General features: G+C 52.2%; 9 protein-coding genes across 32 annotated transcripts; 5 read left to right on the top strand and 4 right to left on the bottom strand.

Annotated features, from left to right (window-relative positions):
- Window positions 1–1,205: 1,205 nt before the first annotated feature.
- On the bottom strand, window positions 1,206–21,783 carry LOC122366290 (the record flags this gene model as incomplete). Its single annotated transcript, XM_043338367.1, has 3 exons — window positions 21,613–21,783; window positions 9,788–9,984; window positions 1,206–1,332 (listed from the first exon to the last, which is right to left on the bottom strand). Coding segments are annotated over exons 1-3 (344 nt in total), but the record flags the coding sequence as incomplete, so codon positions are not given.
- A 15,583-nt stretch (window positions 21,784–37,366) lies between these two features.
- On the top strand, window positions 37,367–47,911 carry LOC122366307. Of its 2 annotated transcripts, none has more exons than XR_006253867.1 (8): window positions 37,367–37,489; window positions 38,433–41,442; window positions 41,615–43,326; window positions 43,604–43,836; window positions 44,161–44,285; window positions 45,961–46,132; window positions 46,390–46,550; window positions 47,361–47,911. XR_006253867.1 is itself a non-coding variant. In XM_043338430.1 (8 exons), exons 1-8 carry the CDS (start codon window positions 37,463–37,465, stop codon window positions 47,479–47,481), a joined length of 5,565 nt encoding a protein of 1,854 aa, XP_043194365.1. In that variant the 5' UTR covers window positions 37,367–37,462; the 3' UTR covers window positions 47,482–47,911. The 2 variants fall into 2 exon arrangements, 1 of the variants encoding a protein (XP_043194365.1); XM_043338430.1 differs by having other exon boundaries at window positions 44,157–44,285.
- Window positions 47,912–49,477: 1,566 nt separating this feature from the next.
- Window positions 49,478–73,019, bottom strand: LOC122366306 (putative RNA-binding protein Luc7-like 2). 12 transcript variants are annotated; one of them, XR_006253866.1, is made up of 12 exons: window positions 72,760–72,927; window positions 67,606–67,701; window positions 67,052–67,120; window positions 64,996–65,087; window positions 64,607–64,705; window positions 64,160–64,279; window positions 63,709–63,807; window positions 63,158–63,370; window positions 51,833–52,053; window positions 50,373–50,495; window positions 49,866–49,995; window positions 49,478–49,814 (listed from the first exon to the last, which is right to left on the bottom strand). XR_006253866.1 is itself a non-coding variant. In XM_043338427.1 (11 exons), the coding sequence occupies exons 5-11, from the start codon at window positions 64,700–64,702 to the stop codon at window positions 49,944–49,946; spliced, it is 924 nt and encodes a 307-aa protein (XP_043194362.1). In that variant the 5' UTR covers window positions 64,703–64,705; window positions 64,996–65,087; window positions 65,889–67,103; window positions 67,606–67,701; window positions 72,760–72,938; the 3' UTR covers window positions 49,478–49,943. The 12 variants fall into 12 exon arrangements, 7 of the variants coding, with proteins under 7 accessions (XP_043194362.1, XP_043194363.1, XP_043194361.1 ...); XR_006253864.1 differs by having other exon boundaries at window positions 67,052–67,103; XR_006253865.1 differs by lacking the exon at window positions 72,760–72,927 and adding an exon at window positions 68,403–68,420 and having other exon boundaries at window positions 67,052–67,103.
- A 253-nt stretch (window positions 73,020–73,272) lies between these two features.
- Window positions 73,273–80,097, top strand: LOC122366305 (cytoplasmic tRNA 2-thiolation protein 1-like). Of its 5 annotated transcripts, none has more exons than XM_043338420.1 (8): window positions 73,273–73,295; window positions 76,380–76,487; window positions 76,656–76,834; window positions 77,095–77,266; window positions 77,448–77,636; window positions 78,418–78,548; window positions 79,355–79,550; window positions 79,901–80,097. In XM_043338420.1, the coding sequence occupies exons 2-8, from the start codon at window positions 76,440–76,442 to the stop codon at window positions 80,021–80,023; spliced, it is 1,038 nt and encodes a 345-aa protein (XP_043194355.1). In that variant the 5' UTR covers window positions 73,273–73,295; window positions 76,380–76,439; the 3' UTR covers window positions 80,024–80,097. The 5 variants fall into 5 exon arrangements, with proteins under 5 accessions (XP_043194355.1, XP_043194356.1, XP_043194353.1 ...); XM_043338421.1 differs by lacking the exon at window positions 73,273–73,295 and adding an exon at window positions 73,296–73,356; XM_043338418.1 differs by lacking the exon at window positions 73,273–73,295 and adding an exon at window positions 73,299–73,319.
- A 141-nt stretch (window positions 80,098–80,238) lies between these two features.
- Window positions 80,239–88,546, bottom strand: LOC122366303. 3 transcript variants are annotated; one of them, XM_043338413.1, is made up of 16 exons: window positions 88,475–88,546; window positions 87,473–87,617; window positions 86,521–86,705; window positions 86,156–86,364; window positions 85,502–85,634; window positions 85,137–85,260; window positions 84,731–84,802; window positions 84,315–84,416; window positions 83,905–83,996; window positions 83,575–83,640; window positions 82,984–83,067; window positions 82,442–82,566; window positions 82,038–82,146; window positions 81,729–81,908; window positions 81,535–81,595; window positions 80,239–80,953 (listed from the first exon to the last, which is right to left on the bottom strand). In XM_043338413.1, exons 2-16 carry the CDS (start codon window positions 87,612–87,614, stop codon window positions 80,622–80,624), a joined length of 2,016 nt encoding a protein of 671 aa, XP_043194348.1. In that variant the 5' UTR covers window positions 87,615–87,617; window positions 88,475–88,546; the 3' UTR covers window positions 80,239–80,621. The 3 variants fall into 3 exon arrangements, with proteins under 3 accessions (XP_043194348.1, XP_043194347.1, XP_043194346.1); XM_043338412.1 differs by having other exon boundaries at window positions 88,328–88,485; XM_043338411.1 differs by lacking the exon at window positions 88,475–88,546 and adding an exon at window positions 88,211–88,470.
- A 75-nt stretch (window positions 88,547–88,621) lies between these two features.
- LOC122366302 lies at window positions 88,622–101,308 on the top strand. Of its 3 annotated transcripts, none has more exons than XM_043338409.1 (12): window positions 88,622–88,760; window positions 89,929–89,996; window positions 90,330–90,594; window positions 90,869–91,386; window positions 92,910–93,008; window positions 93,236–93,336; window positions 93,650–93,803; window positions 94,113–94,304; window positions 96,307–96,413; window positions 99,741–99,911; window positions 100,177–100,316; window positions 100,512–101,308. In XM_043338409.1, the coding sequence occupies exons 2-12, from the start codon at window positions 89,981–89,983 to the stop codon at window positions 100,891–100,893; spliced, it is 2,145 nt and encodes a 714-aa protein (XP_043194344.1). In that variant the 5' UTR covers window positions 88,622–88,760; window positions 89,929–89,980; the 3' UTR covers window positions 100,894–101,308. The 3 variants fall into 3 exon arrangements, with proteins under 3 accessions (XP_043194344.1, XP_043194343.1, XP_043194345.1); XM_043338408.1 differs by lacking the exon at window positions 88,622–88,760 and adding an exon at window positions 88,771–88,876; XM_043338410.1 differs by lacking the exon at window positions 88,622–88,760 and having other exon boundaries at window positions 89,940–89,996; window positions 90,280–90,594.
- A 759-nt stretch (window positions 101,309–102,067) lies between these two features.
- On the bottom strand, window positions 102,068–111,165 carry LOC122366304 (peroxisomal membrane protein PMP34-like). Of its 2 annotated transcripts, XM_043338415.1 has the most exons (9): window positions 110,928–111,165; window positions 110,012–110,072; window positions 109,494–109,706; window positions 108,929–109,075; window positions 108,656–108,786; window positions 107,849–107,965; window positions 103,717–103,830; window positions 103,310–103,380; window positions 102,068–103,003 (listed from the first exon to the last, which is right to left on the bottom strand). In XM_043338415.1, the coding sequence occupies exons 1-9, from the start codon at window positions 110,991–110,993 to the stop codon at window positions 102,862–102,864; spliced, it is 1,062 nt and encodes a 353-aa protein (XP_043194350.1). In that variant the 5' UTR covers window positions 110,994–111,165; the 3' UTR covers window positions 102,068–102,861. The 2 variants fall into 2 exon arrangements, with proteins under 2 accessions (XP_043194350.1, XP_043194351.1); XM_043338416.1 differs by lacking the exon at window positions 103,717–103,830.
- A 297-nt stretch (window positions 111,166–111,462) lies between these two features.
- LOC122366301 (LYR motif containing protein 1-like) lies at window positions 111,463–113,061 on the top strand. Of its 3 annotated transcripts, none has more exons than XM_043338405.1 (2): window positions 111,463–111,856; window positions 112,196–113,061. In XM_043338405.1, exon 2 carries the CDS (start codon window positions 112,251–112,253, stop codon window positions 112,632–112,634), a length of 384 nt encoding a protein of 127 aa, XP_043194340.1. In that variant the 5' UTR covers window positions 111,463–111,856; window positions 112,196–112,250; the 3' UTR covers window positions 112,635–113,061. The 3 variants fall into 3 exon arrangements, with proteins under 3 accessions (XP_043194340.1, XP_043194341.1, XP_043194342.1); XM_043338406.1 differs by having other exon boundaries at window positions 111,491–111,856; window positions 112,181–113,061; XM_043338407.1 differs by having other exon boundaries at window positions 111,684–111,856; window positions 112,214–113,061.
- A 343-nt stretch (window positions 113,062–113,404) lies between these two features.
- Window positions 113,405–122,418, top strand: LOC122366300 (frizzled-9-like). The gene is made up of 2 exons (XM_043338403.1): window positions 113,405–113,751; window positions 119,882–122,418. Exons 1-2 carry the CDS (start codon window positions 113,572–113,574, stop codon window positions 121,493–121,495), a joined length of 1,794 nt encoding a protein of 597 aa, XP_043194338.1. The 5' UTR covers window positions 113,405–113,571; the 3' UTR covers window positions 121,496–122,418.
- The last annotated feature ends 1,187 nt before the right edge of the window (window positions 122,419–123,605 follow it).

Genomic DNA, 123,605 nt, shown 5'->3' with positions numbered 1-123,605 from the left:
ATTTGTTCAGCCGGTTCAGGCTGTTCGAAAGCGCGTCCCGACAACTTCTTAAGCGCGCTTTTCCAGCTTTTCCACCCCACAGCCGCATTCCTGTGCCCACCGATGAGCACGGATTTTTGTTTAATCCCTTCGCTCAACATATCTCGTTGTTCTACCCCACGTCAGCCTGTGAGTCAGGTTTTCCACGTCACCCCGACCAGCGTTGCTGGTGGAGCGGTTTGCAGCCTACCCTCTCTCCCTCCCTCCTCCTTGCTACGTCACGTGACCGGTTGTGGTCAGCGACGAGCCGGGTCAGCTCCTCGCGGGGAGCTTCCATGGAACCGGCTCGGCGCGCGGGCTGACCCCACTTGGCGGAGCGGCCCCGCCGCCCGGCCGGTCAGCCGGACTGACGATGGCTCACAACGGGCTCACCGGCACGGATTGCAGCCCTAAGTGTGCGACCGGACCGGATGATCGAACGGAGACGGAACTGGTAGCTGCAGCGACTCACGAATGTACAAGGGATTGAAGGACGAAGTAAGCCGTCCAGTCCGATGGCTAAGTTGTCATTATTATTGGTACGATGACGACTGACAAGGCAGATATTTACGCAATTGTGTTTTCACAAGTATGAACAGCTTCGGACATTAGTTTGCCTTGGGACGTTTTTTTATGACCCGTAGCGCGCATTTAAACGGCATTACACCCAAACGGACGGTCTCGTTACATGAGAGAGGACAATGGCTTGCGGATAAGAGCGCCAGATCGGCTTACGAAAGGATCCCGATGAGAGTGATACCGTTCGCGGCGTTTCCAAGGAGATTCACGACGAATAAAGTAAACTTTATATATCGCTCATTCGCGGCAGTTCCCCCACCAAATCCACCGAATTTCAGCAGAGTGAGTATGCGCAGGATTTCTCGAAGCTGTTTAGCAAAGAAACGTTAAATACCTACTAAATGGCTACAGTCAGGGGCTAATCAAGCTGCGGTAAGTGATTAGATTGGGAGCGAAATATGGTAATGGAGCTAGGACTCCGCCCACATTTGACATTTAGATCAGGAACAGTTACCAGCTTATGTCGGTTCTCATGACCAACCCGATGTGCATTTTTTGTTATCATTAATTAGATTTAAACACATCCCCAGCTCCCAGCTCTAACTCCATCGAGGCACTCTATGATCATGCAGACCCTCCCGACTCACGGCTCATGAGTAGCGACTGACCTTTTCGATATGAGGCGGCTGGCGTGCAGACTGGCGTAGCCATACTTGGCGAGGTGCTTGGCGCGGGGCCGCTGTCGGTTGAAGGCGGCCAGGTACGAGCCGGGCTCGTCCGGAGACAGGGACAGACCTGCCGAGGAAGTCGGTCGTCACTCGGGAGTCAGAGTCACCGTCACAGCGCGCCGGTCGGAGTCCGTCCCGTCGGCTGGCGGAGTCGCGTCTGCCGCCGGCCCGGACGGACCGACGGACCGGCCCACCGCTGGCCCACTTCACATGGACGGCCAGTGCGGTCGGTCGGCCGGCGAGCCGACCTGGATAGGAGCCGCGGCCGGGGCCGGTGAACCGGGACCGTCAGCCGCCCACTGACCCGGAACGCAGCGCCCGAGAGCGGGCCGACCGACCGCCGCGCCGGCTCCCGGAACACCCGCCGCTCATGGCGCAGTTCGCAAAGACTTAACACGCGCGCATACTATGCACTGTTATAAAACAACGGCTTTGCTCAGCGAACTTGAGCACAATACGAGCCGTGCTTCGTGAACGAGTTCCATACATGTGTCAGAAAGAACTATAACATCCACGTGAGTAAGCGTAACATTATAAATTTAATTTTAAGTGTTTATCTTATTTAGGTCTTTATTTACTTATATCATTGCTTATGTCTTGCTCAATGGCACGTTCTCTGTTACAGACGGAAACAGTTTGATATCAGCATTCACTTGGTAATTTGGCAATCGCAGTAAGCGTGGTGGATGGGCACGCGGGTCGCCCAGGTCTGTCCTGTTACTGAACCCTCTCCATTTCTGCGCTCGGGACTCTGGTGTCCCGGAGCCGCTCCTGTTGTCGGCTGCCCTGTCTGGTGCTCGTTTTTGTCCACGGGGCGTGACCCGCCGTGTCGGCTGGGCCACCGAACTGGGCCACCGTAGAAGTAGGTGAGGAGGCGACCGTTAACGGTCCTACCGCCAAGGCACGATCGTGAAGAACAAGACGGAACGATAGTCATCGCGACAACCGTGACGCAGCCGGGCGTCAAGGAGGGAGGAGGGGACTCATGATTCTCCGCTGCACACTGAGGCAGCGACCTGGAACGGTGAAATTCATACACCAGCCGCGGCGTCCAATTATGAGCAGCGGAGACGCTCCGTGGCGCGCCCGTCACGCCGGGCCGTCACGCGCTCGTGTCGCGTGCGGCACACATGTGACCGGCGCGTGACGGGACGCTCTCTTGCCGGCGACTGAGACGCTCTCTTGTCCTCAGCGACAGAGCGCTGAGGACGTCACGTGCAGTGCCTCGTGCCGGAGTTCCGGCGCCGGTCGATCGTTAGTCAGCTCTCGTTGGAAAGAGACGGGCTCGGCCGCGATTATGAGCAACCATCCCCCGGGAAAATGTTGGCGGAAGGCGTTACCAGCCGCTCGTTGCCAGCTTATTTAGCTATTTTTGTACGGCCTCCACCAGTAGACAAAACATGGCTTAAAGTCCCGTTCTTATGCCCTATGACCTAACGAAACACTATTTCCACAAAGTTGCGCTACCGTTGCGCTCGTCAAATGATGTTTTACGCAACGCATTTACCGTCGAGAATGCATCCAACCACGGTGTCTTTAACTCAATGACGTGGGAAGGATGCCAACAGGGACACCGAACTGTATAGTTTATCACCGAACACTAAGCAGTTGTGCCTATTTGGAGGCAAACCGCTGTAAAATTGCGCCGGATGTGGTACGGGTCGACGGAAACCGCAGTATTAGTTCTCATATACCGACGGCCTCGGAGCGGCCGGCCGGAGCTGAACGGAGCTCGGCGAGTCCGGCCGGACGGTAAGACGAGCAACGCTTTGGAGTTCTGGGGCCCGGCACTACTGTCGTGTTACACGATCGGTTTTGCAGTTACAAACAAGGTGCAATATGTAATACGCTCATTTGCAATATGTTGACAGCCTGCTGTTCGTTGGTGGAGAAGATAAGTCAATCAAAGTTAATCGGTCTATCATTATGCATATTGACTGTCATGGAGAATAGTTTATACGTAATTTCACCCCTATTCAAATTGTTATGACAACAATTCAATACCACTTAAGGTAAGTTTCTCCCGTTTACATCTAATGAGCATAAGAATAAATGAGTGCTGTTGTGGTGCTCGAGAACAGAAGTCACCGGCCGCCGTTATACACAAATATTCACGTATTGTACTCACCATTGCCGTCATGATTCTATCAGCGATGACACCAGTCACCGACTCAGCTTCAATACTGATACTGCTGTCCTGAGCGTGTGTGTCTACTGGAGGCGTCACCACTACTGACTGAGGGAGCGGCGGGTCGGCTGGCAGCTGCCGCGCGCGACGCCCACCCTCCACCACTGCTGAGGAGAAACTGCCACCACCACCGCCGCCGCCGCCGCCGCCGCCGCCGCCGCCAACGGCAGACGACCGGTGAGCGGCCGTCACGTGATCGTCGTCACAGCGCCACCAAAGCACCACGTGACACTATAGCGGACGCACTGACCCCAATCGTACCGATTTCTCGCCGGGGCTGTTTGGCGGACTCGGTAAAAGAACTGGCTCGTGGCTGACCGTCCGGGCGACTCCCGACCGGTGACGTCCGGTTATCGGCGGCGACTCAATCCGCATTCCAGGACGATGCACATCAACATGGCTAATAATACTTAATGTAAGTATAAAGGTGTATGTGTATGTATAGGTGACATATACCTATCTTTTTTGTTGTTGCATCGATGAACGTCAACCCACACCAAAGTTGAAACCGGTTACCTATATCTAAAATGTTTGCTTTAGCGATGATTAACGGTTAATAGGTTCGACTTTGGAGCAATATAATAGATAAATAAAGTATAAACTGATTGACTGATGTAAGAAATGCAAAATTCCAGCCTTTAAACTCACTTTTGATTATTAAGGCGCTAAATGCCATACGAGGGTAGGTACGGTTGTTTTTAGGATAACATCTGCCTAAGAACTCCGTTTATTAAATTTGTTGACTAACTCAGCTCAAAACATTAGTACCTAAGCATATACGATCTCAACCCTATGCGGCGTAAGATTACGGGCGCTAATAGATTCTACATACTGGTCAAAGACGAGAAGGAAGGCTCCTACAGGCACTTCCACGTTATATTTTCAATATACCCCGATTCGCGCACTTAATGAGCAAAAAACTAATAGCTTCCACCGACCACCCAACGTAAGCATTAGGACGCGGGTGGAGCACCTTCGACTGGGAAATTCCATATATCCGTACTCCGATACCTCTCAGTTCCACAGCAAATGAGCACAGCCAAAGATAATCTGAGTCGGCGGCCCACCAGGGTGCCACAAGAAGTTCGTAAAATCCACCGTTAACGCTGGTGCTTTTTCTCTGTAAGCAAAAAAAAAACGTTGATGTGCATGTATGTCCGATAAGTTGTCCCTAATTAAGCGGCAGTCAAAAAGGCAGCTTGCTGTGGCAGGCACATTAAAAAGGGCATCTCGGTGTAGTTTCCACAACAAATTTGGAGCGTCTATAGATCTATTACCTATGGAACTTGCGTTTGGCACATCTCTCGAATTAATCCTGTCCTTCCATTATGCTATTACACTTGTGTCTTTTACATTGTCATACCCACCGGTTATCAATTTTGGGATACTTGTCTATCAGGATATAAACTAGAATATTCACTGTGACTGTTCGGAATACGGATCTATCAAAGCCCAATGTTATTATGAGATTACTTTGCAAGTCAAGTTGTTTTTCTACCTCACTTCCCCGTACGCTTTGCTCTTTTCTTTGGATATTGATATGCACTTCAAGGAAATGCGTGTGGCTATGATGACTCATTATGTAACCAAAGAACCATAATTAATAGCATTGTCCCCAGTGTTTTGATTGCTGTTACCCTAATCCCACTACACTGGTGTTGTAGTGGAGTAAAGTACCTGGCTTCGTTAACAATAACGATGCGATTATATACAACATGATCCCCTTTTCTCATGATTGGGGGTGGAGTCAGGTATCTACCTAAATGTATTGCGATCTGTAGCTACATCCCGCGCTAAATGCGCGTTTGTTATTTGGTAGAGCAATAATCAGTGATCACGTATTATCCGGGTAGCCTGAAAATGCTAGAAAATACAGAACTAGGAATACCATGTGTGATAGATGTGCTTCTTGCACATCTATCACACCAAGTCAATACTATCATGTGATAAGAATAAGCTTTGCTACCGTATCTCTCTCCCTTGTGCTGGCCGGTCAGCCTGCCCAGACCACGCCGGCGCGGTCAGTAGCCGTTCCGGAATAACCCACAAAAGGGAGCGGGGTGGCCCGCGGGCGCCGCTGTCGGCAGCCACGCTCACCAGCCCGTCCGTCTGTCCGTCTGTCTGTCTGTCTGCCGCAGTCTGTCTGTTTGTCTGTCTGTCGCGCTGTGGCGGCGGGCTGTGGCCGCGCCTCTCTCCACGCCTAAGCCCCCGACACTTCGAGCTGCGGCCAGCCGAGCCCGACTAGAGAGCGCGCGGTGCGGTGCGTGCGACCATACACCCAGCTGACGCGCCGGGTGCATCCCGTCACCAGACGGCACGCTTTCTTCCTGCGGCTGTCATTGGTGCAATGAGACGGCAACATACATCTCAATGTGGCCGGTGGTGGAGGGTGGAGAGACGGGCGTTCGTCTGTGTATAACTCATTGAACGGTGAGCACATCGGATGTGTGTAAACGCCGGGATGTTTACATTTTACAACGCAAGGTACTGCGGGGCTGGTTTCATCCATGACAGGAAATGATTTAAGTGGTAGAACGCATCACTGCATCACACTCACCACTAGTTCAGTCGGAAGGAATTACACTCAATTCATTTATACCTATTTATACCTTTTTTATTTGCAAGTACGGATGGATACTTTCATAAAAAAATGTTGATATTTAGTATGCTTTTTTTTGCTCTCGCTAGCAATATTATTACCAGTATAGCGCCTTTTGGGGCGACTAACGGAGCGAGCGAAGGGGTGAGTCTTGCACGTGCGAAATTTCGAGGGGGTACCTCCAACTGACTTGTGCAGGGCACCCTACTGACTGGTCTCTAGCGATGTGCCAAATTTGGGCACAATCGGCCCAGCCGTTCTCGAGATCTGGAAGCGGCACCCTGCACGTGCGCACGTGCAAAATGGGTCCCAACTGACTTGTGCACGGCACCCTAGTAACCGGTCCCTAACTGTGTACCAAATTTGAGCGCAATCGGTCGAGCCGTTCTCGAGATCTGGAAACGACCCCTGCACGTGCGCACGTGCAGCGGCACCCAACTCTGGCACATGGATATGCAGTGCCTAGTGGGTGCCTACCTACATGCCAACTTTCAGCGCAATCGGCCAAGTAGTTACCGAAATATTGCAACAATTACAAAAGTGACACCTCTTCGTTTTGCACGTGGCACGTGCATAAGGGGTCACCCACATGCATCGGGAATAGTCCAATACTTGGTAGAAGGAATGAAGCTACCCTACAAAAATTACCGCATGTATATCGGTCAAGTGGTTGCTGAGATATAAGCCTCGCAAAAGCGTCCGCACGGCCGGCCGGCCGGCCGGCCGCTCATACTCAGAAATTTCCGTTATTCTACGTAAGACTCCGCTCGCTTCGCTCGCTCCGTAACTACACTTACCACTTCATGTTCTCTTACCACTTCATATGCAATGAGTTTGTTTTGCCATTAGGTAAAGGCATGATGCATGCACCAATCAGCCTGCTGAAGTGCAGTCGTCCATCATATTGGAGCCTCTGTTACCATCGAGAATATCCGGCGGTGGCGACGGTAGCCATGGCGGTGACGAAAGAGGAGAAACTCGGAGCGCGCGCCGCCGTACGTCGACCTCACCCCCCCCCCCCCCCTATCACTGTCCTGAAGGACCCCCGGCCGGCCGGCCCGTCACCTTGGCCTGGAGGACCAGCACCCTACCACGGCAGTCTCGTAGGACCGGCACCCTGATCGTGTCCATCTTAGACCAGCAACGGTCCTGAAGGATAGACCATCGTCACTGATCTGAAAGACTGTTGTTTGCAAGACTCTGTCCCAGAGCACCGTCGGTTCCTCTATCGCACTCGATGACCAATCGGGCCGCGAGCCGTCATCTGGTGCCCGCCATGGGCTCCGCGCCGCCGCCGGCGATGACCAGGCATCACAATCAGAGGGAAGAGAAAACGGGCCTCTCCCGCCGGCTCTGACCGGCCGTCGTCCAACGCCCGTCGATATGCGCACGAGTGCCATGTTGCGCAAGTGGCGATGTTTTCTCTTCTGACGACGGCTGGCCGGCCGGGAGAGATCCAGAGTCGGACTCGGAAGCGCAGCCAGCCGTGGAGAAGGGCTGTCGTGACGGCGGTGCGGGCTGACTGAATGGTAATCAGAGAAATTTTACTGAGCGCGGGCCAGTCATGGCCCAAAGAACCGCGATATTTTAGAAATGGAACTGAATAACATTAATGATACGGGTTTTCCAGGCTTCTATTCCCATTCTAAGACCGGTCATTTGATGCCCGTTTATAGTTACTTGTGAGTTAAAAGTGCAGACCACATTCCGTTTCGTTCCACTCATTGATTCCTAAATGCCGTCCATTGCTCGAGCTCGGTTAGCCTTTCATAAAGGCATCATCGAGGTAAATTTTCAGCTCCTCATTAAATCTTCCAAACGGAAGTAGAATATACAGCCGGTAGGTATTGGAACTTTCAAAACCCTCAACATCGAGGTAATCATCTAGGTAAATTTTCAGCTCCTCATTATATCTTCCAAACGGAAGCAGAAAATAAAGCCGGTTGTGCAACTTTTAAAACACTCAACAGCATTCAAAATTAAAGTTTCCATTCATTGAGTTTAAACGGACGACCAACAAATATGTTCTCAATGTAATGTTAGCCGTGAATGGACGGTTTACAAACTGTCAGCGCTCGCTCCTCCTCCCTCCCTTTCCTCGAAGTGCCGGCGCCGCGCTGAGGAGGCCGCCGGACGCCCGCCATCGTGGCCATCACCGCTGCCGCGCCGTAGTTTCACCAGCCGAATAAAACGTGGCGCGGCGGGCCGCGCGCGGCGCCGGCGGCCGGGACCGCTTTCTCCCGGCGCCGGGGTCGGTGGCCGAGCGACGTTTTCTCCAGAAAACGTGTCGCTCTTCCGGAGCGGCGCTCGTCGCCGACAGAGGAGGGAGCGAGGGACCGAGAGAGGGAAGGCGGACCACCGTCGCCGCAGAGCGCCGCTTCGACACGGTGCGGCCGCATGTTACGTCACGGCGAACAGTCGAACAGCGCGACACCCGGGGGAAGTTTTTAGCACCCTCCGGCGGTCTGCGGCGGCGGCGGCGGGGCGACTTTCTACAGCGCGGCGCGATGATGCGGCGCACTTCCGTTCTCCAACCGCGTCCGGGGAGAAGGAGCGCGCTGGTGCAAGGTATCCGGCCCGTCCCGGCCCGCCTGCAGTGGAGCGTCTCCTGCACGAGCTGCCACCAGCCGGGACCGGATCGGTCGGCCCGACTGTGACGAAATGCTGCGGCCGGCGGCGCCAGAGGTCGGTGACCCGACTGGGGGCCGCAGTGCCGCTCCACAGCCGCTCCCACATTCCTCCACACGGAGATTCACTACCGGAGCCCCCGGCACCCCGACAGCGAGGCTGACTGACCTGGCACTGGCTGTGCAATGCGCACCTCTGCAGAGCCTGGGAGGGTGCCAACAGCTCATTTGAATGGAAGATAGCCGTGTCTGCGCGCCCATCCATAAACATATTCAGTGTTACGCAGCAGTCTTTTAGGCAAAATAGGCGTGCCAACTGCACAATGCACATGGGCCAAGATAATACGCCTTTATCTTGTCACATCGTCGCTGCATATATTTCTCCTATCCGGCTTCATGCCTTCATCCAATACCTACTTCAATCTTTAGAGGTGTGACACTTCAACGTCGTCATTAGTAGCCAAAGACAGCACAGCTGCCAGTCCGGTAAATAAAACATAACAATAGTTAACACTTAACACGGACGCCAGGTAATCCTAAACCGATGGCTGACTCTCGTTTCTCCCTCTCCTGTCCTTTTAGTTCAGTGCTAGTATGCCTCCAGTCCCGACCATGCTACTACTTCTCTGGAGTTCTCCACAACACCATTTTCCCAGAACGCAGATATAGTGTAGAGAGCTGGGCTTCTCGCAGCGCCACGACTCCTGACTTTCTTACGCCACTTCAAAGAAGCACCGAAGGGCCTTCGGTGCTTCTTTGAAGTGGCGTAAGAAAGTCAGGAGTCGTTAAAAGCGCCGTTGGACATTTGCGTAACCCTCAATGAGTCTTCTTTGGCTGGGCAGTATCCGTTCCATGGTGACTAAGCCGGACATGAGCAAGTTCCGTTAGCGCTGGTCAAGTCCGGGTCAGGTCACATGAGGCCGGAAAGCCACCGGTACGCTCCGGGTCAGCCGCGAGGCAGGGCGTGACATATCGTGTCAGGTAAGGTCAGGTCTGGGCAGCTGAGTCTATTCAGCTTGTGTTAGAAAGAGTCTTATCAGGTCAGATCAAGTCAGCCCGTGCCAGGTCAGGTCAGATCAGCTCGTGTCAGGTCAGGTGCGCAACTCACCGGTGCGGTAAATGTCGGGCTCCAGCACGTCGTACAGGTACTGGGTGTGGTTCAGTCCGAGCTCGGCCAGCGAGATCAGCGTGCTGAGCTCGCGGGTGCCGGGGGTGCCCCTCTGCCGGCCGGCCAGATCGGCGGCCCCCCACTGGCCGCTGGCCGGCCGCAGCTGCAGCCAGCACGCGCAGGCCACTAGCAGCGCCCTGTAATGGAAAAACACGGGTCAGCGGACGGAAACAAGTGCGTAGAGGACGTGGGATAACAAAGGAGTTATTGTGTAAAACGGCCTCAGACAAAACGATCTCAGTTGACCTACTCACTACGCCGATACCTGAGAAAAGGCAGGTACGTAACTATAACAGGAGCTAGGCTGTGTTTATGTTATTGAGCTAGAATCAGTGTCTCCGTTGCAGCCTTGGAAGTCACGACAGTCAGCTATGTACTCACGTTTCAAGACTAAATGGTAAAGGCAAACTAACCTTCCGGGATCGGACGTTTTTATAACAGCGTTCGATTTCCGCATTCGCTGGCGATTTAATTAGTGACGTAACGGTATTTGATGAAATGATACCAAGGCGATGTGTTGGGAAAAGCTTTGGAAGTTCCTTTCATGGAAATGGGGGGAAAGAGAGAGAGAGAGAGAGAGAGAGAGAGAGAGAGAGAGAGAGAGAGAGAGAGAGAGAGAGAGAGAGAGAGAGAGAGAGAGAGAGAGAGAGAGAGAGAGAGAGAGAGAGAGAGAGAGAGAGAGAGAGAGAGAGAGAGAAGGAAGAGAGGAAAAAGATGAAGAATAGAAAAATTGGAAAAAGTTTAAAAAAAAACGACAAGAATAACATTGAGGAAAGGTTAATTATAAGATAACAACGAATGAAAATGAATGAACCGTATATGTGCTGAGATCAATCAGAAGTGAGCTGACCGGCAACTCTCAACCCTACCGCATCCCTACGCTGAACCACCGATGACATTATGTAAATACAGAGAGGCCCGAGTCCTGGTTCGTGTCCCGGTGCCTCGGCGGCCGTCCCGGAACGTCAGTTGTCGCGGTCACGGGTGAGCGCCCCTGACTGACCTCTAGCTGGCCCGCACCGACCCGAACTCTAGCCGACACGGCCTCTGAGTAACGGTGGACGGGTGGCAGAGCTGGGAGCTGCGGAGGACAGAGCCCGGAGCTCGGAGAGCGAGAGCCCGGAGCTCAGAGAGCGAGCTCTCGAGAAGGTGGAGAAAATGTATTGTGATATCTTGGCCGGCTCCTGGCCACTGCTATATTGTTAAAGTGTTGTGGCGTAGCGTAACGCTCTGACTGGTGGAACGTATTTTTGAACGAAATAAGCGGCCAAATAAATCACATGTAATTGTGTACATCGCCTGAAACTATGTATTTTGTATGCATTATTTGGCGTAGGCATAGTGCTCTGGTCTATTTTTCATTTGTTCCGTAGCTTACAGTTATCCCTCCAAAGATCCTCTCGATACCTGAGTACATACATGTTTACTGAAATGTCCTAGCCAACCAGCTTCCGCGTAACGACACGACATTGCCCAACCAGGCAGCGGCGGTCTCTAAGGTGCTCAGAATACCAGCAAGCCAGCTCCCCCCGACTCAGATTTGTGAACTGATTTCTTCACACTCCTGAGTTCACTCGAAACACACGACTAACAAATCTTCTTACACGGAAGACATGCGCAAGAAGCACCATTCCACGAACCTTAGCGAACGTACGGACCTTTCTATAAGGGCCGGCGGCGCTAGCGATAACGCATATGGTATGCAGGACGGCCACAGGACCGGTCTCCCGACGACAGGATGGGAGACAGGACATCAGCGTCGTCATCTCGCCGCCACCTCGCCGCGAACGTCCCCGCCGCGCCACTCATGACGCACGACGCGTGTTTTATGAGGGAAAGTTTCGCCGGACCGTGCATGTGAGCTGCTCATCAGCATACCGAGCTGGCGCGAGCGGGTGTTTAAGCAGACAACATTGCGTGGCGCGCAGAATCGGCGCCGCTAAAAACGCGCGATGGACTGGCGGTGCGGCGCGATTTGGTCACCTCTCTCTCTCTCTCTGGCGCTGACGGCGTGCCGACGCTGGGGCGGTCGGTATGCGGTCCACGTGCACTGGTGGTGCTCAGACAGTGCCGCAGCGGGCTGACCCGTGCAGTGCGACTCTGCTATCGCCACCGCCGGAGCTGGTTTCCCACGTACACGCTGCCGCCGCCGCCGGTGTGAGTGTGTGTGAGTGTGTGTGTGTGTCGTAACAGTCGCCGGTTCGGGTATAGTTGTCTGAGTCCTCCGGGGGTGGGGAGGGAGGACCGGGCCCCACACAGCGCGCGTCAGCCACTCGAGGAATGCACCGCCGTTCACCGAGCGCTTTGGCCGGAAATGGCCGCAGACGGGTCCTGCTGCACTCTGAACACATTAGGGCGTGGTGGATATGAACGCTTTAAAATAGCTGCAATAAGGACGCTACTCGCGGGATGGGTTAAAATTAGCGCATCATATCGGAAGCCATAATGCGCTCCATTTCTCCAATTCGCTCCAACATAACTTTAAAGCTATGACGCAGTTTGTCTGCAGCTGACCTTTAAAATGTGTCGATTGCGTCACTGTTTGATAATTTCCCTCCCGAGTTCACCGACACACGGAGAGCCGCCGCGATCCATTGTGATATGATAATGGTCCTCCGCTCACCGAACCAGCCGGTGACGTAACCACCGCGGACGCCATGTCGGTCCTGATATGGCCGCCCGGGCTTCCGGCATCTGTCGGTACATTCTCGCGCCACCTCTCCATTTTGAGATCGCATTACGTCCATGATTGGCCCTGATTTACCCAAACTCACGCATGAGGGTCCGCACTTTAAGTGCGAATTAGCTGAATCTGTTTGCTTTATTGCTATTTTTCAAACAAATTGTGGTTCATTATTTCCTGCATCAGAACAGCAGCCCAGCACATCCTCAATGCCGGTGCTCTTAACCCTCGCACGACCAGGCCATTTCTCATAACACGAACGACCAGGGGGGGGGGTTGTTACGACCCCCCCCCCCTGGCGTTTCGAAACGGAAGGTCGTAGAGCTTAGCGGAGAAAACCAACGGATTGCTCTCAACGAGATCTCGCGATTGGTGGTATATTTTTTGGTCCTAGGTCAACATTTGACTTACTTATGACCGGTCAAAGGTCAAATTTTCCGAAAAAATCAAACTTTTTCAACTTTCCGCGGCGATTGCGGCAAAACGGTGGGAGATATCGACTTGAAACCTTCACTATCGTGTTCCTTGATCAATTCTCTATCGTTTGGTATGTATTTCGTTTCCCTAGCTCTAAAAATGGCGCGTTGGGAGCGCCGGAAGTCGGCAAGGTCACAGTCGGCGGCAGAAATTCGAAAAATCAAAATTTAAATTTTTGAAATCTGATGTATTTTTGGATTTGGGAGGTCCATTTGCTACCTATAGAAGCTAATATTGCTGCATATTCCCATTGAGGTGACAAGAATTAGCAAAATAGTGGTTCGGGCGCTTTTCAAAAATAGTACCGGACGCTGTTCCTCTTGTGACGTCATAGCTCCGTGACCTGACCTGACCCGGTCAATTTTCTTGCACCACACGATAGCCAATGCTTGCCCCAACATGCATGGGAAGTTTCATCATGATCCATCAATGATCCATCAAAACAATGTGGGTATCACCGGCAGAAAACCTAGGGATTCGGCGCACACGTTTGGTAACTGTCGGCCGGAGGCTGTACCTCTTATGACGTCATAACTCCGTGACCTGACATGACCCGATCAATTTTTTTTCGGCAAAAGATGCGCAAAGGTTGCCCCAGAGGGTATTGAAAATTTCAGCCCGCTACGACAAGCCGTTTAGCGTGCACTTCGAAAAAGCCTCAGGGGAGGGGGGTTGATACAACCCCCCCCCCCCTAGGCGTTCTAGGGTTAAGTCTTAACCTTCTTTGCTCCTGCAACCGTATTGCTGGAGCCTGTGGACCTGAGTGTGGAGCCATTCATGCAGATTGGTGTTACTGTGTAACGCACAACTGCAGTCACCATGTATTGCGGCTCACTCTACAACTGCAGTGAGTCCGGCTGACGGAGACTGCAGGGACTACACAGAAAGGTAGCCAAGTACTGCGGCACAGCCTATCCTGTGAATCTTGGCCTGGGCCCTGGACTCCTGGACGCTCTTCGCAATGGATCGAAAGTTAGACAATTTCCAGTCAAAATTGCCCCATGATTTCGTTTTGATCATCTAACAAAATCAAAGACATAATTTCTGATTACGGGCATTCTGAAGCATGATTCACGAATAAGTTTATAAATCACTTTGTTCCAATATTCCTACACATTAAAACATCTAAATATTGTTTTGGGGATTATTTCTCTGCAGTTCTTCCAAGCTTGACGTCTACATAGTACATATAGCCTTTGTTTGCTTTACCTACGAATGTCGAGTGAATAATTCGAAACGTCGGAGCGTAGGTATTTGACGGCATGAAAGTTCTCTCTCTCTCTCTCTCTCTCTCTCTCTCTCTCTCTCTCTCTCTCTCTCTCTCTCTCTCTCTCTCTCTCTCTCTCTCTCTCTCTCTCTCTCTCTCACACACACACACACACACCCATTCCCTCTTTTTCTTAACCGAGTAAAAAGGACCATAAGCAAAAATTATTCCATCGCAACCACGTTCCCTTTGAATTCATCAATAGTCATCTTCCTCACGACTTCCCACCACTCGAATGTACCACCTCACGCTCCGCGTCTCCTTCCGCGTGGCAGCGAAGGCGCAGCATCTGTCGCCAGCTACCCCCCAGACCCCGCGCACGCCGTCGCCGCCAAACAGCCAGTCGTCGATAGCGAAAGTGAAACGGTTTGGCCGCCCGGCCGGAGGGTCTGTCTGGCCGAGCGAGGGAGCCATGTGACCAGAGTCTGTCGTCGGCTCTCTCTCCTCTGACGAGAGTCATCGTCGACTCGGCACCTTCGGCGCGACAGCAGGGATTGGTGGGATTTCCAGACGCGAAACGGGAAAGGCCGGGATAAAGTGCTCAGCTACTGTAGATTTGTCGTGAGCATTTTGGGCGTGGTGACTGTTGAACAAGTTGCCTTGCTTCTTTTAACTGCATACCGAAGCGCCTGTGTGCTGAAGAAAATGATAAACTGCTATTTTTTTCCATAAGCTATTATGAGATAAGACGCCTTTAGATAACATTGCTCAGTTTCCGTGGCATGCCTACCTCGGCTCTTCTTACTATCAATGGATCAGAGCTACACAGCAATACCTATAAAACGCACCTACGTTTGCCGCAAAAAAAGAGAATGTTGTCATCATCTGATCTCACAACTATAAGACTTCGGCATATTTTGCTTGTTTCATTCGTCGTTCATGATTTCATCGGAATGCCTTTCGCCTCTTCTCATTTACCATGATATGAAACAGTATCGTTTGAGAAATATACAACGTGCACGTACATAATCAAAGTGCAAATATGTTCAGTTTATTGTAAACTTATACGAGTATTGCACTACGATAACGACGGCATTTTGCTTCACTGCTTTTATATCAATGTTCCTTTGAGCGATGATTTTTGTTTTAGACCAATTGCAAGTACCTACCTAATAAGGAATGTGCGGCGTACGTATGGGTATATGGGTAAATAACACCCGTAGGTACCTACAGGCTATGCTTATTGCTTATCCATACTTTTCCAGAATATCAGTAGGTATGCATAAAATTGGAGGCACCTGTGCCACACAAGACGAGGTTAGGTACCTACGGGAAATATGTAGAGACCCAAACATCGGGCTCAGGTCTGGCCAACGCGAACGGCAGGCGATGTGCGACACTGCCGCCATCTGGGACCTCTTCAGGTCCAGCTGAGATCCAGAAACTACTGATGGCGCCACCTGGGACAAGGTACCACGAACTAGTGCTTTCGTCATCGGCCGACCGTCGCGCTGGTGGCGCTGGTGAAGCGAAGGGACGAGTCGCTTTCTCGTCCACTCGACGTCTACATAGAATACGCCTTGATACATATTTTTTCCCACGATCATCTTACCAGTGAGACGCCTCTAGGGTTTCAAACGGGCGAGCGAGACAGTAAGACCTGCACGTGTGAAAGTGTTGTGCAAGACCTGCAACTGACCGGCTGGTGACCCTCTTGCCGATCCATAAGTGTACCAAACCCAGCCGCTCTCACCGTTCCGTGCTTCTATCCTCAGGAAACTGAAATCCTTCTCCTCCACGCCGCAACCCCCCTCCGGGCTGGACAGGCAACTTTATCTCATGCGGGCTGCTCCCTTGGAGCGGCACCGCTGCTCCCGAGGGAGCGCACCCCGTAGCCGGGTGCAGTGAGTGCCTTGTGGCTGGGTGGCCTGTCTTCGGACGGGCTCAGCCCCGGCGACTCACTAAGGTGCCTGCCCAGACCAATGTCTCCCCCTATATCCTATCATGCTCCCGGCTCTGAAATGGTCTAATTGGACCGAAAGGGCCTAACCCAACAAAAAAAGCAGCCGCTCTTGCGATGCAAGTACATGAAAGCGGCACCCTGTATGTGCGCACGTGTCAACTGAGATCCCAAATGACTTTTGAAAGGCACTCTGCTAGCGCTCCCTAACCGTACCTATACTTAATTTAAGCTCAATCGACCCAGCCATTCTAATAATGTGGAGGGGGCACAAGGTCCAGTTTGCACGAAATAAAAGTGCAAACTGGACCCCAATGGACTTGTGCAGGGCATCAAACTAGCTGGCCCCTAATGAAACTTGATATGGTTGGGTGGACGACTGGCCGATCGCAATTGGTCCAGCCGTTCTCGAAATGTGGAATCGACCCCTGAACATTCGCACGTATGTATATACAGCTGCACCCCTACATGGTAACGCATTATCTGGTCCATGTCCATCTATTGTCCAAGTTCCAACACAATCCACCAAGGCAACGCGTTGTCGTTGCCAGCGGAACAATTTTAGAATTCAGGCCCCCACTCGGCATGTGCTGGTCTGCATCAAAAGTAGTCATGTTCATGATTTAAGGGATGAATCAATTAGATGCAGAGGACCGCTTGTCGCTCGGTTGAGTCAGAGTGGTTGTCGAGATATGAGGCGTCACGGCGACGGGTTTGGCCGCTCATAGTGATATTTTCCGTTAAATCACGGATAAATTTAAACATCAGTTTCCTTGGAATACCCATGTATAATCTTACCGTTTATAGTGCGAAACTCAATAAACATCATAGTTTGGAGTCCGAACTAAAGAGGGATGGACGGATAACATGGCCGGGCTGATTGAGCTGGTCGCTGGTTCAGTCCGGACTCGTGGGATGGGGGAGTGATCCACCTGCAGTGAAAACGGCCTTAGATAACGGCCCTGACCGTGAACATGCCGTGAACGCTGAGAGCGACTGGGCTCGGCATATTTACATGCCGGGAGAGCGGGTCAAACTCAAAGCGCATTTACATTCCAGGAGAGCGGGTGCATAATAATTTATCATTGTGGAGTTGAATGAAGAAATGTTCAAAATGGAATTCCTTCAAAAATTTCATTATGTCTTTGTTTGATATGTGGCCCAAATGTAGGTATCTACATTTCGTGAATCAGTATCCGTATTATTAGCCTTCTCACGACGGCTATCTGGTACACATTTGGCTTATATATGGTGCAGATTTGGCGCAGATTTGGTCAAATTAGACTTAATGTGTTTCCTAGAAGTTATCAGTTTGGGTTGCTAGCATATTTATGTATTCCTATGCAATATGCACGCTTTTTCACATTATCAAACATTATTAAAACACTGAAATAAATGCATGAGATGAAGATCATGTTCTTAAAGAGACTTGGCGCAGATTTAGTTAAGTTTGGTGCATTCACCAAATATCCCGTCGTGAAAACAGCTATTATCTAATCGGTCGTATCAAATCGTCCATACCTAAACAATTTTCCCATGTCTCATGGTTGTGGTTGACTGTCCCCTGTGAAAGCGCAAGTGATCAGCTGACGACTGCCGGTCAGCTGATAGTCGGTCAGCTGATCCGGCAGCCGACTGTCAGCTGATCGTTGTTTACAGTCCGGCCGCGCGGAATAGAGGTGCGGTCATAGTGAAAACGGCCTCGTGGAGCGGCCCTGACCATGGGAAAGCTGACTGAACCACGAATGACACTTTCGGTGAACAAAACACAGCTGATAATCTCGCTTTTCAACTAATTATGCTACCATTGCTCCTTCATGCACTCCGAGATGCATTATATAGTAGCCTAAATAGGCTATTTGCCCACACATACATTTGTCGATGCATATCTCGCTCAATCCAGGAGTAAGTACCGATATGCAGGAATGCCTAGTGAGCTGCTTACAAAAAACTTCCAAAGAAAGAAATACTTACGACTATCTTTACCTTCCCTCTAGTACGTGACATTTAAGTCGTGTTTAGGTTGCGAAAGTGTAAAAATACAATATCTTTTATCTGATGCTTGACAGATTCGTGCACCAGCCATCTGATCGTCTTTTGCTCATCACAGATCGGATTGAAACCGTGCTTAAATTTCATGATATAGTTCCCGCTCGGTGTGGGTACTCGTGAATTCGTGACATAATCAAACGAAACTTGTACCGATATGAATAGACAACTTATCCATCATCATTATCGGCTTAGCTCTGAACCAGCTTTCTTTTGATTATGAATCGTGTGGATCACTAACAATGACTGTAACAGGTCCTGAGGCGACATCTTTGGCTCACATCTAATGACACATTTCCCGCGTTGTCCGCATTAAAATTCCGGGCGTGTTACGTCCGATGGCAGGCATTGTTCGCTCTGTCACGTGTGACACGATTATTCATTGATTGTAGGTCAGATGACCGGTCCAACACTACAGTACGTCCAGTGCCACCCACTCTGCTGCTCAGGTCGTTTCTCTAAAACTTCTCGTCTCTCGAATCACTTGCCCAGGTCCACATTCAGTAACCCACATTAGCTTGCCCGCTTCTTCCCCTCTAGCTTTTCCATAGCTGCCCAGTTTATAACATGCTTTCATTCCCCAGCGACGAGCACTTTATTTATTTTGAGCTTCTTTCTCCAACTCCATCTGCCTTCCGTGCTCTTCCATCCCAGCTGTAGTGTGAGAGTTATTACCTCTCGACCACTGGCAATCAATCGCAGCCGCCCGCCACTCGAACGGTTTTCTCTCGCCGTCTCCCCGTCCAGCCATTGTTCGGTTGGACGCATTCGGCGCGAGCTGGTGTCTGTGAGGCCAGTTTCTCGCTCTGCTGTCGCCGCGGCGTGGTTCCTCTGCCCGAGTAGGACTGTCTCCGGGTACCACACACTGGGCTAGCCCTCCCTCACCGCGGCGTAACCACGCCGGAGAAACTCCCCAGCAGGAGCAGTTTGTGTTCCGGCTGAACGGCGCCAAGCCACCAGACCGGACGGGTCAGAGCTGGCAGAGCTCACTCGATCACAAATAAACAGGCGGCCTTTGAGCCATGGCACAGCGATCAGATCGCGACCCGACGGCAGCCGTGCTGGCCGCGTCACCGGTGTACCGGATATGGTGATCAAAGTGGTGCGTCAACAGCGGCGCCCAGGAGTGAAGGGTGACCCCCTGTCGCCCTGTCGATGTGTGGGCAGAGGATGTCCGGGTAAGACTGGATGAACACGCGGGGACGTCACGGCCCCCCGACCTCAGTGGGTCACGGCACAGTCCGTCACCCCCCAGTGACCGGGCGCCACGTCACACCGACCGGTTTCACTCTCTTCCATGGGCAGACATGGGTGACTGCCAGGCAACAGCCGACGCCTTCTCCCCAGATATGGCGCGAGAGAAATTGGCGAGTCTCAATCTCGTCCAGTTTGGATCAATGGTGGTATTAGTGAACAAAGATGAGCCTTCTGAGAAGCCACACACCATGATAAGCCTCTACTCGACAAACGTGACCCAAATATCAGCTTCCGTTTTTCTGAACGTCATGATCAAAGTAAAAGAAAAGAAAATAGCAATGCCTGCCTACAAAGCACTTACAAATGCTTTGTGTTATTGGAAGCGTTTGCTTTATCTAGCGAGGTACAGTTCACGTCCCAGGTGGCACGCTCGGAATGTGCTGCTTAGCTTACATCGGTTCTAGTAAGCTTACGAGTCAATGAGTGGCTTGTCGTGCTTGATCATTTTCTTTCCGGGCATAAAAAGCTCGACGGAACGGCATGCAAACAACAGGCATCACTTTCGTTTGTTCCCGAGCGTGTGTTCGTGGGAGCCGCTCCTAAAATTATCGCCCACCGTGTAACCGGCGAGTAAAACAGCGACGTAGAAAGTGAAACCTACCGACATCTCGGCACCGAGCTGCGACGCCAGGCAGCAAATGACATACGGAGCCCAAAGGAGGCAACGAATGGGGATGGCGAGAGCGAAGGGGGAGAGCTAACCCGGATGCTGCCCACAAAGGCAAAACATTCTGTGTTTGTTGTGACGTTTTGACTCGCCATCACAAGACACTGTGAAGCGTTCATCACGCGGTTTGCACCCACGGTAGCAAGCGGGGCAGCCGAGCGAGAGAAGAGAGAAGAGAGGAAACTCGGTGTCATGTCTGAGCATCACCCAAGACGGTAATGGCCCGTAAAATAGGTGACGGAATCAACCGTCTGTAACAGGAATGATCGCAAGCCTTCATGCGATTTTCTGTGAAAGCGTGATAAGATAGGTTATCCCTAGGCATGCAAATTCTGATGCCGCATAATGTTCTCCCCTTATGTGCAATAATTCAAGCAGCAAACCCAGATATGTCGAGACCATTTGCCGAAGCGTTGGCTCACATGTCTTGCCGTAAACTAGCTTTTAGTCAAGGAAGTAGGTAAATGTTGCGAGTTAAACTGCAATGGCTATTGCGTACAAATTCCAAATTCAATTTGCTATACAAGCCAACACATTTCGTGCTGTGCTGTTTACTGTGAGAGCCACGACTTCGGCGGCAGACACCGTTTGCGACCGTGTGTTTTATTATATAAATGTAGATCCACCACTGTTCTACATGCACCGACACAATCAATGAGATAAGTGTTCGATGCAATAAACTGGTTTGCATCCAGATGTTATCTTGAACCTGCTTGCGTAAAAATCAGGACAGACCGTCTCTGTCGAATGCTGCTTGAATGTAAGCCAAGGCACTTCCGGAAATCGATTTGGGAATTGTGGTTAATTCAACTACTATATTACGGGTTGGCCTTTTTCACATCGCCAAATCAGTTATTGCATGGGTATCGCATAACTATCTACAATTCTACAAGCCTTACAAACGAATTTAAAAGTGCATATTTTTGAGCCACGAGTTTGCGATGCTAGTGGCTGCATGTCTACCCGTCATAATCAAATGCATCCATCGGCGGTGGTTGCACTGCATCCATGATAGGCTTGCTGCTCTATGAGCCTGCGTCATTGCTGTACGCACTACGCAATAAACGCATGCTATACCGGAATCGTATACAATAACGGAACGTACCAGAAGAACTGTCTTTTTTTGTGAGCTTCCCTCTTTGTGTAGTTTTTATAATTGATGCTTGGCAATATTGAAGCTGTGGCAATTGTTTTAAATACTATTGATATTTGATATCATGAGTTTCAAACAAACGTTAAAAGAGGAAAGTGTGCAATCTAAATGTTAAAACGTCAAAAACAGCAACAATACAAACTAGACACAAGACAAATTGTTATGTATTCCCAGACGTGTTTGGCGAATCGTGCCGGGTATATGCTATTGCAGGTAGCTATGCAGTATTCAGCCTGGCATTGTGACTGTAAGGATATGCAGCTATCCTGTGCGATGCACGTGCGTGCAAGGACAAGCCTTCCCCATCATTACCTGCGCATTGGCGCCTCCATGTCGGCTTCTCTGGACGGGCCGCTGCCTGGTGCTGAGTCTCAGGTGGAGCCGAGCTGTCACCTGTCACTGACACTGACACCTCACCACTGACCCGTCAACGCTGCCGGCACGTGACAGGAACTGCCGACACCCAGCCGCCGCCGACCGCGCCGTCAGCCCTCCTCGCCAGCACTGGCGCCGCCGTCAGCCGGCGACTTTCTCGGCTGGCGGCGTGGGGCCCGGCCGCTGCCGGCGACCGGCTCCCGCCCCGCCCCCGCCCCCGCCCCGCTCAGTGGCGTGCTGACAACACTGTCATCGTTATGGTGATTGTTTGACAGCCTGCACCCAGACGGCGGAATATTGTCGCCGCAGAGCGGGGCGGCGGCTGCCCGCTCCGTGATCACCCAGCCTTGCATGGAGAGGCCGCGCCGCGTGAGGTGAGCCAGGCAGAAGCGAAAGTGCTCGGAGCCGTAAGCGGGTCAGTCAAGTGTTCATTCGGTGCCAAATTGTCCTGAAATGGCCCATTGACAGGTCTTGCTATTAATGTGTCCCACAAGCACCATTCCAGCTCCGCTATTTACGCCAATCTGCGCACGCTTTCTTTTCTGGCGTTTTTCATCCCAGCGTGTTTTTTGGGAGACAATGGCTCCCTTATGCCGTGCACCAATTTGGACAACTTTCATCGGTTTCCCTTTCAGCCATGCCCGGTTTCCCTTAATTGTTTCTCCTGACACAGTGAGCGCTGTTGCAAATTAATGGAGTCGTAAAATACGGACTCCCAGAAAGCAGTGAGACATGGCAACTCATGGTACTGCTTGCTGAGTTGTTCAAGCTAAAACTTTTACTTTTCATCAAGTTACATAGCTTCAGAGAATAGCATTACTTTTTGCATGCATATGGTACAAATTTCGGGAAGTCAATATTGTTTTACCATGCCATAATAAGGAGACACAACTCAGAGTCTAAATACATGATACCGGGTTTAAATAAAAGTGCCAAACGATTTTTAATGCGTCCGCTTTGCCTTCGATTGTTGTTATTTCATTCGTAAATAGTCAATTAATGTTTTCCCCGCACACTGGCGGATCCAGAAAGGGGATCATGGACGCTGAGGGGGAGGGGGCATGCTCTCAAAAAGCCTCTTTAAATTCCAAAAATTTCTCGGATTTCGATTTCTTACGCACTGCTGTGCAGTTTAAAACAATCTTTACATACTCGTACCTAAATGAAGTTGTTTGGTTTTCTTTTTATCCTCGAAAACGGAAAATTTTCGTCGATATCGGGCACCGCGGGGAGGGGGAATTCCCCCCCCCCATGCCCTCCCTGCGCAGCCAGTGGTCCTGCGACCTGCATGTGAGTAACTATAATTTCAGTCAACGTGAGTCTTCGCAGATATTTTCATGTGAATCTCCTGATCTATCAAAAAGTAATCCAAAAGGGAAGATAGGTAAGGAAAGATTTAAGTGAGATTTTCAAGGACTGAGAGTGTCTCGAAAGTGAGACATTTTTATCGTGCAAAAGGGCACGCCTATGACGTGAGCTTACGGGTCATAAATCATAAGTCAATGAGATGCTAAAAGTTCCGGGTAAAGTCACTGGTTACGCAGACCTTACGACCAAAGGGAAAAGCATAATCAGTTGTGGCACCAGCTCCACGGCCAAACACTTTCAACGACAACAAACTCAGTAAGATAGTAACGTTGACGGGAGTAGACTTTCAGATTGCATACTAAAAGAAACGCCCATTTGGATGTCCAAACATCCAAATGTTGAGTGTGGCATGGCATCGGGCCGGATGGCGATGTTTGACTGTTTTTTTTTTTTCGCAGAAGGGATGGGAGAGGAGGGATTGTAAGAGCACGGGGACTAGCTGCTTTTTTTGTTTTGATCTGAGTTGCGTGCCTTGCCTCTTTATGAAGGTTTCATGTCTGTGTGAAATAAATGTTTTGAAAATAATGAAATAAATGAAAAAACGCCCAAGCAATACGTGATGATCTAGGTACTTGTTCATAATAACAACTTTTAGTGCTTATGGATGCGCACCTTTGCACAACAGGGACAGACCATTCGCTCTTATTCCGATATCTTCCGCTAGATGGCAGGGACGTCGGGCGCCTGCAGCTATACTGTGCCGCAGCACAGAAACTGACCGGCCGCGGCGGGTGAATACATATAGCAAAATGAGCCACATTTAGTGGAGCTAGTGTGACGTTTTGCTTTTATCATACTTAAGAATGTGAGGTAGGTATACAGAGCATTATATAGTTATTCAAATATTAATCACCTGAGATGAGAGATTTGGTAGCCTCTAATAGGTTCATGACGCCAACAGTTGATAGAAAAGTGTCTATCGTCTGTGCTTAGCTCCTCTCTTTCTCTCTCTCTTTCTTTCTCTCTCTTTCTCTCTCTCTCTCTCTCTCTCTCTCTCTCTCTCTCTCTCTCTCTCTCTCTCTCTCTCTCTCTCTCTCTCTCTCGCTCTCGCTCTCTCTCTCTCTCTCTCTCTCTCTCTCTCTCTCTCTCTCTCTCTCTCTCTCTCTCTCTCTCTCTCTCTCTCTCTCTCTCTCTCTCTCTCTCTCTCTCTCTCGCCTCTCCTCCTCTAAAATACAATTCAGGCGCTACTTGGAGACAAGTGCAGTGACATTCAGAAACATATCTGACTCGCCTTATGTCACCGGCTACAAAGGTAACTCGTGAACCATTGCGAGTCAATGCTGATATAAGTTAACCCGGCACCGCCTGGGCTATTTCCGTACCCACATCAGCCTGGGGGGGGGGTCGGATCCGACCCCCCCCCCTGTTATCTCGAGAACCAATGGTCGTATCGAGCCCCGCGAGGCGGCGTTCGAAAGGTCTCTACGAGACCTTCCCAAAGCACTCTTAAGATTTTAAGATTGAGGTCAACTTTCGGGTCAAGGTCAGGTCAAAGGTCAAATTCAGGGGTTTTGCATGATTAGGCTTACGGACAGCGGAATCGATAGCTGCTGCTCGAAACTCACCACAAATGACCTCAAAGACCTAGTGAAGGTACCATGTGCGTATAGGGGTCATAATAAGTACGGATCAAGGTCAGGTCACGAAAGGTCACGGTTTTCACTTTCTGCTACATGGGCGTGCGACACATGTTTTATGGCTTATTTTTCACGCCAAATCCGATGGTAATGGTTATATGTGACCCCAAGTCACTGTGCTGGTGATAAGTGTGCATTGAAAGCATAAAAAATCGTTTATACCATACATAACTAAACGAGGGCTAAGAAAAAAAGTCAATTTTTCAACTTTTTATTTTTGACATAAAAATGCACTTTTCTAGACGAGCTTTGTCTCAGGAATCTAGTGGTGCCATTTGTTTTCACATGCGATGTTCAGAAGTGCCTCTAATTTGCGAAAATGCTTATGACGTCACCATGCCCTATGCATGTTGGAGCTATTTTTTACAATTTGGGGGTCAAAAATCAAGATAGAAAGTTGAAACTTGGGACATCTAATGTTCTAATAGAGCTCTATAACATATATTCCGGTTTTTTGGAAATTCTCAAAATTTTGGATTTTATTCGCTGTTTTCCAAAAAAAGCGGCATCCTGACCCCTTGGGGCTGCTCGACTGCCAGCGGCGGCGGGCCTCCGCCTGCTGGGGAGTGCGGCGGCCTAGGACACACTACCCGTGGCCTGGATGGTATGCGACTACCTGGTGCCGCTACGAGGAACAATGACGTTGCGCCTCTCAAACTAGGATTGGCCTGGGCCGGGCGTGACGGCCGGTCGAGTTCGGTGTCCGGTCGGCTGCGCCCGACCGGACCATTTGACTGTCGACGACGGGCCTACGCCGTCAGGGATAACATTGGGACTGGGCTATTGCGCCTGGACGTTGAACCGCTGGCCGTGGCCAGGATGGCGTGTGGTTGCGGGCGCTCATGGGCCACAATGATGGAATTTGTGTTGCGGCTGTCTCTGGTCCTGGACACGGGCCGATAACGGGTGTGATACCTGGTGCGTTCGGCTGTCTGAGGTGGTGGGCCTCGGCCTGTTGGGGGCTGAGATAGCCTTGTGGCGGGCCGAGCGATGGCGCCCAGATGTGGACCACTGACTGCGCTGGTTGTCATATTGATTGATTGATTGGCACCGTCAAGCATTCCCTCACAAACCTTTAACACTAACTGTCCTCACTCTAACAATACTAACTTGCGAATCCTTTTCCAGCCATTCCTGCTTGGCGGTGCCACCGATCGGTGTATACCTACACGTGTGTTTGTATATGCACATTATCAGTTATCCGATGATAACCTAATACAATACCGGTGACTCCGGACATGCAAAAAAAAATAGTTTTTTGAATTTTTAGGGGTGAAAAACGCATTTTATGGAAAATCCGAGATAGCCATTTTAAAGAACTCGTTAAGCTGCGTCTTTTCGTGTCCTCAATTTGCAATTTGCTTAAGACCTCGATTTTTGGCGATTTTTTAAACATTTACCATTTTTTGACTGAAAACGCCATGTAGTTACATCACTAAAATCGATATATCTCAAAAATTTTTGAAATTTTTTTCTTATAAATTGCACAGGAGACGTCAAATTGATGGGGGAGAAGGTATGCGAAGTTTCAAGTTGATAACGCAAGCGGTTCATGAGTTATTCAAGAAAAACGGAGGGGGGTCGGATCCGACCCCCCAGGCGGTCGCGGGTTAAGGCTAGCCAAAAGTAGGTTGTAGTCAATGCTATCGGAAATGTAACTGAGATCGATAGAAATGAAAGCAGGACTGGCATATGTGTCAATTTAGCGCGTCATCAATTCCACAGTGTCAATAAGAGCATCTTTCGATAGAATGACATCGCCGATACGGGCGTGCGATGCGGGCGGTTTCATTGTTTTGCGGCGTTTTTGCGGTTTTTTATTTGCGGTTTGCGGCGGGCGGGCGATTGTTTATTTTTTGCGACCTTTGCGTTGGCGTTTCGGGCGTGCGTTTTGCGCGTTTTGCGGTGTTTGCGTTTTGCGGCGGGCGGACGTTTTTCATAATTCAAAGTCCAAACCTTCGGGCCACAGCGCTCCTCGAAAAGCGCTGCCCTCGAGTATGCATAACGGGACGGTGAAAAAACATGATTACTATATGATGAGGCATGATATAATCTAATTGATTGCAAACCCCTTCCATTAGACTTTGGTAACGCTGGCGAAATCCACATCGGTCGAGAATTAGCAGCGTTTTCAAGACCGCTAAGTGATGAAAGCATGATCAAATTGCACTGAGAGGCACACCATAACAACCCACTGCTCTCGAACAAAACAGTTGCTAGAGGGCAGTTGATAGCTCGGCGAGAGTCACCGGCCGTAGGCACAGCCAGCCGCGGCGAGGGCATGCACCGGCTACTGGCACAGGTGAAACTGTGACCACTGACCACGATGACCGTCCACTGTCCGGTATTGGTGACCGTGACAATGGGACCTCGGTCACCACCCGCCCAAGACCGACGTAAATGAGTTATATAGAGCGGAGTGAGCACAACGGCCGCACCGTTACGTAACCTTTAAGGTTTAAACCACAGCGTCTTGCCGTCAATGACATGACATAGGGTGGGCATAGTAAGGTAAAAAATGCCGCATTAGTCCGTCAGTGATAGCAGTGACACGATGATGGCAGTAACGTGTCATATCAGTCTCGCCGTGCCTGTCCGCCAGTGACGGCGGCGACTCCGTAACCGCAGCGTCCGGCCGACCGGGACGCGCCTGGTAACAGACGGCCGTCCCAGTCGGCGACACCGGCCGAACGGAGGCCCGTTAGCGGCCGGCGCGGCCGCCCCCGCCCTCGGCACGGAGCCGAGACGGTGACCCCGCCCCAACTGGTCACCCGGCGCGGTCAGAGGTCACCCGGTCAGTCGGAGAGCCGCCGGGGCCGATCGGTCACGATAGCTGGTCAGGGGTAGCCGGTCACGGGTCACGGCTTCAATGGTGTCAAAGGATAATATGTGCTGCCTCTGACTTGGTGGTGTCATATCGACAAGACAGTCCGTCGCAACCTGTTAACAATGAATAATAAATAGATCGACAAACTGCTTCCTACTATTTCTTGAAGAGGAATATCGATGCAGGTATGCTACATTAAATGTGTTGTAGGGTGTATTCAAAGCCTGCACCGGCTGCACTAGACGGGTAAATTATGAGGTTGTTGTGTGCACACTGTCAATCCAATCATTAGCAGCTCCTTGCAATGCGAGCTCGTGGCCTGCATGCATGGCGGGCCCACTGCAGTGCAGCGGAAGGAAACCAGGGAAGTCGGTCCTGACATCGCCCGATTTCTCCTCCGGCATGCATGACAATGAACATCAACGGCGGTAATTATGTAAATCAGTCACGCTCACCGAAATGTGGTATACCTACCTACTGGCCTATTATCACCAGAACAAAAAAAGACAACAACAAAAGCTGCACTGTCGCTGGTACCGTGCACTTTGTCGTGTAAATGATGCTTTGCTTTTCGTGCGATGATGTGACACAGTTTCAGCTATCAGATGCACTGAAGCTGTGCAAGAGGGAAGGAGTCCACGTGACATAGGCGAAGCCGCATCACGATCACGCGGTGTTTTGCAAAGGGATGTGGAACCATTAATCACACACCTGTTCAGCGGCAGATAATGGCTTTTAGGACGTCATCGTCGTTACGAGGCGTAAAAATGGGGCCAGTTAGCCGCGTGGTGGCCAGACCAGCGGTCACCGACCTGTCCTGTCAGCCACGCACACATCTAGTCCGTGTCGCAACACCCAGCTCCACAATGGAGCGCCGCGCGGCCGCTGCTGCGGGTCGGTGGCCGCGGTGACCTCTGCAGCTGACCTGGGGCACTCCCCTCCCCACAGCAGCGCCAGACACCCCCCCCCCTCCCAACAGCGGCGCCAGACACTCCCGGTACTCACCTCACTTGCTCGGCGGCGTCTTGGTCTTGTTGGAGGAAGTGTTGAGTTTGGAGATGGACACCACCGGGCCGAAGAGGACACGCGCAGTCACCTGCACCCCGGAGCGAGAGAGGTCGCCGGCGCTGCCCGACAGACTGCCAGGCCGGAACGTTGTCCGCTGGCTCTCCACACAGACGGGCTCCTGTTGAGACGAGCTGCCACCCAGGGAAGACATGCCGCCCGGCTGGTAGACGGGAGGGAAACGGGAGGGGGACGGCGGGATCAGGTGGGGAGAGGGGCTGGGAACAGCGGCGGGAGGGGATGGTGGCAGAGGACGGAGGAGGAGGAGGAGGAGGGTCACAGAGTGACGTCACGGTGATATGCCGTGAGCAGCACCGGGTCAGCAGACTGGGTAAGGTAGGGTGCGTCTCCCTAGCTTGTCAAAGTGGTTCAACTGAAGGATGTTTACGGTAGGTGCAATATCAGAGACAGGGAAGGGTTGGGGACAGAGAGGAGAGGCCGGAGGTCCAAGAAGGGGTGACCGGGCAGGAGTCACGTGACAGAGACGTCGGCGGTCGCGGCGGAAGTGGGCCGCCGGGGAGAGAAAAACAGCGGAGCAGGTCGCCGCGGCCGCCGCTGTCCACAGAGCTCGCCGTCAGTCACATACACGCGCACACACGCACCAGACGGAGCCGCGCCCTGGCCGGCGGCGGGAGGCAGAGGTCGGCGGCGGGCGGCTGCTGCTGACGGCGCGGGCGGGCGGCGACTGGCCGCGCACCACCGCCGACGCCACCGCCGCACCGCCGACCAAATTTGGGTCAGCGGGTCCCATCGTGCGGCGTGTGGCGGCCCGGAGCTGGGGTCGCGCCTGCCGCCACCCCCGCCCGCCGGGCCGGGCCGGTCCGACCGGCAGCTCAGCCGCCGGCCGACCGACCGCCGCTGGCCGGCACAGCGTGCCGTATCGGCGCCGGGCAGAGCCGAGAGAGAGGTAGCGGTGCTGACAGGACACCGACCTAGCCCATCGTTCAAAAGCATCCAAACTACCACAAATGCATTCTCAAATGGGAACAGCGTTAATCATTGATTTGTGACTGACAAGGCAGGAAAAAAACAGAACCTGGCTTCAAAACCAGCAGCACAAACACATTCATGAGTTAGTTCATCTTGCTGAGCACCTATGTCCCTACATGTCAACGAGTTTAGGATCCTTCAAATGGAAGTGCCATCGATTCTGAACAGCAAACGATCGCACATGTTGAGCGTGACGAGTCCTCACGAGCTTCTACTTATACATAAATAGACGATCGACATACCAGTTGCCTCCGTTTGCATTTAAACCCATAACTGGCTTTCTTAGCACGTTGAAATAAAGGTTAAAATATTACGAAAATAGATAAATTGTCCTATAACGCTCGAGTGTCCACTACTGCGCCTACCTCATTTTAATCCTGTCTTCATTTTTACCTCTCTTCTCCCTCTCTCTCTCTTTCTCTCCCTCTCTCCCTCGGTCTCTCTCCTCCTTTCTTTCTATTTCTCTCTTCCTCTCTCCATCTCTCTCTCCTCAGCCCTCTGTTGTGACGGTGTTCTATTTGCGACAGACGGAGTCACCGGTCGCTCCGTGCACCGGCTGACACTGTGACAGCACGTTCGGCAGAGGTCGTTCACCCCATCCGTGTGCCGGACGGGACAGAGCGCCGGCTCGGTCACACCGACTGCAGTGGCCCTGCTGCACACGAGCGACTGTGGAAGGGTGAACAAAAATACAGCCGCCGAGCTGAGAGGATAAAACTCGGCCCGCGAGCAAGTCAAACAAGGGTGATCCTGCACTGAACAAGGAAGTCTCTTTGGTTCAAACACCTCTTCCAGAAAAGAAAAAATATGACAAGAGAGCGCAAATGATATCCCTCAAATCACACCAAATGGACCAGCTAATTAAGAATATATGTGGCACCAGCCAGATATTCGAAGAAACACTTTGCCAACCCATCCCCAGGCGACGCTCCAATTCGTTGCACTTAGTGAAGAACTTAACAAAGGTGCCAAATGGTCCCATTAAAGCCAGCGATATAGCCGGCGTAAGCCAACTGTTTGGGTGTTATTAACTGGCTTTATGACTTTCGTGCATTGAGGTGAGTAATGAGGTTACCGAGAGAAAGTTTGTTTGGCGTGCCACGGAGCGGTAAACATTTGAGTAATTACAAGATAATGAGAGAGGCACCTTGTTTTTAGGATAGAGAAGTACGCTAGGAAAGAATGCTATACCTATTATGTAGTTACTGGTGGTGGCGACTTTAAATAACTTGTCGCCCGACTCCCGAGGATATGACACCGGCTACAGTTGGTCGCAGCGGCGGCGGCGCGGCGCCCTCTCCCCGGGTGACGGCGCGGTCACCGGCGGAGGCGCGGCGCCGTCAGTCCCCGGGTGACGCCGCCGTCGCCACTGGGCCACGTCCGATTAACGGATGACTGGCGGTCGGCAGTTCAGTGGGCCAGTGGAGCACAGGTGCCAGGAGCGGCGCCAGGCGGCCAACAAAGGCGGCCGGGACGGAGCACAGCAGTCGACAGTGGACGCTGAATGGCGCGGCCAGGGGCGGTGACAAAAGCCATGGGATACTGAAGGTTGCAGTATACGCTCAACATAGTAAATTTAGTTTGGTAGGGGAGGCTCAGATTCATTGGAAAACTTCAGCAACAATGCTCCCTATACGGCTCCACAAGTCAGAGATTACCTATCCAGCATGTCGAGCCATGCATCCTGGAACCGCCTCTGCCGCCAGGGTAGTTATACCGTCTGGCGCTCCTTTGTGCGGCGAGGGGAGAGGAGAGGAGGGCAGGTCGGGTCAGCAGGACGTCGACACCTGTAACCCGTTTACGGGGGACGTGCCACGGCCGCCCCAGCCGGACCTGGCGGGGCCGATCGAGGGCACGGCGCGGCGGCGCGCTCACGGGATCGGGGTCGGATCCGACATTAACTGGGACAGGTGACGGCCGGCACCGGGCCGACATCGGCCTGCGGGTGGCACATGAACAGAGGCCTCCCGACGGAGAGCATTGGACATCACAGACTGCTGAGATCAGCAGTCTTGTTAACGTCAGCCAGAACGGTTCAGGGCTGGGCTGCTGATAGCCCAATAAAAAGCGCCAAATACAGCGAGCAAAATCAACCAAAGCATTAAGCAGCTCATTCTACAAATAGTCACGTTCGAGGGAGTTTTCGCTGCATCCACACGCGTTGATTCAGTCATCAGTTGCCACCCACTGACAGTCAGCAGCTCTGTCTGTCAGAGCTGCAGCCACCGGCGACATGAGACGGCCGGAACCGCGTCCGGGCCGCGGCGGCCCACTTGGCACTGGGCCAACTGGTGCCACGGCCAGTCAGCTGGGCCGCCAGTCAGCTGAGCAGCCCGGCCCGGCTGCCCGAGCTGACCCTCGCCAAAGTGTGGGTCACATCGCCGCGCCGGCCGACCGACCGGCGGACCGCGGCGGAGCAGGAGGATGGGGAGGGATGGGACATGGGATGGGAGAGAAAAGGTGGCCTCCACCCAGTCCACATATCCAACTAGGGATTGATGCCTAAAGACAATGTGAACTCAGTCGCTGGGTGGCATAACCCGAGATAAAGCCCTGGAGACTGCAAAGCTTGTCACGCCAGTAGCACCAGCATCCGGAGGCCAGAAGGCTGCGATGTTCAGTTGCGTATTATCACTACGTAGTGGAAGACTTCATTCAGAAGACTTTAGTACGGCAGTAGACACTAGCACCAAGAGAGACTTCATTGCAAAATAGACACTAACACCAACAGGCATGAGACAGCAGTAGACACTAGCACCAGGAGGCAGAAGACTTCATTGCGGTGGTGGACACTAACGCATGAGGAGACTTCATTGCGGCATTAGACACTAGCACCAGGAGACTTTATTACGGCAGTCCACACTAGCACCAATAGGCAAGAGACTTCACCACAGCCGTAGACACTAACACCATATTTCACCGCCGCAGACCACAAACAATCCGTTCACCATGGAACGAGCCGGTTTTGCTGTCTTCATCCGAGGCCTGACTAACAGTTAAGTAATTGATACTGCAAAATGACCTGTTACTGAACCTGCCGGTTCCACTGTGCCAAAATAGACGATGAGTTTTTATCTATATAGAAATGCGTGTGAAGTACTCAGATGCTATAGTTCATAAGGTAGAAATCAATTATCAGCGGTCATCATAGTGCCAAGCAAGACGAGTTCACATCAAAACCTGCTATTTCAGAGCACCTCAGACTGTTGCAGAGGCCGGGGCGGTGGACGCAGAGGGCGGACCGGACGTGCTACCGGGGTCGGTTTGCGGAACGGCCCGCTCCCCACAGTGCAGCGGCGGCCCAGTAACGGTGCCCGGTCAAGGCACGTCCGATTTGTGGGAAACTTTGATACTGTGTAGGCACTTATCGCCTTAGAAAGCCGGTAATGTGAGCTGATGATGCCTACATCACTGATAATACTGCTATAGTCACAGGTAATTGAGCAGCGACTTTGTACCAAACTGAGAATATCAGACCCGTATCGAAGTTAGGGGAAGTTGGGGGAACGCCGAAGACTTTTTTTCTGACGCCCGTAGCACGCAAGGTAGACAACATAAGCTATTCTTGTTGGCGTCATTCGAGAGGCCAGTCTTTTGTCTTTCAAACATACCAGGCGCATTTGATGAATTCGCATACCGTTAAGCGCAAAAACTAAAAATATCAAAGAACTGACTTTTTCGGCGTTGCCCCGGACTGCGGGGAAAGCCGAAAATGGGATAAATGATCTACGAGGAATGCCGACATTGATGTTTTGCCAATTTATCTCAAACTTTATCCAAAATTCATCAAAGCTGACACGCGTTTTAGGAGCATGAGGACGCTTGGCGCACACTGGAAGTTATAATTGTGTGATATAATAAGAAAATGCCATGTAAGTCATTCCTTATAGGTAACAGGCCGTTGTGCCGGCTGAAAGTGTAATTTGTTTGACTAAAAATACGCGTTGCTATTCTACAGCAGTAAAACCCACGTAGCGTGCTTAAACGTGCGTAATTGCACGTTTTCGGCATTACCCCAGCCAGCCATACTTTCATTTGCAGGCCCATAACTTTTAAACGTGCTGTATAAATTTCAAATAGGCAGCACACTTATGCAAAGACATGCTGAAGATTACTTGACCGAATTGGCCAGACAAACGGTAGCATAATGAGTAAGAAATGCAGCTTCAAAGGCGCATGTAGTACAACGGAAACGTACCTTGAAAACGCTTTTGGCGCCCTCACAGCCGAAGTATTCCAAATGACGACTCGTAACAAACATGCGATAATTGTAGTCACTTAAGCTTCAGAGCATCACTGAGACGTGGCCACTGGCGGATCCAGGGGGGGGGCCACCGGGGCCATGGCCCCCCCCCCAAAAGCCTGAAAGGGGGGGCCAACATATCTTTTGGCCCCCCCCCCCAAAACGCTTGAAGAAAAATTAATGTGAGATGGTTGCGTAGTAGATACCTACTAGAATCAGCAGCGTGATTCAATAGCGTAGAGAAAGTCAGGGGTGCGGGAACTACTTTCAGACTGGGGGGGGGGGGCACACCATAATAGAGATCAACCTAGGGTCCCCCCAAATCTAGTTTCTCACCGGTTTTAGGCCACTTATTTTTCATCTCTTGGCTTTTTCAACAAAAAAAGAAAACATTTGCAAAAAGGGCGGTATTCCGTCTGAAAGTTGTGGTGGCACCGCCCCCCACTGGTGGATTCAGGGAGGGGGCCACCGGGGCCATGGCCCCCCAAAAGCCTGAAAGGGGGGCCAACATATCTTTTGGCCCCCCTCCCAAAACGCTTGAAGAAAAATTAATGTGAGAAGGTTGCGTAGTAGATACCTAAAAGTTAGAATCACCGGCGTGATTCAATAGCGTAGAGAAACTCAGGGGTGCGGGAACTACTTTCAGACTGGGGGGGGGGGGGCACACCATAATAGAGATCAACCTAGGGTCTCCCCAAATATAGTTTTCTCACCGGTGGTTTTAGGCCACTTATTTTTCATCCCTTGGCTTTTTTCAACAAAAAAAAGAAAACATTTGCAAAAAATGGGGTATTCCGTCTGAAAGTTGTGGGGGCACCGCCCCCACGGCCCCATAGTTGGGGGGTGGGCAAGCTGTCCCCACTGCCCCGGTTCCCGTGCCTATGGAGAAACCACCGGGTTTACTAGCTGCCTTCATAAAGTGTCGTCATGTCTTGTCGTCACCCGAGAAGGTCTTATTGCATACATATCGATTGAACTGTCAAGTTAACAAACTTGCTCTGGCAGCCTGACCTGACATGACCCGGCAATTTTTCATTCACGGAATATGCGCAATAATTTTTTTAGGAACACTCACTGAGTTGGCGTTGAAAAGCTTGCTTTGTTTGGTAATTGTACAAGAAGCATATCAGGGACCTTTTTGTCCCTTCCCGTGAAACGGTAAAAGACTTATTTCGGTCAGAGCTCAGGCCAATCTCTAAGGGGTCAGTCGGGTCACTTATTTCTTAAAAGGGTCCTTACGGCATCCAAGGACCAATTCCGGCTTTTGAGTGCACCACATCAGCATTTGATGCTGCGACAGATGGTGAAATATGAATATATGTTACAGGCCGTATGAAAATTGTCCGTTTGCAAACGGCCTGGCCCAGTCAGGGCATATGAAACAGCCTGAAAACACCGGCCGTTTGCAAACCATGACCTGAAATATCAGACCGTTTGAAAACGGCCTAGTTAGTTTCGGCCTAGCGGATCCAGGGGGGCCACGGGTCATGCCCCCAAGCCTGAAAGGGGGCAACATGTATTTTGGCCCCCAAAAACACTTAAGAAATATGAATGTGAGAAAGTAGCGTAGTAGGTAGAAACTACCGTATCATTAAAAATATGTGAGCTTGAGTGTTGGTCTCGTCTTCACCCAAGAAGTTCTTATTGCATACTTTACCTCTCGATCGACGCGTGAAGTTATCGTGTAAGTTATCATGAATCCGATCGCGACGAAACTTTAGCACCCTCATGTTGACAAAGTCTGAAAATTTCATGACCCTGACCCAAGTGACCTTTGACCTGTGGCCTATTTCTCGAGACTATCCGTGCGTTCGGAGAGCATGGAATATTCACCGTCCCCTGGAATATTCCCCGTGCCGCGTTCGGAGGCGTATCTCTCTGAACGGCCAATCTCCGGGAATGTTCCGCGCGCATGGAGTATTCCACGGATTCCACGTGGAATGTGCCTCTCCGAACGCACCATATGTTTGGCCATGTTTGAGGCCATGTTTGGCCGGAATCGCGATTCCGCGTATGTCGGCTCACATTATCCGCTCGTTTACAGTCTTTTCGTGGTTTAAAACGCTCAAACATGTGAAATGATGTTGGTCCCAACCATTGTGGTAGGTGTCAATGTCACCTTAGGGTCAAGTCAGGTCATTGACCTTTGATGACCTCGGTGCACTTTTCCGAGTTTAACATGTTTCTAGGATAGTTTCGTTTAGCTGATTTTGAATTTAGCATTTAGCAACCATTTGAACATTTACGAAGTAGTTTTGATGCCTTCGTATCATGCTACGTAGCTGCCAGTGGTAGTCGGACACCTGCTACACGGACGCCCATAAGTACTGGTTGACCTGGTTGACCTGACCTGGCCTGCCCCGACATGGCCTAAAGGCATGAAGACATCATCTATGATCCAAACTAACATGAAATTCGTGATCAGCACAAAAAAATCTATTACAGCCTTACTTTAGGAGGTTCTGACAGGCCCTGATTTTCCCGTCTTTTGGGTCTGTGACCTGACCTGGGCGGTGTTTCACGGCACGCTGCCAGCGCTGTTGGCACTTTTGGTTTCCATGGAGACATCAACTAGCCTATACCTACAACACTACCGAAGGTTGACCTTAGCTCGCGGAATGCGCTGGCAGCGGCTGGCAGCGCGACCGTGAAACACCGCCCTGGAAGGTCAACCAATGACCAAGGACCTTAAAATCGGGTATCATCGGCTTCCTCTCGTCACTGACAGGCAACACACTCGTTTTTTCCGCGAGCTCTAGCTTGATCAGGGGCCGAACGGCAGAGAGGTTCAACCGACACCTCCCAGCCCGCGAAGGCTGCGCCAAGCACCGACCCGGAGCGGTGGTCGACAAAAGCAATTTGAAGTGTTTTCAAAGTAATATTAAGGCACGGGTTGAGTGGGCTACCATTTCTCTCTCTATTTTTTTTAGTTTAAAAAAAAATTATCGTTTCAGGGCTGTGACGAAAAATAAGTGGCCTAAATCCGATGAGAAAACAGGATTTGGGGGTACCCTAGGTTTGGCTCCTTGCACGAGTTGGCCCCCCCCCCCCCAAAAACGCAAGTCTGGATCCGCCAGTGGACGTGGCATCCATGTCGTACGGTTTTAGAAATATCTCGAATTTCGGCTTTGCCCCAACTCCGGCATTGCCCCAACTTCCCCTATTTCAGGACAGCTACTTCAGCTGTACCTACGATTAACAGTATATGGTTACGGATACTAATTAAACAAGTTTACGAGCTTAGAGCTGATAAGGAGCTCATTAGCTTCTACTCGGATATAGATGCCCACAATTTACGGCGTCCAGCTAGGCGAGAACTGCCTACAATATCCAGCCACTGTTGCAAATTTAACAGATAGCAATGAAAAGTCGATGACGCTAACAAAAGAGCCTTCCGGTTACACGTTTTAGATATTTCGACCAAAGCTGACCATTCTGTGCCCTGAATACTCGGGCACAGCCACGACTCACGGCCGTTTGACATCCCAATCGTGCCCCCCGGTCGCCGGTCGCTGAGCGCGCCTCTGCCGGTGACCTCCCGCGGGTCGCTGGTAGGGAGGGGCGGGGTTTCAGTCGGGCCGGGACGGCCGCGGGCGCGTGTGTGAGCCGGGGACAGAAGGAGAGGCGGCGCCAGAAGACTGCTTCTGTGCAGTGGTCATGGCGATACCCTACAAACCCAAGGCGGTGAGTGAAAGGATGCAAATCGTTTTATTTGTTTCTCGCTGGCCTGATAATGAGATACATTAAAGGAGAACCGTGAAACGATTCAGAAACAAGTGATTGATAAGTTATCAGTCGATAAACGTTTGCCGCGCCTCAAGCTTTTTCAGCCTGAGCCAGCGAACACAGACGGGGAAAATATTAAAAACATGGGAATATTTCACGTACCTACCTATGTGATGATTTTCTCCAAATACAGGTTACGAAGAAGAAAATAATTAAGCCAAACGAAACGCGACAATAAACGTGCGCCCATGATAATCATTTATATATTTCCTTCGTCACATATCATCTTAGGTCAGTGAAAGGACAAGTCAAAGTAAGCTTAAAAATCAAAATTACGAGTTCTCATCATTCTGTCTTCTCATGCTGCCGACCATACGGCCCCGTCAGCATAGCGTCCCTGCAGCCTAGAAAATCGCAGTGTGTTCTGAGATATCAGTAGATGCCTAGCCTGCCCAATTCATTGGCCAGGGTTATGTAAGTCAGCTAATTAGGGAAAAACGGTAAATCGCAAAGTGGACTGAATTGCGATTAGCGCACTTTGTTAGCCGCTGCAAGGCCTTCATCAGTGAATAATCCCAAAAAAGGAGGAAATCCTTTCTTATATTTCACTGATGAAGGTCTGTGGCCGATATATTTGAAAACGCTAAAACAATATAATTTTGACTCAGCATACTTTTGGAAAGGATGATAATAAAGAAATACTTGATTTTTACATCAATTATAATCATGTAATAATCGGTCGTCCTCACGGTGCTAGCTAAGAATGACCAGCTTCTTGGGTTCCTTTAATGCCCGCTGCTCAGAGTCGATAAGGAATGGAAAAGAGATGTATAGCTGAGAGTTAAAAAGTACGATTTTATTACGTGGGTATGATTAATTAATTTGTTGTCACACTTTTCAGACCGAAAGTGATGCTGCATCTTCAACGACTGGAGAGTCAGGAGCCGATCCGATTGATACTTCTTCGGAACCGACGGCGGAAAAAGACGAGACGTCGAACACCGAGAATGGGACGAGCGCCACCACCAGACTCGAGGAGACTGATGCAGCTACAGCAGACATCAGGAAAAGAACGACGACGACCACCAGACTCGAGGAGACTGATGCAGCTACAGCAGACATCAGGAAAGGAACGACGACAACCACCAGACTCGAGGATACTGAGGCAGCTGCCATAGACACCGAGACGGGAACACCCACCTCCAACGACCCCACACAGGCTGAGACATCCGCGGCGGATATCAAGACCGAAACCACCGCCCCAGATCCCATACTTGAGGAGCAGGCTGAAGCAACTACAGCAGAGACCGAGACCGGGACGACCGCCCCAGACCCCAGTCTCGGGGAGGAGGCCGAGACGGCTGTGACGGACACCGAGAGCGGAACGACAGCTACCAATGATCCCGGACTCGAGGAGACTGACGCGGCTGCGGCGGATATCGAAACCGGAGCCACCGCCCCCGACCCCAGTCTCGGGGAGGAGGCTGAGACGGCTGTGACGGACACCGAGACCGGAACGACAACTAGCAATGGCCCCGGACTCGAAGATACCGAGACAGCTGCGGCAGATATCGAGACCACAACGACGACCACCAGCGAACCTGGACTCGGGGAGGAGGCTGAGAAAGAAGCTACAGCAGGCACCGAGACCGGAACCACGGCCCCAGATCCCGTTCAGGCTGAAATGACTGGTGCGAACACCGAGACCGGAACCACTGCTCCAGACTCCAGACTCCAGGAGGAGGCTGAAGCAGCTACAGCACACACCGAGATTGGGACCAACACCCCAGACCCCGGGCTCGGGCAGACTGAGGCAGCTGCCACCGATATCGAGACAGTGAAAACTAGACTCGAGCGGGAGACGGAGTCAGAGGCGGTGGGCGTCGGGACTCCGAGAACCATTGCCAACGCCGGTAACAGAGAAGACAACAGGGTTGAAAAATCCACTACCGACCTCGGCCCTGAGGAGGGTACAGAGGCTGACGAGACTGAACCTCGACCTGAAGATAGCACAGAGGCGACTGTAGCAAACGGCAGACCGCCAACGGCAGGAACAGCGACGAAAGAGTGCGCGCCGAGTGCGTCCCATCGACAGCTATCATCTGATGCATCCACCGACTCACTGGTTAGGGATCCAGAAACCAGGAGAACAAGCCCTGATAATCAGCCACCGGCTGCTCCCGAGCTGTGTCCAGGGAGCGGACCAGCAGCTGGCGAGGAGCCGTCCGAGAGCGGGCTGGGCGCGGGCGCCACCGGGAGCGACACGGAGCTGCGCTACCTGGCCGTTATGGTGCAGCTGGAGCAGCTGGCCAAGCTGCTGGACGAGTCGGCGTTCCAGTTTGCCAACGCGCCAGCCGGGGATACCGCAGAGAGTACAGCAGCTGCGGTGGAGGATACAGAAGGGAAGAATGCAAACGTGAATGACATTGAGACGAATGATACTGATGATATCGAGGTGAACGGCATTCATGGGAATGGTATTCATTCGGATACTGCTGAGGCGAATGGAGCTGATGCAAATGGTATGAGCGTGGACAATGTCGCTGCGAAAAATACCGAAGCAAAAGCCAATGCAGAACAAGTCGAGGGAAAGGATACGGAGATGAGGAATGGAAGGATGAGGGCGGCAGAGGCGAGCGCTGCTGAGGTCAACGAAGGAGAGGCGAATGTCACGGAGGTCAAGGATGCAGAGGTGGAGGATGCAGAGGTGAGAGATGCAGAAGCGAAGGTTGCAGAGGTGCAGGATCCAGATTTGAGAGATGCAGAGGCGAATTCTGCCAAAGTGAATGGAGCAGAGGTGAATGCTGCCGAGCCAAGTAATGTCGAGGTAGCTGGTGCCGAGGCGAATGGCGCCGATTTCAACGGCACTGAGGTGAATGCCGCCAACAGAAAGGAAACTGAGATGAATGGTAGTGCTGAGAAAGATGTCGAATCTGAGGATATCGAGGCAAAGAACAACTGTGCAAGCGGTACCGCTGGAAGCTCTACCAAAGTTAATGGAGCAAAGGTCTTGAGTACCGAGCAAAATGCTGCCCTTACCGATCCAAAAGCAGCAGCTGAGCTGAAGAGGAACCGCACCAGATACGCCGAACTGACCGCCCTCCTAGCAGCCGCTTGTATTCACCTGGAGGGCCGTACTCCGTGGTCCGTGAACTTCAAGATCGAGCGGCTGCCCCTGCCGATCGGCCAGCCGCCGAGAGCGTTCCGTCCGCCACCGGGGTACGAGCTGCTGCCCCCGCTGGTGTGGCCCGTCTCCGCGCAGCTGGAGCGCTGGGCCGCCAGGCCAGTCGAGGTCTCCAGGCCTCCATCAGAGGACCGGGCGCGGCCTGACGGAGCACCGACGGAGCGCAGAGCGAGAGGTTCGGGTGACGACACCGGCACACAACCAGAACTGGACGATACAGGCTCAAAGCCAACCGGCGGTGCGAGGAGGAAGACCTGTGTTGAAAAGAAATCTCAAAGTAAGTCCGTGCCCACAAGTCAGGTACCAGTGAGACGGAATGGAACAAGCAATGGTAACCACAGTCTATCCAAAGAATCACTCTCCCACGGAGCCGCAGAGCTCGAGCCTACGCAGAGCTCCACGGCCGCATCCCCAGCTTCCTACGCATCAGACCGCCTCACCCACGGGCGTGCGTCACCCAGGCAGCTGAGGGCAGTTCTGTCAGCCTTCCAGCGACGTAGTCGGGCCACCTGCGCGGCTCTGGCGCGGCGCAGACGGCCTCCAGACGATCCCGTACCCTGGGAGCGCCCCTGCACTGTGGAGGAGCGGCAGCGGCGCGACGCAGCCTGGTGGCGGCGGCAGGTGCAGCGGGACGTCCGGTACGGTGACCGGGTCGGCCACTGGTTCGACAGGAGGTTCGAGCGAGGAGACGTGCTCTTCGACCCGCCGCCGCCGACAAACTACACAGGTCAGTCGAACAGCCTCTAATCTATTTTCAGTTACTTTAAACCATTTCAATGCACAATGCAATAAGCATAAAGTAGAAATTTGCTAATACAGTTAGATCAATTGCCGTATGTTCTTGACAAAAAGAAGCACGAGCGACAATTTTCAGCCCCTGATCTGATCCGACGTTGCAGGTTTCTCCACCGCCCGAGCGTCCGACTTCAAGTCGCTGGATCCAGAGCAGTTCAGCCGAAGCATGGGTGTTCCACTGGGGTTCCTTTGGGACCGTAAGAGCGTCGACCGCAACTGCCAGAACCCTCAGGGAGCAGTAGGCGTCCCCAAAGTCCAGCGTCCAAGCAGCGCTACAGCTCGGGGCGCCGCATCGGAGGCCGGACAGAACCCTGGTAATGCTCGTCGGGTAGCTGCCAAGAACAAGAAACAGACCAGAGCGGCACCTGCTGCTGCTCCTAGCATGGCAGCATCAGACGCCGGTAGCGCGACACCAAAGAAGCTCCGTGAGGATGACCGAGAAAACAGAGTTGAGGCGAAGACTGCCAGCGGAAGCAGAAGCCCAGATGGCGAGCAAGATAGGGACGGCGAACGTCTGGACGCTGTCGAGGAGATGAGGGTGAGGGTGATGGAAGAGTTCACGGAGCGGCATCTTCGGCTGGGTGGGTCTCTGACCGACATTCTGGACGTGGTGGACAGCCCGCAGAAGCTGGCCAACGCCGCTTTGGAGAAGGGGAAAACGGACAGCGATGTTGTCGAAAAGAAAGCCGTGGAAAGGGGAATCCCTGTCCGCGAAACGGGTGAAAAAGACGAGGATGACACTGACAGGACGAACAGTGCTGTTCGCAGGCAGCCAAAACGAAAACTTGACGAAGCTCAAGACACGAGTGAGACGACTGACACCGAAGATGGGAATGCTTGCGCTGCTGGAGGACACGACGTCAAGAGTGACGACAGCAGCGGCATAGCTAGGGAAGGGACCACGTCTCACGGAGCGAGTGAAGCCTCTCTGAAAGTCAGCGTCACGATGGCCGGGAACACGGACGAGGTGGCCGTCCTGGAGGCCACGGCCATGGAGCTGGACGAGGAGAGGGTGTTCGGTGGCGTTCACCAGACCGACCACTTCGAGTCGATGCTGAGCGACATCGACGACCGCATGAAGCAGGCGTGTCGGAGCAGCGAGCAGCTGCGGCTGGAGAGCGGCAGCGTCACCGGCGACGTGGAGCAGGTGCGACAGGCGCTGCCGCAGATGGACCAGATGTTCGCCTCGCTACAGAGCATCTCCGCCGCCGTCCTCTCGGCGGCGCGCGCCAAGGAGGCTGGTGACAGACGAGAGACACCCGAGGGAGAGGACGCGGTGAAATTTCCGGCGTCAGAGTCCAAGCCCGCCGATATGCCCAAAAAGTCGTCCAGGAAGAAGAAAGGTGGCCGCAAACTCCAAGCACAGACGAGCGATGCTGCAGCTTCAAAGCAGGACAAGAATGGCCCGGATCGGCGTGTTAACATGGACTCCAGCCCAAATGACGAAGCCAGTGCATCACCGAAGCTGAAAACCAACACCCAATCATCCCCACCAGCCAGCTCAGGCGCCAAGCCCAGGAAAAAGTCCACCAGGCGCACCACCAAGTCCTCCTCCTCCACGCCAGCCGAGCCGCGGGTGGAGGTCGCGGAGGCGGACTCGACCAGCGAGTACCCGTGCCTGGTGGGGCCGCTGGAGCTGCGGCCCGTGGAGGGCATCCCGCCGCGGGGCACCTACGTGGCGCAGCACAAACACCTGCTGCAGCCGGCCGAGAGCGAGTTCGCGCGCTGTCTGACCGGCGAGGAGCGCACCGACCTGCTCAGCCCCCTGGGGCGGCTCGCGCTGGCCATGCCGCAACGGTTCATGTCCTCCAAACAGGTCAGACTCATACTACTGTTTTAGGGGATTGTTAAGGGCGGGTCTTTGAACTCTTCTAGGTCTATAGATGTTTGGCATAAGCCTGCAAGGGGTGATTCAATTTCATGAGTTATTCAGTATGTAACGAGAGTAATTTACGAAAATATGCTGTCTAATTTTTTTAATTGCGGCTATTCGGCTGAACATTCGATAGATTTCTATTCGCAGATTGGCATGTGTGCTATCTACACGAGATGATGCATCCAATTCACTACGACGCGCCCTGTTGCCGCTGCAGCTGCTGGAGGTGCACGAGCTGCTGCAGAGCCAGGGCTGCGCCGACGACCCGCGCGCCATCGAGGCGCTGCTCCGGGTGGAGAGGTCGGCCGGCGACCACATCTCCACCGTCCACCAGTTCTTCCAGCTCGGCTGCGACCGGCGCTACCACCACGTCGAGCTGCGCGGCAAGCCGATGGCCTTCAGCAAGATCGTCAGCTGCGACATGCTCGCATTTCTCCGCGAGAACCAGTGGTAAGCTCTGTCGCAGGCGTCTGCTGCTGAGTTAGATGAAAAAGGAATGGAAAGCTTAGTTGTGAACCTGTTTACACTGCACTGCAGACTACAGACTATAGTAGCCATGCGTGAACCATGACTTCGGTCTTCGCTTTTCAATGGGAATTAGCTGCTGACGATACTGTAAAATAAAATCAGCAATGACTAGTTTAGCTAGTATCGCATGTATTCCAGCCAAACTGTTCAGCATATCAGCCAATGGTGTGTTCGGCTCTGTGATTCTTTCCATCCTATCAGCCTGTGCTTGTCCGTCCAGTGACAGCCGGACGTCGTTGCAGGCAGTGGCCGGCGCTGGTCAGCCCCAACACGTTTCTCTCTGGCCGGGGCAGCGGAGACGGTATTGCGCCCAATGCGTTCCGGACATACGCCGAGATCGAGAGTCACATCGAAGTGGGCGATATGGTTAGGTAAGTAAAAATGCACTGCGCTGGTATCGAACGGGCAAAAGGGAGATGCGTCAATGGGCGAAGTTACAGGTCGCCGCTTCTCTGTAACAATATCTAAGAACATGGTGTGGAGTTTTACGCATCATAGTGGACGAGATTATACGATGTCCGTTCCCAGGCTATGTGTTCCATGTGAAATGCCCGCCCATCCCCAATGGTGAGCCATACCGCTCGTGTGTTTGCGTCTGTTCCGCGAAGTGAGCTTTACGCTTTGTGTGCTTGTTGGGCAGCGTGAGCGGGATCACGGTGTAGTGTGTACCTAATGTATCGCCCAGTGTAACCCATTTTGTGTGTTTGTTGGGCAGGGTGAGCGGGATCACGGTGTAGTGTGTAGGGGAGAGTGGGGAAAGATGCCCAGGGTTTTGCTATGTCATATATTATTCGAAAATGACGATGGGAAAGCAAAAACTTGGAGTTTCAACGGAAGCCGACATCATTTTTCTCCAAAAATATCACACTTTCGTGCCTGAAATATTATAACTTTTTTTGCTATTAAGCATTTTCCTGAAGAAGTGAAAGGGGGCATCTTACCCCACAGGGTGGGAAAGACGCCCCCTGACGTTGGGAAAGATGCCCCCTGCACTATAAGTGACATAAATGGGCACGTGAATCGCCTGAACGAATCAGTAGTCCCTTCGAGCCTGCAGTAGACACCAAACGCCATCATAAGGGCCCTCAAAAGTAGTCGAAGGGGCTTCAGAGGTCATCGTTAGGGCCATCATAGTCCAGCGCGGCCAAACAAGCCTCCGTGGTGGTGTTCGGAGACCACTGTGGGGCTCTTATAGGTCTTCATGATGCTTGAGGGCCCTCGAGCCCATCGTGGGGACCTCCGATGCCAGCGCGGCCCGTGGGGCCAACGTGGGAGCCCTCAAAGGATGTCGTGAGGGGCCCTGGAGCCAATAATGGGGCCCACAGAGGCCGTCGTGAGGGCTCTCAGAGTCTGATGCCGCCCAAAAAGTCGCTATGTGGGCCGAGAGACCGGCATGGTGAGCACCCGACCGTACTGGACTCTCAATAGTCCCAGATCGGCTTTTGTCTACATCACAAGTATGTAATAAATGATTTGACGGGCTGTTTGAAGGACAGCCTACGGATTTAGGGGGGGGGGCGTCTTTCCCCATCAGGACAGGGGGCATCTTACCCCAAGGTACCGAAGTAACATTAAATCAGTACAATTTGTTAGCCATAAAACTACACCCTGAAACAAACTGTTTGGGACACAGTACACGCATGCTAATGTATCACGACTATAGCAAGGAACGCAAAAATAATTTACCTTCTTTGATATTCACAATGTTCTGACGCCAAAATATTTTTTGAAAGCAGTAAATAAAAAACATGCAATCATCAGCCCGCCGTTGCCCAACTGAGCTTCGCAATTTTTTGTGCAGTTAACAAGGCAGGCTTCCGCTTTACGCTAAGAACATTAATTTCCAGGTCCGATTCTTTGTTTCGCCGCTAGAGGGGGTGGGGCGTCTTTCCCACCCTGGGCATCTTACCCCACTCTCCCCTACCTAATGTATCGCCCAGTGTAACCCATTTTGTGTGTTTGTTGGGCAGGGTGAGCGGGATCACGGTGTAGTGTGTACCTAATGTATCGCCCAGTGTACACCCATTTTGTGTGTTTGTTGGGCAGGGTGAGCGGGATCACGGCGTACATCCGGACGGTGGTGCGCCACCTGTGCCAAGGCCTGGTGTGCCGGCTCGAGCGGCGACCGGTCAGCTGCGCAGAGGAGAAGGAGGCCGTCTCCAGCCTGGTCTTGGTGCTGCTGCACCGGATGCAGGAGGCCACCCACGAGCCCGCCGGGGTACGGTCCACAGGCGCAGGGGCTCCCGCCGACTCGCGCTGAGCTGAACACAGTACAGCGCACTATGCTTTTCTTTCCCAGAGGCAGCATCATTTTTATTGTGACAGTGAATCAATTCATTTCGTATATCAAACTTCTGTTTCCTTTTGCACATTTTCCGTAAGTGACCAAACCGCTCTCTCCTGAAAGTACGACACGTCTCTCCGACCAACCCTGGCGAATTCCCCGCTCACTCGTGCCGCCCTCTGCCCCGGCAGATCGTCATGGTGTACGCTCTGCACAACGACAGCCTTCTGGAGGGCGAGATGCGCCACACGAACCGGTACGTGAAGCTGCGCTGTGAGAGCCACGCCGCGCTGGTCGGCTGCAGCAGCTGGAGCTGCCGGCTCTGGCTCTGGATGCTCTTCGAGACGTGCAGGTGAGCGACGAGCTGCTGCAGCGCTGATCGGCGTGAGCCAGACTTGGATATGGGAGTGGGTGTTACGTGCAGTCAATACGACTACTGACGGTCCTTCCAAATACGATGAAACTTAGCGGCTATCGTCTCCTATAATCCCCATTAACTTTAGCTGATAACGCGATGACTTTTTGCGAACGGCTGCACGCCACACATTTTGCTGGAGAATCTGCCTCCTGACGCCTCTCTCGCTGTCCGCTCATTCCCTCCTCTGTCACAACGACGCCTCTCTCGCTGTCTACTCTGTCCCTCTTCGCTCTCTGACGCCTCTCGCTGTATAGTCGACTACAGAATGATGTTCCACTCCTCAGAAGCTATCAAGTTGACCGGAGCATTAAATTGTGCCGTTTATCACGCGATTAAGCGTGTTGATTGTGAGCATTGGGACAAAGCTATAATTTGTGAACTCAGCCCGTGTGATGCGGCACAGCCTACCACTCCAGGCAAATAATTGCCTGTGAAAAGTGGAACATCATTCTGTAGTCGACTATACGTTCAGTCCCTCTGTCCCAATGACGCCCTGTCCGTTAAGTCCCTCCCCTGCCTCCCTGACGCTGTCCGCGCTGTTCCTCCTCTGCTCTCACTCTGCCTAGTCCCTCCCTCTGCCCCTACTGAAGCCTCCCTCGCTGTCCGCTCATTTCCTCCTCTGTCACATCGACGCCTTTCTCGCTATCCACTCTGTCCCACTGACGCCTCTCCCGCTGTCCACTCAGTTCCCCCGCCTCCCCGGCGCCTCTCTCGCTCTCTGCTCAGTCTCTCCTCTGCCCGCAGACTGACTGTCGAGGGGGAGACGCAGTTCGCGCAGATGATCTACCATCAGCAGAGGGTAAAGGAGGAGGAAGAACGCCAGTCACCCCGCCGGGGTGCCGCGAACCGCAAACCGCGACACTAGGGGCGGCTCAAGGGCGAAGGGCGACTCAGGGCACAGCGCACCTTCCTGAAAGACGTCTTTGGGGGCGGAGCTGGAGGATTAAGGTTAAACTTCAATGCCGAATAGTGGATCGTAGTTATGATAAGGCGGTCATTAAAGTGTTGTATCGATTTTAATTTATTAGAAAATGCGTCCATCCAGTGGCTAGTTTTATGGTCAGCATTATTTTATCAAATCAACGCTCTTCAGCAGTGAGTGAAGGATATGAGAGACACCGCTGGAAAGTGTTGTAAGATTGTAAGCGAGGCTGTGAAACATTTTTCATCCGCGGCATCTTCATTCCCTTAGAACGGCTTCATTTGTAACCGACAGGATTCGACGACGCGGCATGGTATTGTGTCCTGTTTTATGCCTCGTGTCATATCATAAATACATTTCGAGTTACATGCTACATTGACTATGTATACTAACGCATCACTATGGTCTGATGTAATCACTTGGCTTTGACTTTGATGCATGATACTTCTTGTGTGCATTACCCATATGAACCTTTCCTTGTGGCATTACTAAATCCTGCCACTTTCATAGTACCGTAAAGTGGGGCTATTTGAGACAGTGGGGCTATTTGAGACAGTATTTAAAATCGCTATAAAATGAAGATCGTTTGATTTTTGTGTGATATTTTTGCTCAGGGAGGTGTGGAATCGAGCAGTAAATCCCCTGAGCAAAAAATTAAGCATAAATTTTAAGTGGTTTTTATTTTATAGCGATTTTAAATACTGTCTCAAATAGCCCCACTGTCTCAAATAGCCCCACCTTACGGTACCACATCAGTGTTTTTTTTTTTTGCTTCACAGCGCTAAATTTTCACCCCAAGAAAATACCAGAATACTAGAAGACTAGAATAGAATACTAAAAAATGCTAGTCACCAATCACTGAAAACATGCATCAGTTTTTTTCGAGCAGTCATGGCCTATTTCCAACTGGGTGGACAGCGGACTGGACACGCGACACCCTTCCGTCGAGCGTTGTGTGACGCGAGGCTACCACACATCTCGTGCACGTTTACGTACTAGTCACGAACCGATGTACTTGTGCCTAATACCCATGCGCTCGTGTGCGTGTGCTCGTAGTTAAGCCGATACGACACAAAAAGTAGATAAATATCCCCTTGTCCAGCCAGTTCTCACCGGGCCGGCCGATTTCACTCGGACGAACGATCCGCGGGAGTCACGCGCTCATTCAAGCTGAAAGCAAGCCCCAGCGCCGCTACCCCGGAGAATAGACTGATCTCTGCACGAGATTCGATAGAACACCCGACCCGTGCCAGCTCCATCCGAAATCTCCCCGGGAGAGACACAAGATGAACGACGCCGGGTTCCGCATGACCGGCGCGCGGAGAGTATGGTACCGGGCACACGTGAAACCGCGATATATGATTTATTGCTGGGTGGAAGAAGGTATAAAGTTATCGGTTCAGAACCACGGCTGCCAGATAATCTCACTTTCTGAGATGAATGGAGATTGGCGAGCGAGCTTTCTCCGTGTCTGTCATGCCGGCAGAAACTAATGACCATACCTACGGCCCAATACGGGCGGATAGTATTCCGGTTTTCCAGACCCTGGGATAGAAACAAAAAGCCTCACCCACGCTACGTAACGGAAACAGAATGCAAAAACAAAAGAAAGCTGAAAACGGAAGGGATAGAGGGTCCAGACAGGCACGAGTGTTCTCGGCAACGCAAGAGTTGCACACCCCTAAGGCATACGAGTGCCATCCATATCTCGTAGCAAGCGCCATCTGAGTCTTACTTCTCCACGACACGGCAGCCATTACGACTCGTTCACGGGTCACGGCGGCTGAGTTGAGCGGCTGGCGTCCCGATGTCTCCCTGATCAGCTCCCCCTATTCCCTTGCTCTCCCGCACACCCCACCGCCCGGATATCGCCGGGGTCTATACGAGACTCTAACCACCTGTGTCGGCGCCGCGGCGGACTCTGACGAAACTCAGCGGCCGTGCTGTACCGATTTATTGGAGAGCGCGCCAGTCGCGGGACTCAGACAATGGGAGGATGATCCGCGGCATAACTCGGAGTGACGCGCGCCGGCCAGCACATACGGTGACTACCCCACACCCGCCCCGCCCCACGGCACCCACCTAGCCCGTCCCGTCCCGTCGCGGATAGATAAAGAGCGGCTGCCGCCGGTCCGCCGGCCCGGCTCACCGCCGTCGCTCGGACCTGCTCAGGCGGCAGTTCAATAGATGTCACATTACAGTTCGCGCAGTCAGCTAACACGTCACACAGGACAGCGGTGACGTCACCAGTCACACAGACTGAACAGTGACGTCACACAGATCGAGCAGTGACGTCACCGGTCACACAGATCGAACAGTGACGTCACCGGTCACACAGATCGAACAGTGACGCCGCAAGGGGCGGGACTGACCGGCCGGGGTGGACAGGCGACTGCGGTCGGTACTTAGTCGCGACTGGCAGAGTCCCCGCGGCCGTTAGACGCACTGGCCGATCGTCTGTGGGGTGAGGGAGGGGTGTCACGGGTCAGATCGGAGCGGGTCATGCAATGAGGGTGTGTGGGGGTGAGGGTGGGTTTGGGGGAGGGGTGTCACGGGTCAGACGGGGCGAGTCATACACTGACGAGTGACAGTTAGGGGATACGTTTGACTGCGATGAAAAAACCGTCTACCACACAGGGACTACAAAAAAAAGATACAACACCAGTACCGACAGATAATTATTTAACAACCGAAAAAAGTAGAGGGCAACGAAATAAGTACAGCAGCGAACTATGATGAAATTGATAGAAATGTCGGTAGCCAAACACGTCCAAAACTGTATCTCCCTCCCGCACCCGCGCACGCCTGTCCCTCCGTCCGCCCCCGATACGCACCTTTCTGACCGTCGGTCTCGCTCGCGGTCGCGGTCCCTGCTGTCCCGCCGCCGGCGACGGTCCCGGTCCCGGTCTCGGTCCCGGGAGCGGTCCCTGCGCCGCTCACTGGACCGGTCGCGGTACCTGAGGAGAGCGAGGGAGGGCAGTCAGATCAACGGGTCGGATAGAAAAGCCACTGAGACGCTGACCCGGCTGCACTGCGCTCGGGTACCTGATACCACGATGCTATTCAGTTCTTATCAGGCTCAAAACCCTACAAGAATCTCCAGGCACGTTTCGCAGACATTTCCAAACAGAACTCTCCCAAGGTTTGTCCGTTTGACACCAGATAAAAAAAAACATGGCAGGGTGCTACCATCTAAGGAAGTACAGCACTGTCGCCAGCCCGCCCGTTTCTGAATGTGTCTCCCGCCGCTATGCAGTTAAAGGGAGATAATGAGCTTTCTTTTTTCTTAAATAAAAATTACTCGACATCTATACTATTTCTACTGTAGTTTCTATAAAATATGAAAATTTCCTAGCACATTTTCGTATGTGAAAAAGGTTTTTATTTTTGCAAAAAAGAAGCAGTACTTGCAGTACTTGTAACACCCACCGAAATGCGTTGTCCTTCTCTATAAAAAAGTCGTAGTATATGGCGCTTTTGTTTCAAACAGCGACGCTTGGGTTTTTGTTTATGTTATCGCCTTGTCGTTGCTTGGTTGTAAGGATTATAATTTGAATTAGAGTTAATTCGGTTTAGAATTAATTAGATTCTAATTCGGGGGTACATAGTGCCTACTCTTCTTTGTTTCCAACATTATTTTGCGCCACAAATGAACGGCATGCGCCAGAAACGCAGCCAAATCTTGCGATTGCGACTACGAAATTCATTATTTTGGCCTCAGAGCCTGAAGCGAAAAATACAAGCATATTTATTTCAAAAAGACTTCAGGTTTGTCGAACGGTGTTATGAGAATTTTGATAACAGTACTGCATAAGTTTTTCAGTGATGCCGCAAAAGTGTTGTATCTATCTTCTTTTATTGTGCAGTCGGCGGGACCGATTCAAAATTGAGTCGTTGCTACTAAAATAGCAGCATATGGCGACAGATGATGAACAGGAAAAATAGTTGCGTAAATTTAGACATAAACCACCCCCAAACCATGAATATCTTTTGAAGGCACTATAGACGACCATTAACTAACTAGATGTGATGAAGATCAAATGTAATGAATACGCTCATTTTACAAAATTACATGCAAGTACCAAAAAGTGATGTAAGTACTTATTCAACGGTCATTTTCAGCGCTCCCCGCTAACGTGACTTCAAGTTGAGATATTTGCGGCAAGGTGCCGAATTGAGCAAAATGGTTTTAATTTACATTATAACTTGTTGTGTTTTGTCAGAAAATGGTCCTAACTCAGATTTTGTGGAAAAAGGTCATAATCTCCCTTTAACTGTCCGGCCGGCCGCTCACCTGCGCCGGTCGCGGTCTCGGTCTCGGCTCCTGCTCCTGCTGCGCCGCCGGGACGACCTGTCCCGGTCCCTGTCCCTGTCCCGCTCCCAGTCCCGGCTGCGGCTGCGGCGCCGCCGCTCCCGGCTCCGACTCCGGTCGCGGTCGCGCGAGCCGCGCCGTCGCTCATTCAGCTCGGCCTCGCGCGCCTTCCTGCGCTCCTCCCGCCGCTCCTCCACGGTTTTCTGCCGAGGGAGGAGGGGTTAGAGTGGGACGGGTTGATTGACAGGAGTCTGAAAGCAGATAAGGCAAGGAGACGATGAAAAGAGTGCAGCTGTAGCAAGGGAATGAAGGGAAGGAAAAGTACAGAAATAAAAAAAAGCTGCATCTTGAGGTTCATCAAACAGCGCGGTCCACTGCTGTTCGGCGGTGTAGCAGAAAAGAGATTCGCTGCTGGAATGAACTCGATAGTTGAACTGGTAGAACAGGGGAGCTTGAGAGTCTTGGAAAAGATCCCGAGATAGATCTAGAGAGAGATCCAGATAGTGATGAGATCCTGAGATAGATGTAGATATAGATCCACCTGATAGAGATCTTGAGATGGTGTTGAGATCCACCTGAGGGAGATGTCTAGAGATCCACCTTGCATACAAATACATCTGATGGAAGATGCTTTTTAATTTAGAGGCTTGATGATTCTGTTCATTGTATAGACCATGATGCACGAGATGCTTCTTCACTGCTCGGATTAGGGATAGAGGTATCCGATCAGCTGGGTTTGCGGCACAGTTGGGCAGGTGAAGGACAGGGCATTCGAAGTCCCGATGACCACTGCCAAACATATGGGTGGTAATTACATTGATAAATTGAATGTGATCATTCGTCCAGTCACCCATTCCTATATCACTGGCCTTCCCATTAAGAAAATTGCCCACTTAATTCGTATTAGCGTTGCTAGTTTTAAGTTGCCCTCGAGATTAATTAGTTTGACTGTCCTAACTGAGCTTCGCTAAACTCCCATCGGCCTTATCCTAAGATTCATCCTTTACCATTCTCACTCTCATCCTCTCTCTACGTTCGTTCGTCATATATTCACCCCAAATTTATTTAGCGCCCCTCGAATTCCCTCCGATGGCGTTAGGTGCCTGACTAATAGCGATCTCCCCGGCGAGATAAATGTCTCTTTCCGAAATCCATATGCATGCTCCGCTAACCGGCGACAAAGATACTTACCGCAGGGCCGTCCAGAATAATTGCATAAATATCCACCCTACTAATTTATGGGATTCACTACACGACCGATAGACTTATGGTACACACATACACGATTTATATCCGACTTATCTCTCTACCGGGAGAGATTACCTATGCCCTCTTCCGGTCCGCGTGTAACATTCCCGTTCACGACCCAGGGACCCTAGTTCATATCCTGGAACTATCCTTAACCATGGGATTTACTATTCAAGGCCTTACGTGTCCTGGAGTACATTCTTCCCTCCCCTGAGGCTGTCCAGTACCGATTAGAGTACCTTTACGAAATAAGTATGAGGACTTATCCGGGACACTACGGCTCGCCTTATCCGCCCTTTGGGTGACTCACCCCTGACCTTCGGCTTCTTGCCTTTGGCATAACTTACTCTCCACTGCATACTGTGCCAATCTTCCCCTTCCCCCCTGCCGTAGAAACCTCTCACTGCCTTCTCACCCAGTGTTACCTAAGCGGGAAAATTAACAGTGGCCGGTACCACTGGCGGAAAACGTGCATATGCCCTGCGTACGTGACGGTGTGTCCCTCTTATTATTCCGGTCTGGACGTGGGTTTCGAGAAGTGCATCTGTGTCTCATACAGTCATGCTGGTAAACGTTACGCCATAGGAGGCGGGCAAACAAGCCGTCTGTGCCTCACAATGCCCTGTGCCAATATTGTTGGAGTAATTATTGGCGCTAACTCGCAAGAACGCGAATAGCAGAAACGCATAATTTAACCAAATCTAATCGTAATCTCAAGTCCTAATTGCTGCTACACGCGTGAACCTTATCATCAGTTCTCGTATACAATCCTAGCAGACCTTGAACCGCTCTTGATTTAATCAGACATATGATCTAGAACCAATTAACACGCATCGATCTGCCGTCTGGTTGTGATCCACCGTACCATAGTGAATTACTGAATGCTCAAACGGAAATGCCTCCTTGAAACTCGTTCGATAGCTTCTGATGGGCTACTAGTTACCTAAACAAATTATCTTTATAGAGTGCCAGAATATTGTCATAGGGTCCCTAGCCTTTCATAGGGAATCTAATTTAAATCATCCTATTAGCAGTAAACAATGCGCATCAAACGAAGTGCAGTCCTAGATATCATATAGCATATCATATTTAACTGTCTACGTTCTTATCCCGTTGCAACTTTCCGCAACTAACCAGACTCCTATACGTGACCTTCACCTACCGCCCGCGCCCCAATTACGGCTAACCCACTGCCCCTGTTGTGGCTGCTTCTCGCGCCCTCTGGCGGCTCAACGCCCGTGTCGGGAACGACGATTACGACGGCCGCCGGCCGGCGCCGCGTCGACAGTCGACAGTTGTCAAGGCCGCGCCGCGATGGGCGCGTCATCACTCGCGGTGCAGTACTGGTGTGTGCGGTCTCTTCGGGCCGGGAGATTCAACGGCTGTGTCAGTGAGTGTGAATCTGGTAAAATATCGCTTCGATATCTCCCTGTTCGACATCTCATCAGCTCCATTCCACGTAAGTTTTTTTTTTTTTTTACTCCTGTCCCATTTGATCGTTTCCCAACAAAGCTGGTCCTTTCTAGTATTTATTCTACAAAGCACAACGATCGGTACCTATATTAGTCGCATATTAGTTCTAACCACAAACATTTCTACATCTACCTGTTACTCGACATTTCGCAATTTCAATGACGCAAAGTGACCATCTAAAGTCGCAAAGTGTCAAACCGTCAACCTCAAACCACTGCTCGCAACTATGCACCTAAGTAACAGGAAAAATTCCGCCGTACGCTCAAGCATTCGTATCTGTCGCAAATCATAATTCATAGCCATATTCATAGATCGATCGCATGAATCAGTCGCCACCTTAAAACATTACATTCCTTTCAAACGTATTTACCTGTTCTATAATTGATTTCGACTTCCATTTTAGCTTCCATTTTAGATTACAGCAATATTACCAATGATTTCGCAATGCAACTTTTAGTGAGTACAGCACGAATCTAAACCCTTTATTTCACAAACGTTCCAACCTCAAAACGCACCTGGCCATCGCCCATAATAAATCGAACGAACCATCTTGACCGAAGACAAAGACATTTCAACGTTGTCACGCATCCTGTCATCAATTTCAGCGTTCGTGACACTGAGCTACTTATGTAAATTTTCGGATCTCGCTCTTGGCCTAATCGTGAACTCCCACTGACAATAACGGTTTGCTGGCGACTCTGACATGACCTCGAAATTCAGATCCTAACATGCTACTAGGGTGTCTGGACCAATAAGTTCAAAGTAATTTAAGTTTTCCAATTCCAATTGAGAGTGCATTTTATGGTAACCGAAAATGTTTGGCAGTCGTCACGGGCACGGCACGCTGGGCAGAGGGGGGGGGGGGCAAGGATTGGGATTGAGCAGACTTTCAACAACACTCACATTCTGGAGTTCTCTGCGCTTCCGCTTCTCAGTGTGGTCTCAAGCGTCGGCGGTTGTCCTCCGGCTCTGGTCACTCGAACTGAAGAGGCTTCTCGCGGGTGACCCGGACTGACGGCGGCTCCCAGATGGCGTCTCCGGCTCCAGCTGTGGACTGTGACTCTCGGCTGCTCGACTGTGATTCTGCCTCTGGTTGGGTGGCGCACCCTTTTATAGTTGGGGGGGGAGGGGTGACTGCCACGCCCTTGCGACGTCATCTTCCTCTGCCTTCTTCTGGTGGGTGGGGCCGTAAGATGGCGCCCTCTGTCCTGTTTAGTCACCTTGCTCTTCTGTGCCTGCAATTTTTGGCCGTCGAATCGTCTTCGTGTTGAGTGCTTTATCATTTTAGTAATCGCTGGCATAAAACAATCCCCGAAAGGTTTGTGATTTTCGAGTTTTAATTTTGATTCTTCAATTTCATTTTATTCAAACTTTTGTTTCCTTCCGTTTCGTCTGCCGGCAACGCCCCTTGTGACGTCACTCTTGCTCCGCCCACTGGCCCGGGTGTGGCCGTAAGTCAGCGCCTTCTTCCTCTGCGGAGATCTCTGGAACTACCTCATGAGGCCATTGTGAGGTCGGTCACCCGGTTGTTTTGCCAGGGTCACTCACCCTGGGCTGATGTACCCGACAAAGGAGGCTGTGTGCTCCAGCCGGCATCCATCCTTGACACTGCTCCATGATCTGTTGACATATCTTACTGATCCAGCGCTCCCAGCCGTTATCTGTCCTCGGCGTGGGTCCATGAGCTGTTGACAATGTTACTGATCCAGCTGTTACTTGTTGGGGTTCGAATCGTTCATCCTGCGGTAGCTGTCTCCAAAAGCGCGCGTCTTAATGGGAGTTTAACGGCTGCCCATTCTGTGCGGACAGTGATAGATTAGGGGAACTGGGGGGGGGGGAATTGGGTGTGGGAAAGCGAGCTAGGCGTGTGGCCGGACTGCGAGGGAGAGGGACTGCCGGACCGAGCCGTGCCGAAAAGATACTACGTTAAATGTTCAAGATGTAGCGTGCTACATCTTCAGTCCAAACAACCCTAGTTGCGTCCTCGCAACTCATACGAAGAAAAGTCATACCCCTTACTCATCTAAATCTACACAATCATCTGATCTTCAGCAACGCCTACAACATGACATCGTATACCTAGTACAGTACACACACGCACCTGTTGTTCCTCGTCCCCACCTCAGTTTGTCGTTCACCAGATCCGGGTCACGGGCACCAACCACTTTGGTTAGCCCGATGTCGTCGGTGGCCGTTCGGTAAGTGGCTTCTCAGGAGGGTGAAGGCTGCCATGGCAGCCCAGGTGGGCGGCCTCAACAGCAGTTCGGGTGGCGGCCTCCATGGCAGCCCGGGTGGGCAGCCTTCACGGCAGCCCGGGTGGCAGCCTGGGTGGGGCGGCCTCCACGGCAGCCAGGGTGGGAAGATTCCACAGCAGCCCGGACGGCGGGTTCCGTGGCAGCCCGGGTGGGCAGCTTGCACGGCGGCCCGTGTGGGCAGCCTACGTGGCAGCCCAGGTGGATGACACCTCTGTGGCAGTCCGGGTAGGCGACCTCCATGGCCGGCCCTGCCGCGACCTCTGTGGCCGCCCGGGTGGCAGGCTCCGTGGCAGCTCAGGTGAGCGACCTCCATGGCAGCTCAGGTGGGTGACCCCCGAGGCAGCACGCGAGGGCAACGCATCCCCGTGGCAGCCCGGTTGGGTGACCATCGTGGGAGACCCGTGACAGCCTCCGTTGTAGCTCAGGTAGGCGACTTCCGTGGCAGCCCAGGTAGGTGACCCTCGTGGCAGACCCGGTGACAGCCTCCGTGGTAGCTCAGGTAGGCGACTTCCGCGGCAGCTCATGTGAGTGACCCCCGAGGCAGCACGCGATGGCAATGCATCCCCCGTGGCAGCTCAGGTAGGCGACTTCCGCGGCAGCTCAGTTGAGTGACCCCCGGGGCAGCACGCGAGGGCAATGCATCCTCCGTGGCAGCACAGATGACATCCGTGGCAGCTCAGGTATGCGACTTCCGCGGCAGCTCAAGTGGGTGACCTCCATGGCAGCCCGGGTAGGTGACCTTCGTGGCAGACCCGGTGACAACCTCCGTGGCAGCTCAGGTAGGCGACTTCCGCGGCCGCTCAGGTGAGTGACCTCCGAGGCAGCACGCGAGGGCAATGCATCCCCGTGGCAGCACTGGTGACCTCCGTGGCAGCTCAGGTAGCGACCTTTCGGCGGACCAGGTGACCGCCGTCGCAGCAGCCCAGGTGGGTGATCTCTGCAGCAGCCCATCTGAATGGATCGTTTGGCAGTTGGTCTTGCAGCATCCTGGCACCCTCTCCTCGTTCACCAACATGATAATCGCCTTGGCTGTGTTGTGAAGACGACCGTGTTTGATTTTGATTCAGTACAACACGAGGATTTCGCCTGTTCTTCTTCCTCTTCTGCTTTTGATATTGCTGTCCTTTTATCCTCAATACTCTAGAAAGTTCGAGCTCTCCTTTGCAATACAGCAGCTGACCGAGACTTGGACTTGTTGTACAGCAGAACGTAGAAGAATTGATATGCTGATGCAAACAATTGTCAAGTTTCATTTTCGGCCTGTCTTCTGTATTAGTCTGATCCTTTGTTCATGAGACAGCTTCATTTCCTTATCTTATCTTCAACAACTTCTTCTATGTCCTTTTCAGTATTCGTAAGACCGCTTCCTCTCATCAGCCACCATCATAAGCTTCATCATCTTCACACATCTTTCTTTAGCTCATCCTCTTCCTTCACGTCGACCCCTGCAGCACGTTTATTTCCACTGCTGTCAGTATTTCGAACACCTGCTCAATTCTTCAACTTCCCTGTCATCAGCCACCATCATAAGCTTCATCATCTTCACACAGCTTTCTTTAGCTCATCCTCTTTCTTCATATCGACCCCTGCAGCACGCTCATTTCCACTGCTGCCGGTATTTCGAACACCTGCTCTATTCTTCAACTTCTTCCTCTTCTCCATACGGTTGACTTTCAATTCATCAACTTCGGGTTCGGCGGCTTGTGCCAGTCTACCAGCTTCACAATTTGAGAATTATCAAATCCCCACGTTTTGGGCGCCATTTGTAGCGAGGGGATTTAGAAAAGAAGAAGAAAGGGAGGATAATAACTGCTTCCTTGCGGGTAATCAAACGCCTTCTTTGCGGTTGATCCAGCACCGCGGTCCACTGTCGTTCAGCTGGTTGTAGAGGAACAGAGCTATTTGCTGCTGGAATGAACTCGATAGTTGAACTGGTAGAACAGGGGAGCTTGAGAGTCTTGGAAAAGATCCCGAGATAGATCTAGAGAGAGATCCAGATAGTGATGAGATCCTGAGATAGATGTAGATATAGATCCACCTGATAGAGATCTTGAGATGGTGTTGAGATCCACCTGAGGGAGATGTCTAGAGATCCACCTTGCATACAAATACATCTGATGGAAGATGCTTTTTAATTTAGAGGCTTGATGATTCTGTTCATTGTATAGACCATGATGCACGAGATGCTTCTTCACTGCTCGGATTAGGGATAGAGGTATCCGATCAGCTGGGTTTGCGGCACAGTTGGGCAGGTGAAGGACAGGGCATTCGAAGTCCCGATGACCACTGCCAAACATATGGGTGGTAATTACATTGATAAATTGAATGTGATCATTCGTCCAGTCACCCATTCCTATATCACTGGCCTTCCCATTAAGAAAATTGCCCACTTAATTCGTATTAGCGTTGCTAGTTTTAAGTTGCCCTCGAGATTAATTAGTTTGACTGTCCTAACTGAGCTTCGCTAAACTCCCATCGGCCTTATCCTAAGATTCATCCTTTACCATTCTCACTCTCATCCTCTCTCTACGTTCGTTCGTCATATATTCACCCCAAATTTATTTAGCGCCCCTCGAATTCCCTCCGATGGCGTTAGGTGCCTGACTAATAGCGATCTCCCCGGCGAGATAAATGTCTCTTTCCGAAATCCATATGCATGCTCCGCTAACCGGCGACAAAGATACTTACCGCAGGGCCGTCCAGAATAATTGCATAAATATCCACCCTACTAATTTATGGGATTCACTACACGACCGATAGACTTATGGTACACACATACACGATTTATATCCGACTTATCTCTCTACCGGGAGAGATTACCTATGCCCTCTTCCGGTCCGCGTGTAACATTCCCGTTCACGACCCAGGGACCCTAGTTCATATCCTGGAACTATCCTTAACCATGGGATTTACTATTCAAGGCCTTACGTGTCCTGGAGTACATTCTTCCCTCCCCTGAGGCTGTCCAGTACCGATTAGAGTACCTTTACGAAATAAGTATGAGGACTTATCCGGGACACTACGGCTCGCCTTATCCGCCCTTTGGGTGACTCACCCCTGACCTTCGGCTTCTTGCCTTTGGCATAACTTACTCTCCACTGCATACTGTGCCAATCTTCCCCTTCCCCCCTGCCGTAGAAACCTCTCACTGCCTTCTCACCCAGTGTTACCTAAGCGGGAAAATTAACAGTGGCCGGTACCACTGGCGGAAAACGTGCATATGCCCTGCGTACGTGACGGTGTGTCCCTCTTATTATTCCGGTCTGGACGTGGGTTTCGAGAAGTGCATCTGTGTCTCATACAGTCATGCTGGTAAACGTTACGCCATAGGAGGCGGGCAAACAAGCCGTCTGTGCCTCACAATGCCCTGTGCCAATATTGTTGGAGTAATTATTGGCGCTAACTCGCAAGAACGCGAATAGCAGAAACGCATAATTTAACCAAATCTAATCGTAATCTCAAGTCCTAATTGCTGCTACACGCGTGAACCTTATCATCAGTTCTCGTATACAATCCTAGCAGACCTTGAACCGCTCTTGATTTAATCAGACATATGATCTAGAACCAATTAACACGCATCGATCTGCCGTCTGGTTGTGATCCACCGTACCATAGTGAATTACTGAATGCTCAAACGGAAATGCCTCCTTGAAACTCGTTCGATAGCTTCTGATGGGCTACTAGTTACCTAAACAAATTATCTTTATAGAGTGCCAGAATATTGTCATAGGGTCCCTAGCCTTTCATAGGGAATCTAATTTAAATCATCCTATTAGCAGTAAACAATGCGCATCAAACGAAGTGCAGTCCTAGATATCATATAGCATATCATATTTAACTGTCTACGTTCTTATCCCGTTGCAACTTTCCGCAACTAACCAGACTCCTATACGTGACCTTCACCTACCGCCCGCGCCCCAATTACGGCTAACCCACTGCCCCTGTTGTGGCTGCTTCTCGCGCCCTCTGGCGGCTCAACGCCCGTGTCGGGAACGACGATTACGACGGCCGCCGGCCGGCGCCGCGTCGACAGTCGACAGTTGTCAAGGCCGCGCCGCGATGGGCGCGTCATCACTCGCGGTGCAGTACTGGTGTGTGCGGTCTCTTCGGGCCGGGAGATTCAACGGCTGTGTCAGTGAGTGTGAATCTGGTAAAATATCGCTTCGATATCTCCCTGTTCGACATCTCATCAGCTCCATTCCACGTAAGTTTTTTTTTTTTTTTTACTCCTGTCCCATTTGATCGTTTCCCAACAAAGCTGGTCCTTTCTAGTATTTATTCTACAAAGCACAACGATCGGTACCTATATTAGTCGCATATTAGTTCTAACCACAAACATTTCTACATCTACCTGTTACTCGACATTTCGCAATTTCAATGACGCAAAGTGACCATCTAAAGTCGCAAAGTGTCAAACCGTCAACCTCAAACCACTGCTCGCAACTATGCACCTAAGTAACAGGAAAAATTCCGCCGTACGCTCAAGCATTCGTATCTGTCGCAAATCATAATTCATAGCCATATTCATAGATCGATCGCATGAATCAGTCGCCACCTTAAAACATTACATTCCTTTCAAACGTATTTACCTGTTCTATAATTGATTTCGACTTCCATTTTAGCTTCCATTTTAGATTACAGCAATATTACCAATGATTTCGCAATGCAACTTTTAGTGAGTACAGCACGAATCTAAACCCTTTATTTCACAAACGTTCCAACCTCAAAACGCACCTGGCCATCGCCCATAATAAATCGAACGAACCATCTTGACCGAAGACAAAGACATTTCAACGTTGTCACGCATCCTGTCATCAATTTCAGCGTTCGTGACACTGAGCTACTTATGTAAATTTTCGGATCTCGCTCTTGGCCTAATCGTGAACTCCCACTGACAATAACGGTTTGCTGGCGACTCTGACATGACCTCGAAATTCAGATCCTAACATGCTACTAGGGTGTCTGGACCAATAAGTTCAAAGTAATTTAAGTTTTCCAATTCCAATTGAGAGTGCATTTTATGGTAACCGAAAATGTTTGGCAGTCGTCACGGGCACGGCACGCTGGGCAGAGGGGGGGGGGCAAGGATTGGGATTGAGCAGACTTTCAACAACACTCACATTCTGGAGTTCTCTGCGCTTCCGCTTCTCAGTGTGGTCTCAAGCGTCGGCGGTTGTCCTCCGGCTCTGGTCACTCGAACTGAAGAGGCTTCTCGCGGGTGACCCGGACTGACGGCGGCTCCCAGATGGCGTCTCCGGCTCCAGCTGTGGACTGTGACTCTCGGCTGCTCGACTGTGATTCTGCCTCTGGTTGGGTGGCGCACCCTTTTATAGTTGGGGGGGGAGGGGTGACTGCCACGCCCTTGCGACGTCATCTTCCTCTGCCTTCTTCTGGTGGGTGGGGCCGTAAGATGGCGCCCTCTGTCCTGTTTAGTCACCTTGCTCTTCTGTGCCTGCAATTTTTGGCCGTCGAATCGTCTTCGTGTTGAGTGCTTTATCATTTTAGTAATCGCTGGCATAAAACAATCCCCGAAAGGTTTGTGATTTTCGAGTTTTAATTTTGATTCTTCAATTTCATTTTATTCAAACTTTTGTTTCCTTCCGTTTCGTCTGCCGGCAACGCCCCTTGTGACGTCACTCTTGCTCCGCCCACTGGCCCGGGTGTGGCCGTAAGTCAGCGCCTTCTTCCTCTGCGGAGATCTCTGGAACTACCTCATGAGGCCATTGTGAGGTCGGTCACCCGGTTGTTTTGCCAGGGTCACTCACCCTGGGCTGATGTACCCGACAAAGGAGGCTGTGTGCTCCAGCCGGCATCCATCCTTGACACTGCTCCATGATCTGTTGACATATCTTACTGATCCAGCGCTCCCAGCCGTTATCTGTCCTCGGCGTGGGTCCATGAGCTGTTGACAATGTTACTGATCCAGCTGTTACTTGTTGGGGTTCGAATCGTTCATCCTGCGGTAGCTGTCTCCAAAAGCGCGCGTCTTAATGGGAGTTTAACGGCTGCCCATTCTGTGCGGACAGTGATAGATTAGGGGAACTGGGGGGGGGGGGGAATTGGGTGTGGGAAAGCGAGCTAGGCGTGTGGCCGGACTGCGAGGGAGAGGGACTGCCGGACCGAGCCGTGCCGAAAAGATACTACGTTAAATGTTCAAGATGTAGCGTGCTACACAGCCTGCAACGCTTCACTTCAATAATTGAGTAAACACAATAAGCATGAACGAATAAAGAGTCACAAAAATAATTATATATAGACATAGAAATATAAGCGAAGGGGCTTCATAATAGCAACTTCGACTGCGAAGCGCCCCAGCCTCATCCGTGCTCACCCGTAGTTCGGCGAGGTTCTCTCTGATTTTGATGAAGCCCAGATGGAGTTTGCCGCCGAAGTGGTCCGCCAGCCGGCGGTCGTTGTCGTGGATGCCCAGGTAGGCCGAACACACCTCGCAGACACGCAGCTTCTGCTGCTGGTAGCTGGACGCCGGCATCGAGTTGCGGTACTCCTGTTCGGCCAGCGCCTTCTGCTTACGGATGTCCTCCACCTGCGGCGCCGGACCGGAGGGTCAGGTTAGCGGCGCACGGTCAGCTCAGGTCAGCGGTGGACAGACGGGCACACGGTCAGCGGCGCACAGTCACATCAGCCGGGATGGTCAGACCAGCGGCAAATCGTTCGACTCGGCGATGGAGCAGAATATAGGTACACAAGAAAAGCATTTACGGGGAAAATCATAAGCGTCAGCTGATTATACGTCGATATAAGCTGAGCAAGTTTACTGAAAAAAGTGAGCTCGCTCATAAATACTATCATCACCAGTCGCCCCGGCCCTGCCCCCCCCCCCCCCACCCCACCCTTGGCGGGTTGCAGCTGCAGCATCCTCACCTCCTCCATGAGTTTCATGCTCTCCTCGACGAGTCCGTCGGCGCCGAGCTCCTCAGCCCGCGCCAGCTTCTTACCGATCTGCTCGGCCAGCTCGTGCACCTGAAGGCGAGGGACGGGGAGCGGCGAAACGGTCAGACTTGAGCTACAAACCATAGACGAGTAACGATACAGGGCTCAGCAGTTGTGAGCTAATGACACGCCATTACAAAGCGCAGATACGTCGGCTTTTAGACGTTCAGCCAGCGCAAATATCAGCGATAACGCTGATTATACCCATGGTGATAAAGACAAGAGCCTTGTCCCAATAGTACGAGAGTGAGCAAAACAATAAGTACCCACAGTCCACACTAATGCATTGTTAGAAGACCCTTTTCCAGTCGACGTGCTCATCGCTAGGTCTCAATCCCACAAGATCCGAGCCTGGCCCCACCCACCCGTGCGTCACACTGACCTTGTTCGCCTTGGCGGCCACCTCCGCCGACAGCTCGTCCTGAGTCTCGGCCAGTCGGCGCTTGGCCAGCTCCGTCTTCCGGTCACAGTCCTGGATGAATGACTGCAGGTGCTCCATAGCCTGGGAAGGCAGATACAGCGCATCAGAAGAAACGAAGAGACGCGTCCTGTTAGAGGATATTTGCAGGCGCCACTGGCCGGTGCATCTCTGAGAAATTATAAATACAGTGGTTACTACGCCCTATTACTTTGAGCTCTTTGTCGTTTAGCGCTCTAGAACATGTCTGGATCTGCATACTGTGGATTGTGTGGAAACCTACGACAGTGGTTAGCAGTGATATCTTGACTCAGGCATGGTACATCCTACAAAAGATCCCCGCTGTTCCAGCCTCCCCGCGTGCTCCGCCATCCCGTCTCTGACTAGCGGCGGCGGCGGCGGCGCGCTTACGTCGATGTCGTAGAAGTAGTCCTTCTCCTTGATGGCGGACTCGTAGTCGGCCCGCAGCGCCACGTCGTGGATCCTGGAGCACGTGCCCAGGTCCATCCGCTGAAACGGCCGCCACGGGAGCACACGGGTCACACTCGGTGTCACACACTCGGGCTCCAGCACCGGGAAGAATTAACACCGAATATCGAATTGGTGAGATAAGTACGTACCTTTTTGATAGGCACAAATGTTTCCTAAACACCGGTATTTGAGAACACGTAATAAAATGTAACCAATGACAGATACTCCCACTATGACAACTCAGAGTCACACCCGCCTCAAACCCACTCTAAGAACCAGTGGTCACCCGCCCCATCCCGGCCCGGCCCGAGGACCGGCGACCACCGTACCGTCGAGGCCAGGATCTCGTTGGGACAGCAGCCCAGCAGGAAGCTCTTGCAGACCTTCGGGTCGGTGAAGCGCACGCTGAGTTTCGACTCGCCTGGCGGACAGGAGGGGAGTCAGAGTCGGTGCGGCCACCGCTGCCCGCTCCCCGCGCTCGTACCAGCCGGCTGGGTCCCCACCCCCACCGGGGAACCTCTGTCGGTCGCAGAATCACAGCCGAGACCCCCGTGCCGCGGAAACGCCTGCTCATAGGCTACGGTCGCCTGATGGGTGATGTATGAGGAAAGGTGTGGTGTTTTAGGGCGCACCGGCAACGAGGCTATATGTCAGGAAAGGGACCACCACCAGCAGATATTCTGATGCCACATGCAGAGGATCAACAGGATGCCACAGAGGGAAACGTCGAAAGATAAATCTTATCAGCAAGCTGTTTTGCTGATGTGAAATACCGCCGAGGTTTTTCGTTGCACAGAAGACAGGTGAGAAGCAATACATTCTTACTCTGCACTTTTCTCACGTAGCAGGAGATGTAACAAGGATTTCCTTTTTGCACGAAAAATAAACTACATATCGCACCATCGAACATTGCAAGGATGTTAATCCAATGGAATAAAGGCATCTAGCTCTAATCAGGGACGACGCTCACATCATTCAGTAGACAAATAAAACCTCGTTTAGTATTTATGGTGTTACATGGTCGAAATGATTTGAATGTCAAAATGCAACGAAATGAAAAGACCTGATGCGAGTGTCGTCCCTGGCATGACCTTCACCGGACCATCGTGACACGGCATGGGGACACCGGGGAGGGCGACGGTGGCGGCGCCGTCACCATGGCAACCACGACCCCCGGACGTTGCCATGGAAACGCTGCGCGGCCAGCGGCTCTCGGACTCACAATACGCGCGCCGCCGTCTGCCGATCCGGCGCTGCTCCTGCAAGGGTGTTAACGGCCCTGCGGCGCGCCCGCACGCTCTGCCTGTACCTCCGGGGCGGCGCTGGCCAGACCAGGGTGTCGTCCGCTCCGCAGAGCTCGTCACAGGCCTCCCTTACCTCGGAGGATCGCGAAACGGGGCGCATACAAGCATAGAACATATGACATACGGCAACCGATCGCCATAGACTACTGTAAGGGCCCGAAAGATACCACAGTATTTGATAAATGAAGCGAAATTGCACTCATTTCTTTTTAGTCGCAGATGGCAGCCGAATTCTCTGTAGAAGTGACAAGGATAATGAGCGTTTTAGATCTTCAAATGAGGACATTTTTAGCCACTTATCGACTGAGAACCCAAACCGAAATGTTCGACTTGAGTTTCTACTACCCTGGCCAAGGAGCAAGAATCAACGGAGCGTATAATATTTTGCAATGAAACACTGATCATCAAAAATAGTAACCAAAACTCAATTTTAAGACAATATGTAACATTAACTATTGCTTTTCAAACAGCTTCCTTGACTAAACAAGCAAACTATTCTAGAAGCAAAATTGTTTGCATTTTCACTCCTTAAGAGAAAAAAATCGTTAAAAAATAGATGGCTGCTTCACGTCGAGTGCCAATCGATTATTTACAAAATTATATTAATACGAAGCTCGTAACTTACTGCATTGCATTGGCTAGAACTTAGGTCTATTTCCACAAGTTTTTTGTTTGATTCCTGCTCCTATGCTTGGGTCGATCATAATCATGAGAATGATTACAGCTCAATAATAATTACAGCTTAGATATGTCGATGGCCACTCGCCAGAAAGTCCTACTCACCCAATCTTCTTCGTGCGGGAACGGTATCACACAATAGACAACAGAACAGATTCTGCAGTGGGATGTCTGCACAAATCAAACTTTCGTGTTATTCTCATAAAGAGTTCAGCAAAATTACCAGGAGTTAGTGTGAAAAGCAAGTCTGGACATAAACCCAAATGAAATTAACCAAAGCACTTACTCTAGAACGATATGTAGCGACATCTATCCAGAGTGATCTCAAACATCAGAGTGCTACAGTGATTAATGAGATAGAGAGCGACTGACTGGCCCGTGACTGAATGGGGGTAATACACACGTGATTGACGGCATCTGACGGCGGCAAACACGCATTTTTAGCTGGCCACACCCTAGAAGAAAACACACGCTGCTTACTATCAGCTGTCAGACCAGTGGCGAGCACACAGCAGAGCACAGCACCGACCGATCCAATGCCGCGGCGAATACAGTGGCAGTGGCAGTAAGCACAGTCCCCAAAGCTATTCACCTCTCCATTCCGCCCTCACAGTCCAAATTGAAAGATACATTGTAACAGCAAAAACTGAATGCATGTAATGACGTGTTTTCAAGGAAAAGAACTTGATATACAAACATAAAGAAGGTTTCTGCTACCAAATTTTAGTCAATCCTAAATACACAAAAACTTATCCCCACGAATACAGCTAAGGCCCCACTGTGATAGCGTCGAATCTGCCAGGCCCGGCCTCGGTCGGGTCGGCCGGGAGGACAGCAGCCGCCCCGGTTTCCCTCCGCAAAGCTCAGCACTCAGCCGTGTCTCTCGGGTGGGGCGGTGGGCTGCCATCCTGCCCCGCCGCCCGGCCGGCCAGCCCGCCGCCAGCGGTCTCCACTCACCATCTCGGCTGGTCCCCATCAGCTGGTCCAGCATGGCCCGCATCTGCTCGGCGGCAGACATGGTGAGGCCGGTCCGGTACGTCTCCAGACGCGTCCCTGTGGCACCAGACAGGTGACACGTCAGGTCACCAGCCAACACAGTCGGAGCGGCTCACAGGTCCGTGAGACGGCAATGATGACAGAAGGACGACTCAATTGGTAGGACGACTCAACTGTCATTACAAAAGCTTCCATTGTTAAATCAGTGACAGCTCTTTTGGTATGACTGGTGAACAATCTGTTAACAGATCCTGATCAGCCTGACACTCGCACCCTCGTCACAGTGAATAATGGAGCCAATGTGAGGTCAGCCGCCCAGTTTTTAGTGCCCAGTGCGATATGCCGCGGCACGGCGGCCCCGGAGAGGGGCGTCTTGGGCCATGAGGACGTGCCTATACCCGTGACGAGGCACCAATTAATTCTGCACACCACCACAGTCATGCAGAGCTTGATCGAGCAAGTTATGTGGTGTTGTCACTTTGTCAGCAAATTTTGTACTTTGCCGTGCATTGGTGGAAACACCTGAACCTATGTACTTCTCTTTTAGAAATAAGAAATCGATGCAACTAAACAAACAACTGCTACACATTTGATTGGGTAAAAATTAGCTAGTTGCTAATATGAGAGGAGAATCCTCTGTTCTTATTTTGTGTAGACAATACAGGGTAAATACTCGATCTTCATCTCTCATTGATTTGATGGCAATATTTGGCTACCTACGCATTTCTTCATCACCCTCCCTTGTCTTCTTCATTTACCTGCGCACGCATGTAACTCAAATCTTCGTCTACGCATATAATTCGTTGGCGAATCTTTGCCCAGCCCACCAAAACGGAATCATCAACCACTTGTACCCCATTCCCCTATAAGATGCCTTTAAAAATATCACTGGGGGACCCCACGCAGGCATCACATACCACTTATTTTCAGCCCAGCCCCTGGACAGTGCACAGAGATCCTCAATGAACATACCAACGTCACGTCGACGTAAAAACGTGCCGGCGTCTAGACATCGGCATTCCGACGAAGGCCAGACTGCAAAACGTGGCAAATTTCGATGGGATCTCGAAGGTGCACACTGCACAGTACCACCATTAGCCTTGCTCAGGCGTGCATTTACAAACCTAGGGTGTGCAAGAGTGCACTGACAAATCGTGGCATGCTACATGCACATTGAGAGCTCTCACACAAAGTCCTTACAGGCAATACTGTAATGAACGAATGAGCGAATGAACGTATGAATGTATGAACGCAAATATGAATGAATGCTGAACTGAACTGTCGCGAGGCAGCGCGTATGGGCATGATACGCGTCAGTCCGACCTGCTCGATTTACCCGTGATTAGAACGGAATCCGGGCGCCGCCGGTTCCTATACGCCACTGTATCCAGTATAACGCTCTGCCTCCGGCGCTGCGCAATCTCGGTCACAGGCTCTTTCAAAGAGAGTATCTGAAGCTACTACTGCGTGAGCAACACGGCGACCCGGCCAGTGTGTAGCAGCACGGTGGCGCAAATGTAAATATGTGTGCAAAGGTGACACGTGTATGAAGTGTGTAATGTTATGCCCACCTCATTCGTTTCACCCGATTCTGCAGCCAATAATAGCCATTTTCAGATGGATCGGCTTGCAATGATAAGTACAATACAAAGCAAGAATGCATGTGATGAACGCAAAATGTGTCCACATCAGATCCCTGTCAATTCACTTGAGCAAACATTACACAGTGCCACAAAGTCTGGCATTATCAGAGCTGCTGATGTATGGGGGGGGGGGGGAAGAGTGACCTGACCAGTGACCTCCTCCAGGCTCCAAGCCATTGGATCCCTGAGAGCTAGAGCTTTACAGAAAAATTTGAGTGGTAGGTATTGCAGGAGGAAGCTAACAAACTATAGGCAAAGATAGCATATACTTGTGGCTTAGTCATTAGTTGGCTAGTGATTTGCGAGGGGTTAGGAGAGTAAGAAATGAAAAGCATTCCTGGGCCCTGGCTAGTGTCAGTGTCAGCTTTCCTGCAAATCAGTCGGTATATGTCAAGTTTAGGTCCTAACTACAATTGTGACGCTGTTGATACGAATATGAAACAGCAAAAATTTTAGGTTTTAGGTTAGGTTAGGTTGTAGGTTTGTAGGTTTTAGGTTGTAGGTAGGTAGGTTTGTAGGTAAGGTTAGGTCAGGTTTGATTGTTTTTTTCCTTTTAATTGCGAAACATATGAGTATCATTTTTGGATTCAGGATGTCAAATAATGTAAAAATATGAAAAATTCATCAATGAAATCTTCTTAGGACTTAAACTTGACATTTACCAATCAGTCTCGCTTCTTTTGGAATACACAGCATATTTTTCACTCCCAACTCGCAGTGCTTCAAACTGTAAGTTAGGAAATAAATATGTTATCCATTCTAATGCAATGAGCAAGAAGTGATTTGAAATTTGAACTCATGAAAGCAGTTTTCCAGCCTGATAAACATGATGATGGTGATGTCTTCGGGGTATCGCCTTACAGGGGCGGAAAATTGTCATAATCCCAGGGGGTGCTTCTCTAGCATCTGGCGAATGGAAGCTTCGAATTCTTGCGTAGAAAAGCATGTGTAGGTACGTTTTCCAAGCAGCATCACTCTCCTCGCGGCTTACGCAAAGCAGTTTGTGTCTCAGGCGTAAATTAAGCACCCCTGGAGCACTATTTCACGGTGACTTTTGAATTTCAGGGGGTGCTTGAGCATCCCCAAAACCCCTAATTCTCCACCCCCGTTAGGGTGGTCCACATTTACATGGTAAAAAATAAAGTTCGTCAGATTCATCGGGCCGGGTCGGAATTCTTGTCGATACTATAGCACAAGTTTCTGTGCAAAATTTCATTAAGATCGGATGATTTTTTCCCGTCCCGCAAAGCGGTCAAAGTTTCCATTATAACGTACCAGCCTTTAGCATAGGGCGAATACTTGTCTTTCAACATTGCCCAGTCGCGCCAGCGGCTATCTACCAAGGAGCTTGCCTGCTCAACGCACCAACCCTCTCTAGTCTTCTCAATGATAGATCTGGTCTTTCTATCAGCCACAGGCAGGAACGATAATCCACAGTTCCTGTTGCAGTTCCTGTTCTCAGTGCCAGGCAATGCCCTGTATGCCAGGAGGTGCGAATGCATTACGCTAGTTATGAATTCGCCTGCGTCTGGGATGGCCGCTGAAGCTGCAAAGGCACACGCTCAATCATCGAAATGTGGCTTGTTTTGGCAACCAGAAGCAAATCCTTGCTGGATGAAAGAGCCTCTTACGAAATGCATGACGCATCTTTTCACTTTTCACACCATCCGTCTTCAGGCCCCGGACTCCCGCGACCCCGTCTTTCAAGCGGTTTGTAAAGTGGTGGCAGCTCACGGACCGAGTGTCGTTCAAACCGCTCAATGACTTAATCGACTTCGACAAGATGATCGTCACCTGACGCGCATTGCTGAAGAAGCAGCGGCCCGTGATGACTACCGCAATGTGGTGTACTTCACCATCGTCGTGATGGACGGTGACTTGGAAGCGAGCATCCTGAAACCGGTTGCCCTACAATGCGCTCGTTGGATGGCAAAGGTGATCAAGACGTAAGATCTCTCAAGTCAAGAACACTCTCAAGAACACTCTTCTGTCAGCTCGCGCTCACCGAGCACGAGAAGAGGACGATGGTCCGGTTCACCACCTTCATCGTCACAAGGTAAGTAGCACCTTGGCTGTCTGCCCACTGATCGACCTCAGCATCATGAACTGACATCGCCCTCCGCAAAGGCTCCTACCGCTTACCACACAGATATCGGACGGTAACCGGGCAAGGTGATGGGCAAGGCCATCGGTCTCTCCTTCTTCAACGACGGGACGACGGTCGAGGAAAAGAGGCGATCGCCACCTCCATGCAGCAGCGGCTGAGAGAGAAGAACCCTGCCGCGCCGAAGTCGCCCTCGACGCAGTGCCAGTGGGGCAGGGCAGCGCTCGCTGGCGTCGTTTGCATCTATCGGTCGGTACATCCCTCGGGGCCAGCCACGATTTCCTCAATGTCGACTCGGCCGAGTGGTCAGACAATGACGACTTGACCACTGCTCATCGGCGACCGGCACATATAAGGGTGGTGAACGACTTTGCGAGAGCTGGGTATCGCACTGTTGCCCTCATCAGTGGGAATTTTTTAGCGCCATCGCGCACGGCAAGGAATAGTAAAAGCACTTCCTTCAGGTCGAGGAGCACCACTGCACCGGACGTTGCATCTGAGAGGGATATTGGTGTTATGTTATTGGTCTCAAGATAAGGGCCCAGGCGACCTGTAGTTCGGATGCGGTGAATACCCTCACCCTCGCCACAATTCGAGTGGGGGTTGCGCTGGGTGGGAGGAGGGATGCACTCGGCCCGAGCTATGGCGAGGGTAAGGGTATTCACCGCATTAAAACTACAGGTCGCCTGGGCCCTTATATTTAGACCAATAGTACATGATGGCACGCACGGTGGATTTTGGATATGCTATTTTCACGGATGCCTATTCCACTCTGATGTGTTTCTCTCCTTTGCTGTTCTTTTTTTAGTGACTGCCAGTGCGTATTGAGCAAAAAAATGTGGACTGAGTGGGAGAATTCGTATTATCGCTCGCCCCGTTATTGATAACATAGGGAAAACTTTGGTCGCTTTGCGGGACGGGATAAATTTATCCGATCGGAATAAAATTTTGCACACAACCTTGTATCATGGTATCGACAAGAATTCCGACCCGACCCGAAAGATCCTAGAAACTTTTGCAAAATGGACCACCCTAACCCCCGTCGCCTTAGCATCGGCACCCCTTGAGAACCCCTGGGTTTTGGGTTTGTCTAGGCATGGTCTGGGGTACTGGGAGAACATCCTGACAACAGGAATGAAGGCGAATATGGCGCACCACAACTTTATTACAGCTTGGAAGGATAAAACTGCCAGGTTAACAGCATCTCTGATGGATACGGACTATCCTAAATGGTCCTAATGTTGAAACTTGAAAATCTGAAAAATATATCATCCCAAGACTGCTACACACTGACATCAATCAACCAACAGTAACTTGGGTACGGGATTGCCCCCAATCCTGATCCAGTGATAAGAAGCCAAAACTCACCAAGCGAAGACCACTGCTGTTTTCAAAGAAGGCTTATTGGGTTGAAAGAAGATATTTCAATATTATCAATATATCTCTCTAAGTAGACGGCTCAATCCGTTTTTATACCGTAAATAAAACAAGTCGAGCCTCAGCGCGTCGTGTCTCTCGTCGTCTCCTCCACTCTCCCGTTTGTCAAGGTTCATTACATACCAGTTACTAACTTTCCAAAAGAATTTATTTTTTGATTACTTACGTCATCAGCCCTCACTCACTCACTTTTGTTAATGACTAGCAAGTGGAAACAAGTGTCTTGGGTTTGAAAATAAACCAATGATGAGTAAACGCCGTTTATGAATCTATGACATCACTTTTAAAATGTCGACCATCATCATTTACATCCAGGAAGGTGTGTTCTAAAACTGAAATCGAGTACTGCTTATGGATGCAGACTGCGAACGATCCCTGCAGCTCCGCCTCCTGAGGAGTACCCCAGCTCCTGCAAATAACGCTTTCGAACAGAATTTTACTGTCTTGACGCTAGGCTATATTTTTGCGTAGGTAACACGCCTTTACCCCATGTTTTTTGTGTTTTTGAGATTTTGATAAATATTTTGGGTACCTATGTGTCATTTCCTCAAACGTGCCTCAATCTATAGCACTGGGTGTACTTTCATGCAGTGTACTTTCAATATTTTTTTCAGATACACTGTTAGTTTATGTCAAGAACTGAACTCCAATCCTTCCAAGCATGAGTCATTTTGAATTGGAATAGGGAGGGGAGGTCCTAGGCAGTCTGTATCTGTAGGGGAGCATTCTGGTCTAGGGGTAAGTTCGTTGCCTCTAGATTCAGCCATCTAAGTTTGATTCCCGGGCAATGCATGTGGCATTGCCTTTTGCCGCTGCCTGACCTGACCGCCTGGAATAGCGTGAGAGTTCAGGTTAGCACTTGGTCCACTGGATGTGGTGCTTAATGGTGTGATATGGCTTAATGGTATATGGCTAAGCATTTGCTGACTGGTGTCATATTGCCACCAGTGCACTTTTATGAATTCTCTGGGGAAGGTTGTTGGCATTGTCCAGTGCAGACTGTGGGCTAATAAGGATTTCTGGCCTGTTAGTGGTTGGTGCTAGCTCATCCTTTTCTCCACAATTGCTACTAGAGCTGGTAGGTTTTCTTATCAACTGCTGCCATGCTTTGCAGTCTGGCTGGTTGGTACTTGATATACAGCCAGTAGGTACTTGTAGGTAAAGCAAGCTGAGCTGATGTAAACTTTTTTATCAAACTGAAATAAATAAAGGTGGTATTGTTAATATTTTAAATTATAATTTGTACATAATTGTCTGCTGGCTTAATCCTCCTCAGATAGCTGTTGTTCTCTTTGTTGCCATACCACAAGGCTAGCCTTGTGTTAGCAGGCCCCCTCATTTGCATTTTTCACCATCCCAGTAGGTATCTGATAGACAAAAAATTCAAACAGGCTTACCACAAAGAAATGCATTAGAGTTGAACCATGCTAGATGATCAAGTCAATTTCCTGCTAAAATTAATAAGACAAGTCATTTTATGTGGAGTTTCATTCTTATTTACTGAAGGTATGATGCAGGGACTGGTAAAAAAAGTCCCATGCATTTTGGGTTTTAGTACAGATTTATGAAATAACAATTCAAAAGATAGTTATTTAAACTGTTAGTTTCTAATTTGTCTTGAAGCCAATTTCTCTTGAAGCCTTATCAGAGCCTACCTATTGTTAACAGTTCCTACATAAATATCTATCATAAGAAATGAAAACATTTGAATGCTGCAGTTTCAGTCAGAAAACTTCTTGAACATCTTGTTAGTTAACAGCTTCTTCAGGTTTTAGGGCCCAAGCTGCCAGTTGTGTTGTTGCATCGGTCATGACTCTTAAGGAGCCTGATTATATTTTATTGTTATTTCTCACAACTGCGTATTGTTTTTGGTTCAGGTTGTTGAAGCCCAGTGGTGGAACCGTTCAGTACCGATCACACAGTGAGGAGCGCCTCTAACTGCACTGGCACTTGATATCTGGTTTGCTAGTGTTCAGTGGCAGCCAGTGACAGACCTGAAGCGGCGCTCGGTCAGTGACTCCAGTGTGCTCGTGTCGGACCATCTGAGTTTGGCGCGCCATGAACCGGTCCAGTTTCGGCGGCTCGCCGTTCACGCCCCGCGGACGCGGCGGCGGGTTCCGGGGCCGTGCCGCCCGCTTCTCACCACTGGTGCAGTCGCCGTCGCCCGGCGGCCGGCTGCCTGACTTCACTCCGTCCCCACGCGGCGGCCGCGGCGGCTGGGGCAGTCCGCGGGGCAGCCCGCGCGGCGGCGGCGCCGGAGGCTGGGGCACGCCGCGCGGCCGGGGGTTGGGCACGCCACGCGGCCGGGGCGGACACGGCGGCGGCGGCGGGCTCTCCTTCGACGACACGTTCGTCAGGTTCGCCACGGAGAATCCATGGGCGGAGCTGGAGCAGAAGAAAGGCCTGTCGTCGGCGCTGGGGCCGCTGAATAGCAGCAGCGGCGGTGGAGGGGACAGGATGAGAAACCAGCCCGGCTCGCGGAACGACTCTCCAGCCGGGTCGCCGGCGCCGGGACAGGAGCAGGACAGTCTGCCCGTGCCGGACGACGACGACAGCTTTGTGTAGCGCTGCGGTGCGTGAACTGTGAACTTTGGGACAGGATGAGCCATGGACTGCTAGGAGAGGAGGCTATCGCCGTGGTCCTTAGTGAAGTGTTTGGTGACCAGGTGTGGCACCGCGGCAATGGGCTGCTGTCAGTGGCTGCCCAGGACTCTGGCGTTTTGAAGCCAGAACGGACTGTCGAGTGAGAGACTAGTGGCAAAACGATCTGGTGACAGTGTCGTCAGCGGTGAAGTGTCAATTTGTGATGCGCTGTCGATGAATTGGAGGGCCGGCCATGCTGGGCGCATGTGCGTCGAATTGTGCTATTCATCATGCCTCGCTCGTTTTCATTTTAGCGTTCATCACAATGAAAGCCGATACCATCTCGATCGTTTGTACCATCATTTTTTTTTTTTTTGTAATCCCACCCATTGGGGTTATCGTGCGGTTTTATGCCACTGTTGTAGTGTTGTACATATGTATCCTGCGTTGTACGTATTCGCGCTTTGACGAGTTGACTGTTCTCAAACTCGACAAGCGCCGGGTGTTGTGTTCATTTTAATGACTGCAACTGACCATTGCCTGTTTTTGTCAGTACCCTGCCAACCTTCCTGGTTTTGGATAACACCGTATTACGCTGTAATGCTACTGGCAATAAATATGGTGAGAATTGACGTGCATACTGATTCGTTTTCGACTTTTGGTAGGGACTAGAATTTGATGTAAAGACCGAATGGCGAATAGACCAACCGAACATTTTCTCACCTAGTTTTCGGAAGTGCCATCAATCAAGATCCACTCGAACAGCACAACACGCTGTTCACACTTCCGAAGAGTCACTACAGGTCTATATAATCACACGACACTTTGCGTGATAGGCAAAATGCTAAGCATCAATGCGCCACTGTGACTTGCCCTAAAAAGGCCAGTCGTTTTCGGACCTGCCCTCTAAATGGCTGCTAAAAGTGAGACATCAGTATTTTATCTGTTACGGTCTGACTCTGTTACAGGCACTTGCTCGTCTGGTCTACATAACTGAGCGACAGACAAAAGTGAAACTTTCAGGAGCGATGGCTCCGAAGTGTAAAACTGGCTGCGGCAAAAACGCCATCCTAAAGGTAAGATCGCGCTCTAATTGATGTCACTGTGTTTGATATATGAGACAGCTTATTGGGATATATTTAGTGTATCTTGCAACCGTTACAATCATTCGAAATAACTGCGTTTTTGCTTTGCAAGCCGCTACCCATGCCTCCCCATCTGACCTTCCACATTCCCTCTGGCAGCGCCCGAAGACTGGCGACGCGCTGTGCCGCGAGTGTTTCTTCTGGGCATTTGAGACGGAGGTTCACAACACGGTGACGGCGGCACGTCTGTTCCGGCGCGGCCAGTACGTGGCGGTGGCGGCCAGCGGAGGCAAGGACTCCACCGTGCTCGCCCACGTCATGAAGGAGCTCAACCAGAGGTGGGTGACGCCGCGGACGCGGGGCGAGCATTGTGGGGTTATAATGGTACCGGGCAGGGGCGTGCTCTGCAACCTCTATCTGAAAGTATGGCGAATGACATGAGTTACGGCTGTTTTTCTTCGACCTGATCCATATAGCATCCCAGTAGTAAGATGCAGCAAGATCCAGATCCCAATGCCTAGTGGTGCTAGTGCTGGTTGTACTGGGGTCTACCAGGGTATCACGGGGTGTCATGACCCCGATCTGACCTGACCTGCAGGTACGACTACGGCCTGCGCCTGGTGCTGCTCAGTATCGACGAGGGTATCACGGGGTACCGCGACGACAGCCTGGAGACGGTCAAAAGGAACCGGGACCAGTACGGCATACCGCTCACCGTGCTCTCGTATGAGGACCTGTACGGCTGGACCATGGATGACATCGTAAAACAGGTCCGCAGGAGGTGGTGGGCTCCGACGCGTGCTCAGGGTAGATTTGTGTCGAGTTGTGCGCATGTGTTTTCCAGAAAAATGCCATTGATGACTGGTTTGATGTAGTATGGGCTAGTGTGGTTTTCTTATTCAGGATTGTTCTTGGCCTGGTTGACCTCAGCCCCACCTCCTTCCGTCCCAGGTGGGTCTGCGGAACAACTGCACGTTCTGCGGCGTGTTCCGGCGCCAGGCGCTGGACCGCGGCGCCGCCCAGCTGGGTGTCGACCAGATCGTCACCGGGCACAATGCTGACGACATCGCCGAGACGGTAGTGATGAACGTGCTGAGGGGCGACATCGCGCGCCTGCAGCGGTGCACTGCCATCAGCACGGTGAGACGCCAGGGGTTATAGACAGGGCGGGCGGGCGGAGTCCCTGGGAACGAGAGGCGAGGCGTAGGGGATGGGAAGGTCGGATGGTGGGTGGGTGGGGGTTCGTTTTAACGAGAACGTTGATGTTATGGGGAGGGTAGCTACGAGCGTTTTGATGTTTGTTGCATCGTCCGCCTAGAATGGTGGAGTTATAACTTATAAATGCAGTTCTGCAGACGTGTGTGTGTCGTGCCTTACTTGTATCAGCGTCATTGTTGTTACATGGTGTTGTTGGCGCCCGAGTTTTTCTCGCTGGCATCACAGTTGCTATCACCGACATCCTGGTGCAAATTATAGGTCTCCATTGTTTGTCTCGGCAACACGATATTGGTTGATTATTTGAATTACACATGTAGATCAAAACTTTTCTAAAACCCAACGGAGAATTATAGAAGCAGCGTTTATTGCGAAAGGTGATGTTTTGAACACTTCGTGTGGATTCTTCAGACTAGCTTCGGTGTCTGCTCTGTTGGCTAGGAAAGACGTTAATTTGTAGTATGTGTGTATGTATGTGTCAATATCTCATGCAAGGCAGAGGAAATTTGTGAAAAAGTGCCCGCGCTATATTCGAACGAAACCGAAAAAAACGTACTTGACTCTGTAGGTAAAATGTGTCTTATCACCCTTGAAAAAGTGAATAACACGAAACGTTGGGTGGTTTTGGTGTTTTTATCTTACATCATATACGAATAGACGATATTGGTTGTTCGATTCCAAGTTTGACTTTCCCTCTCGTTCCCAGGGTACCGAGGGTTCCATCCCACGCTCTAAGCCTTTCAAATACACCTACGAGAAGGAGATCGTCATGTATGCCTACTTCAAGAAGCTCGACTACTTCTCTACAGAGTGCATCTATTCACCCAACGCGTACAGGTAAGGCAGCGCCAAACATTGGGCGCCTACCCACCATCTCTTGACAGGTGCGATCAATATGCCCTGTTTTAGAACGACTGTTAATATTAAACTCATTGGTCAACCAAATAAACCAAAATAAACCAACCAAGCCTCTTTTCCATAGGCATTTGACTCCTGCCTCTTCAATCATGGCAAATTAGTGAACGAGCCCTCAGCTGCTGAAGTCTTATGTTTGCTTGGCTGTTGGTTGCCATTATCCTGAGCCCTGTTCGGGCAGCGCATCCTATTGCAAAATTTTGCACCACGCATGCGCAGTTGGGGTCTCTCGGGTGCCAAGCTCCGCCCTTCGGCGTATGACGTCACACGTGTGACGTAGGCTCGCGCAAAATCTTTCAGTTTTGCGCAAGAAGAAAATAGTAGCTGCAGGAGGCGAGAGTGGCGCGGATTAAAGTTTACCCTCATATATTTCTTATTGTAAGTGGTTAGTGTGGTGTTATTTTGGTATCATTATCTTTCTTTTCAGTGGCACATTGCTATTAACCACATTTGAACGCATTTTACTCAGTAATTGAACGAAACACACCAGTCCATCCGCGCCACGGTTCGCCGCGTCTCGCGTGGCCCTCGGCTTTGCGTGGGCTTTGCGGGCCAGCGGAGAGGGGGCGGAGCATGGGCGGAGCCAGGCGGCTGACATCATCGCATGTGTGACTTCACACTCAGCAAAATATTTTGCGCGGACCCGAACAGAGCCCTGTTCTCTGACCTCCCGCCTATAGCATGTGATAGTCTTCTCCGTCCACCTCACCATCCCCGCCCTCCGTCAGGGGTTACGCGCGCGCCTACCTGAAGGACCTGGAGGCGATCCGAGCCACCTCCATCATCGACATCATCCACTCGGGGGAGAGCCTGGCGGTGCGCGACGCCGCCCGGCTGCCCACGCAGGGCACCTGCTCGCGCTGTCAGTACATCTCGTCCCAGCCCGTCTGCAAGGCGTGCGTGCTGCTGCAGGGACTGAACCAGGTCAGAGGCGGCCGGAGATCGGCCGAGGGGGCAGGGGTGGCGTGTAGTAGTTTTACTTTTAGAACGGCACGGTGCTATGATGCAGACCAGTGATTTGTGTTTTGGGTGGTAAAAGGGTTGGGCTGGGGACTGGATAGAAGACTTTGTTGAAAGCGCTTGGACATGGCATGATGTCACAATTTTTGCGGTCACTAGTCGAAGCTACCAGTAGGTTGTCACGAGTAAAGATGACAAATTATGACAAATTATCTTCCATTATGTGATGTCCGAATCTGAGTCCATTGTCCTGAGTCCATTGCACCTGTCTATTTGTGTCTGACGCCACTTATCCCCTCATTTTCCCGCCGCAGGGCCGGCCACGACTGGGGATCGGGAAGAGCAGCAAGGTGCAGGAGCGGGCGCGCGAGACAGAGGGAGAGAGCGACGACCGGTCGGAGGTCGACTCCGCCACGGTCACCGTCGGCGCCGGCTAATGAAAACGACCTGTCCCAGCTGCTACTTGTCACTTGTTTGTGGGATATTGTGCCTATATATAAATTATTTTGCATTTAAGGTTTTTAATCGTCTATTGTTTACGCTTCGGGGCGATAAACGAAGACAATCGTCGCATTGCCGTTCCCCAAGCTCACTGCGAGCTACAGAGGTCCCATCACGGCGCCCAATGTGTCGGCCGATTACAAACACGCCGGGTGATGATCGCCTGTATTCACAATGACGCGGTGAATTGCTCGCTAAGTATGAACATTAATGAGATGGTGCGACGCCAGGACCGGTGATGGCGCCGCCCCGCCCTAGAGTCGATGATATCAGACAAAACACAAATCAACTCTTATGCAACGGCATCGCGTGCCAGTGCCGTCAGAAAATTCTGGGATGATACCGACACACTGCATAGGCTGGTACACGAAGTAAGCGCGCGACTCCAGTGAGAGATATCAATCACTGTCCCCAGCACAACGTAAACGGTAAATAACGCACCCAGTCAGCCCTCAGTCCGCCGCCCGGTCGTGGGGCGCTCTCCAGTCTGTCCGCGCACTGTCTGCGCGCCTCTCACTGCCGCCGCCGGCTGCGCTAGGTCTCGGTCGTCTCGGCCGCCTCCCCCTCGTCAGTGGTGCCCTCCGCCGTCTCCGCGGCGGGCTCGACGTCATCGGCCGCCTCCTCGTCGGCGGCGGACCCGGCCTCCTCCGCCGGCACGTAGCGCACCTCGCCGGCGTCATCGGGTGTTTCCATGACGACTGTCTTGGCGCCGGGCGGCGCGCCGGGCACGTCCGCCAGGGAGACCTTGATGACGCGCCCCTTCGAGTCGACCAGCGACCCTTTGCCGGCCAGTACGTTCTGCAGGTGTTCGGCGGTGATGCCCTGCAGTGCTCCGCTGTCACCGGTCGTCGCTGCCTCTCCTGAACCTGGAGAGGGAGGGCGAGGGGTGTCAGGGTGGCCGCGGCGGGTGGAGAACGGGAGGACGGCGTGGGGTTAGTGACAGAAGATGGGGATCTGGGAAGATCAGGCCATGGGCAACGGCGTGAGATGGTCCAGGAGATGACAGGCCGCGGTGCGGAAGGGGATGATTGGGGCAAAAGGATCACGGTACTAGTGATTAAGTCGCAAACGAATGGATCACCGGCCGATGTAGGCATTTGGGAAGGATGATGATGATGATGATGATGAATTGGGTTTTTTGGCGCCCGGAACAGTTGGGAAGGAAGGGAACGAGTTTGCGCGAAAGAATTAACCACAACAGCATCCAACCAACCAATGGGCTACTGAGCTTACACACGTGAGCTTCAAGGGGCAGACATGAAACCACACTTCGACAAACTATATGTTATGGCTAGGCTAGCAAATACACTTATCGTCAATTCAAGCCAATATGTAATCCCCCTGATGCTAGGCGGATGTCGAGGTCAGTTTGCACGTCACGCCTACTGTTCTTTGGCCTGATAAAATGGCCTCCAACACCCCACACGGCAGAGCGGCGGGTACTTACCGGACGTCTTGGCCTTTTTGGCGGCAGGCTCTCCTTCAGTTCTCGTCTCCGTCGTGCCGTTCTGAAATAAACCGACGATTTGGTGAACGGCTGAGTTACGCGTCACACATGAGAACAGCACAATTACAAGAAGATAAAGCATCCCAAGGATTGTTACGCTACCTCTCCAGAAAAACGTGGCCGACGTCTCTCACCTGCGGTATGGGGACGGGCTGGATGCTCTGCGGCTCGCCGGTCGCGCGGTTCTCCAGCACGTCCACCAGGCCCCACTGCACGTTCCCGGCGGAGGCGCGCTCCATCGAGGCCGCCACCACCTCGGCAGAGGGCAGCGGGAAGCCCATGCGCAGGATACGGCCGTACGCCGTCTTACCCACCTGGGGACGGGACGATCGTCAGACTCAGGGCCGGGCAGCGAGGGAGGCTACATATCACAGAGGGGAGACGAATGCTGCAGTAACCACCGCCGTCCTCGCTGGATGGAGGACGACGTGTGTCGTACCCACCTTCTGTATGATATCTCTGGCCATGGTGAGAGTGGGTACCGCCCATTTGACGGTGCTGGCGCCCATCAACGCTCGCCGCTGGTCGTTGTACTTGAAGAAACGCAGGAACCTGGCGGACAACGGAGAACGGGTCAATAGGTCAGCAGCTGACTAATTGGGAAGATTGATTGAACATCTGTTCTTCTATAAAACCGTTGACTGGCAAGATGCCTGATTTGACTGTGAAGCATGATTGCAAGAACATGATAGTGAACGATCATTGCTTGAGCTGTGAGTCAGTGGGTCAAGAAACTAAAAACAATCACCACGAGTCATAACACTCAGAATTTACCATCCACAGCACTTCCATCATTAAGGGGATGACCATCCACAAGTTAGTCGCGTACGCCTACTGGTATACTCACGTGGTCTCCATGGCGGATATTTTCCGTTTGAGAGTGTTGATCCTCAGAGTCAGACCCTCCGACTCGCGGGCGTACGAGTCAGAGTCCTCGAAGAACCGAGACAGGGACCGCTCGTACTCCCGCCTCTGCAGCGAAGAGACGAACGGAAGGGTCACACAAGAGTCACAACTGGTATCGCTCGAAACCACAGTTTGTCTTCCTGTCAGTGTCACAAACCGGGAACATAATATACCCATAACGAATTCCCTCTTCTCATGCATTTGGAGCGATCCGCAACTGAAGTTTCTACTAGTTACTTTCTTACATTTTAATTATAACTGCCAAAGAACCATTCATTGATACATGACAATAGCTAACGTCTACGAATCATGCAAAGCAGGCCTGATGGCACCAGTCCTGACCTAACTTACAAGTTCTCAAACTGCAATTACGCTCCGTACTCGCCGAAACCAGTCTATCTAATCGGCCCACCCCACCAGACTATAATGACCAGTCCAATAACCCGCTGAGTAGCCCTCTCCCTCAGCGAGGCGCGGTCTTACCTGGCTGTCCACCTGTTTGATGCTATCCACCAGCCGGCGTACGTCCACGTCATGCATGTCCGGGTTGAGTGCCATCACGTCCGCCTGAGAGAAGCATAGACCACGGTCAGACAGCGGTAAAAACACAGTACATGGTCGAAAGACGGACAATGCCGGCCAGAACATGGTCGGAACATGGTCATAAGACGAACAGACCATGATCATAACGGTGTCGGGACAGGGCACCGATAAAAGTCGTTGGCAAATAGCGGCCTCCACTGCCGCCGGCAGTAGCGGTCACAGCTCAGAGTATACGCGCACACATGCTGTACGGAGTCACAGACCCTTTGAGCATTGAGTGACACTTATTGTGAGTGTGGTGGCTGAGCAGAACGTATCAGAGCCGTGATGGTGGTAAATTACGTTTGCGTCGGCCGGACGGCATATTTGGTTGTAAGGCTGTCGTTCGGCCATCACAAACAGGTGACTCATAGAAGGCACTAGCAATGTGTTCCACCCGATTCCCGACTTTGCCGTTAATCATAGACTGATAGCATCGATCGGTTTAAGCACTCGTACACGACTGACCAACACTGCAACTCCTCGACTCACCAGGACGGGCGAGTTGTCCGGATCCTGGGCGTCACTGAGCTCCTTCTCCTCCAGCACCGGCTTCACCTGAAAAACGGCAACGTTTGAAACCGGAGCTGATGGCGTGATCGTGGCGAGTATTGAACCTGTCTTGAGCTCTTGAGCACATCAGTCGACGGTGATAGCCTCTGAACCCAACAAAGCAATTTAGATTTTAGTACGACGCTTTAGGAAAAACGAAGGCCCCAGCTCAATGGAGGAGGCCACTAGCCTATCGTGTCCTACTGAGAACTGAGTCCACTTTGTCGAATATGCTCCTGTCATCACCTCCCGCGGGGAATAGGGTCGTACCTGGGTGACGCACTTCTCCAGGTTGCGTTTCTCGTCTTCAGTTGGCTCCCCGCGCAGCTTGTCCTTGAGGCACTCGTGGATGCGCCGCAGCTCTGTCATAAACAGAGAGAAATAAATGAGAATATACAGTGAGAACAAAGGTCACAGATGAAGTACCAATCTTTCCCAAGTTAGGTTCATGGCCATTTCTCGAGTAAATTACAGATTCGCCTAGACAGCAACAAAGCAATCTAGCTAAGTCTTGTAGGTATAAAGGCACCCGACGTGAATCATCTATAAGCATCATGGAACATACATATTCACCAAAGCACACAAATCTCTCAGACAGGCCGGTAATTCGGGACCGTCTGCCACGACCGCCCGCCACCCCGGTCTGGCTGAACCGCGCGGGGAGGGCGGGGGCCACTCACCGGCTAGCGTCAGGTCGGAGAGCGGCACGGCTGTGCCGCTCTTGTGCAGCAGCTGCAGACCGTCGTCTGTGACGTTCACAAACACCGGGCCCAGCTTCTTGCCTGCAGGAGCGAGACAGCGACAATGAGAATAAACATTCGTATGTATTTTATGGGATTATCAATACATGATTAAATTACGCATTTCATAAAAACGGACATCGAGTAGCCCAGAGTCTTTGTGATACGCTGAAATGCAGTTTATTTGATGGAAAATAAAGTACGGCAAATGAAATTACCATCATTTATGCACAATCAAAGAATAATTGTTTAAGATCCCAGAATGGAAACTAAACAGTGACAAACTGCGACACGAGTGACATTGCAAAAGCTCAAGATCAGCTTTGAAAGGAAAGTGAATCCGATTAGATGTTTACCTGACGATTCCTTGGGTACTTTGGGTGTCATCGGCTTGCGCGCGTTTCCATGGGTCTTCGGCTTCGGCTTCGCTGTGGAAATGGGCAACGAACGTAAATTTCTCGTGAACAGAAATTTCATTGAGGCTGCCATACTCTCAGTGAATGCGGACTGATAGCGACTGAATGTTCGGTTAACATTGCACTTTATCTAGCGTCTCCACTGGGTGCAACGGCTATGTACATCGCTGAACCATCTCACACAAATCGTCCCCGACGCGAGCTTGACTGTACCCTCGCAGTGAGCAGTTGACAAGGGTATCCCGCCACTAATAAGGCAGCAGTGACAGACAGCGGCCACAGTCGGCCTGTTTTTAGGGCCTTGAGTCGGCCTATGTAGGTTCACATGACTGCCGAGCGTGCTCACGTGTGGGCGGCACGGCGGGCGACGGGCGCAGGATGACCTTCTTCTTTCCGCCGTCGAACAGACTCGGGTGTGAGCCCGGCTTCAGCTTCTTGTCCTCGGTGAAATTATCCGCCATAAAGTGCTCCTGGCGGGTGGGGAGCAGCATGGTGAGCGGGTGGGTAAATATCATCGGGGAGTTACCGGGAAGAAATGACATCGAGTTGGCTGGCTTACTTAAGCCAGTTGGTAGCAATTTTCCTTTCACCTCTGAATAACTACGAGAATAAATGGAAAACAATCAACATTTCTGCTCACTGTACAAATGGTTCTTGTCTAATAACAACGTGTGACACGTTCAGATGGGTCATAGCGGGAAGAAGTGTTACCTTGCAGACGCGCATCTCGAGGGGCCGCTTGGTCTTGGGGTCGAGCTCGCCCTTCCTCCAGCTCTGTTTACTGGTGGCCGCCGTGATGATGGAGCACCAGGCGCGGTGCAGGTCCTCCGGGAACTCGAACATGCTGCCGGAGCGGTCAGCGCCACCGTCACCACAGCGTCATGGGCGATAGGGGATATATTGTGCTATTGTTCTCAAGATAGACGACCTATTAGTTTTGATGTGGTGAATGCCCTTACCCTCGCCACAGCTCGGACCGAGTGCACCCCTCCTCCCACCCAGCGCCACCCCGACTCGAGTTGTGGCGAGGGTAAGGGTATTCACCGCATCCGAACTACAGGTTGAGACCATTAGTACAATGAAATTACAAGCTATGGGTTCCAAACACGAGCGCAGAATCGTCTCACGAATGCCAAACTGCTATTGGTTAAACCCCAAAAAATTATCAGAATTAATGATAGATGGTGTGCTAGACATCGCCCTTGCGATACAGCTAGGGCGTCTTACGTGGTCTCAACCCTTCCCTGTCAGCAAACTTCAGCCCATCCCATGCACGTGTCCTCAGTCTCTGTCCCGCCCCTATACACATACCACCATTCCCAGCTGTCCTTGGTCCGACCGTCCTTCCCAGCCGTCCCTTCTCACCTGTCCTTGGGTCCCTCGGTCTTGCATCCGGGCACGCAGCAGGTGATGGGCGGCGGCTCGGGCGGCTCCTCGGCCTCGGCCTCTTCGGGCGGCTGCTCGGCGTCGCCGCTACTGTTGTAGATCACCTTGACGCCGCCCGGAAAGCGCGTCGGCACCGCCGCCGGCTGGATCAGGCCCCGCTCGTCGAAATCGGTCGACTCGAAATGGTCCTGGCGATAGAACGGGCGACGGAAGGTCATAAATTATGTGCGTGGGTTTTAACGAATCAACAAATTTAAGCAGGTATTGGAAAGAGAAATCCATAAAATAATGGAAACTGACCACTCACATTGCATAAACCATGAGGCACTGGTGTGCGTGCTCACCTCACAGAGCAGTTTGAGTTTCGGCTCCGGCGCGTTCACGTCCAGCGCGGGGAAGACGGCCTCGAGCACGCTGGTCCAGGCCGTCTTCATCTCGCCATCCACGGGGAAGGTGCACATGCGGCCGTGGCGGCGGCCGCAGCCGGGCACGATGCACGACACGTCGGCCGGCACCGTCATCGGCGCGTCTGTGGAACAGCAGCGCCGTGACACACACGAGGAGCCTCCACACGGAGACACGAAAACTGCTAATTTCACACAGTAAATGACCAAATCAAACCTAAAGTGGCTGATTTTGCAACCTACTTATCATTTATGGTGCTTTGATAAGTGTATGTTGGGTTTTGGATGACACCTTGGGTTCGATTGAGGTTATTGAGCCTTTTTGAAAAATACTGAGCTCAAGTTGAGTTAGTCAGAAAAAGAATAAATGTGCTCAGAAATCAGAATAAGCTATCAAATCAAATGTTATGCAATATGAGCTGTCTAGACCAGCTTCCTGGTATGGTAAGCTTTGTTGTGACATTGACCATAGAGCTACATCTTCATTGACCTTTTCCAAACAAAATGGCTGGAAATAAAAAGGAAAGCTTCTTTTTCAGCCTTTTTTGCTGAAGCTATTTGCCAAAAACAGGAGTTCAGCCCTGGGGTTATTACCCTGGCCTCAGATGCCATCCTCTGACTTGAGACCTTGACGTGGGGTACCATCAGCTGACAGCTGCATCTTCAAATGCAAAGCTAAAAAAAAAACATCTTAATTGGGCTGCAAAAAACAGCAGACTAGGGTTTGAGGTCTCACCTTAAGACCTCACCCACAGCACTGAAGAAAGGCAACAGGTCTGGGAAACCTAAACTTCACCCTCCACTCCCCAGGTAAAATATTTTATTTTATGTCAGATGTGTCACTTGTAGGAAACCCAGAGAGACAGGAACCAGTGTTGACATTAACACTTGCCTTCATCTTCCTCCCCTCCTGCTTCCTCATTTTCCTCATCCTGCTGAGCCTGGTCTACATCTGTGGCTGGCATGCTGTCACTCCCCTCCTCATTGAGGATGTTGGGCATACTCTCACTGGGCTGCTTCACTGCCAGCTTCATGGTCTGAAAACAACAGAATTGCTGATGCAAACATTATGATATGACAGACTGATGGTATGTGATAATCAGAAAGACAAAACAGATGTCAGGACAGCAGTAAGATAAGCAGTGGCAAGACCTACCCAGTGCTCAAATGGCACACTGGCATTGCTGAAAAATGTCCTCTTTTAGCACATGAGGAGTAACATCATCACATTAGTGATTGCAATCTGAACTCCTGCTTAGAGCATTGCAGAAAAAGGGTACTAATTGCAGAATCAGCACCCTCCTCCAGTCTACAAATTGAAATGCAAAGTGAAAGAGAACTCAGATGGTCATGGTATTTCTCCTTATTCTAGCAATTAACACCAGAGCACAATGTCCATGGGAAAATTACTGTAGCTATTTCAGCTCCCCAAAGGCCATAAATTCCCTATTTCTTTGTACAAGAAGTGCTTAAAAAAAAGATGTAGGTACAGAGACTACATGCCTACTTTCTACTTTCACACTACTCTGATGCCAGAGGCGATTCACACATGGCGTGGTCATCATTTCACATCATTGTCATGTGCGCTGAGTTCCTTTCATAGTTCTCAAGTGAGGAGTGGCAATCTAACCTGAATGAATAGTGAGATGACGGATAATCAAGATTTCATGATGTGGATTGTTGTTCAACATCGACATTCAACAAATCCAATAGGTTTCACATACTTATATTTAAAAAAAAAACTTACTTCAACTTCGATAAATAAGTGCAAGCTTTTGGCTACCACAGGACCACACTAGAGTTAAATAACAATTAAATAAAACAAATGCTATCTCAATGACATAAATCCAAAATCCCGCGCTCCCATTTGAACGCTAAATCAAAATATACGTACGCAATATTTTCACTCGATTTTCCGTCATCAAACCAAAGGAAAAAACGACGCCATGATAGTGACGTCAGCAAGGACAGAATCGTTCAGTCGGAAATTGATGAAGTGATTTTAATCCATTCATAAAATTTATTCACATTCAAATTTCCGAAATTTGCATCAGCAGTCAACTCGAATTCGTAAAAAATCGCGAATGTTAAAACGGCAGGATAGAGTTTGCTTATTCCTCCTCTTGCCTACGTCATAAGATGGCGGACACAACGACAGAAAGTTCACGATAATTTTGGCGGTGAGTGCGTTATAAACGCCGTAGAATTATTGCAATTATTTGAATTTTCTCCTCTGTGATGGGCGGATTTATTGGATGTTTACATAAATGGCTATTTTTATGAGACAGTTTTGGATGTAAGTCATTCTGATGCTTGTAAGATTGAGTTTTTAGTGTCTTGTTGCCTAACTCAAGGGAGGCTCTCATGATTTTATATTTCAGTTCGGGCCAACGGTTTGGGTTGCAAAATTGTTGAAATTCAAATTAGGTAGGTATTGCAAGATTTGCTTTGACCTAATCATTATGGCAAAGAGTTTGTTGAAATTCTGATAAGCATTCTTGAAGCTTTTGGGTTCCAACTTCAGAGCTCATCCAGTCCCGGAGGCTGACCAGCTGCAGCGGACTGCTGGCGGTGGCTGTTCAGCCCTTGGGTGCTCACAGCAGTGTGCACCACTTACACTGAGTTCCCAAAAAAGATAACACTATGAAAAAACAATAGCCTGCAGAGTCTTAAAATTTAGAGTTACAACCTACAATATTTTGAAATATTATTAAAAAATACCATAATTTGTGTCACCATCAATTATCAAATATATGACCTCAGGCCACCTGCCCCAAATGGCCACCCTGCTGGCATGGCTGGTATGGTAGCTATGCTGCTGCGCTGCGGAGTGTGGTACCTTCTGGTTGAGGCTTGACCTCTCGGTGATGCTAGGAGTAGGTGATGCCTGTGTTGAATGACATTATGAGTGGCACCACAGAACCACCACCTGGCTTTGCCTGAGTGGGGTTCATTGGTGATCTTTTTCATTGAAAATGAAAATAGTAAGCAATTGATAGTAGAATTGAACTTCTGGCTTGCGTAACAGCTTAGGTTTTTCAGGAGTTACACTGTGCACAATATTGCATGTAGGACTGTAGGTACAATCCCCAGCAGTGTCTGGATCAGATCGTGTGCTTTTAATTTGCCACAATGCCACGAAAAGGGCCACTGGACGGTCATTTCATGTCAGTTCTTTCAAATGATGCATTATTGTGGAGTATGACCCAACTCTATTGATACAGCAAATTATGATGACTTGCTTTTAAAACATCTGTATGTTTTCTTGATCTGTTTTGAAGGTGGCATTCTTTTCATATGTACCTACCTATTTAAGTTAACATATTTATTTCATTTTTGGTATTCTAGGATTTTGTTACCAGCTTTCATTCAGTGAGGATCTTCCACTGCAGTGTCATCAATGTCTACATCTGAAGGTAAAGTGATTCTTTTGGCAATAGCTGTGTGCCTTATTGTTTAATGTGTTTGACCTCATACTGGCTGTTTTATTTTGTTTTTATGCATTTTTTGTTTAATCACATTCATAATGAAAAATGGAAAGATATTTGTACTTTTTGTATGTTTCCTTCATAATGACTTACAAGCCACACAATATATGTTTCTGCTGTTAGCCATGCCAAGCTGACAGATCACACATCTGTTATTTCCTCCACCAGTGAAGCTGACAGATCACACATCTCCTGTTATTTCCTCCACCAGTGAAGCTGACAGATCTGAGATCACACATCTCCTGTTATATCCTCCACCAGTGAAGTCTGCGAGCACTGCTGAGGCGATGGAGGTGGACGAGCCGGCGGCGGGCCCGAGCGGCGCCTCAGCGGCCATGCCCGACCTGGACCGCGTCGTACTGGACGTGTCGGACAGTGAGGACGAACGTGACGAGTTCGGGCTGGTGGAGACGGCGCTGAGCCAGGCGTTACGGCCCGTGCTGCGCCGCTGTGACGACGTGCTGGAGGACCCGGACAGTGTGCAGGTGTCGGCCATCACCTCGGAGCAGCGCCGCGCGCTCGGCAGGTCAGTGACGGAGCGGGTACAGACGGCCACTCCGGGCGCGACCGCCGACAGGAAACGGGTGGTCACTGGTCAGATGACGTGGTTCCGTACTTTTCACTTGGTCGCCATACTGACGTGATCGTGTCAACGATTATTGGTTGTTTGCATTATGTTGCCACAGATGCCATGTTTGTCACTGTCATTTTTCTTGTGCTCGGACCATCTTCGGTAAGTTTTGGTTAGTCGGATTCGTGAGTTGGTCTTATTTGGCACGACATCCCGTCTGGTCCACCAGGGTGGACGGCGACGGCACGGGTCCGCGGGCGGAGATCGTCACCGACTTTGTCAAACTGGAGGTGGAGGAACACGAGCTGGAGGAGGAGCCGGCCGACGGCGACCCGGCCTGGACCATCTCGGAGACGTTCAGCACGCCGCGCGCCGAGGACCACACCGGCTACGGCCGGCCCTACAAGACCACCTCGGTGGACCGGCGCGCGCGCGGCCGCGGTGTGCGCGTGGCCACCACTCCGGGCGTGGCGCCCAGCCGCGGCCGCGGCTCGCCGGTGGGCCGCGGACGGGCGCCGGCCACCCCGGGCCGAGGCCGGGCGCGCGGCAGGGGACGCGGCGGCCGCGGGCGGGGCCGCGGTCGTGGGCAGATCCAGATCCAGCCCTCGCCCGGGGTGGTTCATCTGCAGGCGGGCCGGCCGGTCAATAAGCTGAACGGCCCGATCGAGGTGCTGCTGCTGCCCGAGCGCGAGCTGCGAGTGGCCGTGGTGCGTGACCGGCTGGTGCTCCAGTGGATCGACGAAAACGGTGAGGACGAGAGTGACCCGGGCCTGGAGTGCAGGAGAGTCCGCGATAGCAGTGGGGATGCATCGGTACCATTAGTGATAGCGTAGCCGATTGCAGGATGACGTTGAATTTGGCTTCTTTCCTCTTCAAGTAATTGTATTTGGCAGATATCTTACTCCTCAACTTGAAAAACAAATTGTCTGGTCTGCTCTAGATTAAGTTTACCTTGGTTTTGGTCTGTAACCTATTGTGACCACCACCCATCATTGAATAGTGATATTCTGGTTGTTATTTATTTTTACTCATCATGCATCCCGGTCTGTTGTTGTTGTTGTTGTTCCCCCTGGGACCTCCTTACGGAGGACCATAGCCGAGAGGCTCCCTATGACGAAGGTAGCCGGCCTCCAAGGCAGCCACCAGGTCGGCGTCCCGCAGCCGCGAGGGGTCGACGTAAATGCTGCCAGTTAGCCGCAGGCGGGCGCCAGCGAGGGCCGGGCAGCGGAGCAAGACGTGCTCCGGCACGTCCGCCTCCTCCCGGCACACGGCGCAGAGCGCCGCGGGGCACCGCTTATCGGGGCACTGCAGGCATGCCACGGAGGGGTGGCGGCCGATCCGGTGCAGGTATTGGAGCGAGCGGCCCCAGTGGCCCGCCCTCAACTGGTGCACCGAGATGGCGGCCTCTCGGTCCTCTCCGGGGATGGGGAGCGGCAGGGTGCTCCCGAAGATAGTCTTGAAAAAGGAGTCGGGCCAGTTTTCGCGCCACTGACGTGTGGCCGTCCGATGAACTGCCCGTGTCAGGGACCGAGCGTCCGAGGGCACGGCGCCCTGGGGCAGGGTGGCCGCTTGTTTGGCCAGGGCGTCAGCGCGCTCGTTCTCCGCCAGCCCGCAGTGAGCAGGGACCCACTGCAGGGTCACCTGCCGGCGCTCGGCAATGTCCAGCAGCGTCCTCCAGATCGCCGCGCCGATAGTGGTGGTCTGGGCGGCCGCTCCCGCGCTGAGGAGGCTCAGGGCGGCTCGTGAGTCAGAGCACGCCACCAGCGGGGCGGGGGACGGCTCATCCCGGACTCGCTCCAGCGCCGCCCTCAGGGCGAACAGCTCCGCACGGGTGCTGGAGCAGAGGCCTCCCGCCGCCACCTCCACCTCGAGAGTCTCCCCCGACGCGGTGAAGATGACAGCGCCGCCTCCTCCTCGCCTGACCCCAGCGTCCGCAGAGCCGTCGGACCAAATCCACGTGGCCTGGGCTGGGAGCGCCGCCAGGTGCTGCCGCGCGGCCTCACGTCGCGTCTCGTTGGAAGAAGCTCGACGACCGCCGGGTCCCACGTCCAGATTGAAGGCGATCGGGCGGCAGGTTGTCCACGGGAGGAGGGGAACCTCGAGGCGCGGCTCCACCGTCACTCCCTCGGCGCCCGCCTCGATCAGCGCCGATCGCCCCAGTTGTCGCCAGCCGGTGGTAGACCGCAGTCGGGTGGGTGGGTCGGGTCCCGGTCCCGGTCTCGCAGGGCCAGCAGTGTCCAAAACCTTAACGACTGATTTCCTTCCGGCAGTCACCGAGACTGTGCCGTCCTACAACGTACTCACCTTCATGGAGCTGGTGAAAATCAAGGAGGCACTCACCAAAATGGTGGAGAAATGCAACAGAGATGGTGAGTATCTGAAACGCGCCATGCTATTATTGGCTGGTTTAATGACTGCTAGCTACGAAATCTGTTGTGACAATTTTGTCATATTACATATTTTGTAGAAAATGATTTGCATATTTTTACCGGCCTATACGTAACATTTTTATAAATTATTTTAATTATGATGTGTATTCTGACGTTTTGTAAAAACGACAGCACTAACACCAGTTCGCTATTCGTCTGTCCGGCAGGTCCTGACGAGCACGTGCCGCGCCTGCGCACCGCTCGGCGCACCGCCATCTCGTGGGTGGAGACTCGGCTGAGGGCCGAGGCGCAGGGAGACATCGTGCCGGTGGGTGTCGGGCCAGCGACAGGGGTCAAAAGAAGCCTGCCCGCCATTCTGATGTCAATTGTTAATGTCGGGATGTAATGGATCGTTTTGTAGACCGGACAATTTTATTGCATGACTTGACTTACGCAGTTCTGCTCTGTGAAAATTGTGAAAATTGTGAAAATTGCCAATGCGAATAATGACATCTTGGCTAAAATAATTCAACTGGTAATTTTCTCGAATCATAATTCTATGATTTTTCTATGAATTAGTCATGTTTGGCGTTACGCTAGCGTTCCGCTAACACAGCTGGCGTTTGCCCCCGTCCCGGCAGAGCACCCACGGCAAACAGGGCAAGTCCAAGTACGACGCGCTGCCGGGCCCACCGACGCCGGTGACGCCGTCCTCGAAGGTGGGCGGCTCGTCGGCGCTGGGAGACACTCCGCGCGGCCGCGGCCGACCGCTGCTGCCCAAAGCGGCCTCCGTCGGTGAGTCGGGTGCTTTCTGCAGCCCTCCCCCCCCCCCCCCCTCCACAGGGTAGTGGCGGCAATAGCCGTAGCCGACAGCTGGGATCGCAAATAGTGTAGTTAATGGTATTGCTTCCTGCCTCCCCGGGTGGTTAGTGTGCTAATTTCATTTACACCCTACCTTAATAAGTTGTTTTTATCACAGAGTGCATAATATCTAGAGTACGTATCGAGAGATCTCGCTATAAATTACGGTCAGCCCCACCCCTCAACCCTGCTCCCGCCCGCGGCCCCACCGTCTCCCTGACACCCTGCCTCTGTGTGCGCCAGGTCCGCCGGTCCTGCGCGCTGCGCTGACCGGCTCGCGCCAGGCCACGCTGCCCGGCCAGACACCAGCGCCGGTGGATGACTCGGATGACCCCGACTACGACCCGACCCTCAGCGACGGCTCCGTGCCCATGAAGCCGCGCAAACCGCAGACTCCGCGGGCGCAGACGCAGCCGGCCAACCTGCCCACCAACCGTGAGTAACTGCCGAGGGACGGGGAGCAGGGTAACAGCTGGTGAGGAACGTAGGCTCCCAGGTAGTACCGCGGCCACCGTTCGGGTGTTTGGAGCTTCTAGTATGCCAGGCTTGTTAATTTTTTTTTGTGATTTTCTGTAGTCGCAAATGCAGGGTCCGTTTAACATACGGTCTTCGATGTCGGGGTCTCGACTGCGTAAGTCAGTCGGGATCTTGGTTGGAACGCGCGCACGTGCACGGTCAACTTTTACGTTCGCAGCGGCAAAATTGTAATTTTGAAAAGCAAAAATAGTAAGCAATGCGCTCTAATATGGTCTTTTATTGCCAAAAAGACTTAAAGGTAGTGTGCCAGCTTTCCTGGACCGTATGGAGTTAATGGCCCAGATAAGGAGAACCGGATTTTTAGAACTTATCCATACCTTCAAAACTCATGGAAACGTCTTAAATTCTTCAAATTTTGAGTACCCCAGTGCGAAATTCGCCCCGACGGGTTGTCGGTCATACCCCAACCACATTTCACACCACTATGAACAATAAATGCACACACTGAAATCGCTATTACCGATATGCTCATCCAATCAAGTTTCGATAAACCCGTTCATCATCATCTCCTGCGGTTTCGAACACGCCTGTTAGGTGGTGCGGTAGACCGCGCCCAAAGCCAGGGCCCCGGTAACGTGAGGTAGCCGAGTCGGGGCCGCGTGCGCTGACCCAAGCCGGGGCCGCGCGTCCTCCCGGTGTCATGTGATAGCCCGGGTTTGCCCGCGGGGATGCGGTAGACCGCGCCCAAAGCTGCGGCCCCGGCTTGGGTCAGCGCACGCTGCCCCGACTCGGCTACCTCACGTTACCGGGGCCCTGGCTTTGGGCGCGGCTTCTGCTCATACTTTGTGGTGCGGTGGTGGTGCGTCGGGCCGCGCGCTCTGACTTCGGCCAAGAAAAATGCGTCAGCTGATCATTGTCATTTCTGCCACTTGCGTGTGGTGAAATGGGGTCATAACTTAAGAGACGGCTTTTTCATATCAATTATTTTACATAAAATCATATTTCAAACCATAAATAATGTTCGACAGCCAAATAAAAGAAACAATACCAATACAGGCTTACAGTTTAAGGCTCGACATTGTGTTGTCTACGATTAGACAGCTGATAACTCATTCCCGTACGTCGTAACTCTATAATGACCTTTGCTTATTGTCACATGTGCGCCGCATTCGCGATTGTTGCCGACGCCTGTTTGCAGGTCAGCCCACTACAGTTGTTATACATATCGAAAAACCGATAAACTTTTAGGCAAAAAAGGCACTATTCCAGGCCCATTTTTGATTTTTTTGCGATATTAGGTAAAAACAGAAGCTTCTTATCCTAGGAAAAATAAAATGGGAAATCTTTCAAAGGTGGCACACTACCTTTAATGCTGTAAGAAGCTGCACTTTGTAATGGGACTCGGTTTTGTCTTGTGCTTGTCGCCATTGTGCTGACTGCTGATGTTGTGAAAACGGGATCTACTACACCAAGGTGCTTTGCGATATTAGTCCACGTGCAGCCTGTCGACGTTTCCGCTTTGACGCAGAAGATGTAAATGTATTTAGGGCCTTGATGTAAACGATGTAAACATGTAAACAAAAGGCTATCACCGATCAAGGTCACCTGAACCTGGATGGTGGTCGGTTTTCCCAAGGGTTTTCCAGAGTGGAAGGAGTGGGGTGGGAGACGATATTTTTTGCGTGGGGGTGCTCGGTGTGTGTCATTAGAGGTGTATAGCTCTATCGCTAGTTCTATCGCTATCTTCGCAATGAAAGATCAAAATAAAGACGGTGAGTTGATGCCATCGCGTGGGAAATGTTCGTTTCCAATTTCCATTTGTATTGTTGGCCAATGTAACAACTCATGCTTCGTACTTCATTGATTACCAAAGTGTCTATCGACTGTCGCTTTAATCAGGTGTCTTGAAAGGGAGGGAACGGTTGACGGCTGTGTCGTCACGTGACTGATGCTGTTGCAGCGTTCGGCTCGGCCCGGCTGGTCAACATCAACACCCAGGTGAAGAACCCCAAGTCCAGCCGCGACATCGTCATCCTGCAGGCCAAGCTGCGCGACCTGCAGAACGTGGTGAGTGTCCAGCCGGTGGAACATCATGGTGCCCTCCTTCGTACCGCTGACACATATCACTCGGCAAGGCCCTATATCACTTGGCTGTTTTCTGACGAAATCCCCTCACTTCTTTTAATGTTTTAAACGTGACGTCACCATCAGCTGCAGGACTCTGGCACAGTGGACGTTCGCCAGTGATTACCGCGGTGCACTCCCGCCAGTGTGGTTGTGGCCATGCATTTCGTGTTTAGGTGTGATCGAATGTGTCCCCAGTCTATGCTTTGCCCCGTCGTATCTCTGTATGACCGCACTGGCGGATCCAGGGGGGGGGCCACCGGGGCCATGGCCCCCCCCAAAAGCCTGAAAGGGGGGGCCAACATATCTTTTGGCCCCCCCCAAAACGCTTGAAGAAAAATTAATGTGAGATGGTTACGTAGTAGATACCTACTAGAATCAGCAGCGTGATTCAATAGCGTAGAGAAAGTCAGGGGTGCGGGAACTACTTTCAGACTGGGGGGGGGGGGGGGCACACCATAATAGAGATCAACCTAGGGTCCCCCCAAATCTAGTTTCTCACCGGTTTTAGGCCACTTATTTTTCATCTCTTGGCTTTTTCAACAAAAAAAGAAAACATTTGCAAAAAGGGCGGTATTCCGTCTGAAAGTTGTGGTGGCACCGCCCCCCACTGGTGGATTCAGGGAGGGGGCCACCGGGGCCATGGCCCCCCAAAAGCCTGAAAGGGGGGCCAACATATCTTTTGGCCCCCCTCCCAAAACGCTTGAAGAAAAATTAATGTGAGAAGGTTGCGTAGTAGATACCTAAAAGTTAGAATCACCGGCGTGATTCAATAGCGTAGAGAAACACAGGGGTGCGGGAACTACTTTCAGACTGGGGGGGGGGGGGGGGCACACCATAATAGAGATCAACCTAGGGTCTCCCCAAATATAGTTTTCTCACCGGTGGTTTTAGGCCACTTATTTTTCATCCCTTGGCTTTTTTCAACAAAAAAAGAAAACATTTGCAAAAAATGGGGTATTCCGTCTGAAAGTTGTGGGGGCACCGCCCCCACGGCCCCATAGTTGGGGGGTGGGCAAGCTGTCCCCACTGCCCCGGTTCCCGTGCCTATGGAGAAACCACCGGGTTTACTAGCTTCCTTCATAAAGTGTCGTCATGTCTTGTCGTCACCCGAGAAGGTCTTATTGCATACATATCGATTGAACTGTCAAGTTAACAAACTTGCTCTGGCAGCCTGACCTGACATGACCCGGCAATTTTTCATTCACGGAATATGCGCAATAATTTTTTTAGGAACACTCACTGAGTTGGCGTTGAAAAGCTTGTTTTGTTTGGTAATTGTACAAGAAGCATATCAGGGACCTTTTTGTCCCTTCCCGTGAAACGGTAAAAGACTTATTTCGGTCAGAGCTCAGGCCAATCTCTAAGGGGTCAGTCGGGTCACTTATTTCTTAAAAGGGTCCTTACGGCATCCAAGGACCAATTCCGGCTTTTGAGTGCACCACATCAGCATTTGATGCTGCGACAGATGGTGAAATATGAATATATGTTACAGGCCGTATGAAAATTGTCCGTTTGCAAACGGCCTGGCCCAGTCAGGGCATATGAAACAGCCTGAAAACACCGGCCGTTTGCAAACCATGACCTGAAATATCAGACCGTTTGAAAACGGCCTAGTTAGTTTCGGCCTAGCGGATCCAGGGGGGCCACGGGGTCATGCCCCCAAGCCTGAAAGGGGGCAACATGTATTTTGGCCCCCAAAAACACTTAAGAAATATGAATGTGAGAAAGTAGCGTAGTAGGTAGAAACTACCGTATCATTAAAAATATGTGAGCTTGAGTGTTGGTCTCGTCTTCACCCAAGAAGTTCTTATTGCATACTTTACCTCTCGATCGACGCGTGAAGTTATCGTGTAAGTTATCATGAATCCGATCGCGACGAAACTTTAGCACCCTCATGTTGACAAAGTCTGAATATTTCATGACCCTGACCCAAGTGACCTTTGACCTGTGGCCTATTTCTCGAGACTATCCGTGCGTTCGGAGAGCATGGAATATTCACCGTCCCCTGGAATATTCCCCGTGCCGCGTTCGGAGGCGTATCTCTCTGAACGGCCAATCTCCGGGAATGTTCCGCGCGCATGGAGTATTCCACGGATTCCACGTGGAATGTGCCTCTCCGAACGCACCATATGTTTGGCCATGTTTGAGGCCATGTTTGGCCGGAATCGCGATTCCGCGTATGTCGGCTCACATTATCCGCTCGTTTACAGTCTTTTCGTGGTTTAAAACGCTCAAACATGTGAAATGATGTTGGTCCCAACCATTGTGGTAGGTGTCAATGTCACCTTAGGGTCAAGTCAGGTCATTGACCTTTGATGACCTCGGTGCACTTTTCCGAGTTTAACATGTTTCTAGGATAGTTTCGTTTAGCTGATTTTGAATTTAGCATTTAGCAACCATTTGAACATTTACGAAGTAGTTTTGATGCCTTCGTATCATGTTACGTAGCTGCCAGTGGTAGTCGGACACCTGCTACACGGACGCCCATAAGTACTGGTTGACCTGGTTGACCTGACCTGGCCTGCCCCGACATGGCATAAAGGCATGAAGACATCATCTATGATCCAAACTAACATGAAATTCGTGATCAGCACAAAAAAATCTATTGCAGCCTTACTTTAGGAGGTTCTGAAAGGCCCTGATTTTCCCGTCTTTTGGGTCTGTGACCTGACCTGGGCGGTGTTTCACGGCACGCTGCCAGCGCTGTTGGCACTTTTGGTTTCCATGGAGACATCAACTAGCCTATACCTACAACACTACCGAAGGTTGACCTTAGCTCGCGGAATGCGCTGGCAGCGGCTGGCAGCGCGACCGTGAAACACCGCCCTGGAAGGTCAACCAATGACCAAGGACCTTAAAATCGGGTATCATCGGCTTCCTCTCGTCACTGACAGGCAACACACTCGTTTTTTCCGCGAGCTCTAGCTTAATCAGGGGCCGAACGGCAGAGAGGTTCAACCGACACCTCCCAGCCCGCGAAGGCTGCGCCAAGCACCGACCCGGAGCGGTGGTCGACAAAAGCAATTTGAAGTGTTTTCAAAGTAATATTAAGGCACGGGTTGAGTGGGCTACCATTTCTCTCTCTATTTTTTTTTAGTTTAAAAAAAATATCGTTTCAGGGCTGTGACGAAAAATAAGTGGCCTAAATCCGATGAGAAAACAGGATTTGGGGGTACCCTAGGTTTGGCTCCTTGCACGAGTTGGCCCCCCCCCCAAAACGCAAGTCTGGATCCGCCAGTGTATGACCGGGTGTATCTGCTGTAACAGGGTGCCGAGCTGCGCCGTGCCGTCGACTACTTCAGCGTCGAGGCCCAGAAGGACAAGGGCAAGATCAACCGTCTGAAGAACGAGGGCGTCGTGCTGGAGAAGAAGCTGAAGGAACTGGAGGCCAGTATCCTGGGCAACTCGCCCAGCGTCCTCATCAGCCTGCTGGACAAGGTCAGAGCGCTGCCCCCCACCGAACCCTGTTGGCCTCGGCGATCCTTGCCTGTCATCAGTGTATTGATTTGTCTATGCGCTGTAAACCATTCAGCTACACGAACCCACGGGACCACTGTATTGCCAATTGCCTATCTGTTTAGCAATGTGTTCACACGAGACCTTAGCATCGCCATACGGATCTGGTCAGTGTGGATAACTCCCACACGCCCCGCCACCGCTACCAATGCCCTGATTCTCACTTAACGTCTGTGGCACGGCGCAGGATAAGCGGAAGGCGCTGACGGCCAGCGACGAGGCCGTCCTCGAGTGTGGCGAGCTGCTCAGCGAGGTCGGCTCCAGCAACTACGCCTTCGTGGTGGGACAGGGCCTGCCGCTGCTCTCCGCCAAGGAGCTCGAGGAAAAGTAAGTGGCGGTGGCGAAAAGAATGGATGCTGACGGTCTTGGGCTTTTTCTGGCTGCGATTTGTGGTGTCGATTTTCAGTTACTGTGATGGTGATAAGAATTAGGTAGCATTTCACAGCAGTCTGCGGTATTCTTTCCTGTCCCTGCTGCTCACCTACCGCCAGTAACCCGTGTCCTCCCTCTGCCCCTGTACAGGACGCGCGGCGCGACGATGGACTGGAGTCTGGACCAGGCGGAGCTGGTGGCCGCCGCGGCGCCCGTCACGCCGGTCGCCGGCCGCGGCCGGGGCAGGAAGAGGAAGCGGGCCGCCGTGGACCCGGGCGCGGCTGTGGACGCCGCCGTGGAGGCAGTGGTGTCGGGTGCTGGAGGCGGCGGCGGCGGCGGCGGCGGCGGTGGCGGTATCGGCGCGGAGCGCAGCACACCACAGGCCACTGTGGGAACGGTGGACGGCTCGGAGCACATCAGCCTGCCGCAGGAGGTGCTGGAGCAGGTGATGAACGGCAAGGGATACCTGGTGGACGAGAACGGCGAGCGGCTCGAGATCAGGGTGCTCGGCGACCAGGTGCAGGCGCAGTAGCGCCGCCGGCGGAGCGGAACAGTACCTAAACAGCGGCGGCTGGACGCGGGGAGCAACGGCGTGCGCGAGAGCGTGGGGATATCGGCGTCAGTCAGTCGATGTGAGTCCGTGCGAGCGCCGCCGTCCGACCGCAGCGCGCCGCCGGACAGTCCCCGTACTCCGCCGGCAGCGGCCCGGGGTACGGAGTGATGGCCATTGCCGGCGCGGTCCCCGGCCCCAGTCAGCCGGCGGGCAGGGACGGCGCGCGCCCCCAGTGCTCCGCGAGGCACACCGCGCACAGACGGAGGGCCGGCGCCGTCCAGTGGCCAACCGAGACGGCGCCGACGTCACCCCTCATACCCACAGTTCATCGGCCATGCAGCATGTCATCACTCATACCGGCGGTGTACATACAAGTATTCATTCGTTATCGGAACCAGCGTGTTTATGGTGGAGAGAAGGACGAGGACAGTTTCAGTCTCAGTGTGACACGTACTTACATACGCAGTCGACAAAACGCCGAAACGGCATAATCAAACGGTTTATAAACAAACGGTGCGACTGGGCCGGCCGCGTTTTTGGCGAGTCAGCGTGGATGAACCAACCACAAGTCTAGTCTGGTTTTCACGCCTTTCACCTTCGTCGGACATGCGTTAGCTGGTGCCGTGTCTTATCACCCTGCATGGTAACAGTAGGGAGGGGCGGCCGGTGTGGCGCGTGCGATAACTGGCGATCCGTGGGGTATATCGGGCGCTACGCAGTACGGTTACCTGAGGTCAGTGCCGGTGGATATTCTATTCATTAGGTGTGGCATTCGGACAAGGTGCTAACTTCCACCGGTCAAGTTCACGGTTCAGGCACATAAATGTTTGCTATGTTTTAGGACTAGGGGAACACATGTCAGGAGTGGGTCACCACTAACTACATAGTGGTCAGACACGACAAATGATAGTTATTCGTATACCCACTATCGCAGTTAATAAGTCTGGTTACATTAAATTGCTCAGTATGAAATACCAGATGCATTATCAACCATCACTTTGTGCTGCATGCTCCATAGCACACCACGACATATTTTACCACACCTTCATGAGGTGAAATCAGCTTCACGACACATGGTAACCGGGGTAGGTTTTTTTAAGCTGCCCAACACCGGACGTGAATAACTATAATTTATAGGCAGGAAAACGACGAGTGAATATTTCACCATTTATTCACTGGAATACAAGCGTAACTGCGCCCCAGAGCCGGCTCTGATTCAAAACCACTCCGCCGTCTATACACTACCGTCCCGACCAGGTATAATGCCAGCCGACTTGCCTGTCGAGTCTGCCGCTCGGTGCCCTTATGTATAATCACAGAATATGGACTGATTAGCGAGGGCCTGTTAACGACACCCTCCCTCACTGACTCAGAAGAGACTGGTCATCGGACAGCAAGCTCTTTTGATCAGACATAATTGTGCTCATATCTGTAGTGAACGTATCGAAGTTGGATTAGATAAGAGGCAGATGATCGGTGGCATAACATTGCGCTACAAGATAGCGGCCTGCGAGATGACGAGAGGATACATCGGCGTGAAAACGCCAAAGTGCAGTGATTGATTGAGCATTGAGCAATATCCCTACAATCCAGTCCAGAGACTGGAACTTAATGTAACCGTGTCAAAGGAAAAAAAAATAAACAATCATACAAATGAGGAACATGAAGTACGTAAACAACCGGATGTTTTTGACATGTTGCTATTCATGTGTGCGTTGCAAAAAAGATTAAAGCATTGAACTCATTGAATATCAATATTTTGAAAAATGTGTACCTTATCATTCAAATAACCACGGGTCTTCAATCTAAGTGAACAACCCGTTGGTCTTGTAATGATATGAACGGAAGTCTGATAAAACAATGTAACAACTATTGGACCGACGCACAATAATAATTGGAGCTCTGTAAAAATGGCACATTTGCCTACCAAGTCCCCTGTCTGTTGCCCTACCGGCGCCGCCCCAGGAGCAGCAGGAACACAAACTGGGCGATCTTCTCGTAGAGGACGAACATGAGGGCCGCGGTCAGCACCGTCTGCAGCATCTTGGCCTCTAGGCCCTTGTACACGCCGCCGGCCAGACCGCCGCGCCTGCCGACAGACAGAGAGGGACGCACACGCAGAGTTATTACGGAGGTGGGCACGGGAGGGTGTGCGCACAGCCGATAACCGTAACTCAGTAAATGATCGAACGATAAGCATGGGTCGAAGAAAAGGCTGTGAACGTTGACGCGGTATCCCAACCAACGCACACGCTACTGCAGTTTTCGCATCAGCTTTGTGCAGGCTTTCAACAAGAGCAGCAGGTGTAGACACTGCGTCCTCAGCTACATTAGCGTTCTCGATATTACAGCACCGTCGCCCCTAAACGGTCGACGGTCCGACGTGTCGGCTCACCTGAAGAGCAGCGCCAGGATGCGGAGGATGCGCAGCTCCCGCCGGCCGTCGCTCCTCACCATCCCTCCCGCCTGGAGAAAACACGAGCACGTGATGATCCCTCAACAAACACACCCACGACAGGTCGACTCACAGCGCATACATACTCGGACCCTGGTCGCGCCCTATAAATCCGATCAGCCACGTAATGTACTTTTGAAACTGGGGTCATTAGATCCCTGCCATCGTCATAAAAATGAGGTAACATTCCTGAATACCCACCGATCGACACTGGAACATGTCGTTTAAATGCGCCATCGAATGCCATGCAAGAATCGTTTATCGCCGTCAATACATGGCCCACATTCCATCTAGAAGGCCACCGCTACCTGGAGAGTGGAGACCGACAGTGCAGCGGTGCGACTGACCTGTCCTCCACGTGCTGGGGACTCGGGCGGACCGGGGACGGGACTAAGGAGCGGCGCCGACCGGCGACCTCTGCGACGGCGCGCCCGGCGGAAGGACAGGCGCAACGGAACGTACTGCCACAGGTGCAGGAAATGGAAACGAAAGTACCCGGCGGTTACTGCAGGAAGGAGTTGGGTCTTCTAGTCTAAGTTGCCAGTCTTTTCGTCCTAGTTAAACAAATAATAATGATAAGGAAGGACTTTGCCAAATTTTAGGGGTTCAAAAAACGGACGACTCTTTGAAGCAATCCGCACTTTTCTTTGGGCTCTGGGCAGCCCAGTTCGTTCTCTGGAAGACGTTAAACTTTCTGGCTTTTTAAAATAAATGTAAATATGGTTACTGATCCGCACTAATGTCTCAATGCGTTCTCACTGAGATTAGTAAGCATAGCACAGATTACGTAAAGCATGGTCCATTAACATTAAACGAGCCAACTGGATTGCAAAAAAAAAAAACGGAAAGACGATAAAGCCAGTACAGGTGGATACTGAATCCACTTAGTTCGCGGTGAGTCTGCTTTGCCGACCCTCTCCGAGTCATACAGTCCACCGATCCGAGTGGCCTTATCTACACGACCGGCCTGCCGCCGCGCCGCCAATCTCTCCAGGCTCCGGAGTGGCCCGCTATCTCAGAGTATCTGGGACAGTCCAGGTACCGACTGCTGTGTATCGCAGCACGGGACTACCAGCGTACGATAACGGCCCGTGAAATCCCGGTCCCTCCTCTGCTTAGTGGACGGTCCCGGCTCACAGAATCGGCTACGACCGATGCCAATGTAGCAGGGCCTCCTCTAACATACCCACTGGGTGGGCAAATGCCCACCCAGTCACCACAATTGCCCACCCAGTGGCGTCGATTTGCCCACCCAGAAGCAAATGCAAAAATTCTGGTCCGGCCGGACGTCCGGTACTACCTTTTTGGTCTTAAGCAAACTGGATGCTGTTTGAAGGTCAAAAAAAAAGTTTTCTGGTTGCCCGAAATTCAGGGGCGTAGTCAGAATTTCCTCAAGGAGCGGGCTAAACGCACAGGGGCCCAAAATAACCCCCTCAAAATCCAAAAAGCCATCTGGTTGGATCCAATATTTTTTGGAGGGGGCCCAAATAAATAGAAAAATATTTATTAACAAAAAATATTAGAACTGAGGGGGTAAGCAGTCCATGGGCCCTGTTAGACAGGCCCACGAATAGCTTCATAGAGTCGCCAGTCGGTTTTGAGGGCGGTCTGAGAGCCCGTAGGTCGGATGAGGGTTCTTCAGACCGTCACAGGCCCCTACAGTGCATGAGAGCCTCGTAAGCCGTCTGAGGGTCATATAAGCCGCCTAAGGGCCACTAAGACCGACAAAGGCCCTCCTTGCACTTGCCAGAGGCCCAGTCATGCCAACGGAGGGCTCTCTCAGACAAACTAAGGACCCGTTCAGGGCATTTGAGGGCTTCCTCAAACCGATAGGGGCCCCTCAGATCGACAGTGGATCCGATCCGAGCTCCCTCAAACCGATATAGGGTCAGACCAACAGTCGGAACCATTGATTCTGTTTACACACCGTTGGACCCAAGTTGGACCCATCCCATCCAACTGGCCCCCTGGTTTCAATAGGGCCCCAAGGGTCTAAAATTGGGGCTCTCTTGGCCAAAGTATAACTACTCAGCTGTGTCAAAGGATCTGCCGCAGGGGCCTTTGCGTCGCCAAGGGCCCACTGTGTCAGCCAGGGGCGCCTATAGAATAAGGACCCCTGGCTTCCGGGGGGCATGGTCCCTTTGGCCCCCTCCTTGGCTATGCCACTGCAGGTGACAAGCGTTCTTCCAGGCGACCAGGGGGCAGGGGCCAGGCGACCAGGCCCCCAGGCGACTAGCCCCCAAGCGACCGGGGCCCTCTAGGCGACCAGGGGCCCCAGGAAACCGGGGGTCATCGGATGAGTGCAGGGGCCCATTGGGTCATCAGAGGGCCACAGAAATGAAACTTCGATATCAATTTTCTTCCGAGTAAAAGACGTTTTATCCAGTGTTTGAAAAAATAAATATCCCGGGGCCTGAGGGGCTCCCCCATGGCGCGTTTTGCGCTCAAGGGAGGGGGCCATTGCCCCCGTGGCCCCTCCCCCTTGGCTACGCCCCTGCCGATATTGTTATTCATGGACAAAGCCAGCTAAATCTCTAAATACGGCTGAGCTAAACAAATAAGCAAGAATCATTACCGGTTCGGGTAGCCTTTACTATAATGCATTATGTTAGTTAGCCCTCGCCCGGTGAGGGGACTTGATGCACCCCCCTAAGGTTTTTCACAAATAACGTAAAAACGGCGGCGCTCAAATTTGGCATACCCTCTGGGGCAACCTTTTGGCACTTGTCCTGAAAATTTCAGATCTCTAGTCTTTTCAGGTCAGGTCACCAGGTCACAAACCCCGTACAAGGTCAGGGAAAAATTGGACTAGTTTAGCGGCAACCGAATGCCAGAGTTTTTCGTTGATAGCGTGAGTTCTATAGCACGTAGCGCTACCAAATTTAAGACACGACTCGGAGCATCTGTTTGTCACTTGGCCTTGGAGTTTTAGGTTCCAGTGATCCGAGGCCAGGTCACAAGGTCACAAAAACTGGTACATTGTCAAAATAGCAAGAATACCGAATAAGAATACCTACCACGCAGTTTGCGGAGGGCTGTAAATGTAACTCTGGAACGAATCGCTCGAGCATCGCTAACCTTAACCCGCGCACCGACGGGGGTCTGCGCCAACTTAGTACCGACGGGGGGGGGCGGATGACCGCCCCCCCCCCTGAGATCTCAAGAACGAAGCAAGATAGCGACAAGCGGTAAACGGCATCGGATACGCACGGTCAAGATCTACAATTTTTACTAAGGTCATTTTCAGGTCAGGTCAAAGATGACGTCACAGGGGTCGAAAAAGTCAAAATGGCGGCGCTAAATATGGAGAGAGTTTTTCTCGAATAACTTTCGAATTAGTCAAGATAGGAACAAACTAAGGGCATCATCGTGATCCTCTCGTCAATCCGCATCGAATGATATATATGTTGACCTCGAAAGGTCAAGGTCAAAGGTTGACCTCAGGTCACGTGACCTCGAGGTCATCATGTATATCATTCGATGCGTCTTGACGAGCTGAACACAATGAGACCATCCACGCGTCTGTATCTTGTTCCTGTACGGAGTTATTGGCCAAAAACCTTTGGTGACCTTTGATGACGTCACATGACCTCACAGCTGCCCAACAGCAAAACAGACCTCAAGGTAGTGAAGGTTGATCGTATATGAAGTCATGTATGGTATATGGGGCCATTCCGACCCGTTTTAGTGGTAAAAACAGGGAGTTGATTTTTCCCCCATTGACTTATAATGGGGAGGTCGCGAAATTGACCTGACCTTAGGTCACCGATATCAAAATTCCGAGATATACAAATTGTAGCTACTAATGACCTAATAACATCCTGCGACTTTCAAAGGCCTCCGACATCTACTGTAGCTCTGGCACGGTGACAAAGTTGCAAAAAAGTGACTTGAGGTTGGGTCATTCAAAGTGACCTGGTGACCTGACCTTGAAAGGTAGGAGGTTCAAACTTGCACACCATGTGTAAAATTGATAAGGGAATAGTCACACTAAATTTCGCGGCGCTACGCGCCGCGGTTTTCCCGCTATTCGCGAAAAACCTCAGGGGGGGCGGATATCCGCCCCCCCCGTCGGTGCGCGGGTTAAAACATACGACAAACGTTAACTTTGCAAACTATCATCTTATTTCCAATAACGGCACTGCTTATTTCGCCTCACCACCGCCCCCCCCCCCCCCGGTAACAGGTTTTGAAATTGGTTGAACCCCAAAACAGTGGCTGGATTCGCCCTTGGGCAGGGGAGTAGCGAAAATTCTGCCCACCCAGTGAAAAATCCTTAGAGGAGGCCCTGCAATGTAGCTGCAAATACGATGTGAACGCGAGCATTAGTTTGAGCGATACGTCCCACGTTGACTGACTATCCTTTCATAAGGCTTGTAGGTATGTTTCGGGGTTATGTGACTAAATAAGTTAGCAATACACTGTATTGAAAGCTAATGTTTGATACGCCACTAAAATGCGGCAGCGTCATTCACTCACCCTGAGCTGAGCCTGGACGGCCTGCAGCGGGTACGTGACCAGAGTGGCCAGCGCCTTGGCCGCTGCACCGCACAGGAATACCTGGGTGACCGACAGCGGCACCCCCGGGTGCAGCCGCTGTGGGTGGGGAGAGGGGGTATAATTATACCCCTCTGGGATAAACCCGATAGACCGACGGCGGCACCCCCGGGTGCAGCCGCTGTGGGTGGGGAGGGAGAGGGGGTACAGTTACACCCCTCTGGGATACACCTGTGACCTGGGTGACTGACAGCGGCACCCCCGGGTGCAGCCGCTGTGGGTGGGGTGGGGGTACAGTTATACCCCTATGGGATACACCTGGGTGACCGACAACGGCACCCCGGGTACAGCCGCTGTGGGTGCCGAGGGGGGGTACAGTTATACCCCTATGGGATACACCTGGGTGACCGACAACGGCACCCCCAGGTGCAGCCGCTGTGGGCGGGGTGGAAGAGGGGGGTACAGTTATACTCCTCTGGGATACACCTGATAGACCGACAGCGGCACCCCCGGGTACATACAGTCGCTGTGGATGAGATGAGGGACATAGTCACACCTCTCTGGCCTCTGGGGTACATGAGAAAATCCGAATAAACAAACGGCTCTGTAAGCCCCGAGAGCCCATATGGGCATGAGTGATGAGGACGTACAAATACTAGAAACTTGAAACGAAAATAACCGTTCAACGTTATAAATTCGACGTAATCGCCTCCCACGGAAGCACTGGCGACCCCAGCCGCTCGCACGGCTCTACACAGCATCCCTCGGCCGTCTGCCGTCAGCGCTCACCTCCAGGTAGCGTTTGGACGCCTCGTAGGCCACGAAGTGGACGGCCGGGTTGGAGGTAAGCAGCAGGGAGGGTACCAGGCCGTTGTAGAGGGCGGCCGTCCCCTCCTCACAGCCGATCCGTCGCACCGCGTCTGGGCGACACATTAGCACATAATTAACGCTGGTATGGTCAAAAAATGGAGCGGAGAAAACAAAGAAAACGATAGATCACAATCATGGAAACAACTCCGATATTGATCACTCTCGCCACTCGGTGCGTGTTTTGAGTCTCACCGAGGAGGCTGGTGTAGCGGCGGGATTGGGGTCGCTCCTCCGACTCCCGTTTGTCGCCGGCGCGGCTCCGTAGTTCGGCCACTCCTTCCATCTTCATCCGCGTGTTGGCCACCCACAGCGGGTTGGTCAGCAGCACGTTGATGCAGCCTGCGGCGCGGCACGGGAGGGAGGGGAGTCAATTTACGGAGAATACCAAACCGTCCGAACAGCAGGAATACAGTAGTCACATACTAATCCGTGGTTGGGACGCCGTATGGCCGATCTCGACAGTTGCGGTACCTACGGTGCGGTAGACAGCGCCGCTGTGGGAACGTTGTGTGTCAGAAAAAGGGAACGTAGGTCCTGCCACAGCGGGAACCCTGCATCAGTGGGGTGAAGTAATGACGAAAGTGTTAAACGACACTGTCCTTAGACACTTTCGTTGGAAGACAGTGGAGGGATGTCTGGATGACGGTGTGTTATGTCGTGGGCGGTTCACTCGCCTCTGAGTCATTATAGCACGACCCCGTCCTATTGGATGTGGGGGAGCCCGAGAACTCCGCCTGTCGACCGCCGCACCACCCACCTGCCGTCATGGCCATCAGCAGATCCTTGGGCGCGCTGTGCTCCCCGACCACCAGCCGCTTCAGGCCGTGGAACGTGTAGAAGTAGACAAAGTTGGAGCAGAAGAGCGACTCGAGCACGGGACCCATGCCGCGGTACAGGGTGGGGACGCCCTCCTGGCTGACCAGCTGGGCCAGCACGGCCAGCGTCGAGTCGGCACGCCGACCCTCCTCCACTGCCCAGAGACCAGACTGGGTGTCAGTCAGAGCTTACAGACGCCAAACCAGGTGTCAGTCAGAGCTTACAGAGACCAGCACCTAGCATGCTATAATAGTGCTCAGTTCACTGATCATGGATGGTACAATAGGCCATAGGGGTGATGGATTATTCACAACATGGATGTGAAAATGATCAATAATATGACGAAAATGCACTTAACTTATTTGACATGCTAAAGAAAAATAAAAGCACCATGATTAAATTCATTTAAGTGCCTGAGGATCCATTGGGCACAGATCCAGATGGATGTATGACACTTACACTGAAGTCTGGTCCTGACAGTGTCCAGAGGATATGTCAGTGACATGGCCACTGAGCTGCCCTGTGAACAAGAAGGACCATTCACAACTGAAGTGCTGCTTGCCAATACACAGCCTGATTCTCCATGATGATATCTACACAACAGAGCAATTAGTATGCCTGCACACCTTGCAGGACCACCCTGCAGTTCCACCTGGTGGTTTACTGACCAGGTGAGTAGTAAACCAGGTGAGCAGACCCACAGGCCACAGACATACCATCAATCTGCCCCACCACTTGGTGCCTGTCAAACATTCCTATCCTCTCATCTCATGCAACAGGAAAGAAAACCTGACTGAGCCATGAAGTAGACTTAATTATACAAACATAGGTTACTACTTACTATAGTTTTCCATCAATGTGGGTACCATTGACAAACTCAAGTTTGGCCACATTTAAGACTTGCTTATAGTCCTGGTGGCTCGTAAAATCTATTGTGAAACTTAATCAGCTTCCACAGAAATATGGGCATATCTTTAATAACAGAATTTAGAAAGGAGCACTCATGATAAAAAGTGCAGTTTAACTAAAACTATTCATTGGCAGCCCTGGCATGTTTCATTTATTTTCACAAGGCTGTACTAGGACAGCAATTAAGCATAATACCATGTAAGACCCCTGGCCCCACCAATCCATTCCAAATACACCCTGCACACCACACCAATGAATTCTCATCTTTTTAGAATTGCAGTGTTTTGCAGTTACAACCCAACTCGCCATTTGAAAACAAGTTGCGGAGACAGAAAAACGGACAGAATAATTATGATGAAATGACAATATCGACCTTAGCTTCTAGGGAACAGGTTGAAATAAACCTCAATTTGACGGAATCCAAATTTTATAAAACTGAATCAAACTCTTCGAATGCAGTTCTTACCGTTGCACCTGCAATTGCATGAACCAACGTGGAATAGGAGAATAAACTGGGCTTTGAATCTGCCATTCTTGAAATAATATTTCACCACAAACTTTCGATTCAAATAAAAATTACTGGAGAGTTACAGCTAAATTCATCCAAAACTCAACTCCTCAATCCTTGCCTCAATCCACCCGAAAGAGACCAAGGCCAAAAGCACAGAGTAGTAATGTTCTACGTAAGGTGTTTACGTCAACTCGAGCAGAATCCAGCGGCACAGGCTAGCCTGTTACATGATTGATGGATTGGTCTGTCGACTGTCACCAAAGAAAATCATGAAACTTTGATCCCCAGCTTTCATTGTGCATTCCTAAATTCATTTAGCGTTACATTGCATTGTTGCTATAAAAAGCATTCACATTTTATTTATAATCAAAATTTCACACAGAAATTTCAAAGATCCTCTTACCTCTGATTTGTCTAATAGTGCTAGCGAAAACGACAAATTAGAAGCTTCGATCATACGACTGAAACAGCTGCGTCATTTATGCCTAAACAAATATATAATACTTTCGTATTCATTCTGAATCCAGACGGTTCATCGACGGCACTTTACCTTGACGTTTTAAAGATGCTACTTCACTACGATAGGCAAAAATCTTTGGTTTTCTTTTATTCCTGACCAAATTTTCCATTGACTTGAAGCTACTAACATTTTTTAGCATCTTTTATTCTTCCATACTTACCATTGTGAAGAATGAAAGGAGGGAAGAATAAAAAATCAAATATACAAATGGAGTAAAACATTTTGAAATTGCATCACTAAAATCATCTGCGATAATAAGCATATGCAGACTTGTGATTTGAACACAAGTGAAAGTTTAGTTTCAGGGCAAGGCGTTGAGGATTGAGATAGATGAAGTGCTTAGGAGGAGGAAGGAAAGAGCAAGGTGAGGTTGAGGCATATTTTGGGCTATATGTCAATTCTAAGTCTCAAAACAGAACATTCATGTCTTCACTGGCTTTCGGTCACGATCTTATGCACCAGTCAGCACCTTGACCTGCAGCAGGGCAAGACTCATTCCCGGGGACTAGAATTTCAGTATCTAAGCTACGAGCGCTTCAAGCTTATGATATAATGAATGCAGGTAGGTACTCAGCACTATTGCCTAGTTCAAAGTGCACTGAATCAACCAAATTATATACCTACCTATTGGCAGCATGTCGGTATACCTACCTAGCATAATTGTAGTCTTTTGAAATGGCCATGCAAGCATTTCTGATTTCAGGTAGCAACACCTCTTCAGGTGGGCCTGGAGCCCTGGAGGGGGACAACTGGCGAGGATGGCCTCTTCAGCGCCGCTGCGGACTCAGGTGCTGAGCATGTACCGCCAGATCCTGCGCGCGGCGCGCACGTGGCAGGCGGCGGACTCGTCCGAGACGGCCGAGCATCGCGCCTACATCCGCGCCGAGGCCGGCCAGCTGTTCCGGCGCCACTCGGGCGAGACGGACCCGGAGCGCGTGCGCCAGTACCTGACCGAGGCCGAGAGCCGGCTGGAGCTGGCGCTGCACTACGGCACGCCGTACCCGCGGCCGGTCAACCTGCCGCCGGGCGCGCTGGCGCCGCGCGACGGCCGGCCGCTGGGGCGTGTTCAGCTGCGGCGGCGCGCTCGCAGCCGGCCCGTCTACACCCGCTCCGAGGACGAGCTGAGCGGGCTGGACCGGTGACCGGCGCGGACCGGTGGTCGGTCGGTCGGCGTCCTCTCCTGACTGGACTGAGATCGAGAGTAACGCCTAACTTTGCTAGATGCCGGTGTCCGCAGTATATGTCTCAGCCCGGCAGAGCTGGGAACTGGGCGGTGCAGCATGTTGTTACCAGTGTGTAATGAAAGCATTTGCCGCCCTGGCTCGTCGTTTATGTTCCCCGCTACGGCTGATGCACGTATAACTGTTAACAAGAGCTGTGGGGTGAACTGAACTCAAGCTGCGGTCGGTTTATGACTCATGTTGTCTGGTCCTCAGTATGGTGTCAGTTTCATCAGTAGGTAATCGAGCCTATTGACTCATGGTGCTACAGCTGTAGCTATCGTGTCTCACCGTTGTTTGAACCGAGCGTTATGAGTGAAATACATTGTTGAATAAATGAAATACAACTTAAATAGCGCCGTTTATCCAACAGATTTTGATCAACCACGTTCTGACATTTCTCTATTCTTGACTTCTGGACTTTCGCAAATAACGGATGGAAAATAGCAGCGTGGAGAACGAATCTTCACTGTCATTGTCAACTGCAGTACACCGTACGTAGAACGACCAATAACCAATAATCATGCCCAAGCGGGCCAAGGCCCTATGGCTATATACCCACCCCGCATTGCTTGTTCACATATCGCCCCTCGCCGGGCACGCGGCGAGTTGGGTCACTGGTCACTGAAGGGAGGCGTCCGGTCGGTGGCGCCCTCTATTCTGGTGACCTTGAGTGGTCCCCGCTGGCGGGCGGACGCGGTGCGTCGGCGAAGCGGGCGGTCAGTCGCGAGGAGTCGTCGGCGAGTGGGGGGTCGTCGCTGAGTTGGCTGAGTTGTGCTGTGACCGCGTGGGGCCGATGCGGTGCTGATCGGCGCGCCAGGCGGTGGCTGCCGACTGTGAGGTCACGCCTGTGGCAGCGATGGATGTGTGGCACGTGTTGGCGGCTTTGGTGGTCGCCGTCGGCGGCTCGGTGTTCGAGCCCCACAGGACCAGCCAGTGCGAGCCTATCACGATAGAAGCGTGCCAGGACATGCCCTACAATGTCACACGGATGCCCAACATTGCCAGGCACGAGACGCAAGCGGAGGCAGCCGAAATGGTAAGGAGTTAATTGACCGTCACTGCCCCCCCCCCCCCCCCCTCCTGCTCCCCCGCCATTGCCAACTCACATAGGCGCGGGAGCCGGGGGGGCAGTGGGGGCAGCTTGCCCCCCCAACTCTGGGGCCGTGGGGGCGGTGCCCCCACAGCTTTGAGACGGAATATCACACTTTTTTTGCAAATGTTTTCTTTTTTTGTTGAAAAAGCCGAGGGGTTAAAAATAAGTGGCCTAAAACCGGTGAGAAAACTAGATTTGGGGGTACCCTAGGTTGATCTCTATTATGGTGTGCCCCCCCAGTCGTAAAGTAGTTCCCGCGCCCCTGCCAACTCACGTTGCCTTCTTTCACTTTCAGCACCGGCCCCGCCAGTGATCCCAGATCCATGACAGTCCGGATCAGAGTCAAGTTTAAAAGGATTGGTAGTTCTTGCTTCTGTAGTTGAGACTGAGTGGACGACATGACTCTGAGTCGCACTGAAATGCACCAAAAGGCGAAGTTTATTCAAAATCGCCCATCGCTCATCGAACTAACGGAAACGCAAGGGGCGCAGAGCGCGAACCACGTGCACTGCCCCCCTATCATTTGCCTTGACCTTTCCCTTGATCTCACCAGACGTGTGCGTAAATTCGAAAGCTCGTTTGAGAAAGACTGGAGAAATGGACTATAACCAGGGGCGATATACATAATTGGTCGTCAGTTGAGGTTCATCAGCTATGTTTACTAATCCCTTGGTTTGTTCGATTTCATCCTGTATTAGCGCCGCGGCATGTAGTGTGATACCATTGCATTTCATTGTGTTGTTTATGTTGGAACTTTGTGAAAAGTGACTACTTTGTGGCTTGCGTGCACATTTGATATCCATATCATGCCAGTTGTCACGCTGTACGAGAAAGCTCACATCTTGATAACTTGAGTTGATTCCTCCTTACGCTTCGATGAATGCGTTCACCGTGAAAGGCGATGCCGATTTTCCGAAATCGTACCCACAGCGCCTTGGTGGCGTGACTGTCAGTTTCTGGTTCCTGAGCAGACGCATCAGCATCAACCTTTGCGTGTGGCTTTGGCTCGGTCCGCCAAAGCCTATTAGCCAAAAGCCAAAAGCCTAAATCCTAAAGCCAAAAGGCGTTCGTACACACTGCACAGCTGTGGGAGCCTTCAGCTCACTTCACCTCAGGGTGTGCTCGCCGGTTTACTGGAGCTCGTGCGGGGAGGGCGGGTCTGATGGTGCGTGCTGGTCGGTCTCGGTCATATTGGTCAGACCTTTTTAACCTCTTGCCTGAATGTACAGATTATACCAAACCATGCCATCATGTGCTATCCAAGATCTGCAACCCTCAGCTCTGTCCTAGAAATCAGTGTGGGCACGTGTGGGATGGAGCCGTCAGAATTTCTGCAGTCATGCATCTAGGTACATACATTCTGCATGTCCGTAGTTGCTGCAGGTTATGGATAACTTGACACTTGTTGAGGTAGATTGATTGTTGTTTACTTTATTATTCCATTTATATGAACTGGGCGATCGTGATTGAGGGATAGATAAAGAATACGTCCTTTCTCCGGGTCATCCAATGCCTTCATCTAGCGAGGATTCAGCCCATCACTTCTCACCTAATACCTATCATAGGCGGGAACGATTAAATATGTTGTTAGACGTGATTCTGAGCATTTTCTAGGATAGGGAGCATGGCACCGGTCGATTATCCGGCATGACCGGGCTTTCCAGAAGTTCGGTTATGTCATCGCGGTATCAAATTGCTACTCAATCAGAGTCTGTTGTCAGTCCACTGCACTGCACGCCATTCGATGCTTTGGAGACTAAGATTGCATGTTGTGGACGCTTTTTGGCCGGAACTGGGCTACTGCAAGTGGCTGCCGCACTCCGCAGCGGTGCCGCGTGCCGCTGTCACTCCCTCAATTCACTGACATTTCGAATGGCGGCCAGTAATGAGCTCCCGCAAAAAGTCGTACTCGACAACAATGCAGCTGTCCAGAGTATATAGAACACCCAGCTGTCCAAGAACAATGCGGCATTTACATGCTGTTTGCAACGGTCCTGAATGAGCTGTCTCCAAACAACCAAACGGCTTGCGAGTTGTGCTCACTGGGAATTTAAATCCGATTGAAACAGCTTGTATTCTGCTGCTAAGTCCTGTTCGATCCTGCCATCTTGATTCGAACAATCTCCTGGCCGGCTACATCGAAAAATGACATGCACTTTATCAACGCTGCATACGATTTAAATAAAAACATCCCACTACCAGACAGCCATTCCCCGGCCGAGATTGCCCACGAGATAGTTAATGACATGTAAAAATCGTCGACGAACTCCTGGATTACGACACATCCTCGGCATTTATGTCAGACATTTTCGGACTCATCACCGTCTCCCTGCACCCCGGTCAGCCCACGCAGGTAGGTATACCCCGACTAGCCAGGTAGCCGCCCCTGTGTGTCAGCGGCAGGGACGGACGGTGGGGGGGAGGGGGTCTGTCGCTCGCCGACTGATTTACTGCCGCGCCGTCGACTGCCGGACCGGGCCGGCCGGTCGCTCGGCGGAGCGGCCGTTTTTACCGTGCGAGCGGCGACATTGACGGATGCCACAGGGCGGCGCTCCGTGAGCCGCAGGGGCGGCGGCGCGCCTACCTGGATGGCCGTCGGCCGACGCACCGAGGTCGGACGGAGGGACGGACGGGCGGATCGCAATACCTGGCTGGCACAGTCATTGTAGTATGTCGTCGCCAGAGGAAGCAGAGTAGCTGGTCAGCTGAAATCTGCACTGGGACGGGTGCCTGTTTCCTGAAGACAGGAGCTACCTGTAGTTGTTGCTGTCTGCTGTGACCAAGTGACCACAGTATATCGCCACTAGTGATGGCATCCACTCATGTTTCATTTCTCGCTCTTATTTGGAAACACTGGATAGGTAGGTATCTAAAAAACTTGATGAAGTTCTTTAACGACACTGGATCGCTCAGGTTGAGGTTGATGCCCAGCTCGAGCTCCCCTCCCCATCCACCTGTGGTCACTGATGTGCTTCTCTCCCCGGCCCTACTCCGCTGCGGTCCGTCGCCGTCCCTCCCGTCGTGTCTGTCGGCGGCGACAGCGCACGGTACCGTGTCCCGGCGGTGTTTTGTCGCCGTCGTCTGTCACCGCCCGCGGAAGACAGACGCCCCGCCGTCTGCCGACGCTGCACCGCCCAGCCGCCCGCTCACTGCACGGCAGTGTGTGTGACGTGTGTACTCGCTGCATATTCGGCGGTACGAGTATACCTGCGGTTAACCCATGTAACCTCAGCGGGAACAGGTGTGCTCGTGATGGCTGACGTACAGCCGTCTACTTTGAGATGCCACCTGAAGTGTGTTTATTTTTCCCTGTCTTGGTCCGATGCCCTGTGTCCGCGTTTGCGTCCTTGCCTTCGTCCCTCTCCGGTGTCCGGTGTCCGCGCTCAGTGTGTCCGTGTCCGGTAGCCAGTGATCCGTGTCGTCCGCCAATTTCTGACGCCTGGCCGCCGGTCGTCCGCGGTCTATCGCCCACCGAATCTGTCATTAGCCTGTATTACAATGTCCCGGCTTTGCTATCGGCGTGTTTGACATACGGGACCGGTTCGCCCCCCCCCCCTCGAGTGCCGCCGCGCCGCACGGGCTGCTGGATATCGGTGTGTGGCGGCGTTTTCCGAGGACGCTTTGGCGCGGTGCTGACTGTCTGGTTGGGGCCGTCGATCGGATCGGTTCATCTCGAGGTGCAGACAGCGGCGGCGACGGCGGCGGCTCTCGTGAAGGCGCTCTCGGCCGCTGGCGGTGCTCTCAGAGCGTGGGTGTCGAGCCGGGCACACGGCGGCTGGACGGCTGCCCGCCGCCGACGCAGCTCGTTGCCGGCTCGCGCCGCCCCGCTGCACGCTGCTGGAACGTCCCGCCCGTTTGGCCAGTTTTCGGAAGCCGGCCGGCTGTGTCGGAGCGCCGTCAGTCGCGGCCTCCGTGGCGGCGTTGCGCACTGCTCTAGCTCATGCCTACTCGTATAAGGTTTTGGTCGCAGCTGGTCGGTACTCGATGATGCTTGCATACAGCGTGGTCTTGAGAAAGCTGCAGTTGGGCTAAAACTGTTGTTTCCAAGTTCACCGACGGAATGACCGGGGCGGGCCGGCAGTGCGCCGATACGTTGCAGTATCGGCGTCAGTATCCTGTCGGTGCGCCTTCGACAGCTCCGGGTCGTGACGCTCGGCCGGCGCCTGACCGGCCGCGCCGTGCCGCTACCAACCACCGCTCGCGGGGCGGGCCGGGGCGGGTCGCCGCTGATGACACGTAATGACAGCGGCGGTCGCGGTGTCGCCCACTGCGGGGAGGGTTCCTGGGACCGGTCACCTCCGGCCCCGCACAGACAGCTGAAGGAGCGGCGCACTGTGGCCCCGCAGCGCTGCGCAGCAGTACCAATCAGCAGCGGAATTTCCGTCCACCCGACCGGCGGCCGACAAACCTGCGGCCACCCGGGCTCACCGGTGGGCGTCCGCTCCTGTGCAGCTCCGCCTTTTTTGCTTGTTGCGAGACTGTTTTTATCATAAAGAAAACGTTGCGGTGTTGCGGTTTTGCAATCGGAGAAAGTCTGCGAAGTTGCAGCGATGGGTAGCGATTTGCAGGATTAAAAAATCCTTGCTAGCCACATTTTCTATTCGACGCACGATACCCTTGTCTTGATAACAAATTAAGATCCATTTTCATGTCAGATTGAAAGGTTGAAGTAACTTGCAGAAAATTAATGTATTTTGCTGATGTATGGCTGTGATAGCCTTATTCAATACCGACCCCAATGAAAAGTAGGCACGGAAATGCGGAGTTCAGCCCGAATGTTTATGTTAATCCCACGGACGATAAATGCCCGATCTCAAGCGGACCTCCGTGATGCCGTGGACAGCGGGCGAACTTGCATTTTGCTTGCCTTCGGACGCTTTTCGATTAAATTAGACAGTTACATTATTTCTCCTCGGGGTCACTTTGATACTGCGGTAGATAGCTTGTTTCTAGACTTCGATGCACATCTATCATTCTTTAAGGCATTCGTTACCTACCTCATGTTATGCAGCAATTATTCACATGTTGAACGATGCCGCTTATTTTATTTTTTAACTTCTGTGCCACTTGCCAGGCTGGGGCCTTAGCGAACGGGCTGACGCGTCGTCTGGTTCAACTGGCTACAAGCCGATAACTGGTCGCTATTGCCATGCAGTCGGCGCCTAATGCCTGCAGTACGTCGTGTTCATGACACTGAGTGAACCTCGGCGGACCTGAGGCCAAGTCTGAGCCGCGGCGGCCATCTCTTGCCGACCGAGTGGGTGTGTTTACGTTCCACTTGGACCAACAGCGGGCCCGTAAATCGGCCATTGTCAGCGGCTGGTCGTGCCGGCGCTAATGGGACGCCCGTTATAAATAGGTGGGCCGGCGCGGCGGCGCTGTTTACGCCGTTTCTCACACTGCCGGCGCCGTGTGGGCCGGCCCCGGCGCGCTCACGATCAACAGCTCTGCGGCCGGCGGCGAGTGCCAGCCGCCGCAGCCGGCCGTTCGACGCCTCGTAACGGCGCCCCAAGCACCGCACGGCGGCCGGCCTCTGCCGACACAGCGAGTCTGCGCGCCCGCGCTGACTCGGCGTGCAGCGCTCGGGACGACCCCGCCCCGGGCCGGTGAGACGGCGGGCCAGCCGGCGGCGCTAACAAGCAGCTCTGTTTTGACACCGGCGGTGGCCCAAACACACGGCGCGCCGTGTATACTAACACCGGGCGCGCCGCGAGGGGCGGCGGCCGCCAACGACCCGGCCCGTCCGTCTGTCTGTCTGTCTGTCTGTCTGTCTGTCTGTCTGTCTGACGTCTGTCTGTGTGTCTGTCTGTCTGTCTGTCTGTTGTCCGTCTGTCTGCGTGCCTGCCTGTCTGTCTGTCAGTCTGGGTATCTGTATATCGATATGTTAGACCTACGTTAGACCTGGTGACAAATTAGAAATCACATTTCGCTCGATTTCATGTTGATACGCTTGCGTGTCATACGGCCGGTGACTGAGGTAGGTAGGCCCAGCGGCCTCCCACGGTCACGGTCCGTCCTATAGCCATACTGGTCTGATCGACTGTCTAACGATCCGTTTCTGTTCTGTCCGCAGCTGCAGCAGTTCAAGACTCTGATCGGCGCCAACTGCAGCCACCAGTTGCGGTTCTTCCTGTGCTCCATGTTCGTGCCGATGTGCTCGGAGAAGGTCAGCGACCCGATCCCCAGCTGCCAGTCGGTGTGTTTCGAGGTGCGCGACAGCTGCCGGCCGGTGCTGCGCACATTCAGTCTCGACTGGCCGGCCGTGCTCAACTGCTCGCGGCTGCCGGTGGCCGGCGGCCTCTGCATGGACCCCAGCGGCGCCGAGCCGGGCTCTGGCGCGCCGCCGCCGCCGGCCGGCCGCCAGCCGGCGCTGCGGCCCGGCCTCGACACGCACCTCTCGATCGCCGCCAAGTACCCGCACCTGCTGCCCGACCTGCTGAAGGGCGCGGGCGTGTCGGCGGCGGCGGCCGGGCCGGCCGCCGTGCCGCCGCCGCCGCCGCTGGTCTGCCCGCCGCGCTACGTGCACCGGCAGGGTCCGCGGCAGGCCGAGTGCGCGCCCGCCTGCGGCGCCGAGGTGCTGTTCACCGCGGCCGACCGGCGGCTGGCGGAGCTCTGGATGACCGTCTGGGCGACGCTGTGCTTCCTCTCCACACTGTTCACGGTGCTGACGTTCTGGATCGACACGGCGCGCTTCCAGTACCCGGAGCGGCCCATCGTGTTCATCAGCATGTGCTACAACATCTACTCGCTGGGCTACCTGCTGCGGATGGCGCTGGGCGCCGACCACGTGGTGTGCGCGCTGACGCCGGCCGGCCAGCGGGCGCTGATCGCCGACGGGCTGGACAGCGCCGGCTGCATCGTCACCTTCCTGCTGCTCTACTACTTCGGGCTGGCGTCCACGCTGTGGTGGGTGGTGCTCACCTTCACCTGGTTCCTCAGCGCCGGCCGCAAGTGGAGCTCGGAGGCCGTGCAGCGGTACGCCACGCACCTGCACGCCGTGGCGTGGGGCGTGCCGGCCGTGCTCACCGTCATCGCCATCACCGTGCAGACCATCTCGGGCGGCGAGCTGACCGGACTGTGCTACGTGTCGCGGCGGCCGCTGCCGCTGGCCGGCCTGGTGATCGCGCCGCTGGCCGCCGCCCTGCTCACCGGCGCCTTCTTCCTGGCGCTCGGACACGCCTCGCTGGTGCGCATCCGCCGGCGCATGCGCAGCGAGGGCACCAACACGCACAAGCTGCACACGCTGATGGTGCGCAACGGCGTGTACGGCCTAGTGTACATGGCGCCGGCCGCCGGCGTGGTCATCTGCTACGTGTGCGAGTACGTGCACTGGGAGCGCTGGGAGGCGGCGGCGCGCGCAGACGCGGCCCGCTGCCCGGCCGGCGCAGCGGCCGCCGACTGTCCGCTGGAGGCCAGCGTGCCGCCCGTCTCCGTGTTCCTGGTGAAGCTCTTCATGTCGCTGATTGCCGGCGTCATGAGCGGCATGTGGGTGTGGACATCCAAGACGGTTACCAGCTGGCAGAGGTTCTTCTCGGGGCTCTGCTGCCGCCGCCGGCACGGCACCAAGAGCCCCAGCTACGCGCCGGCGCCGGCCGCCCAGCCGCTGGTGAGTGCGCGGCCCACCCGGCCCGCCGAGCCGCTGCCCAGCAGGCACGGACGATCCGTCGGACAGATCTCCCGCGTGTGACGCGCCTCCGTGACAGTGGGACGCGCTCCCAGACGGCCCAGAGACTGGCGTGCTCCCCGAGACTGGACTCTGTCAGAGAGCCTACGCTGTTTGGACCGTTTTGTGAAACTGCCACGTTGGACCCTCACTGCGGACGCGTGACGGTTTACGTGACGCGTGACAGACGTAAGTAACAAGTGGCGATACAACGAGAGCCAGTGCAAGGCCCGGCCACACGGAGTCGGCTCCTAAACCCATGTCACCTCGCTTCCGCTCCGCGTCGTTCCTTGTTTGTGGAAGGGTGTGTGTATTGTGCCGTGTATTGCGCCGTGCTGTGTTCGTTTCATCAGAGCTCACCTCTTTCTGTGCATCGCCTTACCTGTTCGTTCCCGTTCGGTGTTCGATGTTCCGTTGCGGCGGGGAGGCCCACCGCCGTCCTTTTATGCATGCTGAGTGAAGCAGCGTGCGCAGTCACCTTACCCAGACGTCCGCGGATACTGTGCCAAGAGTATATGTTTGCAATGTTGTATTTGTACAATGCCGGTGGTCGCCGGAGCGAGACGGCCGGCGTGCCGCTCGGCCGCGGGCTGCCGCGAGCTGTTTGCACTCAGCACGGCTCGGGCCGGCCCGCACAGCGCAGCTGCACGGCTGACTCACAACGTGACGCGGCAGTCCGTGTGGGCCGGCAGATTGCTTTCACGTGCGTGGTGTGTAGGCGGCCCGCACAGAGACACTGCCGGCCACCGCGGCCGGCGCGGCGGCGCCGTGCGTTCTCTGACGTTCGTCCTGCCCGCCCGGGCCCTTTGCGTTTGTGCTGGAAGACGTTTTATTTATTTTGGCCGTGGTCAGCCGCCGCTGACGGCCGACTCGTTGGTGTTGTTGCACTGAGCTGAACATGCTGTATATCATTCGCCTTAAACTGTGAAATACAGACTCACATGACACTCGTGGTTACGAGATGGAAATCAGGGGCGGCGCCGACTGAGCTAAGGTGCGGACTCTCCGGGTGTTGCGGGATGGTTCCCAGCCTCCTGATGCCGAACTGATACGTAGGCACCAAATCGAACTTGCGTCATTAAATTTTAGACAGGATAACAGGCCACGGGCCTTTCTCCCTCCGACCGTTCACCACTGATCTCACCACCATATGGCATATACACACGACCTGAATTTTCGCCCTAGGGCCGACCAGACCAGACGGAAACGTCGTTTGACTGATTCGTACGGCGGCGGGACGAACGGGGTCCAACAAGTACTGCACTCACCTGCCAACGCTGGTCCAGGAGGGAGGCAAGGAAGATGAGAATAGAGAAAGAGAGCAAGAGAGTGAGGGGAGGCGGCGGAGCGTGGTAGAGCCGGCCGGTCCGCTGCAGATTCTCGCCTCCGGCGTCGGTCGGCCGGAGCCAACCCTTTCAGCCGTGCCATATACACTCCGGCAATGTAGCTGGCTCGTTACCATGCACTATGCGGCCCGGGATATTGGCCATAAGTTACAGGCACCGGCCGTTGTTATAGGAGAGTAACGACAACAGGCAGGGCCGGACCCCATCACCGATAAAGTTCCGAGGCACGATACCAACTAGATCATGGGGGTCTATGCACTTTGCATCCGACGGAGATGTTGAAGCACACTTGCATGCGGCGGTATGTTGCAAGCTAATGTCGATATTGGCCCCGCAGGTCAAGGCTGCTGGATGGATGGTGATCGTAACCACACGAAAGACGTGTTCTGATTTCAGCTACGAATAAGTACCGTTTCACAATTCACCTTTCACACTACACGTATGCAGATACACCCACCTAAATACACACACATCATTTGCATAATGTATTATACAACCGATTTCATTCATGTATACGTATGCTTACAGTCATAGATAAGTATGTCGCATTGTCACATGCCCGTCCCAATTTTGTCAGAACCCCACTAGCTAACCCCACCACACCATTCCGTGTCGCGGCCCATTCCTTACACCCGCCGGGGTCGGCCGGGTCAAACGGGCCCGTGTCAGGTCACTGACACCGCTCAGTGACACACAGCCGGGGCGCTGACACCGACGGCGGCCCAGGCCGACGGCGCCGTAAATAATTTACCGGCGGCGACGGCTGAGACCCTCCTGTTTACACGCTG

The sequence above is a fragment of the Amphibalanus amphitrite genome, unplaced genomic scaffold, assembly GCF_019059575.1.
Source record: "Amphibalanus amphitrite isolate SeventyFive unplaced genomic scaffold, NRLGWU_Aamphi_draft 000795F_arrow, whole genome shotgun sequence".
NCBI classification, from domain to species: domain Eukaryota; kingdom Metazoa; phylum Arthropoda; class Thecostraca; order Balanomorpha; family Balanidae; genus Amphibalanus; species Amphibalanus amphitrite.
This window is presented reverse-complemented; position numbering and strand designations above follow the sequence as displayed.

Bases quoted from the DNA above. Each gene is read 5' to 3' on its own strand.
- LOC122366307 (XM_043338430.1), top strand. From the start codon at position 37,463: ATGGCGATACCCTACAAACCCAAGGCG. The intron at 41,443-41,614 runs GTCAGTCGAACA...CCGACGTTGCAG, and splicing joins GCCGCCGACAAACTACACAG to GTTTCTCCACCGCCCGAGCG. The intron at 46,133-46,389 runs GTACGGTCCACA...CTGCCCCGGCAG, and splicing joins CCACCCACGAGCCCGCCGGG to ATCGTCATGGTGTACGCTCT.
- LOC122366306 (XM_043338422.1), bottom strand. From the start codon at position 68,439: ATGCGTAGACGAAGATTTGAGTTACATGCGTGCGCAG. The intron at 64,706-64,995 runs GTACGGTGGTCG...CGGCCGTTTCAG, and splicing joins ACGAGATCCTGGCCTCGACG to CGGATGGACCTGGGCACGTG. The intron at 63,371-63,708 runs GTGAGGATGCTG...CCGGCGCCGCAG, and splicing joins GCATGAAACTCATGGAGGAG to GTGGAGGACATCCGTAAGCA.
- LOC122366305 (XM_043338417.1), top strand. From the start codon at position 75,931: ATGACTGCAACTGACCATTGCCTGTTTTTGTCAGTACCCTGCCAACCT. The intron at 77,267-77,447 runs GTCCGCAGGAGG...CTTCCGTCCCAG, and splicing joins TGGATGACATCGTAAAACAG to GTGGGTCTGCGGAACAACTG. The intron at 78,549-79,354 runs GTAAGGCAGCGC...GCCCTCCGTCAG, and splicing joins TATTCACCCAACGCGTACAG to GGGTTACGCGCGCGCCTACC.
- LOC122366303 (XM_043338413.1), bottom strand. From the start codon at position 87,614: ATGAAGCTGGCAGTGAAGCAGCCCAGTGAGAGTATGCCCAACATCCTC. The intron at 81,596-81,728 runs GTGAGAGACGTC...GGTTTATTTCAG, and splicing joins AGCCCGTCCCCATACCGCAG to AACGGCACGACGGAGACGAG. The intron at 80,954-81,534 runs GTAAGTACCCGC...CTCCCTCTCCAG, and splicing joins CAAAAAGGCCAAGACGTCCG to GTTCAGGAGAGGCAGCGACG.
- LOC122366302 (XM_043338409.1), top strand. The intron at 91,387-92,909 runs GTGAGGACGAGA...TCCTTCCGGCAG, and splicing joins CCAGTGGATCGACGAAAACG to TCACCGAGACTGTGCCGTCC. The intron at 93,337-93,649 runs GTGGGTGTCGGG...CCGTCCCGGCAG, and splicing joins CGCAGGGAGACATCGTGCCG to AGCACCCACGGCAAACAGGG.
- LOC122366304 (XM_043338415.1), bottom strand. From the start codon at position 110,993: ATGGCAGATTCAAAGCCCAGTTTATTCTCCTATTCCACGTTGGTTCAT. The intron at 110,073-110,927 runs GTAAGAACTGCA...TCTTGTTCACAG, and splicing joins ATGCAATTGCAGGTGCAACG to GGCAGCTCAGTGGCCATGTC. The intron at 109,707-110,011 runs GTAAGTGTCATA...GTCTCTGGGCAG, and splicing joins TGTCAGGACCAGACTTCAGT to TGGAGGAGGGTCGGCGTGCC.
- LOC122366301 (XM_043338405.1), top strand. From the start codon at position 112,251: ATGGCCTCTTCAGCGCCGCTGCGGACTCAGGTGCTGAGCATGTACCGC.
- LOC122366300 (XM_043338403.1), top strand. From the start codon at position 113,572: ATGGATGTGTGGCACGTGTTGGCGGCTTTGGTGGTCGCCGTCGGCGGC. The intron at 113,752-119,881 runs GTAAGGAGTTAA...TTCTGTCCGCAG, and splicing joins AAGCGGAGGCAGCCGAAATG to CTGCAGCAGTTCAAGACTCT.